The sequence below is a fragment of the Lynx canadensis genome, chromosome B2 (genome assembly GCF_007474595.2).
Source record: "Lynx canadensis isolate LIC74 chromosome B2, mLynCan4.pri.v2, whole genome shotgun sequence".
NCBI classification, from domain to species: domain Eukaryota; kingdom Metazoa; phylum Chordata; class Mammalia; order Carnivora; family Felidae; genus Lynx; species Lynx canadensis.
This window is the reverse complement of record NC_044307.1, coordinates 135,870,591-136,014,769: the sequence shown is the minus strand read 5'-3', so window position 1 is coordinate 136,014,769 and position 144,179 is coordinate 135,870,591. Positions and strand designations below refer to the sequence as shown.

Below are 144,179 nucleotides of genomic sequence, written 5' to 3'. Positions count from 1 at the left end.
GTCTACCAAAGGCTATGCCTTCAGTGTAGGGGGAAATGAAAATAAATCTACAATACAAAAAGGAACAGCAGAAGACTCACAAGTCTCAACTTGCACTGGGTGAAGGTGGGGATAAAATAGTCCCTCGAGAATTTGAACCCAAGCAGGTAGGACCTCCCCCAACTGAGACAATTGTAAATAGAACTATCTGCACATCCACTCTTAAGGAACTTGATTTCAATCCAGGATGAATGCAACTGGCAGAGGCTTTCTAATTTTAAAGGATGTTAAAATGTAGGAAAATGCGCATATTAAAATTAAGAAAGCACAGTAAGTCATATCAGTAAAGACTCAGGTAAAATGTACAGAAATAGTTTAGAGTCAGCATTCTTTAGGGCCAGCTGACAAAAATGGAGACTTATTTTTGAAAACAGAACAGAACCTTGGTCCATCTGCTGTGTTCTGTTGGCCAATACTGTGTCCTTTCTCACATCAGTTTCTTAGACTCAGCTAATTACAGAAGCAGAAAATGAAGCAAAAAGTTAAGATGGGAATCCGTGGAAATTGGATGAACTTTGAATTAGATCCACTGAGGTCCAGGCTTTCAGAGCTTTGTGACTTTGAGTGAGTGGCTTTACCTCTCTGGGTCTCTAGTCTTACGACCTTTGGATAAGGTCCAGGCAATGATCTACCTTGCAGAATTGTTAAGAATTAAATAGAAGTATGAAGCATCTAGCATGGTGCCTATCATATTTGCTCAACAATGATAGCGAGTTTTATGATTATGACTGACCAATTCCTACGACTACACTCCTTTTTTGAGACTTCTTTTCTTTTTTTTTTTTTTTAAATTTTTTTTTTCAACGTTTATTTATTTTTTTTGGGGCAGAGAGAGACAGAGCATGAACGGGGGAGGGGCAGAGAGAGAGGGAGACACAGAATCGGAAACAGGCTCCAGGCTCTGAGCCATCAGCCCAGAGCCTGACGCGGGGCTCGAACTCACGGACCGCGAGATCGTGACCTGGCTGAAGTCGGACGCTTAACCGACTGCGCCACCCAGGCGCCCCGAGACTTCTTTTCAAAGGCTGAACAAATAGGAGCCCTAGTGGCCAGGGAGGACTACCTTCCTCCTGCTGCTCATTCAGTAACAGCTGTAAATATTGATGGGGTTCTCAGTCTTAATTCCACATGGGTCCTGGACTTGAGTATTATTTCAGCCGCACCACCTACGCAGCCCTGCCTCCTTCCCACGGAACTGTAAAGAGAATGGAGCTGGTCATCAGGGCTGCTTTACTCCAGCCAAAAGGAGTCCCACTGAGTCTCCATCCTGGAGAAGTCACCTTCATTGATTTGGAGTGAATGGTTCTTCATTCTGCAAACATTTACTAAGTATCTTCTACATTCCAGACTCTAAACCAGGTTGCAAGGACATAGAGATTAATACACGTGGCCAGTGACCTTGAGAGGCTAATAATCCTGTGGAGGAAAGAGGAGGGAGAATGAATCATGACAAGTGAGAAGTCCCATGAGAGATGTAGGTGGAGGTTGTGGGAACAACTAGGACACGTAGACTCCACCTGGCGAGATCAGGGAAGGCTTCAAAGAGGAGGTGATGCCTGGTAAACCTTAAAAGATGAACAGTATTTTGCCACATCGATACTATTGAGGTCTTAGGGATTTAACACTTGACATTCATTTATTTTTCTCCCTTCTCGGGTATGGAATCAATCGAGAAATAACACATAACAGATAGATCAGTGGAGGTCAAAATCTCAGCTTTATTGCTGAGAAAGCCAACTGGAGAACATGGCTCTAGACCTATGGTCAAAAAAGGCCCCAAATGAGTAGCATTTACAGTGGAGAAACCTGAAACACACACCACAGCCAGGTGATCAAGGTCAACATCAGCATAAATCATGTGATAGCAACTACCCGTGATATGATCGGATGAGAATCACACGTCACCTTGGGGGTCTTCCTCCCCCAAACTCATAACCCCGGTCTAATTGTGAGAAAAACCTCAGACAAATTCCAGTTGAGGGACTTTCTGCAAAATACTTAACCCGTCCTCCTCAAAACTGTCAAGGTCATCAAAACAAGGGAAATCTGAGAAACCGCCACAGCCAAGAGGAGCCTGAGAAGACATGACGAGAAACCTCAGCGTGGTATCCTGGGTGGGACTGGGGAACAGAAAAGGGACATGAGGTAAAAGCTAAGGAAATCTAAGGGGACTTTCGTTAAGAAAAACGTATCGATTTTGGTTCGTTATTTGTAAAAATCTACCATGCTAACGTAAGATGTTAATAATAGGGGAAAGGATATAGACTACAGGGGCATTTCTGTACTGTGTTCTCAAATTTTCTAAAAGTTAATACTGTTCTAAAAAATAAAGTAATCGGAAAATCGAGGCGGGTGGGTTTCCAGTACCCCCCAGCCCTCCATCCAAGTGTGGACAGCGGGTGTATATTTGGGAACTGCCGAGCAGACCCCCTGACCCAGCACGGCTGCCCAGGACAACCAGGAGCAGAAACTGAATCCCAGAGACCTGAAGGCATTTCATTGGTTGGCCCCACCCAACTGTGGCCCACTGTCTGTGACCCCCCATTCGGGTCATGAAGGTGGCCTCCATGCAGGACCCAGGCATGTTCCCGAAGAGGCCCTGTGGCAAAGCAGTCAGCGCATGGGTGTGGAACGAAGCCATCTGAGCTCAAAGCCCGGGTTTGCCACTTTCTACCTGTGCAACCTTGACAGGTTGCTTACCTTCTCTGAACCTCGGTTTTGTGACCCGTAAGAGGGAATTCCTCTATAGCTTATAGATGCTATAAGCAAGGTAGCTGGAACAGTCCCTGGTATACAGTAAGTGCTCAATAGGTGTAAGCTGCTATTGTTACTCTCATGGAAACATAAAGCCAGATGACTGCAAGGTCAGGGTCAGGTGCCCTCCCTGACATTACAGTCATCTTGGTTGAGGACACCGGGCACCCAGGAAGCAGCCCCTACAATGGCAGGAAGTGAAAGGGGAGGGGGTCAGCATGCAGGGGCTGCAGCCCCGGTGCACATGGGAAATCGGGTAAGATCAGACTGGAGCACAGCTGGGCTTAGCCACACGCCGGTGAATGCTAGGACTCTGGACTTTTCTAGGGATCGACAGGAACTTTTAAAGCTATGGGAGGCAGATTTTTTTCTGTATAGGGCCAAGGAGTATATACTTCAGGCTTTGTGGGCCAAGGGGCAAAATCCTTGTTATATATATCCTTGTTATATGTATCCTTGTTATATAACTGCAAATAAAAAATATATGTACATACATATATATAAAGCTATGCATATTATATAGACATATAGTAAGTTGCATAACAAGAGATAGCATTTTCCATTAACAAAAATGGATTCCAAGAAAAATCGCTGGAACAGCTCTTTTTGAACACGAAATAGGTATTTGAAAACAACCATTAGGTGAGCCTAGTGCAGTTAAATAGCCAAATTCCACCCCATCTCAATCTCCAACCCCCTGTAAGCATGAATTTAAAAATGAAAACAAGCAAGGTAAACTGTGGAGTTCTTTGGTCTACAAGGTCAGCAAAATCACCCTCATCCCCAAATGAGTTGGAACCCATTGCCTCAGATTCACTCTCCTACTCTCCCGCGCCCTGTAATTTGAAGCCTTTGGAATAGCCGGTAATAAAAAATAAAATGAAGTGTCCTGGTATGGCAGCAGGGGAGGAACCCCAAATGCTGCTGAGTTACAACTGCATCACTACAATTTATAATGCACCAAACGGTGGGCATTTATTTTTGAGAGAGAGAGAGAGAGAGAGAGAGAGAGGAACTGCTGGGCTGTTACAGCAGAAAGCAGCCGTAGACCATACGTGGGCAAATGGGCATGGCCGTGATCCAATAAAACTTTATTTGTGGATACTGAAATTTGAATTTCATATACTTTTCACATGTTGTGAAATGTCATTCTTCTCTTCGTCCCCGCCACCTCCCCCCCAGCCCCCCGGCAGTCATTTGAAAATGGAAACACTATGCTTAGCTTCAGGACCCTACGAAAACAGACATCAGGCTAGATTCTGCTCACGGACCAGCTTACCCTCTTCTGGGTTGTTTTTTTAAAATTATTTTTATTTATCTTATTTTATTGAAATACAGTTGACACGCAATGCCTTTTATCCCCGTGATGCCCACGCCTGTTTTAAAGGATGGTCCTAAATAAACGCTGAATCTTATCAACTCATCAGCAAACGAACACATCTAAAACCTCTTCCCTCCATGTTCTAGGGCTGATGGGCTCTCTGTCTCCAGAGCTCGGGAAACCCCTGCAGGCTTTCCTCTGACTCACCCTCTTTCTGGTAACATCTGCGGCATTTTACCCTCCCTTTCATAGCAGGTGCTGTCTCAGATGGCAGCAGAATGAAACTCAGAAAAATTCTCATCACTCTAAACTGGGGGCATCCCCGGCTCCCAGTACCATTAAGAAAGAACTACTTTTAGCCTCATGACTATTGCCGGAACTTAATGAGCTCAATTCAGTTGCTAGAACTCACTTCTACAGCATCCCCCAGCCATGCAAGGTGTTAACACTAGATGGATGCTCTGGGCTCCCAGCCTCCAGGAAAGGGACGTACAATGTGCTTGAAAGTGACATGAAGACAAGAGGATATGAAACACTAAAGAAACAATATGTCCACAGTTAAATAGTCTTTGATTTGTTATCGAGTTTGTCTGTACATTGAAAGTTTTGAGGGGTGCTTGGGTGGCTCAGTCGGTTAAGCATCCAACTTCAGCTCAGGTCATGATCTCACGGGTCATGAGTTCGAGCCCCGCATTGGGCTTTCTGCTAACAGTGCAAAGCCTGCTTGGGATCCTCTGTCTCCCTCTCTCTCTGCCCCTACCCCACTGGCACATGCTCATGCATGCGCTCTCTCTCTCTCTCTCTCTCTCAAAAATAAATAAACATTAAAAAGAAAGGAGTTTTAAAATGAGTAACAATAATCATGGGTGCCACCATTCACAAGTTGGTGTAGAATGAGGCATGGGTGCTGAATGAAATGGGGAGAGAACAGAAAACAAGAAGAGAGACTACAGCACAGTCTCTTAGTGTCTCCTTAGTCAGTGCTGAGCCTCAGAACCGTCCTGGGGTGAGGACTCAGCTCCTTTGACGGAAAAGAAGACAAGTCCGCAAAGGCCAGTGGGTCTGCCAAGTTTCTATAGCTGGCAGGTGGACCTCATTGTCGCAGGCTGGCAAGGACAGATCAGACAGACTTCTATGAATGAACTGGCTGAAATCACAGGGTTTACCTCGGTTTGCACTGACAGTCTCGAGTTCCTCCTCGAAGTGGGCATTCGGTCGGGTGCCCCATATCGTCTCGTGTACATTTTTGTCCAGTGTGACCGACAGCATCCTCTATGCTCTCAACGGCGTCCGGCTGAACATAGATTAAATGGTCACCCTACTATCTGGCTTGTTAATGGAAGTAAAGAACTTAAGGTTCTGGACATGCCTGAGAGTATCTGCCAGGCGTCAGGGACAAAGAAGAGGGAAGGTGTCCCCAGGCCCACTGGGATGGCCCGAAGCATGTGTTCATCACACATTTGTTTACTTCACCCAGCTCTCGCCCAAAGTATTGGTCAAGTTCAAAGAGTCTTGTTTTACACTCTGCAGCCATTTTCTTCATGCAGGCAAAGCTCATAGCTTGTGTCCAAACCAGTTCCAGAGCAAAAGCAGACCAAGTGCAGACAACACCTTTCAGCACACCGGAACCTGCCCCTTGGAACAGCCCAGACCCTTCAAGCAGTCCTGGAGAGCAGTGACACCAAAGCCTGAAAACCCTTCCACCCTTGAAGTTCTGGCTTGACGTTGGGTGCTCTTGGGGAAACGAAGATTAGAAATGTTTGGTGTTGAACATACTTGGTGTTGAACAACAAGTACCTAAGTCCGGAAAGGAGAGAGTTAAAGGTAAACATTAAATAGTCCCCAGAAATACTCAGGTGATTACAAAGCATCCTGACATTCAGTCGATAAAGGGAGGAGAGATGGTGGATGACGCTGTTTTGAGCAGGTTTCCCGAAGTGTGAACCGAGGACTTCCTAGGGTGAGTGGAAAGACAGATTCCCGGTCTCCATCCTGGAATCCGAGAGCGAGGTCAGAGGCTACACCCATAAAGACCCCAGGCTATTCCAATACGCAACACATGCTTGAAAGAAACTGATTTAGAAACATATTTCAGTACATATACTCCGACCATTCTCTTTGTACACTTTACACTACCTTGTGCTTGCTTAATGGGCCTTTTTCCTGAGATTCCCTAAAGACAGATTTCAATTAATGATGGAAAGAATCAATCGATCAATCAAAAAGGGGCAAAGGGGAGGAAGGGAGGAAGGACTCAATCATGTGAACATCAGTCTCTTGAAGAACTTAAAGCTGCTCTATAATGAACAGCCCCCTGCCCCTCAGATAACACAGCTGACTGGGCTCACGGGATTCAGAAGGTTCCCGTTGTAGGGTCCTGGTGGGTTACAGGCCTGATCTCTCAGGGGCCTGGCCTTCTGCTTGTCCTGTTTGCTACAATATGCCGTCGGACATCTTTTTCTACTCATGCCATGATACAGAAAAGATTGGGAAGCACGGAAGTTATTTCGCCACAGACGTGTATGTTAGCCTTCATGATTTTGCGCCAATTCTAATGTGTGGGGGGTGGGCACAGGGACTCCCCACTGACAAGCAACTCTCCCACAACAGCTGTGTGTTATAGAATTCAACTCAGTTCTGATGCTATCTACCCAGAGATAGCATCAGATCCCACAGGTTAAGGACTCAGTCCACAACACTGCCCCCCGTACCCCACCCCCCCACACACACACACGCACTTCAAATGCCAATTGCAAGCCTGGGTGGCCACCTGTGCTTCTAAGTGACTGGCCATGGATTGGAACTTCCAACGACCCCCTCCTTAGATCCTACTCATTCGCTAGAGTGGCTCACAAAACTCAGAGAAACATTTCACTTGGTAGATTAACAGTGTACCATAAAAGGATGCGACTTAGGAACGGCCAGATGGAAGAGGGGCATAGGGCAAGGGAAGGGAAAAAGGGCACAGCTTTCAGGCCCTCTCTGGGCACCATTCTCCCTGCATCCTCCTGTGTCCACCAATCCAGAAGATTTCCAAACCCTGTCCTTCAGGTTTGTAGAGAGGCTTCATTTCATAGATGCAACTGATTAAATCCTTGGCCATTAATGATCGACTCAACCGTGAGCCCCTCTCCCGTCCCTGAGGTTAGGGGGTGGGACTGAAAATTCTAACCCTGGAATCACAGGGTTGGCCTCTCTGGCCAGCAGCCCCCATCCTTCTGGTTCTCTGGTGGGGGAGGGGAGTGCTTTCCAAAGCCACCTCATCAGTAGAACAAGAGATGCCTGTATTGCCCTCATCACTTAGGAAATTGCAAGGGTTTTAGGAGCTCTGTGCCCCAAACAGGGATGAAAACCAAACGTATAATTTTTATTATAAATCACAATATCACACCTCCTTCACCGGTCGCTTTTGGGTGGAAAGTGCCCTCAGCGTGCTTGCGATCGAGCGGGGCAGGGAAACAACGTCGTCCTGGCCGCACGTGTTTTTTGTCAAAGTCCAGCCATCAACACAAGCCTGGTTTATCACCAGAACAGATGGGAGGCTGCACGCCTGCTCTGCACGCGCACTTCAGAAAAGGCTGAAGCCCACAGCGCTAATCTGACCTGAATACCTCGGCTCTCGGGCCTCTCTCCTCTCCCCCTGCTTTCCTGCCGAGGTAACTTCTCCGGGGCCATGTTTCCTGGAGGCTTCCGCCGGGTCAGCAATAAAAAGGAAAGGGCGGGGGCGGGATCCCAGTGGAGAGAACGAGAAGAATGGACAGTGCCAGGGCCGAGTGGCTGGTTTTGCCCCCGGCCCGTGCTTTTCTGCAGTTGCGTCTCCTCGGAAGATCCGAGAAGCCAGTTCACGGCAAAACCTTTTATGTCTCTGCAAACCGTGCAGCCCCGGGAGAGAAAATGGATGGGCTTGTTTGTTTTGTTTTGTTTGCCCCCTCAAGAGAATCACTTTGAGACCAATTTGCCCTTTTGAGAGGCCAAAGGGTGACTCTAGAAGAAGTGCGAGGCTATATTTAACCTCAAACCCAAGGCCAAACCCTAGCTGCCTCGGGGTTGGCTGTTCAGCCTAGGAATCAGCTGGGATTGGCCTTCCCGCTCACCCGCCACGGGGTCAAGCTAGGCCAGGCCTGGTGGGAGCCCGCTGAAGGATCTTTATTGATAGCGATGCTACAGACGCTCCTTTTTCCAGAGTGAGGGCCACGGCAGGCTAGCACATATGCCCCGGCCTGTTGTGTTTCCCCTGGGGACTGAGAAAGAAAGCCATATGCTAACTTTCTGTGGGCTTACATCGCAGAGGCAGAACATATGTCAGGGGAGTTGTGGAGATGCTTCCCGTTAGCACAGCCTTTGTCCACACACTTTTTGGAGCACAAAAGCCCTCATTAATTCAGCGCACCTCCTCACACCCGCCAGACACCAGCCAGCCCCTTGGTGATTCTAGCAGTTTCTTTGTTGACTGGAGAAGACTGTGGGCCTTTCTTCATACCTTCCAGACAGCGAGGGCCAAATGTTACCTATCACCATGGGCAACAGCCTAAAAATATGGGCTATACCTATACCAGTTTATATATATATATATATATATATATATATATATATATGTTATTTGTAAAAAAAAAAAAAAAAAAAAATTTTCTCCAAGTGATGAAAGTTGCCAACGGTCAAGCGGTGATGTCTGCCCGCTAACGTCTCTACAAGAGGAGGCATCCGCATCCACATGATAAAACCCTCGCTCAGATAAATGCAGATCTGTATTGTTGGATTGGTCTAAGAATGCCATGACTGTGAGAAAAAAAGACGAGAAGGAGAAGTGCCCAAAATGTTACTGTGTGGTACAACGATAAGTTGTTTTTCTCCCTCTTCCTCTTGGACATATTTTCCAATATTCTAAGAAAAAGCATTTGGTACCTTTATCATCAGAAAAAGGGAGCTGTGTTGTCCTGGCCCTGGGATAGCTGCAGACTCTACAATGCGAATCCGTTAACTGAGTGGTAGGTTCCTTTTTAGGGGTGGGGGAGGGCGGGCACGGAGGCGTCGCTTCACCGATCCTGCGGCTGGAGTCCAACATCAAGAAGTCTCCCACCACGTGGGTGGAGCTGCCCTCCCTCGGGAACCCTAAACCTACCTGGCCCCGGAGCTAGTATGGACGCAGAGGCTGGCAAGGTGTCCCCCAGCCCCGCTTCTAAATCCTGTTAAAGGCAGGCTTCCGGAAACCTTCTTCAAAGTTTGAGAACCTCAACTTTAACGAGAGCTACCATCAACCATCCCGTCTTGGCGAAGCAGTCTACGAACAAGATTTGAAGAGAAAGAAAGGGAGACGGATGGGCTGCCTTTGGCCCATCTGACTCTGTGTCTCCGGCCCACAAACGTGGCCATCGTCAGAAATTATCGTGGGGCTTACCCCAGACCGGTTTAGCAAGTCATTTCTCCCAACCGTGGTTGCCTTGAGCACACACACTGGAGACAGCGGGCAGAGTGAGTGTTTGGACCTTCCTGGGTCGATGTGTTAAACCACGTATGTTTCAAATAGGAAGCTAATGAGAATTTGCCCTCTTGCCAACTCCCGGCATTGGGCTTTAACAGCACAGACTGGATGGAGGAATATTCTAGATACTTGGTGCAGCAGAAATGGTCACTCGCTCTTTATTCCAACATTTTTCTAAGGACTTTCATATATTACAGTCATCCTGAACAGATTATAAGCAGATTTTCCCAGACCCCCTGCAACTAGTGTTTCCTAAGGGATTGGGATTTGCCATTCAAATGCACTCATGCAGCCTTGAATAAGGGACTGAGTTAAGTGGGGAGGGAAGCAGGGCTCACAGGCACGGTTTAGTTTTGCGGCCGACAGGCTTGATGGTAGGTTTTGATCCCAGGACCAAGGCTGGGGCAGTGTGTCCCTGGAACCAGCATTTGCAATGGCTACTTCCTGATCCTTGGAGTATGACTAAGGGATAGGCCCTGGAGCCTTGCATTTGTTACGGTGGTTTACGAATTGCCCGGATTCCTGAAGTTCACTTAGTGTCGCTGTCCTGTGCACACATTCTCCTGAGACCCATTCCTGGGGGCCCAGCCTAGAATCCCACTCCTTTAGCTCCAACAATTCTGGAAGCAGCTAATGCCCTGCATTAAATCCCTTTCTACATAAAATAACTATAGTGGACTCTGAGTGCAACTGAACCCCAACTTTCAGTAGAGATATGCTGAAGGCCCACAATATGCCAGGCTCTGTGCTACCCGTGAGAGTACAGACATGAATTCATCTGTATTGAGCACCTCCTATGTGCCACAGATCACTCTGAGGGCCCTTTCCTTTAAGACCTTATTGGTGATAATTACATTTGGACACCCGTGAAAATAATGACAGATGGTACATTATGATGCAACCAGTTAGGGCTATAACAGGAGATCTAAATAAAGTTATGGAGGAGCAGAAAAGACAGAGCAAGAGTTGGATAAGCCTTCAGAAGTGGGGTTCTACACCCCCTCAAGGGAACACTTCTATCAACTGCTCCTAGGCCTGCTTCGTTCTCTGCTTGTCCACCTGCTGGGGCTTACCACCCTTCACTCCAGCCCGGTTGGTCTTCTCCTGATTTCTCACCTCTCTGTCTTTGCTCATGTGACTCCCCAACACTGTGAGTGTTCCTCTTTGCCCACCAGAATTTCATTCCTCGTTCTCTGAATTCCTACAGCACGTGGGGGCCACACTCAGAGTTTTGCGCTCGGTCCCTGCCATGCGGGGCCTAGGTAGTTAGTAACTGTCACCAATCTGCTTATTCAGCCTCACCGGCCCTTGGAAACAAGGGACAATTCACTAAGTGTGTGACGGTCGCTGGATAGGCAGCTAGATGAATTTCATTTGTGAGTGGCCTCCACTGAGTCACCTGCTCGTTCTCAGGGCCCTCAACCTTGCTGTCCTGAAATGACACCCACAGAAATAGGAGTTCAGGAAAGATGCAGGGGCCAGTTTAAGGGTGCAGAGAGGACAAGAGAGGCAGGGAAAGGGGAGGGTCATACACAAGAAGTCAAACGCAAAAGCGAAAGGAAAAAAATACTTTGCGACTGGCTGGCTCTAATCGGGAGAGCATGCGACTCTTGATCTCAGGGTGGTGAGCTTGAGTCCCACGTTGCGTGTAGAGCTTACTCTGAAAAATAAATAAATAAACTGAAAAAGAAACCTTGCCTTAGGCTACAATACTTTTCTGTCTTCATTTGGCAGTATTTCCATTCTAGATGGTACCAGATTGACTTTCTAAGTACCCATTCTATGAGTCACGTTCGATTCTTTTGATGCTCACATAAGGGTAACAACAGAGTCCAAGTTCCCAAGAATGCTCCCACATGAAAAACCCCAGCCTGTCATTTGCAACCCCCATCGGCTACGGCTGCACAAGCCACTGGAAGTTTCCAGGCATTTGCTAGAGTTCTATCATCCTGGTACCAAAAACAAAACACTGTCCGTGCTTTTCTGTCTGCCATAACGCAGGAAAACCAACGCGCCTCTCTTCTTGTGAGCTCAGAAAAATAAAATGTTTCTCCTGAGGACAAACTGGGATTTGGAAGGCTTTGCAGTATTTTTTTAATTTACGCACCTTCACATATCCCCGTACAGAGCAGTACACTTGAACAATGAAAAGGTCTCGTGGGCAGCAGACCCGCATAGAGTATGAGCATGGGTAAATACCAACCAGCACATGGAGATACCTGGGTCTTAAATGGGTCCAAGATTTTTGAACTTGGGACTCAGAGGCTCTTGCTTTCAACACACAGACTCTTGCTCATGCTGTTGTGATTCTTCCCCGGGGAATCTTCCTAGACATGATTTATTCTAGACGCTCCCAAGACAGAAACAACTCCCTCGATGTTGGGTACGCCAGGAAGGCATCCCCTAACTCTTTGAGGCCACTGGAGACTTATTTATCACATGTTGCCGACGATTGCTCCTGAGAGTTGTATTCATGCACCAAAGGTGAGGTGGGACCCGTCCCCGCACGCACACTGGGCCCTGCCCACCAGCCCCCTTCAGATCACCAGCACGCCTCCCCTGACCCAGCACTGGGGGTTCTCAGAGTCGGTCCAGGCAGCTATTTCCCTCATTTGTCAAATGACAAAAAGAAACAAAACAAACCAACCACCACCACCAAAACCTAGGCCCAGCTGGCGTTAATACCCCAGCCAAGGCCACACTGCTGGATAAATTCCAGACCCTCAAGATCGTCAGGGGTTCCCCATTTGGATAAAGTCCAAATAGCTTAACAGTGCACAGGAAGCTCGTTGTGACCTGACTATCTAGCTCCAGCCCTTCTGACTCTTGCTGACTCCTCCAACCCTGCTGAAGTCGCTGATGTCTGAGACTCACGGTGCCCGTTCTCAGTCAGGCGCTCGCTAGAACATCCTTCTCCAGCGTCCAGCCCTACCGCCTCCTATGCCTTCTCCTGGCTCATTCCCACTCATCTTTTGGGTCTCAGCACCTCAGTCATTCCATCAGTTAACCCACAGGCGTTCTGCTAGTTCTTACCCCACACACACCACGGCAGGTGCCGAGGATACGGCAGTGAACAAGCGAACCTGGTCCCCACCCACCCGGAGTTTGTGGCCCAGTGAAGAGACACAAACAGGCAGTAATAAGATTCTGAGATGCGGTGTGACAGGCTGTGTATTCAGGGTTCTCCAGAGAAACAGAACCAATAGGCAATAGAAGGTGTGTGTGTGTGTATGTGTGTGTGTGTGTGTGTGTGTGTGTGTGTAAAGAGATCTATTATAAGTAATCGGCTCATGGAGCCAATTGATTACGGAAGTGGGCAAGTCTGAAAATCTGCAGGGTGTGTTGTCAAGCTAGAGACCCATGAGAGCCAATAGCGTTGTTGTTGTCCAAGTCTGAAAGCCGGAGAACAGGAGAGCCAATGGTATGGTTGCAGGCCAACGGCCAGCAGGCTAGAGATCCACAAAGAGCCAGAATTTAAGTTCACATCCAAAGGCAGAAAAAAACCCAAGTCCCAGTCCAAAGGCAGTCAGGCAGAAGGAATTTTCCTTTACCTGGGGGAGGATTGGCCTTTTTTTTTTTTTTTTTTTTTTTTCTGTTTGGGCCTTCAATTGATTGGGTGGGGCCCACCCACACAAGGGAGGGCAATCTGTTTTACTTAATGTACCAATTTAAATGCTAACCCCGTCTAAAAACACCTTTGCAGAAATACCCAGAGTGATGCTTGACCTAATATCCGAGCACCCCTTGGTCCAGTCGTGTTGATACAAAAAAGTAACCATCACGGTCCTTATCATATCATAATGCCTGTTGGCTTGCCTGCCTCTCCCGCTAGCCCGTAAACCGCTCAATGTTCCTACAGTGCTGTTAAGACCTTGCTCTGAAGTCACACCAACTGGGTTAATGTCCCAGCTTTCCTACTCTTAGCTGGATTCCTAGTCAAGTTCTCTAACAACCCTGAGGCTCAGTTTTATTTGTGAAAAGGGATAGCGATAGTTCCTACCAGTCTCACAAGAAAGTCATAAGGATTGAACGAAGTGATACATGGGAGGGGCACCTGGGGGGCTCAGTCGGCTGGGCGTCCAACTCGGTTTTGGCTCAGGTCATGATCTCACGGTTCGTGGATTCGAGCCCCACGTCGGGCTCTGGGCTGGCAGCACGGAGCCTGCGTAAGATTCTCTCTCTCTCTCTGCCCCTTTCCTGTTCGTGCTCTCTCTTTCAAAATAAATAGATAAATAAACATTTAAAAAAGTAATACATGGGAAGTGCTCACTGCTGTGCTGGCCCATAGTAGGTCCTCAGAAAATAGGGGCCATTTCTATCATTTCATGGCTGAACTCCAGCAGCCAGCAGAACTTCCTGCATGTGACAGGCTCCCGATTGGACTTGCTCGGCACCCCCCTGCTTCCCGTTTCTTGACTGGCCAGCAAGTCTGTCTGTGCCCAAGAGCATCTAAGGCCCTAATGTTGCATAGTTCCCTCCAGACAGGTGCAGCAAGAGGGGAAAGTGTCTGATCTCGTCTGAAGGAAGATGATGACAAGACAGACAGATATTTGTGTGAGACTGTGGAGTGCCCGGAACAGCTAGACCAGGAACTATTCCCACCAGGTGATGAACGTGTTGTCTGGAGTGATTGGCCCCGTCCAGCTAAGATCTTCAGTTACCAGCAAGACTGACTTCAATCAGGCAGTTGATGTTCAGCCAATCACTTTTTTTTTTTTTTTTAAGACAGAGAGAGACAGAGCATGAGTGGGGCTGGGGCAGAAAGAGAGGGAGACACAGAATCCGAAGCGGGCTCCAGGCTCCGAGCCGTCAGCACAGAGCCCGACGCACGGCTCGAACCCACGGACTGTGAGATCGTGACCGGAGCTGAAGTCGGACGCTCAACCGACTGAGCCACCCAGGCGCCCCTGGCCAATCACTTTTGAAAGGAGGAGACCTCAGGATGGTCCACCAGTCAAACATTTGATTTCCACTTCGAGGAGAAATAGTAGTCAGCGGAATGACTCAACACTGGGCAATTTCACCTTTTTCCATCAGTGAGAATGTTTCCGTCTTCCTCAAGGGCTTTAGAACCAGTTCCTTGTTAGGGTTATGGTTAGGGTTAAGGTTAGGGAACTCAGTGGTGTGATAGTGTCTCCTACCATGATCTTCCACCCGTGGCCATGGAATGAGCCCAGGATGGGATCGCCGGGCTCTGCCTCCCATTACTCTGTATCACAGTCCCTGCACCTGTAAAAAAAAAATGGGGACAATCACCTTCCCTATACTTCAGGGTGATATCTTGTGATATGACATCTGTACCAATTAGGCGCTACTCGTGGAAAGGGTACGAAGAGTACACCGTGTTACACATATACACGGCGGTAGCATTCCCTGGGAGGAATTCAGCCCGAAGGCCTTGAACAACCAAAACTAATTCTTACATGGGAATAAATGTAAAGTGGGAGATATAACTTGTCACAGCATGCAAACCAACAACCATGTAGTAAGGCTTTAAGAAATGATCTGGCATTATCTCTAATATTTCAGCGAGCTCTCTTCCTTCCGAAGCAAATAGCATCGTGCATCCTGTGTGCTCGGCCCTCGTCATAGCTTTTTGTTCCTATTTTTCATTCCAACCCATCCTTCAGCACTAACACCACCAACTACATGAGCTAAAGATAAACAGATAAGCTATAAAAAAGATGCTGAATTAAAAAAAAAAGATGCTAAATGATAACCACAGTAAATGTTAAAATAACTGTACTGTGGCCCCCAACATCAGTCTGGCTGGGGGCCGTGGGCATATACCACAGTGAAGTTTGGAATTGGCAATTTATTTTTCAGCTACAGGGCACTGCCTCAGGAGCAGAGCGTAAACACAGCTTACAGTTCGACAAGCCCAGTACGAAAGATGGGCGCTGTGGGTTGAACTGTGTCTCCCTTAAAAGATTTTGAAGTCCTAGCCCCGACCCCATACCTGTGTATATGACCGTATTTGGAAATAGCATATTTGCAGATGATCAAGGTATGGTAAAGTCATTAGGGTGGGTCCTAATCCAATATGACTGGTATTCTTATAAGAAGGGGAAATTTGGACACAGAGACAGACAGACATAGAATGAAGACAATGACAATGTAGACACACGGGGAGAAGACGGCCATCTGCAAGCTACGGGACACCTTGGGCTCCCAGAAGCTAGGAAATCTTCTCCTTCCCACGCCTCAGGAGAAACCAACATTGCCAACACCTTGATCTTGGCCTTCTGGCCTAATGAACTAAGTAAGAGAGAATACGTTTCTGTTTAAGGCATCCAGTTTGCAGCAGCCCTAGCGAACTAATGTATTAAACTTACTTTTGATTCTTTTGGGGGGATTCTCCTCCATAAGGTAGTATTTCATCAATTATTTAAATGTCATGCTGGAGCCCCCGGGGTGGCTCAGTCGGTTAAGCGTCCGACTTCGGCTCAGGTCATGATCTCACCGCTTGTGGGTTCGAGTCCCGCGTCGGGCTCTGTGCTGGCAGCTCGGAGCCTGGAGCCCGCTTCAGAGTCTGTGTTTCCCTCTCCCTCTGCCCTTCCTCTGCTCACGCTCTGTCTCCCTCCCTCTCTCAAAAATAAATAAACATTAAAAAAAAGGTTTTAAACCAAACAAAAAATGCTGACGTTTCCCAGAGGAGAGAGGTTCTGCCTCAAAGCTACAGCATTAACTCTTGCTTGGGTTCCCAGCCTGACATTCTGTCCTACAGGTTTTGAACTTTCCAGCCTCTACAACACATAAATAAATTCCTTAAAATGATAAATTATACACACACACACACACACACACATACACGTCGAAATACACATACACATAGACATACACATAGACACCTATGCATATACAGATACACGCACACGTGTATTTATGTGTCCTTGGTTCTGTTTCCCCAAAGGCCCCTGACTGAAACGTTATTTGAAAATCACAGGATTAAGCGTTGAAGATCTGGATCTGAGCCCCAGACCCATCCTGTCCCGGCTCTGGGAAGTTCAGAAATTTCTGGGAAGGCCTAACACCTCTTCAGAAATTCTCCTCGAGCTTCAAATCCCTCATCTACAAAGCAACAATACAAAACATTTTTTTTTCCGAATAATCCTGCTTGCCTCACCTACTCGATAGAGTTGATGCGGATACCAAGTGAAAACACGTTTTAAACACTAGAATGCCACGCTGATACCTGTTATTAAATTCCAAGGGCATATTTCTTACCGATGTCAGGCATCTATTTCTTTTCTTTCAGACCTTGCAACGTCGGCCTCAAAATGGGACACTAAAGGAAGGCGCTCAGCTTCAGCTGGAAAGAATAAAGACAGGGTGGCCTGAGGTCACTGAGGGTCAGTTCGAGGGGGTAATCAATACGCCGCCACCGGGGCTGTCCTGGCGGGTGGCTTGGGGAGGACAGAGGAAGACAGACAGCACCTGTACGCCCGCTGTTGGCATGGAGACAGAGGAAGAAACTCTTTCCCATCAGTCGGCCCATCTCTTCGGAGACACACGAGCAGGAAACCGAACAGGCGTTGTGGCTGCTGTCGGTCCCCGGTGTCCCAGGCTGCTGTCCCCGGCGACACAGAGCCTGTGTGGGGTGTCCCCAAGCACCGCCGAGCAGGCCACCGTGTGATGTCAGAGGCGGGGAGGGAACCGCCTGACCTACCCCGGAGCAAGACACGGGCCTTTGGACAGGTGTGTGGCATCTTCACAGGAGGCCTGGTGTCACCTCGGAGGAGCGCCGCCGAGCTGGTGCCTCCCTGGGGGTTAGCGGACTGAGAAGTGGCCAGAGAGGGGAGGGGAGTGCGGGATGCGGGCCCAGCTACGCATCCGACTTCAGCCGGGTCACGATCTCGCGGTCCGTGAGTTCAAGCCCCGCGTCGGGCTCTGGGCTGATGGCTCGGAGCCTGGAGCCCGTTTCCGATTCTGTGTCTCCCTCTCTCTCTGCCCCTCCCCCGTTCATGCTCTGTCTCTCTCTGTCCCAAAAATAAAGAAACGTTGAAAAAAAGTTAAAAAAAAAAAAAATACTGTGGACAGGTGGAGACCAGTTCAGGGAAGAGCCAGGAGAGATAGCCAGCAGAGGGGGAGGGGGGCAGGGGGAGGGGGTTAGGGTTAGCTGGCTCACAGCCACAGGTCGCTGGGAGAAGGAGGAATGCAAGCTGAGGCAGCAGGAAAGAAATCCTACAGATGACGCTTCCAGAAACTGCAGCTGCCAGAGACAGGAGAGACCTACAAATGAAACCTTGAGGCCAGAGGGAGGTCTCTGCTAATTGGAGTATATAATGCAAGAGGTGAACACAGCACAGAGCCCTAGAGGGGCTGACTGCAGGTGTAATTAAAGATGCTAGTCCATAACCTTGTCCTTGATTTAAGAACACTGGCCCCCCTTGGGGCGCCTGGGTGGCGCAGTCGGTTAAGCGTCCGACTTCAGCCGGGTCACGATCTCGCGGTCCGTGAGTTCGAGCCCCGCGTCGGGCTCTGGGCTGATGGCTCGGAGCCTGGAGCCTGCTTCCGGTTCTGTGTCTCCCTCTCTCTCTGCCCCTCCCCCGTTCATGCTCTGTCTCTCGCTGTCCCAAAAATAAATAAACGTTGAAAAAAAAAAAAAAAAAAAACACTGGCCCCCGAGAAATGCTGGGGGAACACAGGTGTGCCTTGTTAGATGAATCTCTCCTTCTTTGAACTCGGGTATACGGAGGGCCATTTCCCACCTGTAATTTGGCCCACCGGGATGGCTTTTGGATTGAGGATTCTTGCTCAGCTTGCCGCCTTCATACACTGGCCAAATGTGACCCCAAGAGGGAGAAATGATACAAATACATTTGAATAACAAAAGTAGAAAGTCTGGGGGCGTCCGGGTGGCTCAGCTGGTTTAAGCGTCCAACTTCGACTCGAGTCATGATGTCATGGATCGTGGGTTCGAGCCCTGTGTCAGGCTCTGTGTTGACAGCTCAGAGCCTGGAGCCTGCTTTGGATTCTGTGTCTCCATCTCTCTCCGCACCTCCCCTGCTCGCTCTCTCTCTCTCTCAAAAGTAGATAATAAACATTAAAAACATTTTTCAAAAAGTAGAAAGTCTAATATGCAGACAACAAGGATCAAAACTCTAGTATCTTCCGCTCCTCTGAGCATCTACCTACAGAATTCGAGAGCCTGAGATTTCTGGGGTACAGATGCTTGTCCCTCACGGGTAGGTGCTCCAGGGTTACTCCTAGAGATGGCCTTGAAGACTTACCACGCACTCTCAACTCCATTGAGCTCCCCCCGGCTGCACCCGACTGTGGTTTGGCAGAATCAGACGGACCACGGGAACCGACCAAGAAGCAAAAGGGAAGAGAAAACACAAAGGTCTTAAGGGCAGTGATCATTATTTTTTTTAAATCAGAAATGAGCAAGAAAAGTATTCTAAGCAGCTACGTGCAGTATCTTCCTAATCACAGAATAGTAACAAGGCACTTTGTGTCTACACACAGGGCTTAACACACATGCAAAATCTAATGCTGTTATTTCCCCACTTTATAAAGGAAGCAAGGGACGGGCCTTAAGGCAGTGCTGAAAACCACAGAGAGTGAGCAGCGTTCAGGCCTGATTCCCAGCCCAGTGCTGTTGGGGGAGGGGGTGAGAGGCACCGCATCTGCGCAGCGTCTCGAGCTTCCAATCTGATGAACATACTATGTTGCTGCTACAGGTGTTTATCCGGGCTGGACTTTTTGGCATCAATTGCTCGTTTGCTCCTTTCTATGCCTGGGCAGAATCACTTGCCCAGGGACACCGGCCTGGGTTGTGACAGATCCGATCGTTCTTCTCACTCTGTCGACCTCCCAGAGCCCACCTGATACCCACAGGAGAATCACAATAAAGACCAGACCCTTCCGCACCCGCTCCCTTGCAGCTTTCTGTCTCACGGCCACTAGGGTGTTTTTCTGAGCCAGGCCCTTCCCTGCCGTATTTGCCTCGTGTGAAGTGTCTCGTGAAGGAAATGTTCAGATGAACAAACGAGAATCACAGACTGCTTAATCTAGCGCCCAGGGCCTCCCTCAATATCGCTAGCTTTTATTGTCAATGCTGAGAGATGCCCATACTTTGGAGAGGCCTGTATCACAAGACAGGAGCCAAAGGACGTGACGGCCCCCACTTCCTAGCTCAGGGGACCGTCCAGCTTGGAAACTTGGTTCGATTTATGACTACAAACTACACACAGTTGGGCAGAATTGGCTTTGTACTCAGATGGCCAACCTCAAAATGGAATCTTTCCCATCCACTGGCTGTGTGGCCTCAGGCTATTTAACCTCTCCAAGCCTCAGTTTCCTTATCTAGGTAACGCGGCCCACAACAGCTTCGTGAGGCAAGTACAGCTTGTATCCAAATGCATCCGCATGGAGGGGACTCAGTGAAAGGTAGCTGATGTCGCCATCACTTGCTCGGGCGGGGTTGGCAACAATGACCGTGCCCCTGGGTAAAAGCATGTAGCCGTGGGCGCTGGACGGGCAGAACACGCAGACGCCGGAGGCACGCTGCCCGGAGTTATCCGGGATGAACAATGGAAGAGCCATCTTGGGCCCGCTCCAGCCACCACTGCTCTGGGACCATTCTGGGGGAAAACACAAACCCCTCCCCCTCCCCCCAATTCTTCACCACGTCTTTAGGGATAAGTTTTACCCCCTGCACTCTCGGGGTCTGCCCTAAACTTTCCTGCTGGAGCTGGATGCTATTTTCGTCCTGTTTTGTCACATTCCCCACAGACGCCCTTTGGGGATCGGGAAACTGGGTTCCAACTGACCATCGGCCTCTTCTCTCAGAAGAAAAATGCCTCTGGCTAAACCTTCTCGGCCAGCGCCTGTTGGAAACTTCCAGACCCTCTGTGCAGTCCCCTGGGCCCAAGCACACAGTCTAGGCAGTGCAGACCATGCTTGGCCAGCCCTGAACATAGGTACGAGGTTCCCAGGGGCACTGGGTGAGGCACCTTGCACAACGATGTCTTAATACTCGAACGCTACAGAAATGTAATCAACCATAAGTGGTCTCCCCAACACCTGACCCTATATGCTTACCCCAAGATAACGATTGATGACAAAGTATTCTTCCACTTTTTAAAATGTATATAATCTTATGTATATGGGATTCGCATAAAAAATGGGATTACACTGGGGCGCCTGGGTGGCTCAGTCAGTTGAGCATCCGACTGCAGCTCAGGTCATGATCTCACAGCTCATGAGTTCGAGCCCCGCATGGGGCTCTGTACTGACAGTTCAGAGCCTGGAGCCTGCTTGGGATTCTGTGTCTCCCTCGCTCTCTGCCCCTCCCCTATTCATGCTCTCTCTCTCTCTCTCTCTCAAAAATAAATAAGCATTAAAAAATTAATAAAAAATAAGATTATATTAAATCCTTTGCTATAATTTCCTCTGCTCTCTTGGTAACCAACACCCTGTTGGTGTATCATTCTTCTTAAAACAATATGTTTATTGACAGGCATGGGTTGGTTTCCATTTTTCTCTATTACAAAAACACTGTCACAAAGAAACTATGGGTATATTTGTACAAGTATTAGTTACATTTTAAAAAATATAACTATTGAAGCAAAAAATATTAACGTTTTATATTTTAATCAATATTTCTATTCTCTTTTTGAGAGAGAGAGAGAGAAAGCATGAGAGAGGGAGGGGGAGGGGTGGAGGGAGAGGGACAGGGAGAATCCTAAGCAGGCTCCAAGCTCAGCACGGGGTCCAGTTGCAAGGTTCGATCTCACCACCCTGGGATCATGAACGGCGCCAAAATCGAGGGTCGGACACTCAACTGACTGAGCCACCCAGGGGCCCCTTAATAAATATTTCTAAGTTGCCCTCCTAAAGTATGGTGTCAGTTTATATTGCCTATCCTGGTCAGTCTTTTGGCAAAGAGTTTGACGTTCTCTCAGCTTGGCTCCTAATTGTAAGTGGGACATCATAACTGCTCACATCACAGGGCTGGTGCAGACAACTGACATTCAATGGCCATTGGTGGTCCCCATTCCCCACTTTTAACTAGCCCTCCCAGCCTCACGTACCCAGGCCCTCCCCCTCAATAAGGAATTGGACGAAAGCAAAGATGATTACAGTTTAAGGCTCCTACCAGGGGTACGTGTGGGCAACGTTGAGGGAGAATGGATGTCCAATCACGGGGTCCCCAGCACTGATGTGGTGGGGGGACTGCAGTATTCCAGAGGAAGGAGGGCAGGGCACCAGACCTCCCTTGGCAGCTGAATCCTCACTGGCTGGTGCCTGCTAACACCACCAACTCTACCAACGCTAAGCCTGTTCCCTAGAGGATTCTTTCTTTCGAAACACGGGACCCATAGCTTAGCCTCCGGGCCACCATTCAGGAGGAGGACAGAGGGAGCCTTAGCATTATTTTAAAAGCCTGATACGTGGTGTGGTGGGCAAGCTTCGCCCACCTTCTTGAGGAGACGGTTCACTCTGACACCGACAGGTAATTTAAAAGCTTTTATGGAGCCTTGAGTGGAACCCAATGAAACCTGCAATCTCGGCCAATTCAATAGAAGCGTCTGAAAAGTTGGTCACAAAACATCCTTCCCTAATCCACAGCAGACATTAACATAGACTTTGCTGGTTGTCAATGAATAACCTCCAAGGACTTTTGCAAAAACTGACAACACAAAAATTATGACTCCCTTGTAAGGAAGTTAGTACCTGAGGGAGATATTGGGTTGATTACTGGTTATGATTTGAAAGCCCCTTTATTTCCGCTTGTTTTTCCCTGGACAGTCATCACTGAATGAACATGAAGTTTGATACTTACTGTTGGTCACAGGGGGAGTTCCAGCTCTTTCAGGGCCTCTGCCTTCAGGCTCTGGGGCTCATTAGAGACACGGCTTTTTCTGGTTCATAATATGGGTGGATGAGGCATTCTGAATCGCAGGCGGTAGAAGGGTGAGCAACCACTTAGAAGGGGCAATTTCTGCTGCTAACGTTACATATGCAACTGATCTGTGTAGTGGCATTAAGAAGTACCTTGGGGCACCTGGGTGGCTCAGTCAGTTAAGTGTCTGACTTCGGCCCAGGTCATGATCTCACAGTTCATGAGTTCGAGCCCCGCATCGGGCCCTGTGCTGATGGCTCAGAGCCTGGACCCTGCTTCGGATTCTGTGTCTCCCTCTCTCTGCGCCTCTCCCCAGCTTGGGCGCTCTCTCTCTTTCTCAATAATAAATAAACTTTAAAAAACAAGTTTAAAAAGAAGTACCTTTAGTATTTCTGCCATATTAAGATCATAAATGATGGAGCAGTGCTTTGGATTAAATGAGACTCATGATAATACATGAGCAAAAACAGTTAAGAGCTTACTTCCTCTTAGAAGGTATCAAATATTTTATAGAATTTAAATTCCCGGCCCAAATATAACACAAGAGCTTTCTTCCTTTGCACACCTATGAAACAACAAAACGATGCACAATAGAAGTGGTTTGTCAAGGGACAAGTCACTGTTCTTACCTTCTTTTCCTCCCCCCTCCCCCCCCCCCGGGACTGTTTACCAGTATTCACAGGCTTGTCTCAATTTGCTTGATCACCTAAACAAGATTGCAGACGTGAGTGGGAGTATGGGTTAAGGTGTGGAAAGATTTTCCTGCAGGTGCCCTTTCACAACACAGGGTGTGCTGCTTAGGCAATGGCATCGTCAGTTGAAATAGACTGAACCTGAAAGAGGGGAAAAAAATTCCGACAACGTGGATGAATCTTTTTTTATACGCATGAATTTTTTTGCTTATTTATTTTGAGAGAGAGAGAGAAAGAGAGAGCACGAGGGGGGCAGAGGCTGAGAGAGAGGGAGAGAGAATTCCAAGCAGGCTCCATGCTGACATAGCGCAGAGCCCGACATGGGGCTCGAACTCACAAACCGTGAGATCGTGACCTGAGCCGAAATCAAGAGCAGGGTGCTTAACCTACTGAGCCACCCGTGTGCCCCACAGCATGGGTGAATCTTGAAGCTATTATGCCCAGTGAAATAAGCCAGACGGAGAAGGACAAATATGAGATTCCACTTACAGGTTGGACCGGAAGTGGTCAGTCTCAGAGCGACAGAAACTACTTTGGTGGTGACCTTGGGTTGAGGGGAGGGTGCATGGAGAGTTACCATTTAATGGGCAGAGAGTTTCAGTTGGAGAAGTTGAAAAAGCTATGGAGACGGATGGTAACTGATGGTTGCATAATAATGTGAATGTACTTAATGCTACAGAACTGCATGCTTGAAAATGGCTAAAATGTTACATTTTGTGTTACGTATATTTTACCATAGAAAATAAAATTGCCAAAAAAGAAAAAAAAGAGAGAGAAGAGAAGAGAAATAGACTGTGAAGCTGGGCACGTTGGAGGTGAATCTACTCGAAAGCCTTGTGAATCAAGGGAACCCGTGCATGGAACCAATCCCGGAAAGCAGAGGAGGAAAGACACCTGGAATCTACCTCCTGAACAAGCCGGTGCATGCGCACGAGGGGGTACGGGACCAGCCCCCTTCCAGGAGTCTCTGCCAGGCGGGCTGGGAGATTCTATCATCCATGAAGGAATTCAGCAAAGTGGAACATCGGAGCATGAGGGGGAGGAAAGGGATTGGGAAATCCAGGCAGGGGAATCCAGGAAGGAGATTGGATTGGATCCCCATCCAGGAGATCGGGAAACGAGGCCAAGGAGGGGAGGCTGGGCTTGCTACCGGCTATTCTGGGACACCGGCTTCCTGCGTGGCTGTAGCCTCCAGACTTCCAGGTTCTTCACCAGTTCTAGGTATGGACATTTTGAGAACCTAGTGATAGCACAGACCTTCTTGTCTCCAAACTGTTCATGCCTCTCTGCCACTTTCCGTGTCCTTCCAGTTTCTGGCACTCTCTCTGGCACATGACCTCTCTTTGTTGCTCTGTGTGTGGCTCCCTCTCTCCTGCTCTCTCTCTCTCTCTCTCTCCTGCAAAGTTTCGGAGGACCTCCTAAGCCTACATGAGCTGTAGCAATAGGAACTCTTAGCTTAAAGACATTGGCAGGGAGTTCTCTGCACACATGTTTGGAACAGAAAATAAGATTCAAGAGTGAAAAAAAAAAAAACTATGCTTTTCCCCCCCCAAGTTTGGGAGGTTTTATTTAACTTCTCACCCGTCACCAATTTCAGAAAGAGGTAATTCTCTAGGGCTTTGGGGCATGCTTTTGAAATGATGCATACCTACACTATAGATTGTACATTTTGGGTCCCCCTGTTGGGATTGCCGCTAAAAAGAGTGAGGTTCCGTGTTAAGTGCCATAAAAATATTTTTTAAAGATTAATGATCTGGGACGCCTGGGTGGCTCAGTCGGTTAAGCGTCCGACTTCGGCTCAGGTCGTGATCTCACAGTTCGTGGGTTCGAGCCCCGCGTCGGGCTCTGTGCTGACAGCTCGGAGCCTGGAACCTGCTTCGGATTCTGTGTCTCCCTCTCTCTGCCCCTCCCTCACTCGCACTCTGTCTCTCTCTCTCTCTCAAAAAATAAAGAAAACATTAAAAAATTTTTTTTTAAAAAGATGAATGTTCCTATCTCTCTCTGTATCCACAAGCGATCAGAAAGGGGGCTTTGTCAGTAATGTCCCCTTTTACGAATCTAATCAACAGCAAGGGAACATTTTCCTGCTACTAACAATAGAAACACCCAATAGTAAATCACTTCCTCTCAAGCAACTCGTGACCCAGAAGGGTGTGTTGGATCGCACTTTCTATGAACCACCCTGCGAACTGACAAGAGCCAATCTGGTAGCACCAGATACTCCATGAGCTCATTTTCTATTTTTAGTTTCATAGACGACTGGGTGGACTGTGATACGCAAATAAATTATGGTCACAAAACTGCTTTGGGAGTTTAATTTGGGAATTTCAAAACAGCCAGCGATAATGTGCTGCTCAGATTATTTAGGCTCATATTTAAGAGAGAGATTTGAGGCAAGAACTGTCATTTGCTGGCCTTCTCCATTTCACTCCACAGTGCCCTTTTGCGGGGAAGCAGGTGTGCCCCTCTCTTCCGTCGGCCCGTTTTCCCTGCCCTCCACCAGACAGCGTTCCCTTTTTGTTGCTAACAAGGAGGAAGAGAGAGAGTGGCTCTTGTGAAAGTAAACTCTACCCACAGAACAGCCATTTGCAGGCATGAAATCTCTTTAAAAGAAACTTCTGACCCTACCTAGTTGAAAATGATTCCTCAAATTAGGGTCTAAACCTAGGAAGGTATCTACTAGTTATAAAAATGATACAAGTCATACTGAAAGAGACCGAGAAGAATGGCCATCGTCTACACTCGCGTAGGGTCTCAGGTTTGACCCTCCTGTGGCTGGCAGGTTGGCCTGCCACAGTTTCACGAATGCACCAGACATAACACTGCGGGGTCAGAGAGAAGAGATGGTTTGTTACTCACAGCAAGAGCAGTAGCGAGAGGAGCAACACTTTTTGGTGTCAATTTCTCCAGAGCCAATTCCCCCAGGGGTTTGTAAAGAAGACTAGATGACATTGTACATGCAGTGGGTGGCATCGTAGGAGAAAACTCTGCACTGAAACATCCTTTATAACAGGCAGAAGCCTGCCTGCTCTTTGCTCTACAGGGAGGAACTTTATCTCTATCTTCCAATCCTGACGTTAATTAAGACCTGCAGGAACGTAAGAGACCTGCGTAGAACTGTCTTCCAACAACGATAACACTGAATTAAAAATATGCATATAAATGAGATCAAGTCTATACAGCCGTGGTGTGAAAAGTGCACTTTACCCTCGTATCCTTGTTAGGACTACCTACCCCTAGAATCTATCAGAACAAGGTCGGCCCAAAGAAGGCCATCCAGCAGAGTCACTTAACACTCTAACTAAAGAGCCGCAAGCCGAAGGAAAACTGTACCAGAGATAAATCTGGTCATATTTATCCAATGGATCCAATGAAAGCACCAAAACACCAGATTTCCAGAACCTACTCTGTAGTTGGTTTGATACCAGTATTCTATTGAAATGCCTGTCCGCCATGTTGTGTGGGAACACCCGCAGAGCCAAGAAAAGTGGTGAGCGATCCAGTCTTATGCAAACAATTCATCCCCAGTCAAGAGACACCACGGTGGCGTGAGAACACTGAGAAAGTGAAACATTTCCGACAGTTGTGTCTGAATAAGGGTAGAAGGAACTTCGTGAAGTCTGGACAGGTCTCACTCAGAGAGAACTGTGAGAAGCAACCCATTTTTTCACAGGCAAATTACAAACACACAGTGATATCCCAAATCCCAAAGGAAACGGCCCTCGTTCTTGGTAGTAACTCTGCAAGATCATTGGGGATAGTAAATTCAAGAAGAGGAAAACAGTGGAGGGAAACTACTAGTATTCCTAGCTGTGTCCAGTTTGAAAATGGCTTTTGCAAAGTTCTAATCGCCAAATACATTGAATTCTTTTTTTCTATTTTTTAGATCGACCACAGACCAGGGGTTCCCGCCTCCCTGACACCTGTTCCTGGGGCAGCGTCTACTTAGTACTACATCTACAGGCCCCCTTAGGCCATTTATGCCATTAGAGGGCCCTGAGTCTAGTGACCAAAGACAGGGGAAATGGAGGAGACAATGAGGGTAGGGGTGGGGAGACAGCACCTTCAAAGCGGTGTCACTCACGGAAATTTCCCTGAGAAGAGGAGGGAATCCCCAGGCCTTTGACTCAGAAGCAAAAACGATGTGAGAATAGAGATGTGTCCCTCAGCTGTGGGGCCTGCCTTTCCCCAAGCTGTCGGTCACATTGGAGGCTGGCTCAGGGCCCAGGCATCTCGCTGAACGACACTGGAGGGACAGCAGGAGGAGTGGCAAACACCATCTCAGCGGGCTGGGTGGGAGCCGAACTAAGCACTGAGCCATGGGGCGAATTTCTGGCCCCCACCGGCAGTCTCGCCTGTGGCATGAAAGGGGAAGGGGCCATCTCTGAGGCTCTCCTACCTGCTTCCCCGAGCGGTGGCCCAAGTGCCTGGGCCAGCCTGGCTGCTCTCGGCGGTCGCCCCTTTGGTCAGTGTCCTTGCGGACATGGTAGTCATGGCTCAAAATCAGCTCATGTTTCCAACCACTGTGCCCCTTCCTAGAAAGAGCCGATGTCATCACGTGCCCGTCGATTGTTGGTAGTGATTCTGCACAGCACATCGTCTTTTATGGGGACTTTAGATGGAACTCAGGTATCTGTGTGTTACAGGAATGGAAAAGCACTGTCCTCGAACTGTTCTTTCTCCCGATTTGGCCTCCTCTGGGAACTGATGGGAAGTACTCCGTGCTGAGCTGCCAAGGCCAAGTCCAGGAGATTTTTGTCAGCGGAGAAGGCCGGGGAGCCTGGAAATGGGAGGCGCAGCACGGAGTCTGGCTGCACTGACCGACCCTCAGGAGCCGGAAGCCCTTGTCCTCAGGAGGGAGGGAGAACCCGAACGTGGCCGAGGACCTGCTCCCACCACAGTTTCCCACTCCCCGCCCCTCAGCTCAGGGGCTCAGCTCGCTTTACATGCAGCTCCCGGCTTTCGCTCCCGCGGGGCACCGGAGAGCAACCCCCCGCAAGGGGCAGGAAAGCCTAATGGTTGAGGGGCGTAGAGTCAGACAGCAGCCCTCCGGTAAACATGTGACCTCCGGTAAACTGTTCAACACGCCTTTTATTTTCTCTTCTGTAAAATGAGGATAATGCAACCTATCTCATAAGATGAATATCAGGGCCGGGCACCCAGGGGGTTCAGTCAGTTAAGCATATGACTTCGGCTCCGGTCACGATCTCACGGCTCATGGGTTCGAGCCCCGTGCTGGGCTCTGTGCTGACAGCTCGGAACCTGGAGCCTGCTTCCGATTCTGTGTCTCTCTCTCTGCCCCTCCCCTACTTGTGCTCTCTCTCTCTCTCTCTCTCTCTCTCTCTCTCAAAAATAAATAAATATTAAAAGTTTTTTAATAAAAAAAGCTAAATATCAGGACTGAGATAAGGCATGTAAGTGCTTAGCACAGTGATAAATAAACAGATTTCTCAATGCTCGGGTGAGTACTGAACAAGAAGCTGGATACTTTGGAGTCATTCCCCTTAGTGCTGGGCTGTAATTCCTCTCCAGCAGAAGACAGAATGAGAAATAGTTTCTGCTGTGACAGCATAAACATGGCTGGCTGAGCTCAGTAAGGTCAAGCTCGTCTACACAAGAATGATCCAATGGGCCAGCTGGTGCTCAAGCTAGGAGTTTGGGGGGGAAAAAAAAAAACGCGTAAGGTCTGCTCCTTCAAATTCTGATGAAATTGGTCAGAACTTTTTAAAGCTTCCCAGGTGATCCAAATGCACATTCAGGCCTAAGAACCACTCTCCCAGCCAGGAGAGAAACAGTTGAGTTTTCTTGAAAAATCTTGTATCATATGTATTCAGTGAGCAAACACGTATTGATCTCTTTGATGGGCCAAGTTCAGGAGCGGGTGCTTGATTTCTAAGACTCAGTCCCAATCTCAAGGATCCTAGAGTCTAACAGAAGAGACAAAGAGGTGACTAGACAGTCATAATACCGTGGGTACACTCTGTGATGGGGTAAATACTAGAAGCTCTGGACATACTTAGGAGGAGATCTAAGCCAGCCAGCCCATCACTCAGGCTGGCCTAAAGGAAACCCTGCAAATTCGGTATTTTTCCATTTATAGGGTCCACGGCATTCTAACAATAATTGGAATATCTGATTGATTTCTAATTTTCTTGAGACTTTCTATCAGATGGAGAAAAGGGAATTTTAGTTAAATGCAAAGCACATAGCCTGAGAGAGGGTTGGCATGGAGTCCAGGCAGGACCAAATACACAGAGTCCATCGGTTTCCTTCCCGGCCCAGGAGTGTTTTCCAGCAACTCTGCTTCCATCAGGGGAGAGCCAGGATCAGATGCCCGAAAACACCTTGCAAACGAAAAGCCCGATGGAAGTGCTTGGTAACCCCGGTCCGCAGAACACCTCACAGAGTCAAGCGATCACTTTAACAGGTTTTGCAATGAGATGTGCACGCAGAGTTGTAAGCAGCTCCATTTATTTGAGTAAATAGCTTGTAAATAAATCGTTGGTAAACATTACAAAATTAAATACATTTTCGAAAGCTTGCCAGTATACATAAAATTCACAGACATAGTTCTTTTAAAAAATAAAATATGTTCAGAGCACCCTTGATAGAAAATGTTTAACCCTTGTCCTCGGACAGGGCCACCTAGAGACATCTTACGGTAAGTGGGGTTTCTGTGGGGAGGCGGTGGAGGCCTCCTGGGGGGAAGGAAGAGTTTCTACTCTGACCTTTTACCCAGCCCACATCCATCTGAATGTTGACCCTTCTCCAGGGAGCTGATATATAACAGAGAGGGGCAGGGCTGGTGCCCCACGCCTAGCTCCAAGCAAGGAGACCGGGGTGCATGATTAGGGCCCGGAGCCGGAATCCTCACCACATGCCAACAAGACAACCAAAACACAATCTCCACCCCCCTTCCACACGAGCAAATGCCCCTGGATCAACTCTCTTGAGAGAAGGTGAAGTTTTCTCACCTCTGCGGTGTTCAACACTCGGTTCGCCTGCTCTGGTCTAATGCTGTCCAGGGACGGAAGGGACCAGATCTACTTCTAGGGAGGACGATACCTAATTTGCTAACTTTCCTTACGACCTGCTTTCGTGGGGAGAGAATAATACACAGTATTTGGTTGAAAGCAGAGAATTAATTGCTACACGGTGCTTCTTTTTCCCACTGCAAAACACCACTCAGCATGGGCATTTCTCTAGACATCTGAATAGTTCTTGAAATTAAGGGTTCATAAAACTTTAAAAGACCACAAACGAGGCAATAAGGACGTGACCTGGCGAAGCATCCCAAATAATGAAATAATATAAAGTCCATGAATTAAGCCCTTGACCAACTCGACTTTTTGTGGCGTAGCTCATGAAAATAACGGATACACTGACTTCGTTCACTTTGGTGCATAAAGTGAATGTTGAAGGTCAGCAGCAGGTCACGCGAAGAGTGTCTCGTGACCTCTTGAACACACAGGTACTGTGACCTCCAGTGAAAGGAAAACCACAAGTTTATTCCATCGGTGTGAAATAAAACTCACATCTACATTTTAACTTAGTCGTGTGGAGATATATACAAGAAATTCGACATCTGAGACAGTTGTACAACTTAGGAAAAAGTATTACCAAACTAGCTGTAAGAAAACCATCATCCCTGTATAGTTAGGTCCTAAACCTCTGATTTCTCAAAGAAAACGGTGCCTGGCCCAGCCCATTCTTCCATGTCTGCCTGGTTTGATACCCCTGGTTGGGCTGAAACCAGAGTCGTGATATCCTTGCTATTAAAATATTACACTAGCAAAACCTTTTAAAACAAAAAAGGAACACTCTTGAATAAATGTCTAATAGACACCCCCTCCCCCAAAAAAAGGTTCTCATCAGGGCAACTAGTCTTTAATAAATGTCTTCATGAAGCCCAAATCCCAGGACCCCTTCTTCGTCTCTGGGACGGTCCACCCTGTGCTAGAATTATACAGTCTTCTTCTGCGGAGGACTCAGTTTTCTCATGCCTCTTATCCGACAGAGCAGCTCCTGGATAAATTCCTAAAAGAGAGCAGAAGAAGTTAATCTGGCAGGCTTGCTCTACCAAAATGTGGGGTTCAAATCTGCTTGAAGTCAGTGAGGTCAACTGCAGTTAACTTGTAGGTGATGAGTCTGGTTGGATGGGTTAACCCTCGCTGGTTCGCTACAGGACATTTTTTTTTTCAACGTTTATTTATTTTTGGGACAGAGAGAGACAGAGCATGAACGGGGGAGGGGCAGAGAGAGAGGGAGACACAGAATCGGAAACAGGCTCCAGGCTCTGAGCCGTCAGCCCAGAGCCCGACGCGGGGCTCGAACTCACGGACCGTGAGATCATGACCTGGCTGAAGTCGGACGCTTAACCGACTGTGCCACCCAGGCGCCCCTGCTACCGGACATTTTTAAACCAATGAAGCATAATTAAACCTCACATCGTGATGCCTTCTCGCCACTGCTCTCTTTGGGGGAGAAAAACACAGGCTGCTCTCAGTCACCGACATTATTGATTTGGCCTCCAAAGGCACATGTGGTTTAGATCAGCTTTCTCAACCTTGAATAAACCTTTACTATGAGCATACGAATCACCCAGAGAGCTTGTGGGTTCTGACTCAGTAGGCCCAGGTTGGGGTCTGAAAGTCTGTATCTCTCACCGGCTGCCAGCTGATGCCAGTGTCCGTCTCTGGACCACCCCCGGAACAGCAAGGCTTGAACAGCGGTTCTCGAATGTAAGTCCTCATCAGAATCACCAGGGGACTTATTAAACCACAGAGTGCTGGGCCCAAGAATTTCTGACTCAGTAGTTCTGGGTGGGGGGGGGGGGTGAGGATGTGCATCTCTGACAGGCTCCCAGGTAACCTGCTGCTGGTTCCACACTGAGAACCACTGATCTACATCTCAGAAAGAAGAGTCTTTTGACTTTTTTGACTACAGATCAGTTTTCTTTGAAAGCCACACACATTTTATATTTACAATCCAGTACATACAGACACATACCTGAAATAAAAATCTAAAGAACAAATACTTAATGCACATAATACACTCTATATTTTCTATTCTTTTTTTTAAACATTTTTTTAATGTTTACTTGTTATTTTGAGAGAGAGAGAGAGAGAGAGAGAGAGAGAGAGAAAGTGTGAGCAGGGGAGGGGCAGAGACAGAGGGAGACACAGAACCCCAAGCAGGCCCCAGGCTGCAAACTGTTGGCACAGGGCTCGACACGGGGCTCGAACTCACATACTGTGAGATCACGCAGGGCTCGAACTCACATACCGTGAGATCACACGGGGCTCGAACTCACATACCGTGAGATCGTGACCTGAGCCAAAGTCGGACGCTTAACTGACCGAGCCACCCAGGCGCCCCTTTTCTATTCTATTCTAATTTCATTTAAAAGGTAATGCAGAGGGAGACCAACTAAAATGATTTCACATCCTATTCATAGACGGACACCCAAAGATCGAAGAACAATGTAGAACAGTTCCCACTTGAGGCCTTCAGGAATCTTTCATTGTTGACTTAAAATTTTTGGCTACTCCAAAAATCCCATTTATTAGGTAATAATTACCTTGTCTTTCCATTTTATATTTGTCACAGAAGAAGCGGACAGCCAAACTTTCTGACCAGCAAGTAGCAGTCAGTGAATGACAGAACCGAGTACGTTGGGAATTTACCAAGAGAAAAACCACTGAGAAATCTTCCTCTCCACTTGGCCTTGTGAGGAACCACTCTTAAATTCTCCTACCAACCACAACGCTTAGTCACGGCCTCCCAGGCCAAATGATCTCCGCAACCACTCTCCAGCTCTAAAACACAATAAGCTTAAACATTTAGGATTTTGTTAGCCACCAAATTTCTTTTTTTTTTTTTTTTGGTAATGTTTTTGCTATTATAAAGTTATATGATTTTCCTAAACAACTTAGAAAATATAAGCCGGCAACAATTACTCCTCAGAATGAACCACTAATATATTTTCTCCTATGAAAACTGTGTTTTACCTAATTGAGATCACACCGTATAAATATGTCCTTTTATTCAATTTAGCATTACGTCATTATGTCAGCTTTCTCCCACAACATTAGTCTTCCTAACAATTAACTTCAGTGGTTATATGATCCTTTATTATATGGATATTCTACACTCCGCTTAATTTCTCCATCACTGGATGTTTGGTTGGTCCCTGACTTTCCAGAATTATAAACAAAGCCACAACTAACATCTCGGTGCATGAATCTGCAATTAAGATCATTCTCTTTGGAGAGCTACCCAGAAAGGGGTCAAAGGATAAAAACATTTTCATCCCTGCCACTTCTGACCTTGGGCAGAATGGAACACATAAGAAGTAAAATGAGGCCCTATTTTAACTTTGCGAGCACTATTGTATCTAATCTAAAGAGTTTTCTAAAATAATGCCGAGTTTTGGGGGCGCCTGGGTGGCTCAGTCGGTTAAGCGTCCGACTTCAACTCAGATCATGATCTCACAGTCCGTGAGTTCAAGCCCTGCGTCAGGCTCTGTGCTGACAGCTCAGAGCCTGGAGCCTGCTTCGGATTCTGTGTCTCCCTCTCTCTCTGCCCCTCCCCTGCTCATGCTCTGTCTCTCTCTGTCTCAAAAATAAATAAAAACATTTTAAAAAATTTAAAAAAATAATGCCAAGTTTTCACACTTATTTTCAATTTTCATTTTGTTAATTAAGTGCACATCTATTTCGCCCCCTGCTATGTGGTTTAGACAGTGTAATGTGAAACACACAGTTTCAGTTTCATTGTTTTTGGAAAGTGTTACTCAAATGACTGCTGTATGAACTTTAACATTTCAGTGTAGATTTCCTTTTTCTTTTTCTTTTATTGCCAAGGTCAGAATTACAAATCCTATCATTTATCCTACACTATTTCTATAACATATTTTTCATAAAGTTCATTATAAAAATAAAGATTAAATATCATAAGGAATAATATACCCTAAGCTACCGACCTTTCTTCTTCAAGACAAAAGCAATTTGGTAATTTAAATCAAATTCAAATTTTCTCAAAAAATCTATCCTGATGTGCAGTAATCTTACTGATTAAAAATTTCAACAAATAACTTGTATTTATAATATATTAACATCAACAAATCTCTGAAATTTTATACTAGTGTAATTTACGCCTGTAACTTAATAGACCGTATTATACATATTTTTTAAATGTTCGTTAAATTTGCATAATGAGGTGCTCAGCTAAGTTAAAAAAAACAGCAAGACCAATATTTATTCTCCATACAGAAACCTGAACTGAAGGATTTTACTGATTACAGATAATTCTCAAAGAAGATTCAAGAATCTGTAATCAAAAATACTTCGATGTCTCTTGTTCATATTACTGAAAAATTCTCTGCGTAAGTAACAATATATCTCATTTACTTCCGAAACAGATCACTCAGACTTGGGTTGGGGACACTAATTTAGTCAGAGAAAGGCTGCCCATTGAGGAAATGATATCTGATGTGAGATCTAAATTAATAGAGAGGCCAGCTCAGGGGAAGTCTGGGGGCCTGGGTCATCACACATGTGCAAAGGCCCTGCAGAGAAACAAGCAAGGGAGTGGGTGTTCCTGGTATGGAAAGGCCAAGATGAGTGGGGTGCTAGGGTCAGCTTGCCAGGGCCTTACTGGCCGTGTAAGGTGTTGAGAGAATATTCTTGATGCAATGGAAAGCCACTGGAGACTTTCAAGTAGGGAAGCAACATCATCTGATTTCGGTTTTTAAAAGATCCCTTTGACTGCCACGTGGAGAGTGGATTTTATAAAGATAAGAATGCAAGACGGGGCGCCTGGGTGGCTCAGTCAGTTGGGCATCCGACTGCGGCTCAGGTCATGATCTCATGGTTTGTGAGTTCAAGCCCTGCATCGGGCTCTGTGCTGACAGCTCGGAGCCTGGAGCCTGCTTCAGATTCTGAGTCTCCCTCTCTCTCTGCCCCTCCCCATTCATGCTCTGTCTCTCTCTCCTTCAGATATAAATAAACATTTAAAACATTAAAAAAAAAAAAGAATGAAAGAGAGGCCAGTTTGGACCTGTTACAGAGATCCAGGCTAGGGATGCCAGGGCCTTAAAGTTTATGGAAATCGAAACGGAAATTAAGTGGATCCATTCCAGAAGCAGAGCCAAAAGACCTTGCTAGACTGAATGTGGGGCCCCAGTAAAACAGGAAGGAGACAGGGAAAAGGGGGATGAAGGTCTCCGACCCTCATCAACTGGAAGATAGGTGGTGCCATCATGCACCAGGGATAACTGGAGGGGGGAAAAAAGCAGGTTTACAGGCCTGCGGTGCCCCTTACATACGTGAGGGGGATCTTAGGAAGACAGATAAACATGACTTGGTGTCTCAGCTCCCGGCTGACGACATAAGCAACAAGCATCACTAGCATTTAAATCGGTGGCTTGCAACTAAAAAAACACCCCCCCCTACAAAACCACATGTGATCCACACACATATTTAGAGGAACCTCGTCCCCAGAGACACAGGACCAAAATAAAAGTGTCTTGAAAAAAATAGAACTCTTACTATATGTGATGCCCCTTGATACTTTATTTTGAAAAAAAATAAAGGTCAAGACCAGCTCATGGGTTACCTCCCACAGTTTATAAACACAATGATCTAGACTAAAGTTGATTGCTGCAGTAGCCCCCAACCACATATACAAGTGGTATAAATATAAATAATATAAATATAGATATTTATAGTATATTTATATGCAACCTATATTTCTATATTCTATAATAGAAATGATATAGTGTAGCTATTTAAATGTAAATGAATGGAAATAAACACAACTTAAAATTCTGTTCCTTATTCACACTATGGTCCCATTTCAAATAGTCAGTAGCCAGATGTGGCCAGCGGCCACCATACTGGTCATTGGGCCTATAGAATATTTGTCATCTCAGAAAATTCTGTTGGACATCACAGGTGACAACACTTTGAATCACAAAGCTTGATGAGATAAACGTAGAGGAAAGCGTAAACAATAAAAGGCGGCTGAAGACCAAGGCCAGAGGCCCCCTAACAAGTGAGTTCTCGGGGAAGTTTTGGGGCCAGCAAAGGAGACTGAGAAGGAGAAACCAATGAGAGGGCGGGAAAACCCAAGAATATGCTGCTCAGCAGTCAAGAAAAGAACACTTTTCTAGAAAGAAGAGACATTCAATCAAGCCAAGTGCCAATGAGAGGTTAAGAAAGTCAAGACAGATTCAAAGCCAGGGTTGGCAAGAAAGGGACCATTGTGTTCTGGCTGGGAGAAGTTTCAGGAGAATGGCTGCGGACGGAAACTCCTGCCACTAAAAGGTTCACAATGACTTTCTTTGGATAAACAGCTTTATTAAGGTATAACTGGCAGGCCATAAACTGCAGACAACCAGCACAAGTCCACCATCTGTGCAGTCAACATAATGGACACATTCAATTCCTCCACAAGTTTCCTTATGCTCCTTTGCAATCCCTCTCTCCTCCCCCTGTTCCTCTCATTCCCAGGGAATACGCTGTCACTATTAGATTAATTTGCATTTTCTAGAGTTTTATACAAAAGGAACCATGACACTATGTACTTTTTAGTCTTCTACTTTTTTGGTTTCTTTCATTCAACATAATTATTTTGAGATTCAGCCACACTGTTGGATTTATTAATAACTCATTTCCTTCTTTATTTTTTTAAGCACTGGGTAGCATTTTGTTGTATAGGAATACCACGGTTTATCTATCCATTCAGCGGTTGATGGGAATTTGGGTTGTTTTTAGTATGGGGCTATTATAAACAAAGTTGCTTAAAACATTCATATAAAAGTCTTTGTATGGAATATACTTCCATTTCTTTTGGGTAAATACCTAAGACTGGAATGGCTGAATTGCTGATCTATTTGTTTGTTTTATTATGTCTCTGTCTGGTTTTAGTAGCAGAGTATTGCTTACCTCATAGAATGAGGTGGGGAAGTATTCCTTCCTTTTCAAGTTTCGAAAAGAGTTAGTACAGATTTGGCATAATTTCTTCCGTAAATGTCTGATCAAAATTCCCCTGTGAAGTCAGTTGGGAGTTTTTTGTTTTGTTTGTTTATGCCAATACCGCACTGTCTTCTAAGGATAGGTTTATAAGTTCTAAAATCAGGTAATGTTAGTCTGCCACCTTTGATGATCTTTTAAAATAAAATTGTTTTGACTATTCTAGGTCTTTTAAATTTCCTTAGGAATTTTAGAATCAACTTGTAAATTTCTACCAAAAAAAACCAAAACCAAAACCAAAACAAAACTCGTGCTGGGGTTTTGGTTGAGACTGCATTCAATCTATAAATCAATTTGTGAACATCAACAGTGAATGTTCTCAGCAACATTTTATAGTTCTCTGTGTACAGATACTGCACATCTTTTGTCAGATATATTTCTAAGTGTTTAATATTGTTGGTATTTTTATAAGGGGTATAGTTTTGTTTCAATTTCCAATTGTTACCAGCCGTAGATTTTCATATATTTACCTCATATCCCACAAGCTTGTTGAACTCACTTGTTAGTTACAGCAGCTTTTTGTAGACTTTTACCTTTTGCAGATGTTCTTTATAGAGTTTATGAATTTCCCTTGTATTCCTAGTTTGCTGAGAGTTGTTTTTTTTTTTTTTAACCAGGAATAGAGATTGGATTTTGCCAAATGCTTTTTCTGCATCAGTTGACATAATTACAGAAAGGGCTTTTTCCTCCTAGTTTCTTAACATGGTGACTTACCCTGATTGATTTTTGATGTGTGTGTGTGTGTGTCTAGATATAGATATAGATATAGATATAGATATATAGATATAGATATAGATATAGACATATAATGTTGAATTCAATTTGACAAAATTTTCTTTAGAAATTTTGCAGCTATGCTCGTGTGGAATACTTGCCTACATTTCCTATTATGTCTTTGGTTTTAGTAGCAGATTACTGCTTGCCCTGTATAATGAGTTGAGAAGTATTCTTCCTTTTCAAGTTTTGGAAAGAGTTTTTACAGAGTTGGTATAATTTCTTCCATAAATGTCTGATGAAAATTCCCCTGTGAAGCCACCTGGGTCTGGAGTTTTTTGGTTTTTTTGCTTTGCTTTGTATGTATTGGTGGGTTATGTCTTTACAGACATTTGTCTATTTCATGTAAGTTGCTGAATTTATTGGCATGAGGTGCATAACATCTGTGGACTCTAGAGTGATGTCACCTCTCTCATTCTTGATATTGGTAATTTGTCTCCTATCTTTATTTCCACTTAGACTAGAAGATTATCAATTGTATTGCTCTTTTCCGAGAATAAGCTTTTGCTTCACTGATTTTCTTTATTGATTTTCTGGCTTATATTTCACTGATTTCTGCTTTCATCTTCATTATTTCCTTTCTTCACCTTATTTTGAGTTGAATTTGCTCTTCGCTTCCTAGTTCCTAAGGTAAACTCTAAAGTCATTTATTGGAAAGCTTCCCTAATACAGACATTTCGTATCCTATGCTCACCACTAAGCACTGCTTTGGCTGCATCTCACAGGTTTTTGATATAATTGGTTTTCACTTCCTTCATTTCAAAATAGTTTCTAATTTCATATGTGATTCCTCCTTTGGCCCAGGAGTTATTTAGAAATGTATCATTTAGTTTCCAAATATCTGGGGATTTTTCAGACAACTTTCTGCTACCAATTTCTAATTTCATTATATTATTTAAAGAATGTACTTCGTATAACTTGAATCTCTTAAAATTTGAGACCTGCTTTATGGCCCAGGATGAGTCTGTGGTGGTGAATGTTCTGTGTGCATTTATAAAGAAGAAGGCTAACTTCGAGCAGGCCTCTTACCATACGACTTGTACACATGCAGATAAAAAGGATGCCGATCGGATGCCGGCAGAACATGCCGATAAAAAGGATGAACAAAGTGGTTCCCCAGATGCAATATTTCCACAAGAAAACGATTCTCTAACCACAAAGGACGTGCTCTTTTGTGACACTCAAAAAAGGGCATTCCTGACTCCTTTTTGACCTTTTCATCCCCCGCTAAAAGGATGGACAGAAAGTCCCTGGTGGATGTGGGTTCTGCACTAGGTCTGCTATGGGCTGGGCTCAATCTAAAGAAAAGGAAGGGAATGAACAGTTATTGGAGGCCTTCTCTGTGTAGCCTATTGCCATTTTACTATGTTGAATCTAACGTAGTAAGTTTTATCATTTCCATTTTATAGATGGGGAAATTGGATGTTCTAGTTCATTCTCAGGACTTGTCCAAGCTCACAAAGAAAATATTTGAACCCAGGTCTCTTGAAGCCAACTGAGCTCAATACAGAGGCACCAAGTCCCCACCACGTGCCAGACTCTACCCTCCGTGCTGGGGCGCAGAGAAACGGAGAGGCTCTGCCTGACAGGGGCCCCCAGGCCAGCGAGGCAAGCAGACATGGAAATAGGTTCTGTCAATGTGAGACATCGCTAAGTGTGCACGCAGGGTCTCCTGGAGGGCAGATGGTCAGTGCACGCTGCCCTTGCCCAGTCCAGGCCTGGGACCGCTCTTGCCTCTCCCAGTGGACGACAGGCTGAAAGAAGGTCATAATTCCAAGACACTTTGAAAGATGAGAAGCCCTGTGTCAATACAAGGAATCTAGAATCCAGAATCAGTGCTCTGGAGCCATGGCCCGGCTTCCTCTCCGTCCTTCTCCTCTCCCTCCCCCTCACTCCTTAAAGGAACACCGTTCATTAGCCAAACACCTCTCTACCAGTTTTTAAGACCTGGTCATTCTGGTTTTCTCACGTGGGAAACAGGATTTCAGCTAACCGCCAGAAGTTTTAAAAGGCAAACAGACATTGCCCTGACCCATCATTCGAGACAAGTGGCATCTGTTTTTTAGGCTACCTCAGCAGCTTTGGTCCAAACGCTCTTCAAAATGCTCCCTGACATCCTGAGTCTTCGACCTGAGAGCGTCCCCCAGCGGCAGGGCTCCTGTGGGCTGCTGAGGGCCAGGCCCTGAACTGCAGCTGGACGAACTGCGTCACATACTGGCCTTTAACAAGAGGCTGGGGCCCTGTGTCCCCAGGGCCGTGAATGCCGTGGTGACGCAAGGAGCAAGGAAAGAGAAGAGAAACAAAGATCTTGGATTACAGACACAGGAGGGTCCTTTGAAACAAATACTAAAAAGATCTCAGATGGGTCCCTTCCTACAGAGAGAGAGTTGCCCTCTGCACACACAGCAGGAAGCAGGGTGGCCACGTGGTTAAGAGGGGGACTCTGTAACGGGGGGGGGGGGGGGGCGGGGGCTGGGTTCAAATCCTTGTGCACCACTGCAGGGTTAACTATTTTCTCTGTGGCTCAGTTTTCCTCACGGCAAACTGAGAGCGACGATAATAAAATGCCCCCTCAAGGTTGGTGGAAGTATTTAAGGATTTGATGAATGAACAGAGGTGAAACGGGAAGGCGCTTGGACCGCAGGCAGCAAGGCCGCAAGTGCTGTGACAAAATCCACGCTGGCCTCCCTCATCCCGCCTGGTCCGGGGTCCCGGTTCCCACAGCACCTGCCTCGGGGACTCCTGCCCTTGACTGTGCACACGCACGCACTCAGGCACACACTCAGAGAGGCACATGAACACTCGGGCACACACACACTCAGAGAGGCACGTACTCACACGCGCGCGCGCACACACACACACACACACACAGCAGCAGCAAACACGCCGCCTCCCACCCTCCTTGAGCTCCTCCCTCTCCTAACTCCTCTGGATCTTTGAACAGGGCCTCTGTCCCGCTGCAGGCACAATCCTTACCCTCCCTCCACCTAACTCTCCTCCCTTAAAACAATGGAAAGTTTTGTCTCTTAATAAACACCTTTCTAAGTGACCCTGGGCCCCTCCCCCCACCTCAGTCCTGGGCACCATTTTTGTATCTGAGAATGCTCTGCATTCACCTCCTTAGTCACGAACTCACCTGGGGACGACTCTTTCCCACAGTGTGCACCTCTTACTTCGTTTAGCATAGTGCCAGGCTCTCCCGGGCACTGAAGGCCTGGCTGGGGTTCAGACACAACTCATCCTTACTGGGCACCTTTTATGTGACAAGCACTCTGGGCAGTTTCATGTACCGTCTCACTTTATCATTATAAGCGTCTGATGACATAGGCTCAGAGAGGTGGAGAGGCTTTCCCCAGGTCACACAGCTACTGAGTGGTCAGACCAGGATTCAAACCCTACATTTAAATAAAGCCATAAGAAACCTGGACTCAGCTCCTGGGAACAGGTGGTACAATTCCCTCACTCTGTACCACGGTGCCCAGGGTGGGGCGGCGGTGGGGGTTGGGGGGGGATCTTTTTTTATTAAGCAACCAGCATAGGTAATTTTAGTCTAATTCCAAACTAAACTAAAATGACTTGAAGTGTGTGTGTGATAGACACAGCAATCTTTTAATTTTTACATATGGGGGAAGGGCTGACCAGGTATGTAAAGGACTGTGTTTCCCAGGTAAGCTCTGGTTCCCCCAGACCATGAACCTTCCCTCCCTTCTGATCATAGCCTCTTCCCAGCACATAAATAGCTCAAAAGCCCTAAATAGCTGCCTTCTCTCATAGCTAACTTATAAATTAGAAAGGAACAAAAAGAGGAGGAGGAGGGAGCTAAAGGGGGAGAAAGAGAGAAGGAGAAAAGGGAGAAGAGAGGGAAGCTAGAGTGTTGACCTTTCTGCCCACTGAAATCCAGACTCTGTCCGGCCAGCGCTCCTCACGGCCATATGCCCTGACCAAGGTCTCTTCGTTTGACAATGCTAAGGACAACTTCTTTCCTTCCTTCCTTCTTTACTCTCTTCCTTCCTTCCTTATTTTCTTTCTTTCTTTTTCTCTTTCTTTCTTTCTCTTTCCTCTCTCACTCTTTCTTTCCTTTTCTTTTTCTTTCTCTCTCCTTCCTTCCTTCCTTCCTTCCTTCCCTCCTTTCTGCTTGCTTTTGGTTATCAACTTTATTGAGAAATAACTTATGAACAATAAATGTGAAAGAGTTCTTGGACCCACTTCCAATGTGTGTGTGTGTGTGTGTGTGTGTGTGTGTGTGTGTGTGCACATGCATGTGAAGACTTCCCCACATCAACAAGCAATTCTGACACCAGCAGGGTGTCCAAGAACTCAACTCAACTGTGACACTATCTACCTGGTGATAAAAGTTTCAGTCCCACAGATGCCACTTCAGATGCCAATCCCAAGTCCAGGTTGTTACCTGTGCTTCTGACAAACTGGCTATAAATCGGGTTCCCATGACCCCTTCCTTGGATTTGATTAATGTGCTAGAACTGTTCACAGAACTCAGGAAAACCCATTTACTCACTAGATTACCAATATATTATAGGATACGCATCAACAGCCAGGTAAAGAAACCCATAGGGTAAGGTCATGAGCAACGGCACTTCTGTCCTCGTGGAGCCTGGAGCCCAGCACAGTAGCACAGGGAAGCATCTCCAAACCCTGTCCTTGCAAAGTTTTTACGCAGGCTTCATCACTAGGCATGAATGATAAATGCACTGGCCATTGGTTCAACCTCCAGCCTCTCTTCCATCCCGGAAACCAGGGAGTAGAACTGAAAGTTCCAGCCTCACGGGCATGGTTGGTTCCTCCGGCAACCAGCCCCCATCCTTAGGTGCTTTACAAAAATCTCCTCATCCACATAAACCCAGTTATGGTAGAAAGGGGCTTGTTATAAATAACAAGACACCCATTTCACCTTTGTGGCTCTGATGCTTTTCAGGAACTGAGGACAAGAGCCCAACCAAGTATTATAGCAGAAGATGTCCCCATTGCTTTATGGCTCGGGAAATTCTGAGGGTTTGGGGAGCTGAGTCAGGAACTGTAAATAAGCAATATATTTTGGTCATCTGAATGACCAAATATATATCTGTCTTACAAGTCACAATACTATAAAATTATACCTATTTAAAGGTCAGATCAGGGCGCCTAGGTGGCTCAGTCATTTAAGCATCTGACTCTTGAGTTGGGCTCAGGTCATGATTTCACAGCTCATGGGTTCGAGCCCTGTGTTGGGCTCTGTGCTGACAGCATGGAGCCTGCTTGAGATTCTCTCTCCAACTCTCTTTGCCCCTCCCCCACTCACTCTAGTGCTCTCCCTCTCAAAATAAACATTAAATAAATAGATATAGATAGATAGATAGATAGATAGATAACAGATCACTGCCATTACTCTAAAATTTCTCATCTCCCTCTATAGCTCATCCCCCCTCCGCCCAAGCCCTATTTTCTATCTACAGTTTGCATTTTATGTAACTGGAATATTAATTATGTACCCTTTTTGCCTGGCTTGTTTCACTCAACATAATGTTTCTGATTCACTCATAGTGTTGTGTGTATCAGTCGTTCAGTCTTTTATATTGTTGACTAGTACTCCATTGTATGGATGTAACACAATGTGTTCGTCCATTCACCTGCTGATGGGTATTCTGGTTTGTTTCAAGTCTTTGACCATGGTGAGTAAAGCTACTACGAATATACACGTACAAGTATTTGTGGGGTCATATTTTTTTGTTTCCTTTGGGTAAATGTTAGCAGTACCATGGCAGAGGTGTATAATGCACATTTAACTTTTTAGGAACACCCAAACAGTTTTTGAAAGTGGTTGTACCATTTCACACTCCTGCCGGCAGGAGTACGAGAGTTCTATTTGTTTCACAGCCTCGCTAACACCTCGTGTTCTCAGTCTTTTCAGTTTTTAGCCATTCTAGTGAGTGTGGAGTGATAAGATCCTCCTTTTTCTCTTCTCTTTTCTTTTCCTTTCCTTTTCTCTTCTTTTCTCTTTTCTCTTCTTTTCCTTTTCTTTCCTTTCCTTTCCCTTTTCTCTTCTTTTCTCTTCTCTTCTCTTTTCCTTTCCTTTCCTTTGCTCTTTTCTCTTCTTTCCTTTCCCTTTTCTCTTCTTTTCTCTTTTCTTTTCCTTTCCTTTCCTTTCCTTTGCTCTTCTTTTCTCTTCTTTCCTTTCCTTTTCTTCAGGGGCTTGCCCACTCTCCTCCACATTGTCTTAGCAAGTCTTTGACTTTCTCCCCTCACTCCCCTTTGCTGGCCACCTACTTCTACCCCGTGACCTGCAGATGGGACGCTGGTATTCTCCAAAGCTTGGGTCCCAGCCTCCTCAAGGCATGATCTCTTGGCCAACCATTTCCCTCATATTCTCAGATCTCCTCTCTGCCTTTATCCCTGAGATCCAGGCCTGCATTTCCTGTGGCCCCCAGATGTCACCACAGGGACATCACATGGGCACATCCATCTCAAAATGACCAAAAGTAAACATACTGTTACCTATCCCTTCCTCAAACCTGTCCCTCACCCTGAGGAATTCACAGTTTCCATTATTGTGTCCTGAACAAACCACCATATAGATCTTACATTTGCCTCCAAATTAATCTATAAGCTTAATGAAATTCTGAGAAAAATATCAATATTCAAGAATAGTTAAGACAGTTTGAATAAGAAAATTATGGGGTCGCCAGGCCCTTGCTATGAACTGATTGTAACACAAATGTCACAGTGTGCAGTGATAGACAAAGAGCCAGAAGTCAGTCCCATGTATTAGAAAAATTTGATATACAAGCTGATTACATATCCATCGGGGTAAGGACAGACTGACTGCTCACTAAATGGTACTGGGACAACATGGCAAATGTAAAATTAGATCCCTATTTCACACCGTGCACCAAAACAAATTCAAGATGGTTTGAATACCTAGGGGTAAAAAGTAAAAGAGAAAAGTTTTAGAACAAAATATAGGAAGACTATCTTTCAGACACTAGAGTAGCACAAGATTTCTTAGGCACAAATCTTTAAAAAGCACAAGCCACGAAGGATGTCATTGATAAATCTGATTTCAACTAAAAGGTAAAGCTTCTGTACACAAAAGACAACACAAGCAGAATAAGGGCCACAGTTTGTGAAATATATTTGCAACCTACATAAAGGTCAGAGGATGGCCATCCACAATATATAAATAACTCTTCAAAATCAACAAGAAAAACACAAGTCAAAGGAAGGTGGACAAAGGATTTGAAACAGAAATTCCCAAAGATGGAAACACGAGCACATGCCAAGAAAAATGTGTTCAACCTCACTAGCTAGCAGTCAGGACAAGGTGTGTTAAAACAAAGAGATATCATCAGATTGGCAAAAATTGTACAGTTTGGCAACGCCGGGCATGGGGGTGATGAGGTTAAAAGAGAATTCTCAAATCCTGCTGGTGGGCATGCAAGCTGGCGCACATATTTCCATGCAATTCCATTTCTTGGCATATTCTTTGGACACACTGTGTACATGAGTCAACAGATCCAGAGTTATTTTATGCGTCATTATTCATAACAATAAAAAACTGGACACAGCCTACGTGAGTATCACCAGAAGAATGCATACGTTACAGTAATACACAGGGACGCTCCACAGCAGCAAAAATGAATGAACCAGAGCCTTCTGTGTCAACACGGGCAAATCTCAGAAATCTACCGTTGGGCAAATAAGCAAGCTGCAGAAAATCTGCAAAACATGACTTACGCAGTTACAAAGCATGCAAGACCATCTACGTGCAGATTTGTGACTCCTACTTAGTCGCAGGAGCCCTATCCCTCTGTTTTCCTGGCACGGTGTTCAATACACGGGAGGTGTCTGGCGAAGGTTTACAAAGTAAAGGAATACATGCACGAAATAACTTAATCACACAACCGTGGCCGTCAAGTGAAGGAGCAGAGAGAGGAGACACTGGAATCTTTGTGCACTAATTACGTGTGTGTGTGTGTGTGTGTGTGAGGTGGGGACTGTAGAAAGTATCGACTGGCCCCAGCTGCTATGGAGGAAGATTCTAAAGGTTCTCCTTTAGGCGCTGGAAATCTACACAACCTGGGGGAGCTGGGGAAGGTGAGAAGCATTTGGAGAAGGGTGGAGCCTAGCATGCTTGTGTGCACACACGAAAGATCAAAGAAGCAATAGAAAGAAAAGCAACACTTCCAGTGACCCGGTAAACCCGACTTTATATAACACGCAGCCACCTGATTCATGAGAGACTTGTAAGAAAGCAAACAGCCAAAGCATGTTTCTGTGGGTCTGGCCTGGCAGCAGCTGTGAAAGCAGAAGGTCCCTCCTCCCCCTGGAGTGTCTGCCGTGCGGCGCTGTCATGGGGCACGGCATCCCAGTGCCACGCTCTGCTCGGAGCTCTCGCGTCCCCCCCGTCCCTCCTGGGCCCTGTGGCTTTTAGCTTCCACCCCCTCCTGCCAGCTCCGGTCTGTGCCAGAGGCGGCAGGTGGACACCCATTCTGTAATTATCACCATGGCCAGGCGTCTGGGACCTTTCCCTCGTCACCCAGCGATTCATCTGTGACGCTCATTGATGATCCTGTGCCGCTCGGTCCAAGACGGGCCCATCAGAAAGTCGGAAAAGGAGAAACCACAGCATCGCTGCAAATCACCGCTTCGTGCATAACTGAACTACACTTCTGTCATTCTTTCAAGCGTTTCGAGTCATTTACAAAGACAAATGGATACCATGCGGTAGCCCTCTAATTAGAAGGGCTTCCCCACAAAAGGATTTTTGGAAGATACGCCTAACACTGCTGCTCAGTGAGTGCTGTCACCAATCCCCGTAATTGTGTGGATCATTCAAGCTCCCAGAGAGGACGCCCAGCCGAACTCCGGGTGCTCAACCTGCTTTCCCAAAAAACATCACCCGCCCCCGACACGAGTCCAGGGCGGAGTGAAGAGAGAAACAGCAGGTGAAGACTCTGAAAGTTGGGATCTGCGTGGGTCAGTGACTCCCCCGGGTACCGCCCGCTCTCTGTCACCCCAGTCGATGCACCGGTCCCTCCCTTGAACACGCACGTTCACGGGGGGGGGGGGGGGGCATCCGCTCCAGATCCTGAGTCTCACTGCCCAGTGACGGCAGAGCCCAGTCAACCTACACAAGTTTTACGGAGCTACCTGACACTCCTTCCCAAAAGTCCGACATCCAGCAGAGGACATGGGGATCAGGCAAAGTGTGATCAGGGAGAGGGAAGAAGAATTTCCAAATCCACCGAGCTTGCCATAGGTGAGGGCAACGGAAGGGTAGTACTTGCCTCTTTTAAAAGCGACGGCAATGGGGCGCCTGGGTGGCGCAGTCGGTTAAGCGTCCAACTTCAGCCAGGTCACGATCTCACGGTCTGTGAGTTCGAGCCCCGCGTCAGGCTCTGGGCTGATGGCTCGGAGCCTGGAGCCTGTTTCGGATTCTGTGTCTCCCTCTCTCTCTGCCCCTCCCCCGTTCATGCTCTCTCTCTGTCCCAAAAATAAATAAACGTTGAAAAAAAAAAATTTAAAAAAAAAAAAAAAGCGACGGCAACACCTGAGAATCGTCCCAAATGGCAAAATGTCCTCACCCAGACAACCAGCTAAGCATTTAAAAATCACCCTGTGAATTTTTATCGGCTTGCATATCCAGGTCCCACAGGAGGCCAGACAGGCAGGCAGTGAGTGAGCACTGACAAACAGCTTTGGGTGGGGAGAACGTTGCTTATCTTTTTTTTAATTTTTTTTTTTAATGTTTACTTATTTTGGAGAAAGAGACAGAATGCGAGTGGGTTAGGGGCAGAGAGGGAGGGAGACGCAGAATTGGAAGCAGCTCCAGGCCCTGAGATGTCAGCACAGAGCGCGACGCGGGGCTCGAACTCACAAGCCGCAAGATCATGACCTGAGCCGAAGTCGAACGCTCAACCGACTGAGCCCCCGAGGCGCCCCGAGAACATTGCTTATCTTTAGAGAGGTTCATTTGCTCACAGTGCACACCAGAACTGATCCTGTTTTTCGTGATATGAAAAGAGGTTTGTGAATCTGTTACGGGTAAGGGTTAGGGCCTGCTGTTGTTATAATCACTCCTGCCAACATAAATTCCTGAAGGTCTTAACTGCATCCTGGTTGTTTGTCTTTTTTTCCCTTCCTTTAACTTAAAACCACCTGACACTATCTTGTCCATTTATTTTCTTGACTATCTGCCTTTAGAGATTAATTTGATGTGCTGGTGAAAGCAGCCCCGTTAATCTATTTTAGAGACTCGGACCACTGCTCTTGGACTAATTATTTTGTACCCAAATCCTCACCTTTATTTGTACACGGCAGAACAGTTCGTTGGCCCTCACCGTATTCAACCGTACTGGCCTTTAATTCTTCCTTCATTTACTAACAGGCCTCTTAGAACCTGTACACTTGCTACTCAGAAATGTCAACTAAAGGCCACATAAATAATCCCACCACAGTCAATAATCAGTGGAGGAAATCCAGCACAATTATAATCTCTTACTTTATAATCACTAGGAAAGCTAACTTGATCGAGGGTCCCATTAGCAATGAGGGAGAATATTATTTGCTACAAACACCTAAATCTTGTTAAGATGAAATCTTACTGAATTTACAAACTGTGAGGTTTGTTTTTTAATTGTGACTCCCTTTGCTAAAGATACAGAAGTCCAAAAGCCAAGTGTCAAATTGCCTTTAATTCGTGTTCTTTCTTCCGTCCAGATAAGTCTAAACACAGGAAGAGAATGTGGCACTATTTATAACCGGGGTTGATCAGCTTTTCAAACATGATCATTCATTCTGAATGTAATGAAAAAAGAAAAGGTCATAAAATCACAATCAGACATTCGAAAATGCCAACCATTTAATTTTTTTTAACATTTATTCATTTTTGAGAGAGAGAGACAGAGCGTGAGCGGGGGAGGGGCAGAGAGAGAGGGAGACACAGAATCTGAAGCAGGCTCCAGGCTCTGAGCTCTCAGCACAGAGCCCGGCGCAGGGCTCGGACCCACGAACTGCGAGACCGTGACCTGAGCCGAAGTCGGACACCCAACCGATTGAACCACCCAGGCGCCCTGAGAATGCCAACCACTTAAAGGTCCGCTGTCCTTTAAAGCCTGTATGTCCTCCATCATGTGTTTTTAAAAAACAACAACCATTAATTACTGGGGGAAAACCCATCCAAAGCAAGACCCATGGGGCTCTTCCTATAATGGCAGCTCCTTCTTTCCTTGTGTCACAATTATTGCTGTCATCATCATTTTCACCATTTTCACGGTTATTCTGCTTCTAAGAGTGTGCAGTAAAGAATTTCACTTGCCCAGAAAGAGGGCTAGTCTCTGCCCTCAGCTCCTGGAGGGTTCTAAGCTCTTAGAATGTCCACTTGATAAAAGTGTCTTTGTTTACCTGGGGGCCTTGGGCCATGCCGGAGAGTCTAACAAGGTGACTTAGGGTGGGGGCTTTGGGTCATCTGATGTCAGCTCATTATACCAAGGGACTGGAGACTGAAGTTGGCCACGTGGGCAGTCTACTGTGTCTCTGTGGCCAAGTCCCAATAAAACCTCTGGGCGTCAAGGCTCAGGTGAGTTTCCCTGGTTGCCAATACTCTGAACACATTGTCACACATCAGAGCTGAGAGAATCAATACTCTCCAGGACTCCGCCAAAAAAGGGCAGCTGGAGACTCTGTGTTTGGAACTTTGCTGGACTGTGCCCCACATACCCTTCCCTTGGCTGATTTTCATCTGTAACCACCGACTGTACAAAAATGAAATTATGGGCATATAAACTCTCAGGGAGTGCCATGGGTCCTTCCGGAAAATTATGAAACATTAGTATGGTCTTAGTGACCCCTAAACTTACCATTGGTGTCAGAAGTGAGGATGGGCTTATAGACTGCTCCCTAACTTTGCAGAGTGCTGAATAAAGACCAAAAAAGAAATGCAGAGGTTTGCTCTATGACTGCATGCCTTTGGAAAGTTTACCTAACCCTTCTGGGTTGATTTTCCTCCATGAAGACAATCTCTTTTTTTTTTTTTTTAATGTTTATTTTTGAGTTGGGGGGGAGGGTTCAAGAGAGAGGGAGACACAGAATCTGAAGCAGGCTCCAGGCTCTGAGCTGTCAGCACAGAACCCAATGTGGGGCTCAAACTCACAAACCATGAGATCATGACCTGAGTTGAAGTCAGACGCTTAACTGGCTGGGCCACCCAGGTGCCCCTCCACGAAGACCATCTTAATCAGATTTAAAAATATTCCAGAGAGGAGCTTGGGCTGGCCTAGTGAGAATTCACAGAAAGGCAGTGAGAAATAGAGCACAGGGTATAGACTCAAATATGGGTCCAAATGCTAGGTCCAGCACAACCTGGCTTCTTGTCCCTGGGCAGAGGGGTCCTGGTGCATAAAAAGCCCTCGTGAAAGTGTGCGATCAACTGGCATACTGGGATCAAAATCCTTTTGGCTACTTGGAAAAGTTATTCTTCTTTCTGATTAGTAAACCCCAATCCTCTATTACTCACCTGCCTAATTACACTAAAACATAGTAAGGCTCTCCTAGCCAATGGCTACAACCACTAGAATGTCATTTGCATTGATTTCAGGCTTACTTCGAAAGCTCCCAGTTCTCTCACTGTTCAGAAACATTGTTCTCAAGGTGACAGCTTCCAAAGGGCGTATTTCAACTCATTCATCCAGCATTCAAGCTCTCTTCCTCATCCCAGCTCCAAATTGCAGTCTTTTTGGAGGAAACCCCATGAGAGCCCGGAAGAAAAGGTTCCTCTGCAGGTGGGCACTATGACCCATTTAAACAGAGTGAAATGGCCACTTCCTTGGATTTATCACGTATGGATCCCCTGAAATCACATTCCATTTGGCAATTTGGTAACTCACTTAGAGAACCATGGGATAAGCAGACACCGTGGCAATTCTGTCCTTTTATTCTGATTTTAATACCCTTTAAGCACTTAATTCTCACCATAGTTAACTGTGAACTTAAGAGAGGCTGTTTTTTTCGTTTTTTTTTTTTAAATGTTTGTTTATTTATTTTGAGAGAGAGAGAGAGAGAGAGAGCATGAGTGAGGGAGGGGCAGAGAGACAGAGAGGGAGAAAAAGAATCCCAAGCAGGCTCCGCGATATCAACACAGAGCCCAACACGGGGCTCCATCTCATGACCTTGAGATCATGACCTGAGCTGAAATCAAGAGTCAGACGCTTCACCGACTGAGCCACTCAGCTGCCCCGAGAGACTGTTTTTTAAATGGGCACACAGGTTCACCGCTTTATTGAAGTCCCTAGATTAGTTACAGGCACATAGATGTTCAACAAACATTTGCTGAGCAAACGAAAATGCCAAGGTGTGTGTCCTCTAGTCGCACACAGCCTGTGTTGTAAATACCCAGTTTATATTTTGTCTCCACTGCAATCAGCTCAGAACAGGAGCTCCGAGGGCTTCCGTGCACCTCCACGTAGACGTAACTGAGCCATATCCTGCAGGACAGGTTGAAATGCTAAATGGAGACAGAGCTGATGTGAGCAGGATAAGTTAACAATGGCGCCCACAGAAGTTGGTCAGAAAAGCAAGATGGAGTCACCATGATACCTCAGAGAAAGGAGATCCCACCTTCTTCCCATTGACACGGGGAGAACAACCAAGCAGGCCCGACTTTTGAGAAACGCCGGTCAATTTCTATTTGCCAACCATGATTACACATCCATTTCCTGCACTATCCTGGTTCCATGACATTTCCATGACCCAGACGATTACCGGAACCCAATGAGAGGCCTCTCACCACCTACTCACAGACTTAGTCATCCTGCATGAAACCCTGACGCATATCGACCTACGGACTCTGATTGCTGAAATCATATGTAACATCGTAACCTCTCTTTCAAATAATGAAATAAATGCACAGGAAAAAAAATATGATGTTTATCAGAGAGCAATGGCACAGCCACTGTCAACTATAAAAAGAGATGTTTACAAGTACACTGACTGGACTGACAAGTCCCCTAACAGATGGTAAGACAGAGCCCTCGAGCCCGTATTAAATACATTTTCTGTCCACCATATCAGTACAAGGGAAGTGCTCCTATGTGACCCTAAGATTTGAAAACCATGCAGTGTAAGAGTGAGAAATAAGAAAAGAAGCTCTTTTCTAGCCCGGCTAACTGGCCCCAACACCTTACCTCAGAGTTCTATGATGCCCACCCGGCTGTCACTACTGATCACTCAAACCCATGTAAGAACCAAGATTAAATTACTCCTTCTCTTCTTGCATTCTATAGAAACCTTATTTTTCTACATTTGAATCGGCTCTATTTTAATGGCAGCCACATCAGAAATGGCACTTAGTCAAGGGGAAAAAATTAAAACACCATTCTTACCAATCAATCACAAACACCACAAACGGTGTGGTGACGACAATTATGTTGCTATGTTTTGAAGGGTCCGAGTCAGGGGCGCCTGGGTGGCGCAGTCGGTTAAGCGTCCGACTTCAGCCAGGTCACGATCTCACGGTCCGTGAGTTCGAGCCCCGCGTCAGGCTCTGGGCTGATGGCTCAGAGCCTGGAGCCTGTTTCCGATTCTGTGTCTCCCTCTCTCTCTGCCCCTCCCCCGTTCATGCTCTGTCTCTCTCTGTCCCAAAAAATAAATAAACGTTGAAAAAAAAAAAAAAAAAAAGAAGGGTCCGAGTCAGAAAAGATGTGCGCATCAAGGGTCCACAGCTGGGAATGTGAACCGAAACTGGGAAAATACAAGTTCTTTTCTGATTAGCCAGGCTCCCACATAAAATGAAACCGTGGGCCCAAAGCATGTGACATGAAATTAGCACATTCTGTAAGGTGTACTCTTCAAATTGAATAATTCAAGAATATCATCCTTGATGAACTGGGGCATTTTGCATGTTTAATATGTAATGGAGAAGTATTACCTTATAAAGAACCAGACTCACCTAGCATGCTTACCCTGACTTCTCCAATTATTAACTACATTACCTCGAGCAAGTGACAAAGCCCTTCTATGTCTCAAATTCCTTACCCGGTAACAATTCCTCAACCTCACAGCTTTGTTGGGAAGAAGAAATAAGTTAATACATGTAATCTATTTAGATCAGTCCCTCGCATATGCTTAATTATTCACCTATTATTATTGTTACCGCTAAAAATATTATCAGTGCAAAACCATCAGAGAGGAGGAAACGGAGGCTCAGACAAGTTGAGAGAATTGCTTAAAGTCACACACACATAGTGCTGGTGTTGACATAACACTCTGGTCTTGAAGTCCAGTCTTCCCACCACCCACCCCACCTCTGCAAAGAGGCTATAAATAAATATCCCCGAATCAGCAACGACATCTTCCTTACATTTCTAACTTCAAAGTGACATAGAATTGTATGTAAAATCCTTTGATCAAAAAATAGCACCTCCAGAGAGGACTATTTTAAAAAGAACATCATTAATTGGTAGGCACTTAGTTGAGATAGGACAAAGTCCTTTAATGTCCTAAATGTGTTGTCACGTAGTTTAGGAAGCCAGACAGGGGGGAAAGAAAGAGCACAAGATCAGGTGTCAGAAACTTGGGGTTGAATCCTCCCTTTACTCACTGCTGTGAACTCACAGACAAGATAACCCAACTTCCTTCTTCAAGTGCTTGTGAGGGTTAGATAAGATAACGCTTGTTACTGCAATGCGAACTCCAGAGCTTTGGAAAAATAATAAGCTGTGGTTTTATCGTCACAAGCAGGTGCCAACCTTTTCTGAAATGACCCTTTAATGGATGAGTGAACTTATCTGCAGTTCCTTAGCATTTCACACCATTTCCATCTCCAGAAACCATGAGCTAGAGAACACACAGATGTTCGCTTGTCAACTCCACTGCCTTTCCTACTTTCTTCCTTTAGAACTCCAAAGAACATCCAAATATTACCTGCTTTCATCTCTTAAACCTCCTTATAAAAACCAGATGAGGAATACTTTTGTTCTGGGGGAAGCAAGACTCACCGTCTTCACTTAACTGCCTGGCTGTTCGCAAGTGTGAACATTTTGCTTCCCAGATATTCCAACAACTGGAGGCGAATAGGGCCCATGAAAGTGCAACCTTTCTTACCTAACTACCAGAACCTGAACTGTCCCCCTGGGACAAGAAGTAAAGAAGGTTAATGATTCAGTGAGTAACTGACATGTCTACACCTACTAGTCTAGATCCACTCTTGGCAGCTACCCTACCCCTCCCAAATAACACGTTAATTCAGTGACACAATCCGTCACCTTTCTGATGACTAAATCCTAATGACCTAATGACTAAAGCCTACTATTCTTGTCTAACCTTTCACAACAATTTAATGTAAGTTTCCAAATAGCTTCTTATTTTAACCCTTATGTTAATTCCCAAAGTAATTATAAATCAAGAAGCTCTTTTCCCAAAAGAGTTCACGGTGAGGTTGCTTGCCTCCATCCTGTCCTTGCTTCCAGAAGGCCTCTAATCAAAGTATCAACTCTTCAAGGAATTTAGAAAGTCAAAATCTTAAAAAAAAAAAAAAAAAAAAAAAAATCTCTCCAGTAGAAAGCTGTCCAAATAGTGACATTTTGAGTAGCCCCCTTGTTCCGTACACACACATATCGCCGAAAAAAAATCTGGTTTGCAACCTGGTCACTCCACAGTGAGACCCGCCAATGGACAAGCTGTGCTCACACTACAACAGATTCAATCAGCTTACTGGCTCCTAACACTCAAACGTGGACACACTGCCAAAAGTCAGCAAAGACAAATAAAAACAGAAAGAAAAAAGGTGAGATTCAGAGAAGACAGAGACAATGCAGAGAACCGAAAAATCTTAAAAGCAAAAACAAAGAAATCAAACATTTGATTAATATTCCCAAAGAGAAAAGAAATGCATCCACAAAACAAGAAATATGCAAACAGAAAATGCACCCACAAAACAAGAAATACGGAAACAAAATAGTGAACAGAGATCAAGAACGTGCTCTTGAATATTAAAAATAACACAGCTGAAATTTTAAAATATCAGTAAAAAGACTGGAAGATAAAGTCAGAGATATCTTCCAGAAAGTAGAACAAAAAATCAAGGAGATGGGACAACAAAAGGAAAAGGATAAGAAATTAGAGGCTCCATCCAGGAGATGTAATATCTATATAACAGGAGAGACAGTATTATAGGATACTAAGGAAGAAATTAATAAAAATCATAATAAATAAATAATAAATAATAATTTTTTAAGAGCTGAAAGACATAGGTCTTCAGACTAAAAGAGCTTGCAAAGTACCCAGCCATGAATTAAAAATGGACCTACACTGGGGCACCTGGGTGGCTCAGTCAGTTAAGTACCCAACTTGAGCTCAGGTCACGATCTCACAGTTTCTGAGCTCAAGCCCCACGTTGGGCTCTGTGCTGATGGCTCAGAGCCTAGAGCCTGCTTAGGATTCTGTGTTTCACTCTTTCTCTGCCCCTTCCCCTCTCGTGTTCTATCTCTCTTTCTCTCTCAAAAATAAATAAGCATTAAAAAAAAAAAAAAAGAGGACCCACACTAAAGCATATCACTGTAAAATTTCAAGGTAAGGAGATAATCCTAAAAGTTAATTGAGGGGGGAAATACAGGTCACATACAAAGGTCTGAGAATGGAAGTGACATCAGACTTTTTAATACTAGAAATGACAAAATTTCTAGTATTAAGGTGATGCCTTAAATTTGAGGGTTTTTGTTTGTTTTCTTAAGTTTATTTATTTTGAGAGAGAGAGAGAGAGAGAGAGAGAGAGAGCGAGTAGGGGAGGGGCAGACAGAGAAGGAAAGAAAGAATCCCTAGCAGGTTCTACACTGTCAGCACAGAGCCCTACATGGGACTCAATCCCATGAACCATGCAATCATGACCTGAGCCAAGATCAGGAGTTGGACACTTAACCGAAAAGCCACCCAGGTGCCCCTTAAAATTGAGTTTTAATAATGACTTTTATCCCAGAATTCTATGCCATCCAAACTATTCATCAAGATGCATTTTCATACATGTAAAGATTCAAAAAATTTACCTTCTATTCATCCTTTCCCAAAAAGCTACTAGATGATGTACTCCCACAAAAATGAGTAACACTGAGATTTAAGAAACAAAGCATCTAACAAACAGAACAGCAGTGAACAGAAATCTCAGTACAGTTAGCTACTCAGTAGATCCAGAGAATAACTCCTCCAGATTGTTTCTCATAGGAGTGTCAAGAGGAAAGTCTGGGGTGGGGGCATAGTAATGATGGGTTTGAGCATACAGAAAATATACTACATGTTTGACAAAGATCTTGGAGAGTTCAACAAAAAATAGCAATAGGTACTAGACAAGATAAAAGACAAGATAGTTATCAATTCCAGGAAAAACAAAGGGTTATACCACAAAGGAGCCATGGTCATATTTCACTGTTTGGCTTAGCCCTGAAAAATATTTCTTTAAATCATAATAGTATAAACCTTGACCACTGATTCAACAAAATACTGGTCAATAACTTTATTAAGGGGATGGGAGAAAATAAATTTTGCAGATAGTGAAAGAACTACCATATTTCCCCTTAAGCCACTAAATGAAAAAAAAAATAGTAAATGAATATTTGGGGATATAAGAATAAATAATAGGAAAACAGCCTATACAAATATATATATATATTTGTATATACATATATATATGTATATACACATACATCCTGTAATACATATATATACAAATATATAAATCCTGTAATACATATATATACGAATATATAAATATAAAATATATACCTTTAGGAAGAGGAACTCAGGGATGGGAAAGGCAATGTTATTTTTTCTTTATAAGCCTAATTGTATCTTTGGCTTTCAAAACTATAAATATATATTACATTAATTAAAAAATATATTTAATAACTTTAATTTTTAAAATTAAAATTAAAAATCTCTGAGTGTGAGATGCAATCAACGTAAAGGAAACAGAAATTGTAAGATCGAAGCTCAAATAAGCACTTGGCCTCAAGCCAAATGATCATAAAACACTCTAGTCATTTAAATCTTACACACTTTTGTGAAAAAAACATCTAATGAATCTCCTAATTTTTCTGATTGATCACAGGAACAAATGAAAAGGACTTCAATTACCAATCTTTTTCATAACTGATCAAATCCTCAATTTCTCTACTGTTTGTACCTTTGCTCTTTGGAGTATATATGAAATGCTTTGGTCTAATCAAACTAATATCCATTGTTCTTTACGCTAATATTTATACACTTGATGATAAATATACAAACAAGGCATAAAATTTCTTCTTCCAATAAAAGTAATTCTTTTGAATGACAGAATTTGCTTTTAGTGTCTCAAAACTGCATATCTATACACTAAAAGAATGTATTCTCCAGTTATAAATCTGAGGCTTTTGCTAAAATGATTCCAAACCCTCTCACGAGTACCTTTGAATTTGGTTTTTACATAAAAACAAGCAACACACCCAGTTCCATTTGTTTTGAGCCTTCCTGAACCAGACATGCTTCGACACACACTTAAGGAAGTTTAATACTGCACTTCACTTGCGGATAGTAACTTCTGCTTAGTATACACATAACCAAACCCATGAAGTGCTGTTTAGCTTTAAAAATACACAGACTGATTTCATAACAACGATTTCAAACACAGCATTTAGGAAAAGTGACTCGTTTACCTCTGTTGGTTTGTAGCAGTCTACAAGAGCTTCCTAGAAGAAAACACACAGAAGGTAAGTTTGATTACCTTAAAATTCAGTATCATTTAAAAAGTGAAATTAGGGGAGCCTGGGTGGCTCAGTCGGTTAAGCGGCCGACTTCGGCTCAGGTCACGATCTCACAGTCCGTGAGTTCGAGCTCCACGTCGGGCTCTGTGCTGACAGCTCAGAGCCCGGAGCCTGCTTCGGATTCTGTGTCTCCCTCTCTCTCTGACCCTCCCCTGTTCATGCTCTGTCTCTCTCTGTCTCAAAACAAACAAATAAACAAAAACATTTAAAAAAAGTGAAATTAAAAGTCCTTTTATCTCTACGGTATTCTTCTAAACATGGGCAACCCAGATTTCATAGCGACAATCTAGAATCGCACCTCATTTCAGCAGCTGTTGTTCATCTTGAAGATATCAAAAGTTGTACCTTCCTGCGCAGGACTGCCTGGCACCCGTCAGAACACAAACGCATACCTCTCCTCTGGGCTACCAACTTGGTTAATAATAAACTGTGTATACTGAAGTTGAGACAGCCTGTGGGAAATGGTAATAATCACCCTGGACATGGAAAGCCGGGCACCCGGCTGCGATTCAACCACAACTCACCTTGTCACACCTCTGCAGGTCTCAGTGTCCTTGCCTGGAAACCAAAGCGGGTGGCCTGATGGTAGCTAAAGCCCCTTTCAAGTCCTCTATTTTATTGTTTTTAGTTTATTTATTTTGAGAGAGAGAGAGAATGAGCTTGAGTGGGGGAGCAGAGGGGGAAGAGAATCCCAGGCTCTGTGCAGTTAGAGCAGAGCCCGATCGATGTAGGTCTCAAACTCACGAACCATGAGATCATGACCTGAGCTGAATTCAAGAGTTGGATACTCAACCGACTGAGCCACGCAGGCACCCCAAGTTCTCAATTTAAAAAAAAAAACCTTTTTTATGTCACTATATTTTCTATAGAACTGGTGCCTGTTCTGTATTCTTTTAATTTTCATAACTAGATGCTATCATTTCCCAGCTAAATTTACCAACAACAAATAATCATTAAACTGAGACTTTTCACCACTCAAGGGACTGGTAATTATTAACACATTGAACACATTAATACATTAAAATATGCCCTTTAATTGCCTTTAGAGATCATCTGCCATTGGTGATAACCAACAGCCATTAACAGTAATTATCAGTGAACATTAAGAGCAATGACAAGCCAAAAGTTAATTGGCTTTCGAAACTCCCAAATGCAGATTTTAAAATGATAGATTTGACCTCCTGGGGAAGGGAAATAATGTTGTATTGCTCCGGACTAAGGAAACATGGGACATCTCAGTATCCATGGTTGTACTAGAATGCTAACAGGTGAATATCCTCTAATAAAAGAGAATGATGTTGTAAACGATCTTTTCTAGAACTCTCATTTCATGGGTGATATAATCCAGAACCGTGAGACCAGAGTCCTGGGCTTGGATCCTCCAGGTCTGGCTCGGCACCTGCCCCTTCTCACACAATTGTGGGGCGTCGCCCCCTTCCCCGGCAAATGGACCTCTGGAGATAGAACCGGCTTTTGTTCCAAGAAGATGTTGGCTACGGAAGCTCACACCCATTAGGTGGTTTGAGAACTGACTGTAGTCAAGAGCTGCTTTACCATCAGAGATGCAGTTCGTGACAGTGAACACCTAGCACTCCATCGCTTCCCTCTCTGCAAACTGTCAGTGCTCAAGTCCTGGTGCCAGCCCTGCAGTAGGGTGGGATCAGCACATGCCCTGGAGATCCGAGTACATTCAAGCATCCATGGCCGGCAAGTTCTAGATTTTGAAAGCTGCTTACCCGTAACTTTAAAGCTCTCTCTTCTTCACTGTCTGCATCAAGAAGGTCATCGATGTCAATTTCTACTTCTGGCATTTCTTCTTCCTGGGGGGAGCGGGGGGGGGGGGGACAAATGGGAAGGCATTCTATTTAGTGAGAAACTACATTGTGCCAAACCAATTTAGTTAACTTAAACAAATGAGCAGATCATCAGTTAAGGGAGGGGGAATCAACATTTGGGGGGAAAGAGAGACTGGAAGAGGAGCGAAAGGAGAAGAGGTAGAGTAGGAGGAAGAGAAAGAAGGGAGAAACGGGAAACCAGAAGAAAAAGGAAGAAGAAAAGGGAAGAGGTAAGACAAAACAAGGAGGGGAAAAGGAAGGGAGGGGGGAGAGGGAGCAAAGAAGATTTAAGAGTTCCAAAGCAGTCGAATGTAACATTTCAAAGATAACAACTGCCTACTTTCTGGCAGAAAACTGCGATTGTGACAATCACGGGGGCTCAGCAGATGACAGAGCAGTGAGAGTTGCAGTTTCCTATCCAACATCTACTCTTTGCTTGGTGGCTACCGGGTCTTTTTTTTTTAACGCTTATTTATTTTTGAGAGACAGAGACAGAGCACAAGTGGGGGAGGGGCAGAGAGAGGGAGACACAGAATCCGAAGCAGGCTCCAGGCTCTGAGCCGTCAGCATGGAGCCGGGTGCAGGGCTCGAACTCATGAGACGCGAGATCATGCCCTGAGCTGAAGTCTGACGCTTAACCGACTGAGCCACCCAGGTGTCCCTGCCTGATCCTTATTCAGGGTCCACATCTCCCTTCACAGCTCTGGGTCTGGGGAACCTGATTCTGAAGATTTCTGACACATGGTACTTGGGTCAGGACCACCCCAGCTCCAATTATCGGCTCAGGAGGGGATGGGAGATCCAACTGAGACTGATGGGGGCACTGGGAAAAGAGCCTCTTTCCACAAGAAGAAACCCTGTTCACTCCTTCTAAACTGCGAGTGGAAAGAGGAAACTTAGCCAGAAATTATTGGCAGCCATCACTGAACCAAGAAGGGAGTGAGCCTGACTCACGGTGGGCAGAGTAAGGGGAAATAAGAAAAACCAGGGTTCTGGACAAGTCACTGAGTCACTGAGTCAAACCACCTCTGAAGCCCCCCCCCCCACCTTTGAGTAAATGCCTATTCCTGTTTCAGCCAATGTGAGTCAAGTTCAATATCCCTGCAACCAAAGACATCCAATCCAGAAGAGAGGGCAGAAAGTCCAGCTGGAATGTGGTGAAAGATGTCACCAATTTGGATTCCGTACTTCTACAGCAAAGTAGATCTTTGCTATCTCGCCCTTCTGTTATCTCACCTTCCCCATTCTGAGAACATTGACATAAAATTGTATTTAGGAAAGTGCTGCGATTTTGTATTTCACCTTCCCATTATGAGTCACCTCCTCTCCGGTGCCTCTCCGCCATAGTGATGGCCAAGGAGGGTCTGCAGAAGCGAGAAGCAGAGTTGTGTGGGGGACACCCGGGCTTAGCCACTCTGTGGGTTGCATCACCTGGTCTTCAGGGGCAAGGCTGACTTCCTATTTCCTCTCTAGTAAAACGCATTTACTAATAGTGCTTTCAAAAAGAATCCTTTTTTTTTTCTTTCTATTCCAACACAAAAGAGGATCCAAGCTTTTGGAGGAAACTGAGGAATATTATATAGTGCTGTGAAATAATAAGAAATGTATATATTGGTCTCTACCCCTGGCTCCTGGCCCAGAGCTCCTAAAGCACATGTGAATGGGGGTGCCAGGAGAATCTTTTGTTCTAACAGTTAGTCTTTGACCCCCCATTCCTGACACAGAATTTTCTGGCTGGTAGGTTCATCTTTAGTTCTAACGAGGTAACTCTTGTGGGCTCTTGGATGGAGGCTGGTCACAAGGAAGACCAAACCATGAGTAGAAGATTGGAACTTTCCACCATTCCCATTACCCATCCTTCTAGAAGGGGAGAGGAGCTGGAAATGGATGTGGGTATGGATGTGGCCTCCATCCAGGCTGAGGATGCCGGGAGGATCCCGAAGCTGTACTTGTAGTCAGGACTCTGGGAAAGACCACACGGGATGTGCATGCCGCCTCCCTCCCTCCGCGAGTACCAGCCTCCCTGGCCACCACCACTTCCCCTCCACCATGCTGGCACTCTGTCACTCTATGCTGCCTGTGCCCCACTTCCTATTTTTGCGTATATGTGAAATCCGGGCTGAAAGGAGTCATTTAGGAGGCCACAAATAGATGATGGAACAGATCTCAAGGGTCTACCAGACTTTCCACAGTGAAAGGACGGATGGGGACTGAAACGCCAACAACGGAACTCACTATATTATAAAACACTCAGCAGCCCACAAACACAGACCACAGCTGGGGAGCCACAGTGTGGTCAGAGCCCGTGGGGCTCCCCCCCGCCCCGGCCAATGAACACCAAAGTGATGGCCACGGTCCCCTGGAGAAGATCTCAGCACACACTGGGTTGTGTTCCGGAAAATGTGGCTAAAGATTAATTCAATTACATCCTCAGCACTGGGTGGCTTTCAACACCACCATATAAGGGCAAAGTACCCACAGCCAGCTTCGGCTGACTCCCCTCAAGAAAAGCCAAGCAAAAAAAGATAAACCCACAAGTTTCTATCTAACGATCTACCCAGAATTGCCCTAAGTTTCTCCACTCCTCCCCCAAAACGGTCCTTTGGGTTTGGCATTTATATTTGGTGTGGACACACAGCATGTATCTGGTGTGGACGCAAAGTATGTATTTTAAGTCATGGTTCGATGTAGTCAAGCACAGGAAACAGATATAGAACCTGCTCAAGGAGTCACAGCCAAGGGAAACCCAGCGTCTGCTATGCTATTTTTTGTAAGTTTTTTTTTTTTAATGTTTATTTATTTTTGAGAGAGAGAGAGAGAGAGAGAGAGACAGAGAGCGAGTGGAGGAGGGCATAGAGAGAGGCAGACACTGAATTCTAAGCAGGCTCTGAGCTATCAGACGGAGCCTGACGCGGGGCTCGAACTCACGAGCCACGTGATCATGACCTGAGCCAAAGTCAGCCACTTCACCGACTGAGCCGCCAGGGTGCCCCTCAGTGTCTGCTGTTCTTAGTGGAAATGATGCTGTCCTCAGAAGAGTACAGCAGTGGGTTTCCCTGCAAACATTATTCAGCTCTGATGCCCTGCCGGGTTTGGTCGAACGGGCTTTTACTTGTGCAGCAACACAGAGTCCCGCCCCTACAGGACGCATCTGCAATAAGGCATCCTCTCATTAGGATTGCACACCGCTCTCCCCCAGGCACTGCATTTGACCCATTTTCTCCAACCCTGGAGATCTGGCCTGTCCAGTATGGTGGCCGCATGTGGTTATTTTAATTTAAATTCACTAAAATGAAATACAGTTAAAACTTCAGTTCCTCGGTCGCATTGGCCACAACCCAGTGCCCGACGGCCACATGTGGCAAGCGGTGAGTGGCTCCCGAGATGCAGAACTTTGCGGTCCATTGGACAGGACTGTCCTAGAACTTACCCACCAACCCCCCACCCCCCCGGCCCAGACATCCGGAAGCAAATCCTCCTTCCCTCTCAGAGGAACTTGACAGGAGTAAAGAAAACGCCCTCAAGGATAGAAATATGCGGTATTTCAAATTTTCAATGAGGAGTGCAGGAATATTCTTGAATACTGATTGAAGTTCTCTTTAGCTCTATTTGATGTATTGAGCAGCATCACGGAATAGATAACTTTAGGGACAGATTACCTCATTCACAAGGAAGTAACCACAGCCGCAGCTGACTCTCCTACCAGAGTTTAGTTGTGTTTGCAGATCTCCCCGCATTAAAAATCAGTCCCCAAACAGTGGTTATGGTGACAAAGAGTGAACCAATCTCTTCAAGGTCCCTGGGCTGAGTCATCAGCTAACATATCCCTCATTTAGTCAGAGGCCTTCCTGTTACCCACAGACCACGCCCCTGGATCACTTCTGTGCATCTTTCTGGTCACAACGTCAGCTGAGAATCCACGACATGCGAGGCATCGCGCCTCGGGCGCTGTCACACGCACCCAGGAGGGACTGTCAGCCTAAGCTCAAAGCAAAACAACAGGCAATGGCACCAAAAGAGAAAGGCAACCCCCGTGTGCTTTAGTAATTAAGGGGAGGGAACATTCCCACCCTGGGCTGCCTGGGAGGGTTTCGCCAAATAGCAGGATTTGGACAGGTTTGGAGGGGGACGAACAACAGCCACAACTGGAGAAAACATGCAAAGAACATTCCATTCCCGCCCAGCGTGACCTGCCTTTTAGGAACACGTGCCTAGCGCTGCCACATTTTCTAACTTTTCAGGAAAAGCTGAAAATCCAGATTTTTAATATAAAGATATCACGGCATTTTCAAGGTTGGTTAACAATTCCTTAAAACGCTGAAACGGACAAACAAAATCCCTCACCCCGGAGGCTGCAGTTTTTCCTCACCCTGCAGAGACGAGCCCCGGAGGGCTCCCGGGCAAGGGTGGGAAATGCCAGAAGGGGAGCCAGCCCGGCTGTAGGGCCCTGGGGAGGGTGGAAGGGAGGAGACGAGGAGGCCGGTGAGAAGCACGAGTTCATCCCAGTGTGAGTAACAGGGCTTGAGTGCCAGTGTGGCGAGAATGGAAAGATCATAAACCGTGACTAACAGGGAGGGAAAACGGATGGAATTTGGAAATGAACCGGGTGGATGGGGGAGAAGGAAAAGGTAAGAGGCCATCCAGGTTTTGAGCCAGCCAGGTTCTGGAGAAAGATGCAATCGGAAGGAGCACATCCGGGGCCTCGAACGCACTGCACCAACAAGCAGCTCGGAGGTAAGCCGTCCCCAGGACCCTGTCCCCCGCCAGCTTGTGAGCAGACGCGGGACCCCCACGCCGCCACCACAAAGGGACGCACTGCTGTGCTGAGCGGAGGAGGCACAGCCCGGTGCGGGCAGAATCTGCAGCGGGTGGCAGCAGCAGTGGCCGCGCGCTCCCGACGGGCCCAGGCACGAGGACGCGCTCATGCAACCCACGCAGGTTCCCGACGCGCCGCCGGCCTGAGGTGAACACGCACGCTCTCCTGCATACACGCACACACTCCTACATGTGCGCACACTCTCGCGCACACTCTCACGCACACACCTCTCATGTGCGCACACACTCAGGTATGCTCACTCCTTCACATGTGCACACATTCTCATGCACACACACACTCTCACATGCTCACAGGCTCTCTCACACACACCCACACACATACACTCATGCGCTCACTCTTACATATGCATACACTGTCATATGCACACATGCACACACTTGCACACGCTCTCACATGTGCATTCTCACATGCATACATTCCCACACATATACACTCACACACACTTATGCACAACTCTCACCTGCACACATTCCCACATGCATACACACACATGCACACACTTTCATGTGCACACCCACGTGCACACTCACACACACACCCATATATGCACTCATGTGCACGTGCACACTCACGCATACACTCATGCACACACACACTCATATGCACACACTCACATGCTCACATGCTCTCATACACACCCATATGCACACACGCACACCCACGCACATACACTTATGCACTCACTCTTACATATGCATATGCACACACTTACATATGCACTGTCAAATGCACACTTGCACACACTCTCACATGTGCATACGTTGTCACATGCATATAGTCACACATATACGCTCACACACATTTATGCACAACTGTCACATTCCCACATGTATACACACGCATGCACATACACTTCCACGTGCACACACTAGCACACACTCTCACATGTGCAGGTACACACCCATACATGCATACACACTCTCACATGTGCACAGTCACAGGTGCATACACACTGACAAGCACACACAGTCACAGGCACTCACACACTCACATGCATACACTGTCACAGGCACACACTCTCACGTGCACACACACTCACGCACACACTCTCCCATGTGCACACACATACTCTGGTATGCGCACACACACTCACACACTCTCGCGTGTGTGCACACACACACTCGCATGCCACATGCACACACTTCTAACGGGCCAGGAAATTGACACCCTGAACCCTGTCAAGAGCCGTGTCACGAACATTTGTATTCTTAAAAAATACAAATGCTCACTTCCCTCCACAGCAGTGAAGGGGGCAGGGAAGCTCAGGCTAAAACAGCTTGAACGTGGATTCTGGTTGTCAAGCTCTGTGACACACGGCCAGACGGCTCCCTGAGAGTGCCAGAGGCTCACGGTCCTCAGCGGTCTCCACCTCCAGTAGGGATGTGCAGTCCCATGGGATTAGAGCCTGGGACACGCGGGGCGGCAGGGGTGAGGCTGGGAATGGCCGGCACTTCTGAGCACACACCCCTGCTGCAAGCGCACAGGGAGACTGGCTTAGGAAAAAGCTGAAAAGAACAGAGGCCCGCTGAATCTGAGGGATTCTGTGAGTTCCCCATGAAGATAGTTACATTTCATGTTGTCATTTTAATGACAGTCCCCAAAACTTCTGTAAAAGCAAGCGTATTTCTTCTAAGAATTGTCCGGATGACCATGCTTTAACCAACCCAACTCTGTGTTTACACACTGGCATCGAGCAGAATTGCGTTCATTGTCGTGGGCTAGTGAGAAAAAGGCCAAAGATTTAATAACTGTTCGATTTATACCTCCGTGACTTCTGAACGCCAGGTGAAGCCAGAAGGCATCTGCCACAGGGGTAGGGGCAGGGCTGTGCCTCCTTCCCAACAGCAAAAGGAATGACATTAGCTTTCACGCTAAATTCACGTTCTATGCCTTATGGATGATTTGCAATTTTGATTTGATAGTATAATTGGGAGAACCATAAGTATAAAGAGCTATACTTGGTTTTAAGTCGTACATTTTTAAATATTATAATATTAAAATGTTTGAATCGGCCCTGGAAAATGCAAGAAGTTTTTTTCTACTTAAAAAGAAGCCTAGCCCACCCTACAGCGCATCGTTGTGGAATTTCAAGACATCGGGGATGGAGAGGAGATCCTGGAAGCTTTCAGAAGGAGACACAGGTCACACACAGGCAGTCAGAGAGTCAGCATCATCAGGCAAGGGGGCAGTAACTTTAAAATCCTCAGGGGAAACAATTTCCAAACTGGATGCCAGCTAAGGGGGCTCCTGGGTGGCTCAGTCCGTTAAGCGTCTGACTCTTGATCTCAGCTCAGGTGTTGCTCTCAGGGTCGTGAGTTCAAGCCCCACGCTGGGCTCTGTACTGGGCTCAGAGCCTTCTTTAAAAAAAACGGGGGAAAAAAAAAACAACCTGCCAACTAAGAGTCAGAGAAACACCACGGACATTTCAAGACTCATCAGGTCTTATGTCTTCACGATTTGCCTCCCATTTGGGGAAGCAGTGCTCCAGCAAAACAAAGAAACTAGGAAAGTCATCTGCAGTTGTCGATTGTGCAGACCAGAGCGCACACACGAGAATCAAGACCGAGGAGGGTACCCGGGAGGCCAAGAGGTGAAGAACAAAGCAAATGGAGACTCAAAGGCTGGGAAGCTGAGCAGAAGGAATGGAGAAGAGCCTAATGTTTAAAACAGGCATGGGCCCTGGCATACCCCTGCCTTGGCGGCTGGACATCCAGAGGGGCTGGAATAGTATGGAACCAAAATGGCAGAAGTAAGCGTAGGTCAACCGGGCTCCAACACCCTTGGTGAAGGGTGTGATCCCATATCACTAGTATTTCCCTAATACCCACTTATTTTGAAATTTAAATAAGCTTCAACGGTGGAAGCTTGCTCAGAGCCAAAAGGCACTATCTCCCCAAAATCTTCCTTTAAAAAAAATGCAATAGCCTAAACCAAACTTTGTCCTGTAGCTAAGGGAAGAGATATTTTAGATAATACCCACAGAGGATGCTATTTTTGGCCACCCAGAAGAGCAAGTCCGTACCTCCCTTTATCCCACACATCTCACAGCTAAAGTTCATTTCTGAAGCGCTCAGAGCGCAGACGCCAGCTGCGGGAGAGAAGGGGGAAAACCACAGGACATCCACTGTTACCACCCACATCCACCTAGCACCCCACCCAGAGCGCCACCCCTTTCCTCTGGGTCAAGAAAACACGATGTAATATGAGTGAGCAGTAAGGACATGATTTAACACACACCACGAAATATGTTTCGGGTTTTTGATAGTTCCCTTGCTTTATTTGGTACTTTTGACTATCGTCATTGAGCAAATTTCTTGTGACACAGCCTCATGTCACAGCAGCCCAGGGGAGAGCTACTGCCCTAACAATCAACGATATACTACATTGAATAGCAAGGCATAGAAAGAGTCACTTTACTGGTCTCGTGAGATTATTCTAGAACTCCGTGCAGCATCTATTCGCTGAATACCTGCTCCCTGCCAAGCACTTTCTGGATGTCAGAGAGAAAGAACTGACAAAAATACCTGTTCCTGTGGACATCAAACCCTGATTTTGGAAGACAGACCATAAACACAGATGTACAATATACAGCATAGCAAACGGTGATAAATACTTAGGAGGCAAAAAGAAAATAAGCAGAGGGGAGGGACAGGGAATAGGAAGGCTAGCATGTTATGTGGGGTGAGAGAAAAACCCGAATGAAGACTTGAAGAAAGTGAGGAGAGCCATGTCGATGTCTGGAGGAAGTCATCAGGGGAAGAAGCAAGGGCCCAGGCGCATCTGAGAACCTGCTAGGAGCCTGGACTCCTGTAAGGGGCCCCTGTCAAGACTCCGACTTGTCCCCTGAGCGAGAGAAGAGCCACAGAGAGTTTGAGCCGAGTGATGGCGTGATCTGATCTACCTTTTAAAAAGGATCAGGGGCGCCTGGGTGGCTCAGTCGGTTGAGCGTCCGACTTCGGCTCAGGTCATGATCTTGTGGTCAGCGGGTTCGAGCCCTGCATCGGGCTCTGTGCTGAAGGCTCGGAGCCTGGAGCCTGCTTCGGATTCTGCGTCTCCCTCTCTCTCTGCCCCTCCCCTACTCATGCTCGCTTTCTCTCTCTCTCTCTCTCTCAAAAATAAACATTAAAAAAATTAAAAAAAAAAAAAAAAAAGGATCACCCTGGGCTGTGGGAGGTGAGGGCGTGAAGAGTCCACGTAGGCGGCGACAGAGATCACCTGGTCCGAGACAACGCTGCCTTAGACCAGGCAGCTGTAGCACCATAGACATTCTCTTCTTATTTGGGTCACCGCGAACCTAGATCTCAAAGAGCAAACGGACACGTTCATGCAGCTACAGCGGCTGCTGAGGCTGGCTGAGCTGGGGCCTCCCGCAAGGTGCAGGCGTCCAGTGCGACACCTATTATACAGGAAGAGCAGGTGGGTAGGGTGTTGGGCGGGGGCCGCTGGGGCGCAGACTCGGCTGCTGAGGACCAGCATCCGGGTGAGGGGCTGCCTGGGCTGAGAAGTGGGGGGAGGCCACTGAGATGCTAGGGGCAGGAGCTGTGTGGGAAAGCATCAGGACAGCACAGAGCCAAGCCAGGGAGGTGCTGTCCCAAATCTGAACCCCGCCTCCCAGCCCACCCCCCCCATGTAAATTGTTCCTCGTCCGCCACCCCCAAATCTCTGCCCTTCCTAAAACCTGACATGTGGCAATTCGTTTTCAAATGAACATCTCCGGAGAGACAGTCATAGGTCTCCAGACATGTTTATTTATTTATTTAAAAAAAAGGGGGGGGGGGGCTCAACGTCAGGGAAGAAAAATGTTACATATCCCACCCTTGGTCTCAATGGCTCATGAAGCCACGTCTTTCTGTGATGAAAGGACCCCGGGGAGTTTAGGAGAACAGAGCAGAGAATGGGAATCCAGTGATGCAAATCTCCATCCTCCCTGCTTCTCAGCCCAAATGAGACCCGTTGGTGCATGGAGGTTGGCAAGAGACAGACTCCGGTTCGGTAGAATTCCTTCCACTTAAAACCTCTGTGAGCTGTCACCCTCCGAACCCTTATTTCCTATGCCTGTAAAATGGGTCCAAATAGAAAAAGCCAGCACGCTGGTGCCTGGGCTGGGCATGTCACACAAATCTCAGGGATCAGTAACATGACCTCAGACATGGCTAAGGTTTTTGAGCACGGTTGATCAGGTGATCCCTCTTGTAAAAAAATTGAATGTAAATGTCTCTTCCAGGGAATCGTTCACTCCTTATGCCTAAAAATTGCATGCGAAGACCTAACGCATCACCAGCTTGTTCAAAACCACAAGGATTAAAGGGGGAGAGAAAAAAAAATAAAAGAAACGTAAGCAAAAATCTCCAGAGGCAGAGCTTTCTGGAAACAATAACACTTTGCTCTGCATTTCTGCGTATGAACACTAAACGTGCACAGCTGGTCATGAACAATGCCAAAGTGACAAGAAAATCAGAAGTGGTTATCCTAACAAGGTATTTGAAAATAAGTGAGAGCTGGGGCAGATCGTAAGATGGCAAGGACCAGCTTCTCGGCTTCGTCATAACTGACGCCTTAAAGGTTCTAGCTTCAGTGGACAGACGGCCGCCGTCCTCCTGCTCCCTGTGCTGAGTCACAGCAGTGTGATCCCTCTAGACCTCCAGCTCCCCCAAAGCAGCACCCACATCACAGGGAACACCACTTGTAAGCTCCCCGGGCAGTACTGGGGGAGCTGGTGGACACACACGTTCAGAGGTACGTTAAAACAAAAGGTAGGAGGGATCAGGCAGGTCAAGGACGTGTGCGAGGCGGCCCAGCGATGAGCTCAAATTGCTACTGGGCTGCAGGCAGCCAGTAAGGACACTGAGAGAGAATAAAAGGGTGTTACGGGGCGCCTGGGTGGCGCAGTCGGTTGAGCGTCCGACTTCAGCCAGGTCACGATCTCGCGGTCCGTGAGTTCGAGCCCCGCGTCGGGCTCTGGGCTGATGGCTCAGAGCCTGGAGCCTGTTTCCGGTTCTGTGTCTCCCTCTCTCTCTGCCCCTCCCCCCGTTCATGCTCTGTCTCTCTCTGTCCCAAAAATAAATAAACGTTGAAAAAAAAAAAAAAAAAAAAAAAAAAAAGGGTGTTCCAAGAGAGGGCTGGTGTCCCCCAAAGAGAGCAAGAGGCAATGGCCGTGCAGCCTCTGAGAGGTCACCCTCGGCTATCTCCTGCTTCCCATCTATTCAGTAATATGGCGTAGATGGTCTTTGATAGAAGATGATCCACAGTCACCTTTTTAGGAAAACTGCTCAGGGGCCAAGCAGAACTCTTTAGGCTGGAAACACTCAGACCCGGGGTGCCACAAAGGCAAGTGCCTATGACAGCTCAGCTCTCACAAGGCAGCTCTCTCATACCACACGACTCATGACCGAATCGTGCCAATGGGAATCTGGGCGACCATGGTGTAGGGTTTCCGGAGCGCGGAATACCGCATCTGGACGTGTTCCCATCTCCTATCTTGGGCAGGCTCCTAAATCTGCTATGGCCACATGTGGTCAGGGCCGACAGGTGCACCGAAGAGTAAGACTGAGAAGACGAGGAGCGGCCGTTTGGAAGAGATGCCAGGCACCGAAAAGACGTTGGAATTGCCATACGGAGGCCTCCAGGTGCAGACAGACCGAGACTGTTGTTGAAATGAGCTCTCAAGACTCAAAACGCCATGGGGGAACCTTGTACACATTTTGCTAAGTGAAAGAATCCCAATCTGAAGAGGCCTATATACGGCATGGTTGCAACCACAGGACATTTTGGAAAAGGCAAAACCATGGAGTCAGTGGAAAGATCAGTGGTTTCCAGGGGCGGGGGGAGGGGAGGGATGGAAAGGCGGAGCTCAGGGCATTTATGGGCCGTGAAACCGTATGACATTGTAATGGCAGACACGTGCCCCGGAACGTACAACACGAAGAGTGAACCCTAGTGGAAACTATGGAGCTCACCTATCAAAAACGTGTCAGTGCTGACTCATCAGTCATAATAAACACACCGGACTAAGACTAGATTTAACAACAGGGGAGGCGGGGGGGGGGGGGGGGGGGGAGGGGAAGCCGAGGGGGTGTATGGGGGTACTTGCCATTCAGGTACCTTCTGGGGAACAGGTGAGAGCTCAGGGCCACCCACCGAGACACTCTGCCTGAGGAGGAGAAGGTGCCAGAAGTTCCTTTCATTGCTTCCATCACACAGTAGAGAGGGGATGGGAGAGGGGAACTCTTGGTCCAAGGGCCACGCTGGGGTCAGAGGGCAGGGCCCAGGGCACATGGGCCCGAGTGACTTGGGTCAGATTCCAGTCTTAGTTAACAACAGTTGCCACAAGCATTTACGTGTAAGGGGTGCTGCTCTGCATAGGTGGTGTGACCATTCTAGAACGCCTGGCCCCGGACCCTTCTTCTCCCTCTGCCCCCCTCATCCAATCCATCACCAAGTCTATCAGTTCTCTGGCTTAAATGCCTCCTGAATCTGCACTTTTCCCTCCTCCACCACCCTCCAGTCTTCACTAGGTCATCTTTTGCCTAAATTATTACAGGTTTCTTCCAAGCATTGCCACACACTCATTCTTATCCCTCTGTCCAGTCTCTCCTCTGTAGCAGCTTTAAGAACACAAAGGTGTCACTGCCCTGCTGAGGACCTTTCCGTGGCTTCCCATCCCTCTTAAAACCAACGTTCCCTGACCACCCCCAGCCCCGATCCATCAACATGCTCCCCACTTGGGCCTCCACGGGGCCTTTGCACGTGCACATACGCAGGGTGGTCTTCCCATGATCTGAAGTCAGCAATCACTTCCTGAGGGAAAACTTCGTGCCCCCACCCATGCCAAGGTCAACCTCCCAACCCCTGAAACTGCACTCCTCATACCATGCACTTCTTGGGTGCGTGTACCACACGGGCACCGTCTTACATTTGTCGGTCTCCCTCCCTAAACCGGAAGTCCATTGCGTCGTGCCTTTCACAGTGCCCAGCACCGTGATTAAGCCCTTAATCATCGTTTTTTGGAATTAAAAAAGGAGCAATTCACAGAGGTAGGTATTATCATCACCGCCACTTCACAGAAGTGTTTGATTGAGCACCCGGACTGGGGGGCTGAGGGCTCAGTTTCGAACTCAGACCACCTGACCCCAATACCTACGGCTTGATGCCAACGTGTGTTCCATGCCTTCCTTCCAGGAGGCAGCGGTGCTGAGCGAGACGTCTGTCCCTGCTGATTGCAGTGACTCTGAGAGCAACCAGAGCACTCGGACCCTTTGAGTAGTGCTGGACCTCAGCCAGAGAGCCTTCCGCCACGGCTCCACGGCCGTGGTTCAGGCACCACAACATATCAGAAGGGGCCAAGGGGCGCCCGGGTGGCTCAGTCGGTTGAGCGTCGGCCTCTTGGTTTCGGCGCAGGTCATGATTCAAGATCCTCTCTCACTTACCCTCAGCCCCCCTCCCCACTTGCATGCGCTTGCTCGCTCGCTCTCTCTCTCAAATAAGAAATGAAAAATCAAAGAGTAGCCAAGGCACCCACCAATCTCGAAGCCAGGAGGTGAGTCCAACTTTCCATCGAACACACCCTCTGTGGAATACCCATGAATGGACTCAGGGTTTTAGGGCAAGTTTGGGAAATGACTAACCGTTTCCAGAGAACATGCTAAACCCCTAGCTGGAGGCCTGAGCTGCAGAGATGGTTGGTTCAGATACCGCGAGTCTCTGGGCGTCTCACAGACGAACCCGTGTCCACACCTGAGGATGTGATTCAAAGGGACAGGCAGCCAGGGTCTGGGCAGGAGACCACTGTCTGTACTCGTCTACACACTACCTGCCAGTCGGCAGGGGAAAAGGAGCGCTCCCCGGACCGGGAACGGGAATGGGGCAGATCTACCCTCGGGTGCCAAGGATAAACCTGGGTCTTGGATAGGGAAGGATTCAAAATTACAGGGGAGGGGAAAAAGGCCAATTTTTTGATACAGCTGATACAGTGCCAGCCTCCTGGGGCTCAAGCAGGGTTTACTTAAGAGCCGATACCTTGGAGACTTAACTGATCTTTAAATGTATGTCTAGTAATTTTTTGGTTGCTGTCCTCCTATGGAAGTGCTCCGTTTTTCAAATGTCAACCGGTTTCAACCATGCCACTGAATATTTAGAGTGTACTCAAGGAGAATGGTAAGTGTACCCACGGGACTCGACGGGGAGGTACAAAAGAAATCAAAGATGTGGAAAATTCCGGGTGTGTGATCAAAGCAGCAGGAATGAGCCAGAGTTCCTTCTTCGACTGTTGACTCCCCACTTGGAGAGCCTGTTTCCAGAGCTCTCCGCAGCAGGCAGCACGAAGTGCTGTTTCTCAAGTCGTGACTCACAGAATGCCTGCCCAGCGGCCCCCTGTGAAAGTGCAGATCCCTGGGCACTGCCCCCCCCCAACCATTGGACCCCGACACGTGAGGAGGGGCTCAGAGTCTCCATAGGTAACAGGCACCACAGAGGATTCACATACCAATTAGAGTTTGCAAACCACGGCTCCCGTTTCGAATGTCTTTGCAGAAAGGGGAGACCTTCCATGACAGACGGTGACAGCATAGAGGAAGAACCACTCCTCACGCATGGTCACCGATTCCCACACCCCTCGTAGAACCTTCATTCTACGGTCACGGGCTAGGTGCTGAGGACTCCACCGTCAACCAGACCCGAGACCCCCACCCGCAGTGGGGGAACATGACAAAGGTAAATGGTGGCCTCCCAAAGGAACACTGTGGGACACGGCTCGCCGTGGAAGCAAAGCTCAGCCACACGAGCGAGAGCCGGTTGGTTGCTCCACCCTGACTCAATCGAGGGCCACGCGAGGACCAGTCCCGGCCCAAGGCCATCGTCTCTGGGCCCCTGCTCATCTCTGCTCCTCCTAGACCCTCTGTGAACAGACAGCACTGCTGGGCTCACCTGAGGGCTCCTCAGCTCCTGCTGGGGCCTCCATTTTCAAGACGAATGAAAAAAAAAAATTTCCACAGCGTTTGTAATCGTACAGGTCTTAAAACACAGGATGAGGCAAGACCAGCAGCAATGCCAAGGAAATACAAAGTTCTGGCAGGGGAACTGAGCCGTTCACCGCCTCTCACCAAGGAGCAGCCCTTCTCTCCCTGCGGAGGGAGGTTTTCTGCCATGGTGTCGCCAGAGCAGGGCACACAGAACCCTAAAGCCAGTCCTCCTCCTCACAGACAGTGGCACAGGGGACAGTTGTCATAACCAGATTGTCTCCACGATGGAGAGCTGTGCTTTGGCCGCTTGGGTACCCACGGCCACACATCCCTTAACAGTCTGGTAGCAGTGGGCAGCCTGCCAACCAAGAAAACAACCCTTGAACTTTGGGGCTGCCCGCAACCATCTCCCCAGTCTCACAGATCCCAGGCAAGCAGTAAACGTTCAACGCAACTCAAACACGCAGTGCCTTCCACACGCAAGCCAAAGGCCCTCTGGAGCGACCGATCCGCGGGCACGTCTTCTGGGAGTGAGGCCCACGGCATCACTTCCTAGACGAACACCAGGAACCAGAAGGTCAGTCTCACTTGAACTGGATCCGAGGCAGGTCCCGCTTGAACTCAACAGGGCACATCCGAGCCTCTTACACTGGGCTCTTCTGACCTCTTCCTCCCCAAGAACATGCTCCCCCGTCCCCCACCTCTCTGAGGCCCGGGGAAAGCAAGTGCAGGAGGTAATCCTTGCCAACGTGGCTACGGTCCTTCCTGGACTGAGATTTGAGTCCCCCGCCCCTACCACTAAGTTTATGTGTCTGGGAAGTAAAAGGGTAAAGCGAGTCACAGAAGCTCAGGCCTCCATCCGTGGTGGGTGGGCAGTTCTGTTTATGGGGAGGGGGTGGGGAGGGAAAGAGACGGCAACCAGACCTTCCTCAAACCGAGAAAACTCTCACCTCATCCAGAATGCTGTGGACCCTCATCATGAAGAGTTTCACCTTCGACTCCAGGCAAGTAGCCCACAATCCGATTCCAGGCATTCTGAAAACCCCAGTTCTGTTATTCTGACTCCGTCACAGAATCGCTTCAACTAGGAAGACAGCAAGGACCCACCTACATCTGTCCCTTTTGCTGCTGGAATCGACACCCGTCTTAGATCAGATGCACAGAAAGAAAGGGATGCCAGGCCCCATCTGTAATTTCCACAAATGAATGGATTGAACTACGGATACATTTTTCGAAGGAAAAAAAAAAAATGGTCGTAAATAACAAGGGTGCAAATCCCTGATGTCTTTTTATTCCCGGAAAGAGGTGTTGCACGGTCAAATCTTTCCCAAAATCTTTATTTAGTTTCTTCTGGGCAGGGAATAATCTGGGTCCAGCATGACTTACTCAAAACAGCCTTGCAAGTTAAAAAAACAAAAACCAAAATAAGTCCTTGGAACAGAAACTAGATTCAAGAATCTGATGCCCTGCTACTCTGTTAACTACGGACATAAATGAGAGAGGACGCAGAATGCCTCACACCTAGTGGGCACTCCATAATTGTCTGCTGAGTGACCGACTAAATGATTTATTTTGAGTCCCCACGGCTCTTTGCGCTAGCTAGAGCTAATTCAGTTGTTATAAAGGCAAGCAGGGTTGAAGATTTATGATTGCCCAATTACCCCGATTCACCATAAATCCTTGCCAGCCTCTAGGCTGTTCCAAGCTGCTCAGCACGCGTAATGACGGCATATTGCGACGATTCCCTCTCGAAGGCCTTGGCGGTACTCTTATTTAGAAAGCGGAGGTCTACCAGAACTATAGTTCTCGGTCTCTATAGCCCAGAATAGGAGAATCCCATTTCTCCACTCACGGAGCCAGGTTCTGCAGCCCAGACAGGGACCAAGCTGAAGCACCTCACGTCTCCTGTATTCAGTAATCAGCGCGTGTCAGGAGATGAGGAGATGAGGTGAAGGTCATTCGGGCTGACCACTGCCCATGACCAGATGCTGCATTAGTACCTGGATGTCCTGTCCTCTGGCCTCGCACCACCCTGCAGTCACTGGCACATTAAATGTCATCATGATCACTAGCACATTAAAGCCCATCAAGATGTGTATCTGTTGGCCTTGGCTAGCGCACAAAGAGCTCCTTGAGGGCGGGGACGGTGTTTTGCTTATTTTTGTAACCTCCATACACAGCAGGCTATCCAGACCACAGACATGCACAGTGAATTTTTATTAAGTGAATAAACCGAAGCTCTCACCAAAACAAAATGCGTAGGCCTACCGCCACCATTAGGCACCTTTTTCTAGAATACTGAGGTTAAGAACAAGAGGGACTCCTACAATTGCATGAATACTTGATTTCCTCTTGAAATTGACCCAGAATTGGAGACAAGATGGTTGTGCAGGGCTATCTGTAAGAAGGGCTATAAACAGCAACTGCCCGAGGTGTGGAAGCAAAGGAAACGCACACGGAAAGTAGACGTAAATTCCTCTTATAACTCTTGCCGTCATCGATCGAGAGACAGTGAGACAGAGTCTCTTGGATCAATTATTATATTTATGAACTGGCTCAATCTCACCTTTAAATTGCTTGTCAATAATCGTATTCAACGTGCGTGAGTACTTAAACAAGCACACTTCCTTCCCCCTTTACGCAGTGAGATGCCGGGGAACAGCAAATTTCTACCACCGAGCATTTGTTTATTTATTTATTTTTTTACTAAAGTGTGGTTGACATACATTATATTGTTTCTGGTGTACAACACAGTGACTCCACGTTTATATACGTTACAAAGTGATCACCATGGTAAGTGCAGCTATCATTTGTCACCATACAAAGTTGTTACTTATTACTAACTATATTCCTATACATTGTATCCCTGCACCTTATGTATTTATTTTATAACGGGAAGTCTGTACCTTCTATTCCCCTTCTTTTTGCCCATCTCCCCCTCACCTCACCCTCCACCGAGCTCTGGCAACCACTGGATTGATCTCTGTATCTATGAGTCTGTTTTGTTTTTCATTATTGTTCATTTGTTTTGTTTTTGGTATCGGTCTTTCTCTGGCTTAATTCACTTAGCACGATACCCTCTGGGTCGATGGCAAATGGCAAGATTTCATTCCGGTTCGTGGCTGGGTAATATTCCGTTATAGATATAGATACAGGTATTGATACAGATATATAGATACAGATTGATAAATACACACACACACATCCATACGTACCACATCATCTTTATCCATTCGTCTGTCAATGGGCACTTAGGTTGCTTCCATATATTGGCTACTGTAAATAATGCTACAATAAACACAGGAGTCTGAGGGCTAATCCCTGAGCCCTCCAGTGGGTAGAAATAAGATGTGTGAGAACCAGCAAAGGGAATGGGAAGAGTTTGGTGCCTGGGAAGCCAGGAGAACATGACTTAAGGAGGAGGGAACGATCAGCTGCGTTGAACCCTAGAAGTAGGACAACGAATGAGACTGGGCCACTGGATTGAGCAACACGGGAGTCACGGGTACCTAACAAAGCATCTTTGGAGCAGTGCTGGGGCGGAAACCCAGAGTCCGTTCAAGACACAAAGGGAGACTGGGGCTGGATTTGGCGTTCAGGAATGCGGCCGTCCCACCCACCACCTGCAGTTTCAAATACCTGTGTTCCACCGCAGTCTGGAAGCAGATGAGCCTCTGAGCCAGCAGCAGCAGGTCAACAGCAACCTAACACCATTTCACAACGCTTACGTCGTTGCCTTTGTTTCACCTCGTCACACGGGCGTGTTATCATCTCACCCCATCGCCAGAAGAAGGGAGAGCGCAGTACAATAAGATACCGTGAGAGAAAGCGACCACCTTCACAGACTTTTTACTCCAGCGTGTTGTTACAACTGTCCTATTTCATTGTGAGTTGTTGTGGTTGACCCGTTACTATGTCTAATTTGTAAATTAAACGGTATCACAGGCATGTGTGTATAGGAAAAAAAGTAGTACCTACAGGGTTTGGAACGACACACAACTCCAGGCATCCACTAGACGTGTCGGGATGTATCCCCTGCAGAAGGGGGGTAGGCACCATAGAGGAAACGTTTTCAAGGAGTTTTGAAGAAAGGGAAAGGGCTGTAACTAGAGGGGGAAGAGGGGTCAAGAAAGGATTTCAGATTGTTTTTAAGGATGAAGAAATAAGCACATTTATACTCTGATGGGGATGTATAATGCAGGAAAGTGAGGAGGAATCACCAGAATGATATCCCTGAGTAGGCAAGAGGGTAGAGTCCACTGCATCAGGGACGGTCCCTTTCTTGGGCCGCAGCCAGCTTGTCTGTCGCACTAGATGAGCGATGTGTGTGGGCACAGGTGCTGCGGGGGCAGGGGGGTGGGGGTGCGGGGCACTGGGAGCCCATGGAAGTTCCCTCCAATTGTCTCCATTTTCTCGGTGGGAAACCAGAAAGGAAGGTCATCAGCTGAGGTGAGGCCAGTGGAGAAGGTGTGGAGGAATGTATTTGCCACCTAGGAGAATGTCAGAGCGGACAGACGGGACAGTCGTCGTGCACGTGCTGGGCCTGCCTGTCATTGGTCGTCATGAGTTTACAGCGCATCCAGGCAGAGTGGTAAGAACGGACGAGCGAATGAATAAATCTCTCAGAAGAGATCAACAGACCAGAAGCCACACAAAAGAAAGTTCGGCTAGCCCTCTCTTTTCCTCCACAACAAACGACAGCAATGCTGGAGACAACGTGTAACTGGACACTGAAAGCAGGTTCCTTTCCGCTGGGCCCCAGGCACCACCTTGCCCATGGTTATCGCCCCACTAAATAGTTGCTCTCAAGGGAATATTCAAATCCAACATCGTTCTTACCTTTGAGCAGTAAGAGTATGTCAAGAACACAGACATTAAGCCAAGCAGCCCAGAGTTTTGGTCCCAGCTCTGCCAATCACTAGCTGTGTGAGCTCAACCTCTCTGTACCTCGATTTCCTCATCCGTAAAATGGGAATAAATAATAATAGAACTTTCCTCACTGGGCTGTCCTAAGGATTCAATAGCATGTCCTTTGCCTCACACAGTGTCTGCCTTATGGTCAGCGCTTCACCAGCAAGAGCTACTGTAAGTCTGAGGAGGTCAACAACAGACCCAGGCCAGCGAAAAGATTAGTCATGATCCAAATTCCTTATCATACCTGAGCGATGTCTTTGTTTTCAGAGCTTAAAATGTAAGCGTTATTGTGCAGTTGCTAACGGTTACTGGCCTCTGTCCAGAAGATTGCTTCTGTAACCACCTGATCTACACCCTCTAAGAATCAGTAAATCAGTTCCAGAGCAGGGACTATTATGTCCATTGATTAATAATAAAAAGACAGAGTCCTGAACCATGAATCTCCTATGAAAGAGTGACTTCAAGCCAATGTGTTTATTTTCTTTAAGACACCTGTCTAAAACACAAATTATCACAGAGTACAGTCCTAGGTCTGGGCAAGAAGTACAAATTCGAGTAAGACATTCTTCTTTTCTTCAAGATAATAGTAGTTAATATTTATTAGTACCACGGTACCAGGCACGATGCCAATAACTTTTATAACCAAGAATTTAATAGGGACGCCTGGGTGGTTCAGTTGATTAACCAACTCTTGACTTCAGCTCAGGTCATGATCTAACAGTTTGTGAGATCAGGCCCTGCATCGGGTGCAAAGCCTGTTTGGGATTCTCTCTCTCTCTCTCTCTCTCTCTCTGCCCCTCCCCTGCTTGTGCACTCTTTCTCTCTCTCAAAAATAAATAAATACACTTAAAAAGAGTTTAATTACTTCTCATCTCAACCCTTGTAGCAGGTGCCATTATTACAACTGAGGAAATGAAGACTTCAAGAGGTTATAGGCCTTGTCCTGGGTCAGGCAGCTTGACCTGACAGTGGTTTGAACCCAAACCGTCTTTCTTCCCTCTTGAACCTGCAAGTGAAATGGGCAACCAAGGTCTGGCTAAGAGCCTGGAAGGCCTTGCTGAACAGTGACCCTCTTGGCCTTCTGCTTCCTGCAACTTTTTCCTGCAGGTGCTCCGTGTGGAGGAGAGTCAGGGATTACAACGCAGAACAGATCTATCTGTGTGATTCAATTCAGTGAACTAGGATGAGGTGAGGTGGCAGCCGTTAGATTCAGTATAGCACCAGCCACAATTAAGATTTCAAGCTGTGGTTGTTGATGTTAAGGTGTCCGTGGCTTTCAAACTCTATCCAGAGGCGTGCTGGAAAATAAAACCTTCCATATTGGTCTGAAGGAAGGTTTTATAGGTTCCAAATGAGAGTAGCCTAGAATGTGGAGTCAGAAAACGTCCGCATGGAAAGGGAAGCTAAAACAATCAATATCGACACGATGAGCTCAGCCATCACCAGAAATCCCTCCAACATAAAAGATGTTTTGATAATATATTGCAGATGAGACTTGGGCAAGGATCCTCCACAAGGAGACTAGAACTGTTGCCAAATTCAATCAGGGACACCCAGGTGTCTTCCTTATCCAATCAAGAGACCAGAGTCCCCCTCAAATTCAATAACAGTGACCGTGAAAAATGGCACGAGGATGTCAATTAAGTCATCAAAGAACACTGCAAATCTTCTCTATTGCATTATGACCACTATCCGAGTGGGCACTGTGTCAACGGAAAGAAATCCAGGGGGGTGGGGAGTGAACACAAAACATTTTAAATGCGCCACTCTTCACCAGGCCCTTTTGAGGAAAAGGGACTGCACGGACCCTCGAGGACTGATTTCGGTTACATCCAGAAAAACTAACTCCAAGGAATAGGAATTTAGCAAGGAAATAAAGGGTAACTGAAACGTCGCGGAAGAAGGTAGCTCCTTTTGTTCTGTTCACCGCCCATCAGGCTTCTGATCTCCGTTCTTGGTTCCCAGGTGCACCGCCTACCAGGACAGCAGGCCCTGAGCAAATGTGCCTTCCTGTGAGACGTCGCACCCATCCACGGGCAATCCCGTCAATCCTACCTCCAAAGGGCACTATATCTGCCCACCCCACCCCCATCCCCACCCCCAACACCTTGGCCCAGGCCATGTGGCTCCCTCCCGCCATGTCACTCTCTCTTGACCTTTAACACTGCCGGCGTGGCCCACACAGCAGCCACGCGGGTCTTCTCAAAATCCCAATCTGCCTTCAATCGTTTAGGAACAAAACTCATAGTTTCAGAAATGGTATAAACATTTGTCTGACCATCTGATTAAGCTCTCGCCAAAAGAGCTTCAAAAAAGCTTCAAAAAAACCAGATCATCTCACCATAAAACTGACAAAACCAGAAGTAGATTCATCTGTTCGACATCAGAAACCCTTAGCGCTTTAAATCCACACACACAAAGTTAAATGTTGACAGGACAACAAATTGTAGCAATCACCTCAGGAAATAAATAAATCCTGACAATAAATAGATCTCTCTCTCCGCTGTGACTGGATCTACGATAGAGTATAATATTCTACTTCAGGTTTTCCACCTTGCTGAATTTTCTGTGTAGGTAAAAAAATACTGGAAATGATCAGATTTAAACGTGGTTATTCAGTATGAAATAGGACTTGCGGTTTAAAACAGAAACACTACAGAGAGTAATTAGTTGTGGCAATGTAAATCATACCAAAAAGTAAGGCATGTAGAAAAGAACGAACAAATTGAGCATAAGTTAAATTTAAAAATCCAAGGCATTTTGTTTTGAGGCATGTTTGAGCTCGCTGAGCAGACACTAGAAGCAAAACTCCCCTCCTGGGATGGAAAAATTTATGGGCAAGAAGTTACGGTCACAATTAAATGGTGGCGGACAAGGCCAAGGGGGATTTGGTCCCTTTATGAGTCTTTTGATGGATGAACGCGTGGGGACGGCAACCAGTAGGCAACAGAACAATGTGGGAAGGGTGATAAAGAGAGGAAAGAGCATCGCCATGACAGAAGCGTTGGCTAGAGCAGAGACAATGGCTGGGTTCACCAGAGAGAGGGCTCCCTTCCACAGCACCTGTTTATGATCATATAAAAATCAGGTTGTGCGCATTTTCCTATTGAACTTCTTTGTGAAATAAACTTTTATAACAGTAAAAAAAAATAAAATAAAATTCAAACCTGACCACCGCAATTCCTCTGCTTCAATGGCTTCCAACTAATCTCAAAATTCTGACTCCCCGACTTGGCCCACTAAGTGCTCACAGTAGGACCCCTCCGTGGCTCCAGCCCCTGCGGCCACAGGGCCTGTAACCATCTCCTGGACCACATCCTCCTCTTTACCTCAGGCTAGCTGATTTCTCAGCCTTCCAGAATCTTCTGGGGGAGCCCCCCACCCAAACCTGCTATCTCTTCCCCTCATTCTCAGGCACAACACTCCCCTTTACTTCTCCTTCTCTCAAGCTGACATCCTTTTGTTTATGAGTGACTCTGCCATATAACCAGGGAACCCCAGCTCCTAGCTCAGTGCTGAGCCCAGAGGGGCTAGTCCCCAGAGGCTTATTTAGGCTTCCCACAAAGATTATCAAAACAGGAGCTTATCCGCACAATGACAGTCCACATATGAGCCAAGATTAAAGGCCCCATAAACCCTGAACACATGAAGGGTCTCAATAGAACAACTGATTAACTGAGGGGCTTTTCGTGTAAATCACTCCCCCTTGGAAACCCAGCTCTAGATTATCTGGGACATTTTCTCTTCAGACAGATGGTTATTTCCTTCAAAGTGGATGAGGAAATTGTTCCTGAGAGCTTTGGAAGACCGTCATGAAGGAAAACTCCAGTTGTTAAGCTCCCTGGGATTAATGCCTTTTGTCCCTAACTAAATAAAATAATTATATTAACCGAGGATGGAGGGCGGCATGGAACAACCCTTTCAGAGAGTGACAGTAACAATCAGGCAGCACTCCCTTTATCTGCAAAATCTCACAAGTGTTCTCGTGGTTCCTTCCAGGTCCCAGGTAGGTCTGTGCTGTGCTGCTCCCTCAAAAGCAAGACGTGGAGTGAGACTTGCTGCGCCAGTGGGCTAGGAGGCGGATGTGAGGTGTGCCCTTTCCGGCGGAAGCTTTAGGAGCCCACGGGTGCCTCCCAGGGCCCTCGCCCTGCCCTGCTGGTTATAGAAGCATGTTTCTAGGCAGAGCCTCATGGGTCTGGGTCCCTGAGTGACAGTAAAGAGCAGAACCCCCCATCAGTCAACACTGGATACACAGCATTAGTGGGAAATAAGACATTATTTTTAGCCACTGAAATTTTTGATCGCTCCTGACCGCGACGTAATCCAGCCATTCTGGACTGACACCGTGAGCTGACCTGTCACTGGCAGCTGCAATTGTAAATGGTCGTTAGGCTCCTATCACAGACAGGAGGCTACAGGCCCTCAGACGGTGGAGGCTGGAGCCCCACACCCATGAGGAGGTGAGGCCAGACTCTCAGCATCTTCCAACCAACAGTTACTCATGGATATGCATTATTTGTCAGACACTGAGCTAAGTGCTAGGGATACGGCGGACCGTTGCTAGAAAATTCCTATGGACGCCGTGAGGAGGGGCCCCCTGGCAAGCTGAACAAAGTCAGGAAAGCAGCGAGGTAGCCGGCAAGGCGGAGAGGAAAGGAGAGATGGCCTGGGCCTCAGGAGGAGCAACTCTGCATGTGGACAGGACAGTACGGGTGACTCAGGGATCAGACTGACTCCTACAGGCACTCTCCCAAGTGCTTCCCGTGCGGTCACACCCTGTGTCCTCACAGCGCCCTAAAAGACAGGCCACACCATTGCTGTCATTTCATAAGCAAGGAAAGTGGCAGGAAATTGGAAGGAAGGAAGGAAGGAAGGAAGGAAGGAAGGAAGGAAGGAAGGAAGGAAAGAAAGAAAGAAAGAAAGAAAGAAAGAAAGAAAGAAAGAAAGAAAGAGAAAGAAAAGGAAAGAAAAGGAAGGAAGGAAGGAAAAAAAGAGAGAGAGAGAGAAAGGGGAAAGAAGTTAACTAGCACCCCAGCTAAACTGAAAGGCAGGAAAGTTAAGAACACATACATTAGAGGGGTGCCTGGGTGACTCAGTCAGTTAAGCATCCGACTTTGGCTCAGGTCATGATTTCATGGTTCCTGGGTTCGAGCCCTTCGTCGGGCTCTGTGCTGACAGCTCAGAACCTAGAGTCTGCTTCGGATTCTGTGTCTCCCTCTCTCTCTGCCCCTCCCCACTCATGCTCTTTCTTTCTCTCTCTCTCTCCAAAATAAACATGAAAACAACTTTTTAAAAAAAGAACACATACGTTAGAAATTAGGAATGGTAGAGTGTTGCCTTGGCAGAGTGGAGACCAGCCCTCTGGTTGGAGGTATATGTAACACACCGACTTACTGTGACCGAGGGAAGGCTGCCAAAGATGACTTCAACAAAGGCTATGGATTTGGCTCGGTCAAAGTACGTCTGAGAACTAAGTCTTGTAGGGGAGTGGAATTTTCTACTTCTGGTCATGCTTACACTGACACAGAGAAAGCGTCAGGCAACCTAGAGACCAAGTACAAGGTCTGTAGCTACGGACTTGCCTTCACCCAGAAATGGAACATAGACGATACTCTTGGAACAGAAATCGCTTCACAGAATAAGTTGGCTGAAGGGTCGAAACGTACTCTTGATACCGTATTTGCACCGAACCCAGGAAAGAAGAGTGGGAAATTGAAGGCCTCCTACAAGTGGGATTGTTTCAGTCTCGGCAGTAATGTTGATGCAGATTTTTCTGGACCGACCATCTTTGGCTTTGGAGGTTGGCTTGCTGGCTCTCAGACGAGTTTTGACACAGCCAGATCCAAACTGCCACAGAATGGTGTCGCCCTGGGTTACACAGCTGCCGACTTCCAGCTGCACATGCATGTGAGTGATGGCCCTGAATTTGGAGGGTCTGTCTACCAGGAGGTTAATGGGAAGATTAGAACATCAATAAACGTTGCTTGGATGGCTGGCCGTAACAATACCCGGACTGTAGAACTTCTCTATCTGCTACAGGAAATAAGACGAGCCCGACCGGACTGGCTTATACTCAGACCCTTGGACCAGGAGTCAAACTGACCCTACCAGCTTTCACGGACAGAAAGAACGTCAATGCAGGAGGCCACGAGGTTGGGCTGGGATTTGAATGAGAAGCCTAATGTGGTTTTGAGGAAAGCATCTGATTTGTCCTTGGAGGTGAACAGAACCCACTATGTTCTGGCCTTAAAATTCTTCCGTGAAATTTCAAAAGTGTGAACTTCTCATTCTTCCAAAGAATTGCAATCCTCCCCACACTGAAGTGTAAAGATCGCAAGTGCGTTGTAAGGAAGGAACTTGAAGGCGTGCCCGAAGGTTGTCCTACTTGTGCCGCATTGCAGGTGATTTCCACTGTTATTTTATTTTATTTATTTTATTTTAATTTCTATTTGAATTTTTTTTAATGTTTATTTATTTTTGAGAGACAGAGAGAGACAGAGCACGAGCTGGGGAGGGGCAGAGAGCGAGGGAGACACAGAATCCGAAGCAGGCTCCAGGCTCCGAGCTGTCAGCCCAGAGCGTGACCTGGGGCTCGAACTCACGAACTGCGAGATCATGACCTGAGCCAAAACCGGACGTTTAATGAACTGAGCCACCCAGGTGCCTCTCCTCAGTGTTATTTTAAATGTGCTCATCAGGGAAACTGTGGTGACTGTTACAAAGGAAATGACCTGAGCCTCCAGCTTGTACATCACAGCCTACCTGCCCCACACCACTTTTTCATGACCTTTGGATATACTGGTCTCTGTGCTGTGGGAGAATCTTTGGTTTTCCGTCAGAGTAAAATAAAATAAACCCATCACATTTGGAACATAATCCATCATCTGACTTCCTAGGGATGGTTTTCTTTCTTTTTTTTAGCATTTTTTTTTTTTTTTTTTTGTATTTTAGAAAGAGAGAGTGCAAGAAGGGGAGAGGGGCAGAAGGAGAAAGAGAGAGAGGGAGAAAGAGAAGAGAATCTTAAGCAGGCTCCATGCTCAACATGAAGCCCGACACGGGGCTCGATCCCACGACCCTAGGATCATGACCTGAGCTGAAATCAAGAGTCGGACACTCAACTGACTGAGCCACCCAGGCGTCCCTGGGAATCTGGAATTAAAAAGGGGGAAGGAAGGCCTGCAGCAAAATGTGACGGCCGACACCCAGCCATGGGTGGTACCATTAGCTGACGGAAGTTGCCGGGTGCCCAGCCAAGGGATCAAAGGTATGAAAGGGAGATCAGCCGTTCCCACCTCTGGTACATGAGCCAAGACCGTAACTCCTTGACCACGGGTCTCTCTGCTGGCCCATGTGTGCCCAGCTTTGGTTTGCTCAAAGACATAAGTTCATTCCTCCGTTAACTCCTTCACAAAGCCTCTGGGGGCACCTGCCACGTGCACCTGTGCGCTCTGAGATACAATAATGAATAAACTGGTGTCGTGACTGCCCCAAAGGAGCCTTTCTTTCCAGTGGAGAAAACAGACCCAACCTGGGGGTGAGAGCCCCCGGGCAAAACCGGGGTCCCTCATACACATCTTTGGCAGAAAGAAGCCCAACGCTTGTCCCCCAAACGCAAGCTATGGCGACTCACACCCTGTGGTCATAAAGGGAACGGGGTGGGGGAGGAGACAAAGGGGCAGGCATCCGTGGTCACCAGAGGGTGACCGGACCTGCCTGTGAGGTAGAGAAGGAGGCAGAGAGTGAGACGGCTCCTCCCTACTCCACAGAAGAGCCACCTCAAGCCAAGATCGTAACAGGCCAAATGCTGGGCATCACGTGCTGTCTGGGATACCTGTTTCCCAAGTTCGGCGCATACAGCTGCACCACTGCACCTGCGCGTTAGTTACTGAGAGCTCAGCCGTGAACTTCTGAGTCCACCTATACCAAAGAAGAAAATTGTATCTAACCTGCCCGAGTTAGCTCATCAAATTTTGACAACCAGTCTTCCTCAAAAGCCTGAAGAATCTCTTTGACCTGATCAGAAGGGACCACTTAAAGTTGGCAAGCAAAACCACCCAAAACTTGAGAAATGGGTGAAGAGTCAAAAAGTGAGTATTACACCGTAGCACATCTCTTTAGCTTTTTGAGATGCTTAAAGTCAATGGGCTTATACATGTTCGCGTCAACATGAGATTTTACATAAATCACTGAAACTTTTCTGCTTTACTTACTCATCTAAAGAAATTCCCCAGGTTGATGACTCCAGTAGAAACAAACACAGAGGTTTGTAATGACTCTACCGCGACATTTGGAAGCACTTTTCTGAACATTGAACTTGCCTGAAGTCCTGAGACAAAATACAAAATTTTATTTTCCATTCTATTTCTTTTCTGCCAAGGTAGAGCGATAAAGTTGAATTTATATACCCATTTTCACCAACTCATTTTCCTTTTTATAATTTTAGGGCTAACTGTACTATAGAAAATCCAACCGAAATTTATAACTAACATCGGCCACGGTTGCTTGCTAAGAGTCCAAGAAAACTCATAAAAAAAAAAAAAAATCACTCCCTTTCAAATGCGAAATGTCTAAGTTACCACGGCAATCATGAAAGCTATAATCCACAAACCAGCAGAATATTTATGCTTTAAGTGGGTATTTATAGATTTCTATAATATCGTGCTTACTTGGTGACAGGTTCCACACTGTACACTTGAAGGTATACGTATAACCGTCTCATTTGCTCATCGCAAGGACCCTATAACATAGGTACACAGCTGCATTATTCCTGCTTCACAGTTGGGCAAATAGAGAGGTTGAATAGCTTGTTCCAAGGTACACAGTGTGGAATTAATAGAGGCAGATTCAAACCCAGCAGGTCTGGACAGAGAGTATGCACCCTTGACTACCATACTAAAATTGTCCCCTTGCTGACCATAACCTAAAGATCTATACACAGAAACCAATTTGGTGAAAGTGGCTGGATTCAGTCAAATAACAAAGTTAGGTTTTCTTTTTCTTTTCTTTTTTTTTTCTAACGTATATTTATTTTTGAGAGAGAGGGTGTGAGTCAGAGAGGGGCAGAGAGAGAGAGAGGAGGACCAGGGCTCCAAAGAAGGTTCTGGACTGACAGCACTGAGCTCGATGCAGGGCTCGAACTCACAAACCATGAGATCGTGACCTGAGCCAAAGTCTGATACTTAACTGACTGAGCCACCCAGGTGCCCCTTCTTTTCTTTAATATCACTTATTCCCAGGCTGTTTGGCTATAAAACCCATTTCAGACTTAGCATTTCCAAAAAACTAATTCACATTCTACCCCCACGTCCTATTTCCCACTTTATCTAGTAACTGCTATGGAAGAAGAAGGAAGAGGAGGAGGGGGGGAGGAGGAGGAGGGGGAGGACGGAGAGGAGAAGAAAGGGTAAACATATTGCAAACCATTTACTGCACAAAGTAATTTTACTTCAAGTCTCAAATTAGAGAAGCAATGAAAAAGAAAACCTGTCATAGCTCCAAATCAAAAATAAATTCAAGTCACATTAATGAAAGACGGTAACAAAAATACACTCAAAGCATGTTCTGTTTGTCGGGAAGATGGTTCACACAGACTCCAAGCAGCCCCCAGTGGCTCAGCACTCCAGCGTACTACAATTAAGGCGAAGGACAAAGCATCTTATTATATCTAGAAACCAGACAGCTAGGCTCATATGTGACATTTTTCCTAATTAAGGTATAGGCAAGAAAACCATTATGTGCAAGAAACCACTTTGATACTTGGGAAGGGGATACCTGGGAAAACAGGAAGTGGAGAAAAAGGAAAGAGCAAAGGTGACAGAAAAGAACAATGCTAATTCACAGCTAAATATTCAAGATTTTTTTTTTAATTTTTAAAAATGTTTATCCACTTTTGAAGGAGAGAGAGAGAAAGAGTGCAAGTGGGGAAGGGGCAGAGCGAGAGAGGGAGACACAGAATCCCAAGCAGGCTCCAGGCTCTGAGCTGTCAGCACAGAGCCCGACACAGGGCTCGAACTCACAAACCATGAGATCATGACCCGAGCCGAAGTCGGAGGCTTAAGTGACTGAGCCACCCAGGTGCCCCTAAATATTCAAGATTTTTTTCAAGTTCTGCCATACTATTAAAATGTGTCCTCTCAGGACAACCTGAATCCTGAAGCAGAAAGGAAGAAAAAGGTCCACCTGTGCCCCCCCCCCCCCGAAAAAGCACCCAACAACCATTGCCAAGGTAGAGATGGGTTCCACGGCAGGCTAGGCAGCACTCGTGAAGAAGCTTTCCTAAAATGCCAGCCTCGCCGGAAGCAGCCAGCCACTTCCTGGCAAACGGATGAAAATAGAGGGAATAAAAATTGCAATTCTGAAGACAGAGCTACTTGAGTTCCCTTAAAAAACTATACAAATAGATACAGAGAGAACATAGATCACCTCGGTTAATTCTCACAACATCTCATTACCACCAGTTCTACAGATAAGAAGCCAAAGAACAGAGAGGCTCAGTAACTTCCCCAGGATCACACAGTCAGTAGGTGACTCCAACCCTCGTCTTCCTGACACACCATGCGTGGTGTTATTCTTGGGTTTCATCCCACCCACTAAAAAATAACAACAAGGTTGCTTCATTTCACAAATGTAAGAGTCATCATGAATATTTGTATCAGTCTGAAAAGCCACAAGATTTAACAGGAGACAAATACTTGAGGACTCAGACTCTAACAAAGGGTAAATCTGCAGTTAGTTTCCATTTAAAAAGATAGGTCCCAGGGGCGCCTGGGTGGCTCAGTCGGTTGACCGGTTGACCCTCCAACTTCGGCTCAGGTCATGATCTCTCGGTCTGTGAGTTCGAGCCCCGTGTCGGGCTCTGTGCTGACAGCTCAGAGCCTGGAGTCTGCTTCGGATTCTGTGTCTCCCTCTCTCTCTGCCCCTCCCCTGCTCACACTCTGTCTGTCTCTCTCAAAATTAAATAAACATTAAAAAATTAAAAAAAAAAAAAATAGGTCCCTGTGGCCACGCCCCCAAGTCTGGGGACTCTCTGCCCCTGGGCAGCCCATGCCCCTCACAGTGGGGATGAAGGCCTGTGTGCGGGCCGTCCCTCCTCCCTGGGTCTCTCTCCAGGCCTCCCCACGCTGGCCCTACTCTCGGGACAGGCAGACACCACAGGAGGAAGTGGATTGGGAGGGTATTTTAGGAAGTAGAACAGAGCTTTCAAAAGGACTACACTCATAATAACAGACAGGCTCTAGAAAGCTAACAAGCACAGCTGGCTGACTTTCCCCAGAGAACTTCCTCTGCCTGCAGCGCACACGTCTGGAGCCAGTCATCCAAGAAGCACACGGATCTCATTTTTTCTCCTTCTCTGTGAATGAAGAAATTAGTCACCTGTGAGATTTGAAAATCCACATATCAGAGAGCGTACCTAGATGCCTCCCTATCTCCTCTGGCTGGGTCAAGGGCATTGAGACAAACAAACCGCGGCTAGCGAGGTCTTCCTCTCGGACGATCACTTCCAGTCAGTGACACGACCACCGACAGCACGAAGATCCTCTTTAGAATTTCTGACACGGCATTTTGTACCACCACGATAATTTTGAAAGCCAGGTATCAGTTTCTCTCTGACGATCCCGCAAATCAGAAGAGGAAACAAAGCAATCAAGGTGATGCGTCCATTTCTATGCTTAGGTTAGACATATCTCTTTGGTTGAGCTATCTCCGGTAGGTCTATAAATCAATCATACTGACTTTACTTAAACTGAAGAAGTGAACTAAAAGGGCTGGTCATGCATATGAGCAGAGTCACAAATCTCTGCCGGCTGTAACTCCCCTTCCTTCCAGGTGTAGCCCAGAGTCTCCAGAGATTCCTGAGCGGGTCCCGCCCCTCTCTGTCATCCCACATAGGGCTTCCATGGACGCTGTGGCCCCAACACACTCCCCTGCCCACACTTGGCGTTTCCTCCAGCCTCCTACATGCGCTGACTTACCAGGCAGACCATCTGGACCCTTCATCCAGGCCCCCCAACGTGGCTTCCGGGTGGGCCCAAGACAGGTCACCATAAGCCTTTCCAGTGAGAGGCCAGCCCCCGATCACAGACGGCAGACAGACAAGGAGGGCACAAAGCCTGTGCCCAAAGGCCGCATAGTACCTGCTGGTGTGGTGAGGGGCCATCTTGGGTGCCAGGAGACGCACACACAAAGCCCTCTAGGAGATTATGGTCACAGCGCTCAGCCATGGGGGAGAGCCTGTTTCCAAGCGAGGTAAAACTTGACTGTACAGAAAACAGGGAAAACACAGACAGCAAAGAGAAGCCCGTCTTCCTGGCTGGAGATGCAGCCTTGGTGGTAACGTCTGTCCCCATCTACTCACTGGGAGAGTCACTGGACAGGCGGGCCGCTGGGGTTCTGATGCAGGTCCCATTGGCCCAATAAAGTAGCTCTCCCCACCCACTCTCTACCCCCCTCTCCCAGGAAGAGAGGGACGGGAGCACACAGAAAGGAGAAGAGAAGGCATGGTTAGGCATGAAATCGCTACATCTCCAGAAACGCTCCATTGCCCCTGGGACGCTCCACATATGACCCAGTGTTTACACTCCTTGCTGTCAATAGACAGAGTCCAGTCCTCAGTCACATTGGCAGGAATTCGCACTCCTTATCTACCAAGATAGTTCCCTTCCCGATATAAAACTGGCCTCAAGGCGCCATTAAGCGAGACCCATATACAGGCCCAAACAACCATTTCGATCCCCATCTCTTCTCCCCAGATCGCGTCACAGAAACAACAAAAGCGAGTACATCTCAGTTCTTCTGGAACTTGCCAGATGCATCTCTTGAAGCAGAAGCTCATTCCCCTTCTGACCGACACACGGTGTGTGTGGGGGGGGGGGGGGATGGCCTGCATCCTTTCTGCTGAGGGTTAAGACCGGCTTATCGGTGTCCGGAGGGCAAAGTGATGTCAGCAACTTCTACAGCAAAACCACCCCGCAAACAATGTGTCGGGAGCTAGGCCCGACTTTGCAGGCTGGGAGGCCCTTCTATGAAACAAAAGGTGTGTGTCTGCACGTGAACTAGTTGAAGATGATCGTTAAAAAAACTCCACTGGCTCCGAGAGGCCAATCCACGAATCCACCAAAACACCACAAAAAAAGAAACAGCTTGCGAATGAGACCAAGAACTCGTCCTTCGAACAAACTAAGAAAGTTGTTACAATTACTGAGCCCAATGACTTTTTTCGGTATTTGAAATAAGGCTGCGTAGAAAGAAACGGGATGCTGTTCTCCCGTCATCCCTTTGGACGGACAATCAAGGGGAAAGGTCAGTTTAAACTGAGTGATAAGCCTTGACGCAGGAAACAAGACTTGAGGTAGTTGCAAGTGAACCAGACACAGAGTGTGCCAAGGGTACCCCGCCTCGAGCTTAGTTTTTAGGAGCAGTTCCTGGCTTGGTAACGCACGGAGGCCAGGGGCACCCCCGTACAGATGACAATTGATCCAGGCTGTCCTGTCCAGCCTGACCAACAGGACTGGCTGCAAGCATTCATTGCATGGGCTCCACCCCCAACCCCCATAGCCCCTCACCTAGTGGAGCCCGACAGGGTCCCTCCCGTTCACTGCTATCACGAGAACCCCTTCTCCAGAAAACTAGGTAATCAATCAAAGGATACACCTACAAGAAAAGTTAAAATAAATAAATAAAAGAAAGCACAGGCCATGTCGGGCCAGCGTTCTAAATACCCACAGCAGGGTTTTTAATTCTGCTTCAGTAGAATAACTTATGACTTAGGTGTGGCAGGTCTGAGGATCCTGTTATCAGGGAATCTTGGCATGTTCAGGACCCAACGTGGCCATCGAGGCCAGCAAACCCAAACATCAGTGAAAAATACCACAGGTATGCTTGCGGTTGAACTGCATTTCCCCAAACAGGCCAGGGGTATGATGTCCAGGTTTTATTTTAACCGATTCTGAGAAAAACAGCAGCCTCAAACCTAGCAGAGGGAAAAAAGCCATGTGTTATGGTTACCCAAGAACACACGGTTAGATGCTATAAAATGATTAAGCGCTAGAACGGGGAAAGCACACAAGGTAAGAGTTCTGGGAATTACCTACCCCCTGTCCTGGGGGGAGCAAATCACCACCCAGAAAATGTCAGCGCGACTTTCTTGCATTTAGAAATGCTCTACACTTGGAAGCTTGCCTTCCTTTGTGCTTTTCATGGGTAAAGTAATATTTTACAAAGGAAATTAGCGAGCAGTCATAAAGAGCAAGGAGTGAAAGATTTATAAAGGTTCACAATGGTAATGAACTCACGGTTTCAAAAAAGACACTCAGCGTATCAAAGTTCTATAGCCTTAAGTAAATGACCACTCTGACTTCACGAAAAGAGGAAGGGACTCCCCTGAAGCAGATGCCCGATACCCAGCCCACAGGGGACAAACCTACCTGCTCCACCAGCTCGTCTGTGCCGCTCAGTGAGGTATTGGATCTTTCTAAAAGTATTTTTAGTGTTTATTTATTTTTGAGAGGGAGACAAAGTATGAGCCGAGAGGGGCAGAGAGAGAGACACACACACACACACAGAGAGAATCTTAAGCGGACTCCAGGCTCTGAGTTGTCAGCACAGAGCCTGACGCGGGGCTCGAACTCACAAACCGTGAGCCGAAGTCAGACACTTAGTCAACTGAACCACCCAGGAGCCCCTAATGGATCTTTCTATGCCTGGTTTCCACCCTTTTGAAACAACACTGGTGAAAATACCCAGCTCAGAGATTTGTTAAGGGGATGAAGAGTTAATGTGGGAAAGGACTTTGAATAAAGCCCAGAACCTAGTAACTGCTATGTGAGTTACCATTATCATTGCTGATTTGGACTGTATCACTTGGCCAAGAGTAATCAAGTTCCATAGCAGCTCCAGAGGCAAAGTTTAAGCCATGAATAATATGTTTCAAATAAAATGAGACTCTCTTCACTATTAAGTATCAAATGATATTCCAGGAAATCACACTTATTTAAAACACATTTATTCAACAAAGACTATCTGCTGGACTTGGAAAGTCCATATCCTCTAGGCGCTTACAGTCAAATTGGGAAGATTAGCTGCACGCCCATAAGAAAGCACATCGCAGGCAGCATATGGTAAGTGCCAGCTGAGAGATACTGAATTTATTCTAATTGATTTATAAATACTAAGAAGCACTGGGTAAGCAGATTGGTTAAAGCTTAAAATGAAAAAAAAAAAATCATGGAAATGAGGTTTCAGTTGGGCTTTGGAGGATGAGTAGGCTCCTCACCAAGAAAAAGGAAGGGTTTGGGGAAGGAATATTGGGAATGGCATGAGCAAAACTCATAGGGCCATCTTGAATTTGAGATAAGAGACTAGAGTGCTTAAAAACCTAAGGTCTACAGACTGTCTCAGTCCAAATCCTTATTCACCAAGATACTGGCTGTGTGACCATGGCCAGTTACTTACCCTCTTTGTGCCTCAGTTTCCTAAGCATCCACCCTCATAGGTACTGTCCAAAAGACTGAATAAGATAAAGCATGAAAGGAAGACACAGATTCTACACATGGAAGGACTCAAGACCGGCCATTGTGTGGTAGTAGGCAATGTTAAGGAGGCTGCCAAGAGACCCGCCTGTCCGAAGGACTCTAGAAGGCTGGAGCTGAACCTGGAAAGCAGTGCAAAGTCATGTTGGAAGGCTAGAAAGGAAGGCGTGGAGAGTGCAGCTGTCATTCAGGGAGAGTTTTGAGCCACCTGATAAGAGTCAGTCTTCTGGTAGCTCACCTGGCAGTTCTGGGCAGCTTACAAGGTCAGAGAATCTGGGGACAGGAATCCAATAATATGACAGGGTCCACATGTGGGTAGTAAGGAGCTGGGGCTAAGTTCACGCACTTTCACAAGAATGGAGAAGGGCAGGTATAAGGGACTGGATTAGATGGCTCAGCATCGGTGGGACGTGAGAGAAGTCAAAGACAAACTCCACTAGATGCGATGTGATATCCTGGATTAGGTCCCGCCAGAGAAAAAGACATTAGTGGGAAAAGACAAAAAAAAAAAAAAAAAAAAAAAGACCAGGGGAATCTGAATAAAGACTGTAGTTTAGCTAATTGTAGTGTACCAACGTTGATGTCTGGGTTTTGATAAATGTACATCATAAGACATTAACATTAGAAGTAGACAGGTGACGGGGAAATGGGAAAACCCATCAGTACTATCTTTGCAACCCTTCTGTAAATCTAAAATTATTTCCAAGACGAAATAAAATTATTTCACTCTTTTGGAGCGATTCATCACACCATCAATAAAAAGAGGAAAGCCACAGCAAGTGCCACATTGGCCTTGAGAGGATCTGACTGAATGATGTAGACAACAATATGGCTGCCGTGAGACCAAGGGGCCACCCAAGCATGGGATGTGATAACATGGCCTTGTGCCCACATCCAGCCACGTGAGGAATCTAGATGAATCTGGACCCTTAGGGATGTGGAATGGCCCGACTGTCCTCTCAGCTTCCCAAGCTCACATTCCTTGCCAGGAGCCCATCCCCCCACCCATTACACACAGCACCCACACAGCCACTGCTTCCTGTTACGCAACTGTGCCCACCAGGAAAGGTGTCAGCATTTCCAAAGACCTTTACCCTCAGACTCAGGAGCTTCTATTTTGAGGCCCATGACACACCAAGTCTTCTTAAGGAAAGACGAAATATCCATAACACCAACTTCCAATAGTGCAAGGGAAGAACGATCACCAGCTGGTGAGCAGCAGAGCCGGGCTTGAGATTCAGGCCTGCCTCGCTCTGTCCTTCCCACCACACCACGGGGCCTCCTACGGGAGCCCTGATATGGTCTGCCACATTAACACACACACACCAAGATACAGCTTTACAAAAGAGCTCAAAAACCATGTCATAAAGGCACCAATGCCCCAGGGTTAGAAAGATCTTACAAAAACCTGTCTCATCTCCCTGGCCCAACAGAATCACATATTTCCGATCTATCATAACTTGAACTATTAGTTCTGAATGTCAGAGATACCATATAATGAGTATATAGGTGTATGTACATACATCCATATAGGTTTTACATATACACATACCTATGAATAAATATACAATAAGCACATACGGGTTAAATAAAACCTGTACGATAAATATCCTTTATAGATGGGTGATGAATCGGTAAAATAAATTCTTCATCAAAAAATAGGAGATACTGGGACGCCTGGGTGGCTCAGTCGGTTGAGCGTCCGACTTCGGCTCAGGTCACGATCTCGCAGCTCGTGAGTTCGAGCCCCGTGTCAGGCTCTGTGCTGACGGCTCAGAGCCTGGAGCCTGCTTCAGATTCTGTGTCTCCCTCTCTCTCTGCCCCTTCCCCACTAATGCTCTCTCTCTCTCTCTGTCTCTCAAAAATGAATAAACGTTAAAAAAGAGTTTTTTTTTTTAAATAGGAGACACTGAACACCTACCACATAATAAGGGCTAAAAACCATTTGCTGATTTTACTTAACGATGTGGCATTCTTTAAATTAATCCCTACAAACACAGCATGTCTGTGCCACATTATGAAATCAGGAATCAGGTTATTTTCATGAGAACGAAGTTGGAGAAGCAGCAGGAGGAAGAGATTAAATTCCAGTCCTGGTTTGGAGCCTGACCAGCCCGTGTCCCTTCACTTTCAAACGTGTCCGTCAGTCGTGGGTTCTGCACCCACGAGACAATCCGAGCAGCGAAAGCCTGGGACTATACTTTTACTGGGCTATAGACGGAATGAAAATGGCAGGGAGAGAGGTCAGAATGGATGATCGCTGGGCTCTCTTTGAACTGTGAGCGTCTGGGATTGTCTTCGAGAGCTTTTTGGATTGCAGTTATGCTCAGATACGGTGGCACAGTATCCCCCGCCCGTGAGGGGCTGGGTATGTGCTGGAAAGGGCTCACAGCTCATGAGAGGCAGCTGTTAAATATCCAGGAATTTCATGACCCAGCTAGTAAGTGGGGTCATTAAAAATTTAATTGTATAAGCATACAAGTAGCGTGTCAAGTAAAACGATGTTAATAAATACTGCAAACTTACTACTTTTAATGACTTTATCACATTTCACTCTTATCCACCCTCTTGAGGGTCCTTACATCTATTGTCTCTGGATGGAAGAAACCCTCGTCCCTGCTCCACACTCAGTGACTTCCCCACGGTAGCCTGAAATCAACCATGGACGGAGATTCCACAGCAAGGAAAACTTCAAATGCTATCAATCAGGGTTTGTTTGTTTGTTTGTTTGTTGTTTGTTTTCCTGAGAACCAGTTGTTGAACATTTACCAGCAACCCACCAGATATCTGTGCCCTTCAAAGACAAAGATAAGCGGGAAACTGCACTGTGTTGGGGGTGGGGAGGGGAAGCAGGGGAGACAGGGAGGTGGGGGAGAAAGGGATAAAGAAGGGTAGGGAAGGAAGGGGAGAGAGAAAAAGCAGGAAAGAAAGCAAGAAGAGGGAGACAGGAAGTGGGAGAGAGAGTAAGAGAGAAGGAAGACAGAGAGGGAAAGAGAAAAATATTTACTATCCCGGGGGAAACAATGGTTCTACGTAAGCAAATTATTTCAGATAACCAACATCTGGACTCTTTTTCTGAAAATCTCTCTAAATGTATTACTCATGTGCCTGCCTTCTGAAGCAGAGGCTACCAACAGAATTAATATTTTCTTAATGACTCAGGTCAGTCCTGTGAGCAGACGTTCTATTGTGCTACATGACCTTCCAGGCCACTGACACGCATAGAGCTCTTTTTGTCTTCCATGAGTTGGCTCCAATCTTCTGAGCTTTTTATAGATTCTCTGTCAACCCCCTTACTGTCAGGCTGTCAGCTGTCACTTGTAGACTTTCTCCCAGTACTTCTATCGAGCAGCCTCGTTAGTATGTTGCTTCTAAATCGCAGTGAACTGAGAAGTCAGGAGACCAAGCTTTTTAGAATTGTGGCAAAAGTTAACAGTAAACGGACTCTCGCAAGCCTAAGGCTCTCTCCGATAAATAAAAAACATAAACCCTAGGGTGGCTCCTCTGGTTCTCGAAGTTACCCATCTGCTCACAGGCTCGTCACTATGTTCCAAATGGCTAAGGTTGCAGAATTAGCGACCTCTGGATAGCTGAGATTTCCACTAAGTATATAAAACATTGAGTGAGACAAACTAAAAGCTAAACAGAGACAACATTAATAAATATGAAGGCGAGTAAAAGTTCTGTCATGTAAGTGATACTCTACAGCACAGACACCCTGTTCTGCGGCCGGTCTGTTTCCTTTGTCTGAGGCGGAGGGCAGAGCCGGCCATGGCCCAGCTCCATGGCTGCCTCTCCCAGTGTCCCATCTTCCAGCTAATGCCCAGGGCTGGCCCCACCTTAGACCATCTGCCCACCCCACCGTTCCTCATTCACATCCCTGGAGGGAGGCAAGGAGCAGAGAGATCCAGTGCCATGAACCAGGACACGACGATAACTGAGCAAGATGGTGGCTGGGGAGAAGCCATCGATAGGTCCCCCAAAGGACAGGTACCAAGGCAACAGCAGCCTCCTGCACACCACCCACTTGTAGTACGACCTGACAGAAGGACACTGACTGGCCCCTTCTGGGCACAGTGCCAACCTCTTGAAAATGCATGTCTCTATTTCCCTGAATGTGGTCTTTGGGCTGCCACTAAATTCTGAAACTAAGAAAAGTATTTAACTGCTCATTGAATTCACTAGATGAAATAGCGTGCTTAAAAAAAATCAACCTCTTTCCTTTTGTAGGGTTTTATTTGTTTTAAAATATTCTGATAGCAACATAAAAGTTCTAATCCTTAGGCCTATTGCCTGTTTACCCATACTGTCACACACACACACAAATTTTAAATAACTATAATAAAACAGCAAAGCCATCCCCAAAATAGAAGAAAATTCCAAAAACTCCCCTTCTTGTACGGAGTATTTAACTTGTAAAGAAAGAAGCATTTAACTTGTAAAGAAAGAAACAACAAACATTCTAAAATTAAAAATAGAAACTCCGAAAAGAATCTCATTATTGAACAGTCCTACTTTATGCCTGGCACATAGTAGGCCCATAACAAAGTGGGTATCCTCTTTGTGAAGTGGATGGATGGTTGAATAGATACACCACTACTGACCAGATAGTCTGAGGTCAGGACTTTGAAGTTCAGGACTTTGATCAGCAGGATGGGTCCAAAACCATATTTGGGCATGGTGAAGAAATAGAATTAACTAGTCAAGTAAAGTCTGTTCTAAAATGAAATCTGAGTATCTTTTCTTTGAGCCTGAGCCCAGGGAGTTTAAATACTCCTGCCTTAAGGCAAGTTGAGACCTTCCCCTTCAATAGCTGATATTTACTAACCACTTACCATTTTAGCACATGCGCCATTGTGCCAGGTAATGGAAATGGAGTATCGTGAGCAAGAAGGGAAGGCCCAACCCAACATTAAAACACACTCACCAGAATCTATAGTAGAGCCACACAGAGGAGGTCCCCTGATTTGTGACTACAGTGCACTGGGGAGAAGATCATCTCCAATGAATGGTACAGGGTCAACTGGAGGGAAAGAAATGAATCCGATCCCTACCTTATACCATACACAAAAATCAATTTCAGCTAGATTACCAATCTAAATATAAAAGGTAAAACAATGACGCCTCCAAAAGATAACAGAGGAGAACATCTTCATGACCTTGAAGCAAACAAAGATTTCTTAAACAGGATGTGAAATGTCCTAACCATGGAGCAAAAAACTGGTCAATTGACAATATTAAGAACTTCTCATCAAAAGACACTTAACATTAAAAGAGTAAAAAAGGCAACTCACAAAATAGGAGGAAATACTCAACACATATTTCTGACAAAGGACTGATAGCTAGGGTGTATAAAGATTAGTAGCCAGGATACATAAAAATCAGTACGTCAGACAACCCAACTCAAAAGATTTGAACAGGCACTTCACAAAGAGGATACCCAAAGTATCAAGAGGCATATAAAAGGGGCTGAACTTTCGAAGTCTTCAGGTAAACGTAAATGAAAACCACAATGTGGTAGTGTACCACATAGTTCAAATGAAAAAGGGAAAATACTAAGTGTTGGCAAGGATGGGACTTTCATATACTGCAGTGGGAATGTGAGTCCGTATAACTGCTTTCGGCTGCCACATAAAATCTTCTGGAATTACCCAGGAAAGCTGAACATACACACATCCCATAAGCCAGCAGTTTCACCACTACGTACATTAACCCAGCAGAAACGCAAACATATGTTCACCAAAAGACATGTGCAGTAATGTTCCCAGCAGCTCAATTCAGCACAGTCCCAAACTGGAAACCTCTCAGATGCCCATCAAAAGCAGAACAGATTAAAAAGAAGTGTGACAGATTCACACATGGAATATTCCATGGCAACCAAAATGAATAAGCCTCAATGGCACGCAACAACCTGGGTGTATCTCACGTCCTTAATGCTGAACAAGAGAAGTTCTTTAAAAAGGCAAGTGAACCAGATTACCTCGCAGTGGGGTAGAGGGCTAATGATGGAAAGGGGGCACAATAGGGACTCCTGTGGTGTTAGCAACGTTCCTCCACTTCTTGATCTGGATAGTGGTTACATGGTGGGTTCAACGTGAGAATATTCATCAGCCTATCCACTCCGGATTTGTGTGCCTTGTATGTTACGCTAAAAGAGAGGTTCTTCAAAAAATACTTCCATGCAGGGGCGCCTGGGTGGCTTAGTCAGTTAAGCATCTGACTTTGACTCAGGTCATGATCTCACGGTTCTTGAGATCAAGCCCCGGGCTCTGTGCTGACAGCACAGAGCCTGCTTGGATCCTCTGTCTCCCCCTCCCCACTCGTGTGTGCTCACTCTCTCTCTCTCTCTCTCTCTCTCTCTATTTTTTTTTAAAAAAATACTTTCATTCAGGTGGCACAGTCGGTTAAGTGTCTGACTCTTGGTTTTGGCTCAGGTCATGACCTCCTGGTTCATGAGATCAAATTCCACGTAGGGCTCTACATTGACAGCATGGAGCCTGCTTAGGATTCTCACTCTCCCTCTCCCTCTCCCTCTCCCTCTCCCTCTCCCTCTCTCTCTGCCCCTCCCCCCACTCATACACACACACACACACACACACACACACACACGTGTACTCTCTCTAAAGAAAAAAAAAAAAAACAACTTTCATTCCTGACGTCATCTCTCATTTCTTTCTGTCCCCAGTCCCTCAACCACGTCCAGGTCCATCCTGCCTCAGGGTCTTAGCAGTAACTGAGCCCCCCAGGGAGAAAGCTCATGCTCCCTGATCTCTGCACAGCTGGTGTCATCTCTCATCACGTAGGTCCAAGTTCACATGTGACAAACTTCCCCAGAGATGCCCTTCTCATGACCTGAACCCACTTTGGTTTACCTACCGTGTTCGTTTATAGAACACAGGGACTTTGCTTCTTGGGTTCACCGCAGTATCCCTAGCACCCATACCCTTAGCATCTCAAAATTCATCTGGCATATTTACCCAACTGATTTGAAACTTATACCCACATAAGAGCCTGCCTGCCAATGTCTACATCAGGTTTATTTATAACTGCCAAAAACCTAAAGCGACCAAGATGTCTCCAGTAACAGAATGGACAAATAAACTGTGGTACGTTTATACAATGGAACATTACTCAGTTATAAAAACAGATGAGCTGTCAGGCCACAAAAAGACACACATGAATACTAAATGCATATTGCTAAGTGAAAGAAGCCAGTATATGGCCCCAATTAGATAACATTCCAGAAAAGGCAAAACGATGGCAATGCTGAAAAGATCAGTGGTTGTAACGGGCCTGGGGAGAAGTGGAAATAGATGAACGGATGGAGCACAGGAGATTTTTTAGAGTGATGAAACCATTTGATGTGATATTGGAAGACAGTCTACATGACACTATGCGTTTGTCAAAGCCCACAGAACTTTATGGCACAAAGAATAAGTCTTATGGGTGGTTCAGTTGGTTAAGGGTCCAACTTCGGCTCAGGTCATGATCTCACAGTTCGTGGGTTTGAGCCCCTGTTAGGGTTCTGTGCTGACAGCTCAGAGCCTGGAGCCTGCTTCAGATTCTGTGTGTGTGTGTGTGTGTGTGTGTGTGTGTGTGTGTGTCTGTCCCTCACCCACTCACGCCCTGTCTCTCTCTGTCTCTCAAAAATGAATGTTAAAAAAATAATAAATCTTATGATGTACAGTTAAAAAAAATCACTTAGGAGCCCGGGGGATGCTAGGCAGGAATGCAGAAATTGACAAGGCGGTCTAACTGTAGTACAAATGCATGAAACAACCTCACTGAAGGAAGGAGGTGCTGACCTGAGCAACTGGAAACGAGCGCAGTCTGTAAGAGCGAATGCAAAAGAAACCGCACACGGGCGCCACGTTCTAGTTCATAACGTTGTTTCCCACGGCAGTCTAGCCACCCAAAAAGATAAGGACACCCTGATTTCCAAAAGCATTCTGTATGCTTATCCTGCAATGTAAAGAATGGAGTATGATAAAAATTGTTAGCTTACTTTCTCCTTAATTAATTGCAATTAAAAATAAAAAACCGCCTGGCGGCCTCAAAAAGTGAAGGCTGCTCTTAATATCGTAAAGCCCTGTGACAGAAGAATGCACGTCACTGAGGAGCGGGGAGCCCTTGTCTTTCCGGTGACAACGGCCGGGATATCCACACCCACGTTTTTTTTTTTTTTCAAAATAACTTTCGATTTCTCATATAAAAGGAATACGTGTTCACTGTACAAAACATAAATGAATAAAAATTACCCATAATGACACGAAAACAGCACTATTAGCATTTATCGCAGATTTTTGCAGCCCTTTTTCTAGGCACAGATGAAAGAAACCTATGACACGATTTTTATCCAGAGTGAATGTTATATGATGACAGATATATTATTACTTAACTCCAATGTGATAATTCTCTTGAACTAAAAAGGTAATTCTCTTAAAGCAGCCCAACAAGATTTTTCTTTCTGAGACATTGGACTGGGTTATTCTATATTCATAAAACCTGGTGTGTGACCAAATTTTGCAACAAAGGCCTAAACCCCATCAAAAAAAAAATAAAAATAAAAACAAAAAATTCCAAAAGCCTCTGTTCTCTTTTTGGCCAAAGAGCGTACCTTTGTTTTTGTTTTCTGTTTTTGTTTTTTTAACGTTTATTTACCTTTGAGAGAGCGTGTGTGAGCAGATGAGGGGCAGAGAGAGGGAGACGCAGAATCCGAAGCAGGCTCCAGGCCCTGCGCTGTCAGCACAGAGCCCCGCGTGGGGCTTGAACCAACGAACCGCGAGATCGTGACCTGAGCCGAAGTCGGATGCTTTACTGACTGCACCGCCCAGGCGCCCCGATTTGAATATTTTTATTAAGAAGGCAGAATCGATCATGGCAAAAAGAGCATAAATGTTGCTAATGGCGCTTTCATAAATATCCTGGGCTTTTCTTGGGATGATTTTTTTACATTAACAATCCTCAAAACGCCCCTGGAAGGGCTGTTATCATTTAAAAGGGGAAATTAAAGGAAGCCGAGGATGCCAACTCACAACCACATTGTGAGCAAAGTGCGCTGCGGGGAGCCCGCCTCGTCCTTCTGAGCAGACCAAGCCCATTCCTGCCCCAGGGAGAGGGGTGCATCTATCCTATAAGGCAGCGCCCTGCACTCGGGCATTAAGCGTGTAAAAAGAACCCTATGAGTGCAACCAGTAAGGATCTCTTAAATGAGACCACCTATTTTCCACGACCAGCAAGAAGCCATATGTAGGAACTTCTCCTCTTGTTTTGATTTTGTACAGTGGGGCCAGAGGGGAGAAGATGGTCTGAATTCCTTGAGAAGAAGGGCTAGGTCCACGCCACGCCCACCAGGCCCGCTTAGCGCTCACAGCCTTGCCCCCCTGGAGGCGGAGTGGGCCAGTGTCTTCGTCATGATGGCTGCGTGGAGAATTTGCACCTCACTAAGTGTTTTGTATGTTCTCAGCATCTCATTCTCTGCCCTCCTTCACTGTCTTAAGTGGCTTCGTGCAGGGCAATTTACAGTAAGGTGTCAATTGATAAATACAGCAGTTTCTCATCTTCTTTAGAGTAATGAGTTAACTCGAACTTGGAATATTTCACTTATAAAATACAGCCCACTATTCCTCCCTGAAGTTTACCATGAGAATATCCCAGAGGTTTGAGACATGACTGGCAGCCAAATGCTTTTAAAGTCTCAGGCTAGTTTAGATGATGGTCTGTTTACCAAAATACACACGTTTTTATTTAAACATCCATCCATAGAAACTGCTTCTGGCATAAGAGTACTGAATGCTGAACCATCTGGGGTTTGATGAAGAAATGGAATATTCTAGCTTAACAAAAGGCACTTGTCTACCAGAGATAGTACGTGTTATTTTTTTTTTTAGTTGTAATATTTGTAGGCCATTTTCATGATAGCAAGCATAATCATGTTTCAGCACCAAATCAATGACTCATTTTCTCTTGACTTGTTAGAGCGCCACACCCCATCACAAACACAAGAAAAACCAGTTGACTAATTAGAATTGTTATGTGGCGTATTAGCTCATAAAAACTGAGCAGAAAAGTCATCTTTTCACCAATCTGAAATCTCAACACCTTACCTGTTTGGCCTGAAACAGATTTGAATCTATTAACATTTGCAGAAATGAACGAACAATCTGTGTCAGTTGTACTTGTGACATATAAAATATAAAAGTTGTTAACAGATGATTGACCAAGCAGCTCAGGAAAAAAAAAAATATATATATACATATATCCTTTATCAGAAGCAAAAGAAGTTGTTAAGGGCTTTGCACATTTTATTTAAAAAAAAAATTTTAACATTTATTCATTTTTGAGAGGGAGGGAGAGAGAGAGAGAGAGAGCGCGCGCGCACACACATTAGAGGGGGAGGGGCAGAGACAGAGGGAGACACAGAATTCGAAGCAGGCTCCAGGCTCTGAGCTGTCAGCACAGAGCCCCACCCGGGGCTCGAACCCATGAACCATGAGATCGTGACCTGAGCCGAAGTCAGATGCCCAACCGACTGAGCCACCCAGACACCCCTGCACATTTTATTTTGAAGCATTATTTCTTTACTTCCATCATGGGAAGGGTAATATCTGATGCTTTCAAACACGTAGGATAAAATATCCACTCTGTAACCAATGTTTTATTTAAAGTGTGTTTCTAATTTTTAGCCTCAAAATTCCATCTACGTGGACAGCTGGAGAGCGTGAGGGCTCCAATACTAACCATTCATGCAGAGCTGATAATCCAAGAAATACATAGCACATTTCCTACAATATACACTCGGGAACTGATGAAGAAACTAAACTATTATCTAAAGAAATAGCTGAATCCCATTAATGGTTCATGTAATAAATTATAAACAAACACAAGAGTGGCATCCTATAAACTGTTCAACTAAAATAAAGCCTACTTGAAAATGTATCAAATAAATTAAGCAGAAGAGCCTTGCCCAGCGTGTGTGGCAAACATACAAGGATAGGTGCAGATGACCGGGGTGGGGAGGGTGACATTGATGGTCACTGTTTCCGGGTCCAAGTCCTGCTGGTAATTTAAACTCAGGCCTGGAACTAAGTCCTTCTGAGCCTCAGTTCTGTTGTTTTAAAAATGAGGTAGCTCCTTACATCACAGTGCCTTTGTGTGGATTGAATGGGATTATTGATGATTCTTTATGGATTCCACTATCATACAAAATAAACAAATATTAAGAGCAATAAATTCTGAACTGAAGATACAAAACAGATGAACATAAGGGAAGGGAAGCAAAAGTAATATAAAAAAACAGGGAAGGGGACAAAATATAAGAGACTCTTAAATACAGAGAACAAACTGAAGGTTGCTGGAGGGGTTTTGGGTAGGGGGATGGGCTAAATGGGCAAGGGGCATTAGAGGACACTTGTCGGGAGGAGCACTGGGTGTTATATGTAGGGGATGAATCACTGTATTCTGCTCCTGAAATCCTTATTACACTATATGCTAACTAGCCTGGATATAAATTGAAATAAATAAATAAGTAAGTAAATAAATAAATAAATAAATAGCAATAAATTCTGCTTTCCACTTCCCACCAGGACTGTCCATGAAAAATATTAATTTCTTTTCTTCTATTCTGTCCTGCTCATTCTGACACTAACTATAAAGTGACATCCCAGGAATAATTCCCCAGTGAAAATTAATTTGTTTATACGGATTTATTCAGCCTTTTATTTAGGCTACTTTGTATCCTTCACTTTTTAAAAATTTCATTTCCTGGGGCGCCTGGGTGGCTCAGGCAGTTAAACATCTCACTCCTGGTTTCGGCTCAGGTCACGAGCCCAGGGTCATGGGTTCGAGCCCTGGGTCAGGAGCCTGCTTGAGGCTCTTTCCCTCTGACCTTCTCCCTGGTTCATGCGCTCTCTCTCTCGCTCGCTCTCTCTCAAACACAAAAATAAATAAAACAAAAATTTTATTTCCTAAGGCTACTACTATTTTCCCTCTCAGGTGCTCGCTTTATATCTCAACACAAGTTAAGATAAATACCACTATCAGTTAATTATGAGCTGCCAAGATAAAGGACAAATAATAAGAACAGGAAAGCACTACCCTCCCCCCAGCAGTCAGTATTATAAGTTATACACCGAAAATTTTTAAGCCAAATATTCCAGTTCTTCCTAAAGGTTAACCCAATTAAATTAAAAAAAAAAAAAAAAAAGACCAAACAGGGGCTCCTGGGTGGCTCAGTCGGCTGGGCGTCCGACTTCGGCTCAGGTCATGATCTCTCGGTCTGTGAGTTCGAGACCCGCATCGGGCTCTGTGCTTACGGCTCAGAGCCTGGAGCCTGCTTCCGATTCTGTGTCTCCCTCTCTCTCTGCTCCTCCCCTGCTCATGCTCTGTCTCTCTCTCTCCTTCAAAAATAAATAAAAACATTAAAAAAATTTTTTTTAATACATAAATAAAAACAAACAGGGTACCTAGGAGATCTGCACTGTCCGATTTCAAATTTAACAGAAATCAGTAGTAATTAGGGAGTGCTGGAGGGGAGGAGGGTGTTCTAAAAACACCTCCTCAATCCGATTCTTCCTATCCGAGCCACATCACACGAGAGATTATACCAAGAGAAGGATGGACACACTCTCACTTTAACTACTAGAATTAGCTATGCAACTAAATGATCCTTTGTTGAACCATCCTGATGCTTGTGTCACGTTTGCTTTGAGAAAGACTCTTCCATTACTGCTTTAAATATCACCCTCTCTTTAATAAATCTCATTTTCTGCAGTGTAGGGCCACCTTTCGTATAGAAGCTCTAAAGGGCAGAGCGTAAAAACCTAGACCGCCCTCATTTTTGCAGGTAAGGACAGAAAACCCGAAAACAGAAGTCTATCATGAGTAGGACTTGCCAAGGTCATCGAGCTAATTAAGCAGCAGTTCAAAGTAGATCAAGTTCCACAGGCCGGGGTCCTTCCCGGGACATCCCAGAAACCAGCGGCCTGTTTTGATTTTATCCATTTCATAGATGCCAACAAGGTCCCACAGCCCACAAATAATAGATCCTGCCCCGGTTTATCAATTCCTGAAGTTCAGCTGATAAGAGGTTACTTTCTCTTACTTAAGACCTTACTTCCTATTAAAATGAAAATTAAAGTGGTTCTCGTCATTTACGGTATAATGTGAATGACTTTATTGCACCCTTTCCTGAAAACAGACTCTGAGTAAAGGAAGACGCACGGAGCCAGGATGCGGTAAATAAATGTACTGAACACCTAACATAGCTGTGAACAGGACATAGTCTGTGCCCTCAAAGGGCTTTCAATCATACAGATGCCTCCCTCCTTCTCTTGTTACAGAAAGGGTTTCTTTCTTTTTCTTTTTCTCTTATATAATTTAAAAGGATGAAGGCTTCTTATTCCTCTTTCCTCCTCTTTGCAAATATCTGTTGGAATGAATGAATGAATACTCCTGCCCTCTAAGGTTCCTTCCACGCTTTGTCCTGAGGATTCTTTAAGAAAAGCAAAAGCCCTCCTTTGATCATTTCTTCCTCGACCGTAAAGTAACGTTGTGGAGACTAATCCACAACTCTGGTTTCTTCTTCTTTTTTTTTTTTTTCTCTCAGCTTTTACACAGTGGAGCAGATTTCCAAAGTGCCAGTGCTGACTAAGAAAAACCTGGTGAGAGTTTATTGGCCAGAACCTTGAAGCAGAGGCAGGAATCCTGGCTCTCGTGCCTTGTTCTATTAAAACCTGTGTGAGCCTGTCGCTCTGAATCTTATCTGCTGGTGGAAAAGCACTCACCCCTTCCTCGCCCAGCAAGCATTTCCACTCTCAGAGAAATGAGCAACTATGGTGCAAATAAACTAGGATTCTTGTACATACCGAAAAATTAAAATTACAGACAGAAGTGGCAGCAACCTGTGATTACTCCCTTTGAAGACTTTCATCGCCCTGTACCTGTGCTTTACGCCATCACAACTTCCGTTCAGTCCACGGGTTCAAAGGACGGCACGGATGTAATTCACAACCAAGGGAAAGAAACAAAACTTTGAGTCAACAATGAAAGAGGAGACTTCGAACACAGGCGGAGCCAAATGGCATTAGTGCAGTCAAGTGGGGGCGTGTATTTCTGAAATGCACCGTTCCGGAACATGGTCTCGAGGGCCAGTTTCTATCACACTCACCTGCCAGCCAGGTACTGGACACCTCAGTGCAGCCAGGGGCCTGAGAGACACCGGGGCTGCAGAGACCACGAGATCCTGCCCTCGCGAAGCTGTGCAACTGGATGACAGACGGTGCGCCAAGAGCGGGGCAAGCCTGCAGCCAGCCTGCTGGTGAGGGGATGTATCAGAGATGCTCCGTAGAGGAAATACCACAAGGGCAAGCCCCGGAGCCCTTGCTGCCGCCTATGGGCTCTTGCTTTGTCATGAGGGCCCTGGAATAATAGATTCCAGTGTGGATTTCAGAAGACACTTTGAGTCACCGCAGCAAGGGGTGGATGGAGGGGAGGCTCGCAGGGGAGAGGCCCCAGCCCAGGAACCAGAGACAGGTGTCCGTTCCAGACTCCGCCCCTTGCGAGTGACATGGCCTCTAACCAGGGGTTGCTCAAGCTCTCGGTCCCTCAGTTTCTTTACCTACCTTGCAGAGTCACGGCGAGGATGGGCCTATGCAGTAAGAACTCAATAAACGGAGCTGCTGGGTGCAATGGCTGCATCGTGGCGAAGGGACTCTGCAGTCAGGACGAGCTGAGACAGGGACATGTCACAAGTCGTCTGGTCTCAGTCTCCTCCGCCACAAAATGAAGAAATGCAGATGATACCACAAACCTCCCCCCCTAAAGTTATTGTGAGGTTTGACCGTGGGAGACAAAACGTACAGATCACCTGGCCCTCTGCCGGGAGCTGCATCAGTGGCCGAAGCAAGCGGTCGTAACAGCAGCAGCAAAGCAGGGGGCTGCTGGTGGCAGTAATTTGAGAGACCTGAGACAGAAGTGTCAATTGGTGAGAAATTTTAAGGAGCTGCACAAATGGGGGGGGGGGGGCAGCGAGAAGTCCAGGCACCAGGTTGCAGAGCCGTAAGGACCGAGGGTCAACATGCAAACCGGTGCAGCCACTCTGGAAAACAGTGTGGAGGCTCCTCAAAAAATTAAAAATAGATCTCTACCCTCTGATCCAGCAATAGCACTGCTAGGAATTTACCCAAGGGATACAGGAGTGCTGATGCATAGGGGCCCTTGTACCCCAATGTTTATAGCAGCACTCTCAACAATAGCCAAATTATGGAAAGAGCCCAAATGTCCATCAACTGACGAATGGATACAGAAGATGTGGTTTATACATACGATGGAATACTACGTGGCAATGAGAAAGAATGAAATCTGGCCATTTGTAGCAACGTGGATGGAACTGGAGGGTATTATGCTAAGTGAAATGTCAGAGAAAGACAGATACCATGTTTTCACTCATAGGCGGATCTTGAGAAACTTAACAGAAGACCATGGCGGGGGGGGGGGGGGGAGTTACAGAGAGGGAGGGAACCAAACCATAAGAGACTCTTAAATACTGAGAACAAACTGAGGGTTGATGGGGGGTGGAGGGGAGGGGAAAGTGGGTGGGGGGCATTGAGGAGGGCACCTGTTGGGATGAGCACTGGGTGTCGGATGGGAACCAATTTGACAATAAATTATATTTAATATATATAAAAAAAAAGACTTTGTGACTGCGGGGTGTGACCTGCAGGGCAGAGGCAACAGAGAGGATGCCTGCAGAACCTCTGGCCGGGACATTTGTGGACAGCGGCGCCTGCCATTCCCTGAGGGAACAGGGGAAGAGGAGCAGGTTTGCAGAGGAAGGTAAACTCGGTTGCAAACCGGTTCACCATGAGGCTCCCGTGGAGCCTCTAAGTGGCGTTGTCCATTTCAAAACTCTCCGAATATATCTGGTCCTCGGAAAACAACTCTGGGCTAAAAATACAGATTGAAGAGTTGTCAGCATATGGACAGCAACTTGAAGCCACCAGGAATATTCGTATCATGCAGAAAGAGCACGCGGCGGGGAGGGGACCCAGAAGGCAGAGCAGGAGCCCAAAGACAAATCCTGAGCAACACCAGACTTCAGAGAGATGGGCAGAGAAAGAAAGCCCGGAAGGGGACTGGAAGAGTAGCTAGGGAACAGCGTGAGGTCCTGGAGAGGCTGTCTCAGAAGCCCAAGGCTTCCACGGGGAAGGCCAAGTCAGTAAAGACCCACACAACACCCCAACACCACCCCGGAATGAGAAACAGCAAGGTCCTCAGGACAGCGGTGGTGGATAAACAGCGTCTGTCATGGGTAAAGAAAGATCCAGAAAAATGGATGGTAAGAGAAGAACAAGCAGCAACCAGAGGGGATACAGGACTGAGGAAGGGAAGCGTTACTCATGGCAGGCGATTGCTGTTGCTGTTTCTAGCAGGGGAGAAAGACTTGGGCTCATGCACCTGCTGGGGTCCAGGGGCCCGCAGGGAGCAAGGGAGGGTAGAAGCCCCACAGCAGAGCGGCTGCACTGGCTGGCCTAGGAGGAGGCTGCAGGCCGGGCTGAAGGGGAGGGAAGAGAGCAGAAACGGTGCCATGAAAACACCGGTGACGGTTTGAAATAGCCAAGTCCTGCATGAGGAGACAAGGGACTAAACTACAAAATGCAATCGTGCACACAGCGCACGCACCGCGTGGGAAAAAAAAAAAACAATGCAGGCTTTGCTCTTCCGTCATCTAGAAAGAGAGACTCCTTTGAGGAGAGCCGTCAATTAGGCCAGGTTTGCCGTGTGCAGCCAGGTAGTTCCAGAGCTGGGAGAAAAGCAGAAGACCCTAGAAGCGAAGGCGAGTCAGAGGCGAGCAGAGGCAGAGCTAGCGTGTCAGGGGGCGCAGCAGAAGCAGAGGAAAAGAGGGTGGGCGGGAGATGCAAGGAAGAGCAGGTTCACAAAAGAATTCTCACAATCGAAGCTGAAAAATCAATTCGCTGTCACCACGATCTGTAAATTCCTATTTGGAGCAAGTAAGTCAATGAAGGGGGGGGGGGGGGGGGGGTGCTTTTCAACAATGCTGAAATAAAACAGTAATAATGCAAGAGTAGGATATAGATTATTGCTGCAAACCATAAATCTATTTTTTTCTAGCTGTGATTCTAATAAAGAAACGCCACCAACGAATTCAACTACAACGCCAATGACTTGTAAAAGGTTGTCTGAAGATTGACTCTTTTCATTCAATCAAACAAACGCTTCACGGTTGAAGAACTGTCCTCTACCATATTAGGATGTCTACAAAGAAAATGAAGACAGAGCCTGCCTTTCAACTGACGTCTAATTTCTCCATACACATGAAAACCCACAGGAACTTCCAGAGTAAGGAAGATACTAGAAGAAAGGGGAATGATACAGAGAGTATTTGCCCACGTTCAAGTTCCAACACATGCCAACATCCCGACCCCAAGTACCTATGCATCCTTCTCCACATTCTACCGCCAGATAGATGTGAATGCCTTGTTTTCTCTTCCTTCCTGTCCCCCGTCCACATCGTAGAGAATAAGCAATAGACAGTGGCTACGGTTCAAAGTACACGAGTGACTGAACAGCAACAGCATCCCAGCTCCTACGTTCCAGGTCTTTCCCATCCAGTCCTCCTAACGACCCTGCAAAGAGGGCCGGGTGACTCCCTTAAACATGAGGGGAAGGTGAGGCTCAGAGATGTCAAGGAAATTGCCTACTCAGTACTACTACTGAAAGCTGGGGCTGGGGCCACAATGTGACTTCCAGCTCTTCTGGCGTCAGAGCATTTACTCTCTTAACCGCTGCCTCCACACCGAATTTCCCCAGCCACTGTTCCGAAATGAAACGGTTGAAGTACTTTCTTCCAGAAGGTGCCTGGCCCCGTCCCGCCTTGAGAAGCAGTGCGGCACCGTGGTGACATTGCACTGATTTCCTGGACACAGCCCTGCCCCACTACGTTACAGCTATGGGCTCTGGGGCGACTTTTCAACATCTCCATGGCTCAGTTTCTATACCCATAAAGTGAGAATATCAGAAATTGTTACTCGGATTACACGAATCATCCCTGATGCATAAAGAGCACTCAATAAACGCCAGCTAATTCTGGCTTTTCAAACTGCATGCCACTGTCCCGAAATGTGTTATGAAATCAATTGGGAGGGTCACAAACCAGCAAATTCTGGAAAACGAAATAGAACGGAATATGGTATTTAAACATGAATAGTCATATTTTACATTACCTTTGTAATTTTTTTCTCTAGCGCACGCAGTAATGTTAAACGATGCTTTGTAAGTCCATGTGTCTTTCACACATCCATGTGGCCGTGTGACAGGCAGCGATCTAAAGGGTATTTCTTTCCAGGGTCGCCATCAAAAAATTTGGAAAAACACTTGATTTGCAGAATGAGCATGACAGGGAGTCAGGGAAGATGAGAAGGTATAATATGCCAGAAAACACTTTCTAAAATGCAGCTAAGGGAAAGCCCTCCCGGATGGACATTCAGGATAACCCAGGAAAATGCCCTCAGCGCACAAGTCTGTTTATGGCTAGGCTGCTACAGGCATTTCAGTAATCTGAGGTTAACAACAGGCTTTTATTTCCAGAGCAAATCAAATTGCAAACCTGGAAGTACAGATGTTATCTTGATGCTGGGCAAGATGAGAAAAATTGATATGACTTATCCAGTAAGCCATCTTGCAATACTTGTCAAAGTAGACGCTATACCAGATTTCAAACGCTCTTAAAAACTGTCTGGGTTTGGAAGAGATAGGAAAATCTCTCAAAACAGAAATTCTTTTTTTTTTTTTAATTTTTTTTTAACGTTTATTCATTTTTGAGAGACAGAGAGAGACAGAGCATGAGCGGGGAAGGGGCCGAGAGAGGGAGACACAGAATCGGAAGCAGGCTCCAGGCTCCGAGGTGTCAGCACAGAGCCCGACGCGGGGCTCGAACTCACGAACTGCGAGATCATGACCTGAGCCGAAGTCGGACGCTCAACCGACTGAGCCACCCAGGCGCCCCAAAACAGAAATTCTTAAATGTGGATGTAGATTCATCCTAACAGGTCCATTGTGACCAAATCCCCAGCTGAGATTTAACTATCCATACGAGATGATGAAATGGGAGATAACTATCGACATGACTAAGCTTAGAATTTATAAAACCATGTATCTTTATATCCAAAAGGCTGTTTGATATGGTGTTTGCTGATACTGCCCATGGCCTGGATAAGAAGGGCCACAGCCCTGGGCCTTAGTCCTTCTACACCCAACTTCCTGTGGCGTCCCTGGGACCAACTGGACCCACACACCCATGCGGTGACCTCCGTCTCGTTTTAGGCTCCGCTGCAGCCCCGCACAATCTCGTGATCAAATACGAAGCCACTTTCAGGGCGCAAACAGGCTCCTCCCAGATCTGTCCTCCCAAGAGGGTCTCTGCCACTGGTCTGAGCTAAAGGTATGATTAAGGGGTGGCAGAGGGTGTAGACCGAGATGGGGTGTGCAAGTGGACACAATGCTCTTCACCAGGTGGGACCATACCACAGGTGGGAAGAAAAAGGAAGGAGGCCCTGGGCGGGTGGATTCTCCAACTACATTCCAGCTTGGAGTCTTGGGAAGTCTGAGAATTCAAAATTCAAACCTAGCCTTCCAAGCCACTGTGGAGATATCAAGGTAGGTGGATAAAACACATTTTACAAGATGCTTATTACGAATTCATTATTTTTATTTTTTTCTTAATTTTTTTAATGTTTATTTATTTTTGAGACAGAGAGAGACAGAGCATGAACGGGGGGAGGGGCAGAGAGAGAGGCAGATACAGAATCGGAAGCAGGCTCCAGGCTCTGAGCCATCAGCCCAGAGCCCGACGCGGGGCTCGAACTCACGGACCGCAAGATCGTGACCTGAGCTGAAGTCGGACGCTTAACCGACTGAGCCACCCAGGCGCCCCTCATTATTTTTAAATATCTACACATACACTACGAGGGCCTCTATCGGTTCTCTTACACCGGACCCCGCAGAGTTACTGGCACACCGCAGGAGCCACACCACCGTGGTTCGTGTTCCCACCCCCACCCCCTGCCATTCACCAGTTCTGTGAGCTGTGAAGCCTCTTCCTCTGTGTCTCAGTTTCCTTACCTGTAAAACAGGGACAAGAGCACCCTCTTCATAGGGTTGTTGTAAAGACTAAATGAATCAGTCCATACAAAGTGCAGAGAACAGCACCTAGCACGTAATAAGGACTCCAGAGATGCTGCCCTTATATTATTCTCCATACAAAATTGATGGCCACTGCAAACTTCTAGAGAAGGCCACGGCCAGGAAGTTATTCTGTGTCTTCCTTCTCTCCCACTCCTAATTTAGAAAGCGCACGTTATCTCCAAAAGATCACTATTTTCTACTCCGCAAGGGACGAGTCACCTCGCTGCCCACCTGCCTGATAGAAGTTCTTCTGAAATTAAATATACGCTCGTCCTGTCCCCCAACCTGGCAGAAAGCTCAGGCCTCTGGCCAGTTTGAAGCCTGGCAAATTTGCTTCCTGTGTCAATTGCATGCAATCCAAATTTAAAACCTTACCAATTTTAAGTGTAAAAGGGACATTCTCATCCCCTTATGTTCATGAGATTCAGAGCTATTGGCCAGGGTAAGGTCCTCCTAGATTAAAAAGCCAGAGGCTGAAATACCTGAGGCTATCAGCGAGGAAAGGCTACCAGACTAGAGAACCTTAGCTAAAAATAGAGTCCTACCAGTGGAGAAATAGATGGGAGAAAACAATTCGTTATATGGCTACTTATTAGTCCACACGCTTTTTATTATTATATAAAAGGTGTATCATTGGCTTAGTAATTACAAACTGCCAACAACCTCTCAATGACCAATATTTCTTCAACCTAAAATGACAGAGCAAACAACTTGAAGAGAAATACTTGTCACATTATGACACACAGGCAGCAAATAGCGCTCGCTCTCTGTCTCTCTCTCTCAAAACTCCAGTTGTTTGCTGCACATCAGAAGGTCTAAAATAGGAGAAGAGATGTACAAGGGAAAGATTCAAGGTCACGTTTACCCTTTAAAATACGTACCTAACTTACATGTTCAATACAGTGAACATTCGATCCACCATTTTCCCCCATTTATTCTGAAGAATTTTCAAAATATTTGATTCGCCAACCTGCCCAAGGAGCTGGAACTCTCTCGTTTCTCCAACTGCACCTAATTAGTCTTCCATAAAAGCAGCACTGCTAAAGCACTGTTAATTTCAACAGTAGTTTCTCTATTAACTCAACTCTTCTCCAAATCCAAAATGGAGTATAAAGATGAGTGTGAAATAAATGAAAATTAATTGGATTCTACAGAGGCAAGACTGAGCACATCCATCCACCCAACAGTAATCCCATCGAAATCAAACATAGTGTTTCTTGGAAGAGTTTTGCCAACTTCCTATTAAAAAAAAAAAAAAATCCCAGGAACACTTCCTATTTTGGCCAGTTTTTATTTACGCAATTAGCATGGCTTTTCATAAGAGCCAGGCTGGAAACAATATATTTTTATAAGCCCATTAGTCATATAGTCAAGCTTCATTATATCACAATCCTTCATCAGTAGTCCGTAATAAGAATGCTGTTGCCTTGTGCAATGACAACGTTTAAGGAAAGGATGCGTTCACAATAGGCCATAAAATGTGTGAAAAACAGAATACCCCAAACCAGTAGACAAGCCAATGAGTTCATCTGGCTTTCATTTTTGCTGAACAGGGTTAAGCGCAGTATGGACACAAACCCGGTTTTGACTTAGAAGCGATATCCTTAATTACTAACCCCCTTCATTCTCCCACCCTTCCCAAACTCCACGCCCTTAAGAGAAGTACAACACTTCGACCACAATTGCTGTTATTAAAGAATCTCCCCGGGAATCATTTTGGCTTCAGTCGTTTTTCTAGCAGACGTTTGTTACAGTTTATTCTCACCATTTCTCCTAACATCAAGCATATACACGTCCGGCAGACTTGTGTCTAAGCCTTAGCCCCTGAACTGTGGGAAGTCCCAGCGTCGTGGCGGAGGGGAACCCGGTGGGTTCCGGCATCTCGCACACCGCCCGCAAAGCTGCCTGCCTTTCACCCAGGCACCCTTCCAGGTTGCCAAAGGCTCTCCATTCTGCGCCCAACAACGGGAGTAACCGAGCTTGGCCAGGAAGGAAGCAAGCTGCTTCAACAAAGCCCAGCGTGTGCAGCTTCGGTAAATGCAAGGATGAATTATGGGGACACGCGTCGGGGCTGGCTGTAAAAGAGAAAGCGTTCATCTCATGATTTTGATGTGGAATTTCAGGAACCGAGGGGGTCTCTGAGACCCCCAGAACCTCTCCTCTCCGTAAAGCAGCTTTCAGGTCCCTTCCCTGCTCCCTCTCCGCAAAAAAAAAATGCGGGATTGCCAGGATCTCAGCAGTGAGTACTGTTCTTGTTGGGTTAGGCGCATCTGGGGTGAGCCCTTCTGAGCCCCCGCTTCGTGTGGCTGTAGCTAGAGCCTGGAAAGGCTCTGAGAAAAGCAATGCGCTTAGCCAGACCTAACCCTCCCCACTGCCATGAAGAGGGCCCGCAGCTCTCCGGGCACCCGGCACCAGACAGGGGCTCCCAATCGTCGCGCCCCGGAGCCAGAGGGCACCCTGGAGAGAGAACGCCCTGCGCCTCGCTCCCAGCATCGGGTCCCCAGGAGTCGGGGCGGTGCGCAACCGAGAGCCGGAGCTGGAGAATCCCCGTGTGGGCACAGTGGGGCGAGCGAGGCCCCCAGCCCTCCCGGCCCCGCGCCCAAGTACCTCGCAGCCGTACAGCTGACCCAGCTGCTCCACGATCCACTCCTCCAACACCAGCCGCTTCCGAAGCTCCTTGCGATCGTATTTCACTGTCACTTTTCCCTGCTGGTGGCGACGTTGCTGCTGCTGCTGCTGCTGCTGCTGCTGCTGAACCTGCCCCGCAGCGGCCGCCGTGGCCACGGGCGCCGAGTCCTCCCGGGAGGAGCCCGAGCCACCGCTCGAGCCGGGGCTGCCGCCGGCGCCGCCCCGGGGACTCTGGAAGAAAACCCGCGCGCCGCCGCCGCCGCCGGCCCCACCGGCCGCCTCGCTGCTGCCCGTCGCCACCGACATTTCCCCGCGCGCGCCGGAGCCCGAGTGCGGCCCGGAGGAGGGGCGGGCGGAGCGCGCCCGGCGCCGCTACCACCTCCGGCCGGGCAGCGGCATGCGAGGCGCTCGCCGGCACCTGCTCCGCGCGCCGCGCACGCCCGGCAGCCCGGCTCGCGGGGAGGTCGGGAGGAGCCGCGGCCTCCGGGAGGAGGACGGGCGGGGGAGGGCGGGGAAGAGGGAGGGGCGGGGACCGCAGCCTTAAAGACGCCGCGGAGGACCCTCTCGCTCCAACCCCGGGAGGCGGATCCCGCGCCCGGCGGGCCGAGGGGCTGGGGCGTGGGAGTTGCGCGCGGAGGCGGGAATGTGTGCGCGGCGGCACGCGCGGGCGCCCGTGTGCAGACGCCCGAAGGACCGGCTCGGGGCCGGTGCCAGAGACGGTCCTGCTGCGCGGGTACCGTGTTCTCTCCTCCGGGGGACGGGGAATTGCTCTTTCCGCCTCCAGCAGTCTCAGGGCGCAAGAACCCCGCCGTCTCCAGCGGCCTCGGCCGGGCGCTGCCGGGGGCAAGGGACCGCCGGGAGAGGGACGCGGGGAGGGACCGCGCCGCAGGTTCCTGGTGAAGGGTTTCTTGGCCCTCCCGCCTCTTCGGATGGCGGGGAAGCGTCTCTCTCCCTCCTGTCCCCACCCTCCAGCTCCAAACACATTCCTATTCATGCCACTTCCTCTCTGGGATTGTGAGAAAAATTGACGAGGCGATGTTTGTGCAATCAGACAATCAGAGCGCCTGAGAAATTCTCTTCAGACCAGTTTTTCTCTCCTTACAAAGCGTCTGTTCGTTCATAGGCAGAGCATTGCGATGTCTTTATATCTAAAGGGCAGAAGGCTTGATCATCGCTTAGCTAAGGGGCTGGGGACATACAGCAAACATTTCTCTAAAGGACTCGGTGCTGTTTACTGGTCTTACATTTCTAGTGTTGCATTCCCTGACTAGCCAGCTTTCCTCTCTCTCACTACCATTTCCAAGCTACCTCTTTTTACCGGGGAAAGCAATTGAACTAATTTTACTACTCTAAAAACATCGTGCAGCCAAGTAGAGTTACAAATGAATGAGCTTATTATAAGGTTTCGGGCAAAGAGATGGGGAGGGAAGTTATAAACAGAAAGCTGCGTGTGTATGTGTGTAAAATTATAGGGAGACGCTAATATATGTCTGTTGTACACAACATTCCATTTCTGTTGAGGCAACTGAAAGAAATCGCAAAGATGCTCAAACACAGTAAGTAGCCTTTATGAACTTTTTTAAAAAGCTGGTGAAGTTTACCCGTAGCTATTATAAAAAAAAAAAAAGTTTCTCAGAGGTAAAATAGGTCATCAGGTTAATTTCTTCTGAATATTTTCTATGATGGAGAAGACTCAGTGTGGGATTCTAGACCCACAGCTATAAAGGCACAGGAAGTAAAAGAAGTAACCAGCAACTTTCTCCTGGACTTCTGGCTCTGCAGTCAACCCACATTCGGGTCTGCCCTACCCAGATTTATCATCTGCTTTGTTCCTTCCATTTAAGGTTTTCGCCAAGAGCCTGAGGTGGGATTTTCCCAAAGAGTTCCATTCCTGAAACTCATCATCAGGAGAGGGCAGGTCCTGAGGAGTGAAAGGAAAGGATCTAGTGAGAGATTATGTGAAATGGGATGGGGCTGGAGTCCTTTCACAGTTAGAGGGGGCAAGGCTGAAACACGTCTGCCCCATGGAAGAGGCCAGCTGTCCTCAAGGTGAGTTCCCCACCCAACTTTTCACAGACAGAGGAGCTAGAACTACTATGATTGGCTCCTAGAGATTGATGACTACTCTCCATGTCACCCCCACCCCCGCCTGCTTGGGGCGTGGAGGTTGTTCTACACCCTGAACACGTAGCCAAGAGGGTGGGCACCTAGTTGGCCAAAAGGTAGATGATGGAAGGCAGTGGCGAGGTGGTTAAGGACAGTCTCCCCGCACAGAGTAAGCTTGTCTTGTTCCAGACATCTGGCGCTTGTCCAGGTTAGCTAGCAATAGCTTTAACCGACCGAACCAACCAGGAAAATTTCAATCAAAACAAAAACAGCTAAAATTATAGTAATCATAGAAGGAGAAACTATACAAAATCTCTCCCTCGCTCTGGCACTAGGACCTGGCTCTACCAGTATTTTGAAAATTGTGCCTGTGATCCAGAAGTATGGCGAAGACTGGGAAATTCCAAGTCATTCCAACTCCTTTGAGTCTTTGGACAATGAATTCAGTCATTCAAGAGCAACTTCAAAGAAGTTATTAAAATGCGCTAAGTTCTTTCTGAGAAGTTCTTGTGCCATTTTTTTTTCACTGTGTAAGATACTTTTTCCTTTGTGCTTAAAACTCAGTATTCACTTACAACTTCAAAAATGACAGGTACTAAGAGACATTTAAGAAGAAATTCAGGGTTTTAGGCATCTTAACTTCTAGAAAAATAGCCACGGAGGAGTCAGTCTTTTTCCATGCATACATTGACCTTCGGATGCCCAAATGAGTCACCTTGACTTGCAATTAGTTGAACTAACACGACAGTTCCTCTTCCTATAAATCCACTTACTCCACCCAGGACATGATTTACACTTGAAGTGAGCTCACCACCACCGCGCACGCGCGCGCGCGTGCACACACACGCACACGCACACACACACACACTTCATTCCATGTTTCAAAATATTTGGGAATAAGGGGATTTTTCTCAGTCCTGAGACCCTTCGCATAGATGACTGTTTAAATCCAGCAAAACTAACAATACTTCTCATCCTCAACACTATACATTTTTGTTCAAGGCAAACACTTTCACTTCTAACCCATTTAGACAAGTTTTTCCAAATGCTGGTTAATCAAAAACAATGACTGGTTTTTCGTGAATTGAATGAGAATTTTCTAGAACACAAGAGAATTTTCTAGAACACAATTTTCTAGAACACCAGCTTCTACCTTAAGGCAATTACTCACTGCTATGAAAGCAGCCTAAGGAAGATTCGTCAATATCCTTTCTTCATGGCTTTGCATTTTCTTAAGTTGGACCTTTTTTACTTGCTTTCTGATTTGGGGAAAGTTTCAGGAATTATAGATTGTTCCTTCATCTCTGAAAATGATCTTTATGCCCAAATCTGTTACATAAGGTGACTTAATCAGGGGTCCCAGCTTTCTTCCCTCCCCCAGGGAAACAAGGATCAAATACAAATATTTATACTCAGATGCAAATTTCCTTACTCCTTAAAGACTAGATATCACAATAATTATACAACACCTGGTAATCTACTTCGAGGTTGTGATAATTACAGCCCCAAGGCCCACAAATCTGAGCATAGAATTCTTATCTTGACTAAGAAATGTCAGTGATAAGGTGCCTACATCCTAATTCTCTCAAACATTTGGTAAAGCAAAATGACAAGTCAAAAGTAATTTCAAGTCTGGTTTTCATCATAAAAGTAGAGGAAATTTAATCTGTCCTTTTGGATTCTATCAGTTACCCACGGTATCTTCTGTTTTCCAAATACAGTCCATTATTTCATTATTCTTTGTGCAGCGACAGCAGTAATGTTGTTAATGGTCTATCAATGTAATTTTTCTTTTGGCTACTGTTTCATACTTTTTTTTTCCCTCCTCCTAACTAGGGGTTTTTAATTGTATCGTGCACATACAATTATTTTGGAATCATAATTCCAAAATAACCTTAACCATTACTTGTATAAATAACCAGAGCAACAATAGATTTCATCATAATTCTAAAATTTGGTCTCAGCAATTACCAGAAATTCTTACCCGACTGTTCAGAGGATGAAAACTGTTGAGAATAGGGGGTGGGAATCCATAGTTTCACCTCGTCTCTAACAGAGGTGAAATGTCCCTACACCTCCCCGTAAGCCTAGCTTGTGAATATTTTGTCTTTCTGTAACACTAGGGTCAAATTTGTTTCTGGTGCAAACCCGTTATCCCCTGTCTAGCCAACTCCCCATTTCATTGGCCAAACATTTCAAAAGAGCTGCCCATTCCCCAGTGTGTCTGCCTTCCATGCTCACCATTCAGTCCCCCATAGTCCGACTGCTACCACTGGACTAAAGGCACCAACTAACGTCACCAACGTCACCACATTGCTCAATTCAGTGCGTGCTTTCCAGCTCTTACCTAGCTTGACCTCCTGCCTTGTTGGACAATCTTGAGCCTCTCCTTGCTCTTCAAACTCTCTCCTCTCTTGGCTCCCATGCCAACACACTCCAGGTTTCCCTCCCACCTCTTTGTCCCATTGCAGTGGCTCTTGGGAGCTCCTTTTCCAATATCCCCGCCTTAAAGGTAAACGGCTTCCCAGATTCTACCCTCTTCTCTTTCTTTGCTCATCCACACATCCTTTCCAGGTGATTCTGTCTCCTGCTCATGCTTCCACTTTGACAACCTACCATCTACCTGCCACAACCCCCCAAATCATGAGCTAGAGCAGATTTCTGGTCCAAGCTTCAGATCTACAGGTGTACCGTATTTAGCACCGATATACTATGCAAATATGTTTAAAGTACACAAATGTACACCTATATCAGTTCATGAGAGAAGAAAATACAATAGCCCCCCCCCCCTTATCCACAGGGGATATATTCTAAGACCCCCACGGATACCTGAAACTGTATATAGTACCAAACCTTATACGTACCGTGGGGGTTTTTGATACGCACATTCTTATGATAAAGTTTAATTTATAAATTAGACATAATAAGAGATTAACAACAATAATGAATAATGAAATAGAACAATTATAACAATATGCTAGAATAAAAGTTATATGAATGTGGCATGTGTGTCTCTCTCTGTCTCTCTCTCTCTCTCAAAATATCTTATCGTACGGCATTCACCCTCCTTGCGATGATGTGAGATGATAAAATGCCCACGTGATGAGGTGAAGTGAGGGGAGGGACTGAGGCATTGTGACCTAGCGCTAGGCTGCTCTTGACCTTCTGACGATGTGTCAGAAAGAAGATCATCCATTTCTGGATGACAGTTGACCGCAGGTAACTGAAACCACAGATAAGGGGGGCTAAAGTAGTACAGCGAATATTTAGGGGGGGGGCAGGGAACCGCACAGTAAAGGGTGCTCGAGCTCAGCATTTTCAAATGTTTTTTTAAACACAAACCACAATAAGAAATATATTTATGTCATGACCCAAGTATATATCCACACATATAACATACCCATAGTACACATAATATACCCGCTACACATACTATTCTATCCTGCTCTGTTTCATTATTTTGAAGGAATGCTGTTTCCAATCTACTCAATTGATTTCCCAACCCACTGAAGGGTTGCAATCCAGAATTTGAAAAGTGCTGCTGTCAGCCAGAGCTGTGCCTGTGAGAAGAAATGCTGGCTCTCTTTAGTCTTAATGGCACATTCCAGGCTGGTTATTTATTTCTCTGGCACTCTCTTTCTGTCATTATTAGGTTATCAAGTGTTCTGGTAAACAACTTTGACCCAGAATGGCTGACATAAGGCATGTGGGTGAGCCTTCAGAAAGCGCCACAAAAGAACTAACGAGGAAAAATATTCTGGACATAACGATAGACCTTTTCCTGGACCTCCATGCTCCTCCTCAGGAGACAGTGGAAGGACTAGAAGGTAAAGACCAGCAGGACACCAGACATTGGTAGAGCCTCCAGTTTGAGGGCAAGTATGTTGTGGTGATTACCAGCATAAGCCCGGTGTCCCAACTGCCTGGACTGAATCTGGACTCTGCCGCTTAGGCACTGTGGGATCTTGACAAGTCACTTAACCTCTCTGTGCCATCCTTTCTCCTTCTAGAAAATGATCAGTAGTACTTATCTGACAGGCTGTTCTGAGGGAAAATGGGTTACTGGAAATAAAGCACTTTAAACGTTGCCTGCTGTTGTGTGTGAATATAATATGCCATAAACAGAGCAGAGAGGACTGACTTACCATTGTTCCAACAATATCCCAAAGAAATTATGGCCACAGGCACATCCTGACTTCAGAGATGTGAAGCGAGCGGTGGGATATCACCTCCATAGGCATCCCGCTGCAACTCACCATATAGCACAATCCAGTGATCGTCCCCATTGGCAAATCCCAATAAATGGAGGTAAACGCACACACCCAACCGCTTACTCAGTTGGAACCTCCACCTGGATGTCTTGCAATCACTCCAAATCCGCAAATTCACCCAAAATATCACCTGCCCAAGCCAAACATGCTTCACTTCCAATCTACCTTTTGCTGGGACTGTTGAACACCATTCACGTCCCTGTTAAGCCCAGAAACTCTTTCTTTTATCCACCGTGTCCAGCCAATCCATAAGCAAACCCTAATGATTGCACGCCTGTCTGGGTCTCAGATCTGCTCCCTCTTCTCTACCCACACACCCTCATCTGGGTTTCTCCTGTGGCCCCCTCGCTTGTCTCCACACCCTGCCTTCCACCCATTCTTTCTATAGATCCCACAGAGACATTTCTAGAAGCAAATGTGATCATATCACGGGCTTAAAATTCCCTCCATATTCCCCGGGTCAAGGGAAGGGTCGGGCTACTGCCCGAATGACTTCACACTGCACATGGGGCTTTTCTTACTTCCTTTTCCGGCGTCTGTGCAAACCCTCCCCACCCCCCTAGACACACACCTCAGTCTTCCCAATACCTTGCAGAGCCTGAGGTCCCCAAATACGGAGCACTCCCTTTCTACTCTTTCCTGTGCCTACAGCCTCGTCTGTTAGCTGCCCATGGAGCCAGCCTAACTCTTCACACCCCCATCTGGGGTTGGCCACATCCCTGACTAAGCTCTTCCCAGTTTCTGGCAAGGTGTCATTCTCCTGTTTACCCCTTGGCCACCGACTATCTCTCCATCACATCGCCCATCAAGCCTTTCTGTGATCAAGTCTTTGCTCAAGTTTCACCTCCTCAGATAGGCTTTCTCTCTGTACCTCTATCCCCTTGCTCTCTTTATTTCTCTCCCTCACTCTTATGACTACTTGGAAACTATATATAATGGTATATTGTATTTTATATATTACATATACGTTACATATGTATTACATATATATGGCAGAAGGAGTCTGCTGGGTCATCTGCCCACCTCCCCCACTAGATTATAAACCCCTGAACACAAGTATGTGACCAAGTGGAATTTGTATTCTCAGGACCAAGAGCAACGCTTACAGCAAGCAGGTGCCCCAAGACAGTACGTGAGTGAAGCTCTCTCCGCTTCTGGCTCTACACATTTTTTTCTTGATTCTCCAAACGCAGATCTCTCTCATTGCTCCTCAATAGAGGCTCAATCTGGCGCTGGCTGTTCTTTTAACTCAGAGGAAGTCACACTTCTCCCCTCGACAGAGACACGCCTGGGTTTTTACGGGTTTTTACTATGTTTCCGTAGTAAACAAAGGAAACGGGTGCCACTCGGCTCTCCCAAGGTCCTACATGTGAGCTGGATCTCTGTTTGCCTTTTCCTCCAGCATTTGGTTTCGGCTTTCAAGCGCCTTGCTGGTTTGAGGCTAAAATGAGCCGGTGGCCGAGGAATCAAATGTAAGATCCATTGTCATTCCGACTGTACTCTTATCAGACTCTGCCATCAGCTGGTCACAATCTCCCCCGGTTGTTGTTTTCGCAGCGGCAAAAGTAGAAATGGGTGTGAAGGCCACCGCCTCAGGCCACCTGTGGGGAAGCACCAATTTTGTTTTCCCCCAGGTCATTGGGGACAGAGGCGAGGTCCTGACCGACACAGCTAATCTGCACCTTGCACCGCCTTCAACACACCACGTGAGTGTGAAAACACAAGGATCGGTCTAAACCCTGCTGACACCAGTCTATGCCACTCATTGGCCCTATGACAATGTCAAATGTCTCAAAAACTTTCCAAACACCTATTCTTGAGTTCTGTACTTGCCACAGCGTGGACCAGAAACAAACAGTCCACCGGCTGGCACCGGTTCAGGAGCCACACTCTGAAAAGCGCTGTGCCATTTTGTCATTATGAACGGCTTATAAACTTTAATAGCTATAATAATAGCAATCATAATTAGCCATTGTTCTCTAAGCTTGAGAGAATGAGACACTGGTTTTATTTCCTCTTCTGGAAACCTTTTGATAAAAATAGAGCTGAGTCCAAAGCTATAACTAATTAAAACAGTATGGTACCGACATCAAAACAGACACATAGATCAATGGAACAGAATAGAGAGCCCAGAAATAAACCCACATATATATGGCCAATTAATTTATGACAAAACAGCCAAGAATACACGATAAGGAAAGCACACTCTGTTCAATAAATGGTATTGGGAAAACTGGACAGCCACATGCAAAAGAATGAAACTAGAGCACTCTCTCACATACATGAAAATTAACTCAAAATGGATTAAAGACTTGAATGTAAGACCTGGCACCATAAAACTCGTAGAAGAAAACATAGGCAGTAAACTTCTTGATATTGGTCTTGGTGATGTTTTTCTTATTTTTTTTATCAGACAGCAAAAGCAAAAATAAATAAGTGGGACCACCTCAAACTCAAACTAAAGCACTTCTGCACAGCAAAGGAAATCATCAACAAAATAAAAAGGCAACCTACTGAACAGGAAAAAATATTTGCGACTCATGTAACCGATAAGGGACTAATATCCAAAATGTATAAAGAGCTCATACAGCTCAAAAGCAAGTAAACAATCCAATTGTTTTAAATGGGCAGAAGATGTGAAATGACATTTTTTTCAAAGAAGACGTACAGATAGTCAACAGGTATATAAAAAGATGCTCAGAGGTGCCTGGGGGGCTCAGTCGGTTGAGCATCCGACTTCAGCTCAGGTCATGATCTCACAGTTTGTGAGTTCCAGCCCCATGTCAGGCTCTGTGCTGACAGCTCAGAGCCTGGAGCCTGTTTTGGATTCTGTATCTCCCTCTCTCTCTGCCCCTCCCCCACTCACACTCTGTCTCTCTGTCTCTTAAAAATAAATAAACAGGGGCGCCTGGGTGGTGCAGTCAGCTAAGCATCCGACTTCGGCCAGGTCACGATCTTGCGGTCTGGGAGTTCGAGCCCCGCGTCAAGCTCTGGGCTGATGGCTCAGAGCCTGGAGCCTGTTTCCAATTCTGTGTCTCCCTCTCTCTCTGCCCCTCCCCCGTTCATGCTCTGTCTCTCTCTGTCCCAAAAATAAATAAACGTTGAAAAAATAAATAAATAAACATTAAATTTTTTTTTAAAAAGATGCTCAACATCGTTAATCCAGGGAAATATAAACCGCAAGATATCACCTCCCACCTGTCAAAATTAGTGTATCAGAAAGACAAAATAAAAAATAAAAATTAAGAAAAATGAGGGGTGCCTGGGTGGCTTATTCGGTTAAGTGTCCAACGTTCAGTCTTGGCTCAGGCAGGTCTTGGTCTCGGGGTCGTGAGTTCGAGCCCCATGTTGGGCTCTGTGCTGGGTGTGAAGCCTATTTTAAAAAAAAGACAAGAAATAATAAGTGTTATTGGCAAGGATGTGGAGAAAAAGGAACCCTCAAGCACTGTTGATGGGAATGTAAATTGGTGTAGCCACTATGGAAAACGGTATGGAGCTTCCTCAAAAAATAAAAATAAAACTACCATATGATCCATAAATTTCACTTCTGAGTATTTAACGAAAACAAAAAAACTGACTCAAAAATATCTGCACCCTCATGTTATTGCAGCATTATTTACAATAGCCAAGATACTAAAACAACCTAAGTGTCTGATGATGGATAAATGGTAAAGAAAATGTGATGTGAGATAGGTGATAGATAGATAGATAGATATACTAGAATATTATTTAGCTATAAATAAGAATGAAATCTTGCTGTTTCCAACAACATGGGTGGCACTTCAGGGCATTATGCTAAATAAAGTAAGTCATACAGACAGAAACAAACTGTATATCTCCCTCATACATGGAATCTAAAAAACAAAACAATTTCATAGACACAGAGAACTGATCTGTGATTGCCAGAGAGAGGTAGGCATGGGGTGGGGGTGGGGGTGAAAGAAATGGATGAAAGCGGTCAAAAAGTAAAAAGGATGAATGAATGAATGAAGTGCATTAGTGAGTATTACCAGAAAACAGTTTACTATTGGCCAGTAATCTGTGACCGTGTCCTATGTTGTTAGGGAATTTAGGCAACACCTAACTTCCTTAATGGGCAATGGAACTTTTAGAAGAAATCTGGGAGATAAAAATGCACTGGAAGAATCTGTTTAACAGTTGATATAAAATAGAGCATTAAAATAATAGAGTGATCCCAGTGACTCAGAAAGATGTTCATCTCCTGATGAGGCCATGTGGCCTTCACACTGTTTGCACATCATTGCTGTAGCGGATGGTGTGGGAGTTCTTGCTTTAGCAATTAACATCCCTGTTCCCGTGTGTGTCTCATGACTGTGGGGGTTGTTGTGTTGTGTTGTATTATGTGTCGCATCAGGCTACAGTGAGCTCCACCCCAGAGGGCAGGGGGCTGGTCATTTATGAAGGGCTTGACATTCCCAGTGTCAATTGTGTCAAGATCTGGAAGGTCCTTGGGGTGCCTGGGAGACTCAGTCGTTTGAGCATCTGACTCTTGATTTCAGCTCGGGTCATGATCCCAATGTTGTGGGATCGAGCCCCGTGTCAAGCCCCTCATTGAGCCCCGCATAGGGCTTGGCTCTCGGCATGGAGCCTGCTTGAGATTCTCTCTCTCTCTCTCTCTCTCTCTCTTTCTCTTTCTCTCCTTTCTGCCCATCTGCCTCTCTCCCCAGCTTGCACACGCATGCTCTCTTTCTCTCTCAAAAAAAAAAAAAAAAGGAAAGAAAGAAAGAAAGATCTGGAAGGTCTTTCTTCTAGAAACTGAATTCTTTACGTGCTGCAGAGGAAGATGGGAGAAAAGGTTTTTCCTTGACCTCGTGATCACAATGGAGATGTCTAGACCTAATTCTGCTTTTGGGAGCCTCCACGGGGGAAGAATGAACCCACAACACGGTCAGCAGGTCCTGAGCTAGTCTTATCTGGAGTACATGACCCAGGTTGATAATAGTTTGGATCTAATAATACCAAAAGCTACCCCTCACTAGCATCTATTATGGGTCAGGCTTTTTATTATAAAGCCTATCTCATTAAATTTCCCACAACCATGCATGATAACCTACCTGCAAGGTTAATGACTATGCTTATTTGAAAGATAAGGAAACGAAACTACAAGAAGCTAAGTAACCCCTACCTCCAGCCTAAGGCTTTATGGGTAGTGGCGCTGAGATCTTACGTTGTACCTGTTGGCCTGGTTGTTAATAAAATCTGGCTTGAATATTCCAGTCTCCCCTCAGTTCTATGCAGGGGTGTTAGGGCAGGGCTGTGTTTAGGGCAGGGCTTGGTGTAGCCTGGAGGCTCAGAAGAACATGAACCCACCCTTCACAAGATTGCTGGCCTACTTCTAAATCTAGAGTAGCCAAGTTTTGTTTTTATTGATGAAAGCAGCTTTCCTTTTCCCTAGTCTGCTCTGAGAACCGATAGCTTCTGAAATAGATCAGCAATTATACATGGCATCTGCTAGATGTTCAGTTTCATGTTCCCTGCCACATGGGAGGCAAATCTGATGCTGGGCCCACTCCACGCCAATTAAGCCAAGCCTCCAGAGGCCAGGACTGGGTGCTGGTGCTGTTTAACATTCCCAGGGGATTCCTCCGTGCTGCTAGGGTTGAGGACCACCGCCACAGACCATCTGGGGACAATCCTATGTGTGACAACTTTCCCAGCCTTCTTCCATGCTTTCCCGTTCCTAACTACTCTCTCTCTTCTGTAGCTTTCTTCCACAAAAAGCTCCAACTTAATCATCATCAACCCTCCAAAACTGCTTAACTAAATATGTCAATTTGTAAAGAAATGCACTATTCAGGCACAGTGTGAATTTCATTGTACAAGCAGAACTCGTAAAAACAATTTGGCAACTGTTTTGAAATATAAAGAGTGGATATTTATTGATGGACAAAACACCTTGATTATAGAATAAAGGGATCAGATACAGTTATGTCATTATATAAATAAGTAAATCTATCATACCACCAAAAGTGTAATTACCTAACTAGAAAAAAAAAAAGACTTACAGAGTATGGTCTGCCAGAACCTTGTGCAGAGAATTATGTTGATCCTAGGAACCAAAATATGTTGAGAAAGTAGAGAGTGGCATTTCTTTCTAGCGTTTATATTTAAGATAACAGAGAAATCAATTGCACGGTGTTGCATATATAACATTTGAAAAACAGACCAAATTGTAATGTTAGATGTCATGGTACAACAATAATGCTACAGCCTAAGAAATGAACCGAGCAGTAAGTGTGCATAATGCCCTCAGTGTAGACAGGAAAGCAATACGCTGCAGAATAAGTAATAAATGGCATTAACCTCCTCTTCCCCAACCACCCAACCCACAGAGAGAGAAAATTATTAAAAATTCCACAAATGCCCTTTGGCTGTCTGAACCCTTCTAAAGGTTTTATATAGAAGAGCCCAGAACTCCTGTAGAGCATAATGAATGAAGATAAGCCTTAAGGTACTTCCAAAACTGTCACTGTATGTTTCGCAGAACTGCGATTATAATCACAGCCACGGTTTCAGAAAATAAAAATGCTAGTAAATTCGTGATTCTAGTGAACCAAGACATGTGGAGTCTTTCTGGGAAAGAGGGTCAGAATCTAATTTACCTGTTGTGCTGTATCCGTTATTTTGTACTGTGTCCCCTATTCCATCCTGTAAAGGCAGTCGGGCTGGGCAAGGAACCGGGCAGACCCCACACATGGGGAGGTCAGCTGGGCCATCAGCGGTTGCGAATCCTGGAATGTAGTCGTGGGTGGGTTCCAGGCTGTGAGCCAAGCTGTGAGTGGGTGATATGCATCCTTCCTCCTGATTTCTGGGTCCCCTACCTCCCCCAGGTACATATTCCCCATGCTCTGCCCCTCGCTCTCAACCCTTCACTGTCAGAGCTACTCACACGGCTTTCCCCCCGCCACATGCCTTCTACTCATCACCTACCCCCCACCCCACACCACTTCCCATCCCCAACCCCCATCCTCGCAGCCCCATCCCCGTCCTCCACCAGCCCTCTCTCTCATCCTTCAGCACCCAGGTGGCAACCACAGGCTGGATGAACCAGCTGCGTGATAATGACGCAAGGCAACAAGCCTGTACTCCCCAAAATTCATGTCCTCCCTAGAACCTCAGAATGTGACTTTGCTGGACATCGGATCATCACAGATGTCATTAGTGAGGATGAGGCCACACTGAAGTAGGGTGGGCCTTTAACCCAACATGCCTGGTGTCCTTACAAGAGGAAAAGAAACACAGGGACACAGACACCCGCAGAGGGAGACTGAAGAGATGCACAGAACGCCATGGATGATAGAGGCAAAGATTGGACTAACGCTGTCTCCAAGCCAAGGAACACCAAGGATTGCCTGGAACCACTAGGATTGAAGCTAGGAGAGGCAAGGAAGGATCCTTGCCCAGGGCCCTCAGAGAGATCATAGCCCTGCCAATGTCTCTGTTTTTTATCTTTGAGCCTCCAGAACTGGAAGAGAGTAAATTTCTGTTGTTTTCAGCCAGCCAGTCTGCAGTGCTTTGTTAGCCCAGCCCTAGGAACTAATACAGAGCCTTTAAAAGTAAGTGTGGCTAACTATAGCCTCCTGCAGACTTGAGGTGGAAAATAAGCGTCATGTCAAATGGCAGCTGATGTAGCTTCATGGGGGCACTTAGCGCTAGGGCTTGGAGTTGGGCTGTGAGGCCGTGTCCAGACTCTGCAAGGAGGAATGACATTGGGCACTGGCCTTGTCCATCATGGACCCCCAAAGAGAGAATGATAGCTCATGCCAGCCCGGCTGGAGGTACTTCCCAGGGCTCACAGCCCACATTTTCTGGTCAGTGACTCCCATAGTCATCCACTATCCTACCATGTGGAAAAGTTTTCTGCTTTTCACTTTATAGGGGAAATAAAAAACAAATAAACACGAAATAACACACTTAGAATTAGAAGTAAACTTTTTCAAATAAATCTAATCTTTAAAAAAAGGTGGAATTATTAATTCTGATACAAATGCACTGAAAGTCAGCTGATTTCTTAATTAATGGAAATCAGACCCAATAGTAGACTAAACAATGTTGCAGAAAAGGCCCTGTAAGGAAGGACCAGCTTATGTAAGTTTAAATATTTAAGATACAAAGTCAACACTTCCATAAAATTTGTGCGGCAGGGAAAAACGGCCTCTAATCAATAGGGTTTAGATGATAAAATCTCAGGAGAAAAACAAAGAATAATTTGGCTTTCTGTATTAACTTGATATCCCTACTACCTAGCGTTGTATTTGGCAAGTAGTAGATTTAATGAATAAACACATGACTACATACGTTAATTTTTTTACAAAAACATATATTTAAATATCAAATGCTATTTGGACATAAAATACCATCTTTAAAAAAATTTTTTTTAATGTTTATTTATTTTTGAAGGAAAGAGAGACAGAGCGTGAGCTGGGGAGGGGCAGAGAGAGGGAGACACAGAATCCGAAGCAGGCTCCAGGCTCTGAGCTGTCAGCACAGAGCCCGATGTGGGGCTCAAACTCACAAACCACAAGATCATGACCTGAGCTGAAATCAGTCACTTAACCGACTGAGCCACCCAGGCGCCCCAAAAATGCCATCTTGATAAGCTGTAACTCTCTACACTCTTCCACTCAAGCTTATTAAGAGAGGAACGTGGAAACCCACATCAACATTCTGAAAGTCAACGTTCAAGGAGAATATTAATACTATCACTGTAATAATAGCAACACTGATATAACACTACTAAATGCCAGCTACTGGCACGATTGCTACTTTTACATCTGCTATTCAATCCTCACAACTCATCATTTTGCAGTAGAGGCAATGGAAACACAGAGAGGTCATGTAACTTGCCCAAATCACACAGCTAGTAAGGGACTCCACCAGCCAGCATAGCCCCTATGCTATGCCACCTCTCATCAGTCCTTCCAGCAAATGTCTGTGAAGCAGTCATTGCATGCAAGTCTGGCCATTCCGCTGAGACAAAGGGTCTCTACAGGGAAAACTCTTCCTGGTCACACGACACACTCACATTCCTGGAAACCCGAGATTCTGACACCCCACAGCGTCCTTCATAAAGCTGATGTTCAAACTCAGCAAGCCTTCACTTAGTTCTCTCTCCCCGAGTCAGGAAGGTACAGAGAATCCTTTCAAACGTAACATGCCATGAACAGGGTGCGAATCATGGTGTAATTGAAAAGGACCTAGGGATGTGGCGTGTCTTCCTACAGGGGAAAGGGAGTGCTTGCAAATAAATGAATTTAGTTTATTTAAAAAGCTAAACTGTTTGTACGCTTAAATAGCTATCTGTCCAGATGTCACATTTCCCCCGGACACGGTTCGAATGGCCAGATTTAAATTAAATTTTAAGCAGACATGCAAGGGCATGGCCATGATGATTCTATTTGCAGGATCGACTGATGACTTCCTTTTGCCAAGCCTCCTGGAAGCTCTAGTATATTTTTTGAGTGCAAATGAGAAATTCAAACGGGATTGAGAGAGTTCTGTTAATGGGAATGCTTTATCTGATGTGGCCAAGATAATATGCAGATCATATTTATTTATAGACTCTTTGAACCACCTCCCAGGCTATAGCTAGTTAACGGAGCCTTTATTGGCATTAAATGATATCTTAAAGCTATTCACAAAAACTTCATATACATAAATATATTTTTTTAAGTTTATTTATGTTTGAGAGAGAGAGAGAGAGAGAGAGAGAGAGAGGGCCAGCAGGGAAGGGGCAGAGAGAGAGAGGGAGACACAGTATCCAAAGTAGGCTCCAGGCTCTGAGCTGTCAACACGGAGCCTGACGCGGGGCTTGAACCCATGGACCGTGAGATCATGATCTGAGCCGAAGTCAGATGTTTAACTGACTGAGCCTCCCAGGTGCCCCCAAGGAAAACTTTAATCAATATATTTATTTTCCTAAGAAATAAATACCCTGCATGGATGTCTCCATCTGGCCCATGAGCCCCACACTCTGCTTATGCACCTGCTTATGTATCAGTAATGCAGTGTGTGTTCATTAGAATAGCTAACTGCTATAGCAAAGACCCAAAATATGGAATGTTTCCATCACTACAGAAGTCTATTCTGTGCTCCCATATTAATTCTGGATAGATGAACAAGCCCTTCTCCATAGCAGCCCCGCTTCGTGCAGTCAGTTAAAAGAGACTCAGGCTACGAAAACTCTGTCATCTCTAATGGTGACTTTCAAGGTAGTCCCAGGTGTTGAATTCAAGCCTTCAGAAAAGGAAAGCCCAGAAGACAGCATGGGGTAGATTTCGATAAGCGAGGCCAGGAAATGGCACACAGCGCGTTCTATTGGGTAGGATTCAGAAAGATGTACCACTCCTAATTGCAAGGTGTGAGATTTCGATTTATAAGAAATATATATTCGGTCATTCAGATGTCCACATTCCGGTCTCATAGCTCCCAAAACCCTTGCAACGTCCTAAGCGTCCTAAGTCCTAAGCGTTGAGAGTGATCAACGTGCCTTTTGTTATGTTAATACGATGGCTTTGGGATCTCACGTGGGGATGGGAACTAGGTACTAGTGGAGCCAGCCCTGTGATTAGAAGGTTGGAACTTTTGGTCTCACTCCCTTGACCTCTGGAGAAAGGAGAGGGGCTGGAGGTCGAATCAATTGTCAATGGTCGATGATTTAATCAATCGTGCCTAGGTAATGAAGCCTCCATAGAAATTCTAAAGGGCAAGGTTTGGAGAACTTCCAGGTCCGTAAACACTTGGAAATGTGGGGAGAACAGTGCCCCAGCTTTCCCTACACCTTGCCCTATGCCTCTCTTCCGTCTGTCGGTTCCTCAGGTATATATCCTTTTATAATAACCTGGTGATCTAATAAGTAAAATGTTTCCCTGAGTTCCATGGCCAGTCTTGCAAATAAATCAGACTTGAGGAGGTGTGGGATCCACTCATTTATAGCCAGTCAGTCAGAAGCATGGGTGCCTGGGCGCCTGGCTGGCTCTGTCGGTTGAGCGTCCGACTTCAGCTCAGGTCATGATTTCTCGGTTCATGGGTTCGAGCCCCACATCAGGCTTTATGCTGATAGCTCAGAGCCTGGAGCCTGCTTTGGATTCTGTGTCTCCCTCTCTCTCTGTCCCTCCCCTGCTCACCCTCTGTCTCCATCTCTCTCTCTCTCTCTCTCAAATAAATAAACATTTTTTTAAGACTTAAAAAAAAAAAAAAGAAATATGGGTGACAACCTGGGCTTGGGACTGGCATCTGGAGTTGGGGTGGGGTGAGGGGGTATGAGCAGTTTTTTAGGACAGTTTTCTAGGACAGAACCCGTAACCTGGGAGATCTGATACTACATGGGGTAGACAGTGTCAGAATTGAGTTGAATTCTCAGACACCCTGCTGGTGAGACAGAATTGTTTGGTGTACTGTGGGAAAATCTCTCTCTCTCTCTCTCTCTCTCTCTCTCTCTCTCTCTCACACACACACACACACACACACACACACACACTGGAATTGGGTTCAGGGACCCAAAGACAAGGACACCTGGGAAATAGAGTTCAACCATGAAGTCTCCAGGGAAAAAAGGGGAACATAGGTTTTGATGAGTCCCTAATAGTCTTTGCCCCATAGAGTTGTGAGTTATGGGTAAACCCTGAACTCTGTTTCCCACTTTCAATAAAGATATTCCACTGCAAACAATGAAGGCTACAGGAAGAGTTCCGGTTACTCTTTTAAAGTTCTGCTTTCGGGGCTTTTCTGGACAAATAAAAACTAGCAAAAATCTTAACTACTGCAGTAATCCCTATCAGGCCCTGGAGTCAGAGAAACCTGGATTTGAACCTGGGCTTGGTCACTTAGTAGCTGATCTGGGTGAGATATTACATTTTCTTCGCCACCGTAAAATGGGTACAAGAAGGGGCGCCTGGGTGGCTCAGTCGGTTAAGCGCCCGACTTCAGCTCAGGTCACGATCTCGCGGTCCGTGAGTTCGAGCCCCGAGTCGGGCTCTGGGCTGATGGCTCGGAGCCTGGAGCTTGCTTCCGATTCTGTGTCTCCCTCTCTCTCTGCCCCTCCCCCATTCATGCTTTGTCTCTCTCTGTCTCAAAAATAAATAAACGTTAAAAAAATTATAAAAAATGGGTACAAGAATATTACCTATCTCAGAGACGTCTTCCGAGGATGGGAGGCAGTCCCGCAGCTAGACTCTGTATTACAGAGTGATCAGCACAGAGTGGGCCCTTATAACAGGAATCAAATCACGTTTCACTGATTTGATGACACATCAAATGTCATGTGTCGACAGATACCGCATGCCTAAGTAAGGTGTGAGACCACCACAGAACGTGGGGGACTGCAAAAAGGAAGTGGGGGGGAAAGGTCATGCAACTCTCAAACCAACCGCTCTCTCGCATCACGGGTGTTCACAGGGAGGAGCTAAGGGAGAGAGTGATTGCTGAGAGCCCCCTCCTCAACCACGTCCAACGGGGCAAGTTGAAGGGGCTTGGCCCCTGACTGCAAAGCCACGAGGCGGTAGGCCTCAACAGTACCGCTCAGGAACACGGCGGGTTAGCCCCTGACTCAGGCCTGGGGAGCCTACCTGAGCTGGCTGGCCGGCCGCTGGACCAGCCAAGCAAGGAGAGGCAGCAGCTCGAGGACGGGCCACTCTGCCAGCATTTGTCAAGAAAGCAAGAGCGTTTCCGCGAGAACCGAAAGTAGAGTGCTAGTGAGGACCGGGTGTGGCGGAGAGAGAGCGGAGGCAAAAGGTGGTCATGGATCCGAATCAAAGGGGCCGCGCGAAGGGTTTGGGAATCTCAGCATAAAGCCGCTGGAGAATTACTTCCGGGTGACCAGGGGCCGTGGGGCCATGACCAACGAGAGGCAACAGAGATGTTTCACCCACATGAAGAGCTGTAAGTGGTACGAATTTGGGACTGGACTAGGGGAGGGGAACTCCCACCAACTCACAAAAGGACACAAGAGACAAAGTTAGCTTTCCACGCCTGTCAAGCCCAGAAGGTGATGCACATCGCTTTGTTTCACTCAGACATTCCTTCCGCAAACGTTCATGAGGCGTCTGTGATTGCCGAGCATTCTTTTCCAAGCTTGGGGTATATCCGGGAACAAAACAAAGCTCGTGCCTTACAGGTTAGCAGGAGGAGATGGAAAGCAAACAATGAACATAGCAAATAAGTAAAATGTAAAGTATGTGAGAAAGTGATGAGTTCCAAGGGGAAAAGGTAATTATTAACAACAACCTGTGGCGCAGCCATTTTTAAACTTTTTTTTTTTAACATTTATTCATTTTTTGAGCGACACAGAGAGACAGAGTGTGAGCGGGGGAGGGACAGAGAGAGAGGGAGACGCAGAATCCGAAGCAGGCTCCAGGCTCTGAGCCGTCAGCACAGAGCCCGACGTGGGGCTGGAACTCACCAGCATTGAGATCACGACCTGGGCCAAAGCCGGACGCTCAACCATCTGAGCCACCCAGGCGCCCCATGGAGCATCCATTTTTAATCATGAAAAGTCAGCTTTCCTGCTTCTCTGACCTCCTCCTGCCCTGAATTGCAAACCCTGGAGTTCTCACACCTACGTAGCTGACTGGGGTGGAGCCCTAGAAGCCCCAGGTAGAGAGGGAGAGATGTAGGCCCACACCCGCCGTGAGCCTCACCAACACCACCACCAGGCCTCGGCAGGTTCCTAGCCTACTCAAGACCAGAGCTGCAGGAAGGAAAAACACCTTTAGAGAAGGGTCAAGCTTTGATAGCATATCAACCTGAACCTGTTAATTACTGAGTTGTCTGGTCAGCTGAAAGTGACCAGAAAAAACTCGAAAAATGACCGGAAAAGCTTCTAGCTCTTTCCCCTAGAGCAGGAGATAAGACCAAGCCCACAGAGAAGTTTAAGGGACAATAAGAGAGAAAAATGATGCCGCCCAGGATTACATTCCAGGATTCCAACACACTCACTATCGTAGTAACACCCTCATTAATGACAGCCATTTTTTAATGTAATACTCACAGGCTACTTTAGAATCACTCCTTAGTACTATAGTACTAGGTAGTACTGTATACATTAAAAATACTGAAGTTTAGGGGCGCCTGGGTGGCGCAGTCGGTTAAGCGTCCGACTTCAGCCAGGTCACGATCTCGCGGTCCGGGAGTTCGAGCCCCGCGTCGGGCTCTGGGCTGATGGCTCAGAGCCTGGAGCCTGTTTCCGATTCTGTGTCTCCCTCTCTCTCTGCCCCTCCCCCGTTCATGCTCTGTCTCTCGCTGTCCTAAAAATAAATAAACGTTTAAAAAAAAAAAATTAAAAAAAAAAAAAATACTGAAGTTTAGGGGCGCCTGGGTGGCTCAGTCGATTGAGTGTCCGACTTCAGCTCAGGTCATGATCTCACCGTTCGTAAGTTCGAGCCCCTCATCAGGCTCTGTGCTGACAGCTCAGAGCCTAGAGTCTGCTTCTAATTCTGTGTCTCCCTCGCTCTCTGCCCCTCCCCTGCTCATGCTCTGTCTCTTTCTGTCTCTCTCTCTCTCTCTCTCAAAAATACATAAATGTTTAAAAAAATTTTTTAAATACTGAAGTTTAGGGGCACCTGGCTAGCTCAGTCGGTTAAACTTCTAACACTTAATTTCAGCTCAGGTCACGATCTCACAGTTCGTGGGTTCAAGCCCTGCATCGGGCTCTGCACCAACAGTGTGGATCCTGCTTGGGATTCTCTCTCCCTCCCTCTCTCTCTCTCTCTCTCTGCCCATCCCGTGCTTGCACACTTTCTCTCTCTCGCTCACTCTATCAAAATACAAATAAATAAACTTTTTTAAAAAAATACTGAAGCTTACTTACGCCACAAAAAATCGGAAGAGCTTAACATGAGATCTAAAGATCTCAAAGTACAGAGAGCCTCTTTTTAGACTCTAAATGCAGACATCTGGGAAGAACTAAATTTCCCTAAAAGAAACAAATATATATTTGAGGAATACCTATGTACTGGTATCCAGAGCTTCTGTGTCAAAATACCACACACCGAGTGCCTTCAAGCAACAGAGATCTGTTCTCTCCCAGTTCCGAGGGCTAGAAATCCAAAATCAAGGTTCCTCGGAGCCACACTCCTTCTGACATCTAGCAAGGCAAGCGTCCTTCCCTACCTCTCACGAGCTCCTGGTGGTGGCCTTCAGGCCTTGACATTCCTTGGCCTGTGGCCTCAGCAAGGTGGTCTCTGTCTCATCATCATGACAAGGCCCTGTCCCTCTGTGTGTGTGTGTCCTGCCCTGCCCTTAGAAGGACACCAGTCATACTGGTGGTGTCCATCCCTGTGCAGGATGACTTCATCTAAACTAATTACAGCCCCAAGAACCTATTTCTAAATCAGGTCACATTCTGAGGTCCTGGGCGTGAGGACTTCAATACACCTTTTGGGGGACACAATTCAACCCGTCACCACCTACAAGGTCACTTCTTAATTACTATATGAACTAGAAAATTTAGCCAGAGACTCAAATATAATACACTTGCAAGAATACTCCATTTGGGGCGTTTATGTTCTCGAGACATTCAGTGAGCGAATGCTGTGGTAGCCGGATATTTGCGCTGTATTCCTGTGGAAGGAAGGCAGCAACCCCGAGGAGATGACTCTCCAGAGGCATCCAGGACATTTACCTGGGCGCCAAGGCTATGAGGAATGACAGCTTCCTACCGTCGTTCGCTCCACACGTGGTCCTCGCTGGCTGCGGTCCGCACCCCAACAGTCCGCCCAGAAGGCGCGATCTGGACCCTCCTTGAGACACCAGTAGCTTTCTGGTCACTTAGCAATGTGTTCAGTTGTTCCCACATTCCCCTATGAGCCCTACCTTCAATCGACCGGATTCTCTGATGCCACTGATTAGCACGGTATCACACGAAGTCACTCTCTGCTCAGAATAACCGAGTCACATGGCATCCACCTACACTACATCTCTTTAAAGCATCCAGTCTCCAAAACAGCCTCTTGATCTAGGGCACCTGGGTGGTTCAGTCGTTTGCGCTTTCTGACTTCGGCTCAGATCGAAACTCACAGTTTGTGAGTTCAAGCCCCGCATTGGGCTCTGCGCCTGGAGCCACCTTCAGATTCTGTGTGTCTCTCTCTCTCTCTCTCTCTCTCTCTCTCTCTCTGCCACTCCCCCACTTGTGTGCTAGTGCTCTCTCTCTCTCTCTCTCAAAAATAAACATTTAAAAATTTAAAATATATATATATCCTCTTGATGAAGTTGGGGGCCCCACTTTGGTTAGGCTCTACCAGAATTGGCTATATAATCTGGGGAGGGTGCATGGAGCAAAAATGAAACTTTGGGGCCCTTGTTCAAAGATGAGCGATAATTTCAAGACATTAGCAGAGCATCAAACCCAGCATGAGGCCCTTCCGGGCATGGTGTTGTGACTGCTGAGGTCACACACCCCTGAGACCTGCCCTGAGCTCCACCCGCCCCCCTACCTCCCCAGAACTGATCTCTCTTGACCTCCAAGAAACTTCCCGAGCAATACAGCTTCTGAGTTGGGTGGAAGTGTTGACATCAGCTGCATCGTGAAACCATGTTTATTCAGGTACAACTCATCACTTATTTCTGTCTCTGTCTTTTGATTCCAGGCATGCAGGTTCTGAGCAGAGAACCCTGACTCTGACTTCCTCCAGATGGGCACCAGGCACCAGTCCCCCGGGGATCTGGTGGATCCTCACCTCTACCAGCAAGGCCTTCCCCAGCCTCCAGCCCTCAGGGCCCCAGGGAAGGGCACGCACGCCCCCCATTTGCACATTCAATACAGAGAATGTTCTTCACATCCACCAAGATCTATTCAGGCCCCATGTGACCACATCTCCACCAGAAACACAGATTTTATAGTTTTTTTAAATTTTTTTTAATGTTTATTTACTTTTGAGAGAGAAACAGAGACAGAGCGTGAGTGGAGGAGGGGCAGAGAGAGAGAGAGGGAGACGCAGACTCCAGGATCTGAGCTGTCAGCACAGAGCCTGACGCGAGACTCAAACTCACAAGTGGTGAGGAGATCATGACCTGAGCTGAAGCCGGACACCTACCCGACTGAGCCACCCAGGTGCCCCCAGATTTTGTTTTTTAATGTGAAGTCTCCTAATTCTGAAATGTTGACAACTAAACAAAAGTTTGGGAGAAGTGCAAATAGAACGAAAGACGCCTTCCGGCCTGAAAGCCGCAGCTGGCCGACTTTGTCTCGCCTGAGATTAGCTGTGCAGGACCCGCCCCGCCCTGGAGATGCTTCCCAGGTCCCGCCACCCCGAAGGTCCCATCGTGAGGCTGCACCGGCTTCCCCCACTGCCACGCCCGGGCTGCAGGAGGTGTGGATGTTACAGGTGCGTAGCGAGCATCTTAGGACGTCCGGCTGCGCCCTCAGGCTGTGGGGTGCTGGCGGGAGAGCCAGGAGGAGAAGGTGAGGGCGTGAGGCCCGCTCGGTCCTAGCAGACAGGGGCGAAGGCGGTCCCCGCTGAAACCTGCTGGCCTGGGTAGTGGGGGGCAGTGGTGAGAAGGGGTGGTGCATGGAACAAGAGCATGGGAGAGAAGAGAGAAGAGGCGAAAACCTGGAAAGGGTGCCCTAGGGCGGGAGATCTCAAAGGAGAGAGACCAACAGGACAAACCCACCCACTCCGGGCTTTCGCCCAAGGCTGTCCTTCGGTGTCCCGGCCACAGCAGAGAAGGGTCGTAAGAACAGCCTTTGGGCCTCAGGTAGATGGATTGCCCGCCTGGAGAACAGCGTTCCCTTGCAGACGCTCCCTAGAGAGCAGCAGGGACAGGACTCCTGACCGAGTTGGCGTGCTAGCCGGAGGGCCCCCGGGTGTCGCCCAGGGTAAGCAGCACAGAACACTCTTCTATGCTGGCAGCCTCCAGGAGGAGCAAACACTTGTAGAATTTGTTCATACTCTCACTGTGGGTTTCTGTTTGATGAATTCCGCGTTCCCAGGAAGTGCCGGTGGCAGTTTCAATAACACGATAGCTCTTGTTGAGGTGCGGTTGGGGTGGGATGGGGGGTGACCACTTTGCCAGGCACCTGAGTGACACCAGGAATAGGAAAAGGCAGTTGGCACCATTCTGTCCCGGGCTGTGCCTCAAGGAGCCAGCCTGAGCGTGCCAGCCCTGGGGAGTGGGGAACGGAGGGCGGGGGGTGGGCCAGGGGGACAAAGAGCTGACCCTGCCCCATAGGCTGCTGGCTTTCTAACCCAGACCGTGGGGCCTAGGACATTATGACAGAGAGGTTAGAGTGATGTCCAGGTGGGCCGGGACTTGACCATGATCCTCGGAGAAGATCTGAGCTTCCAAGGAGGGTGGAAAGGACCAGAACCTTCTGTGGCCCCTTGGACCCCGGGGCTCAGATAAGTTACCAGGACTGCTTTGGACCACCTAAGGCCACTGTCAATGGACACTTAGCCAAGTTTGACCTAATCATTCTAAGTGAGCATCAGTAGATTAAAACCCTAAGCGATTTTGAGGTAAGCAGTAACCGACGTTTGTACGTATCCTTATAGTAAATTATTGATATCTTTCCCAAAAATCTACCTGTGCCAGGCAGAGTCAAGTGCAAATTTGGCAACTATGGGATTTTGCAGATTCACTCAAGGTAGACGAGGGATATTTTCTTGCCTAAATTACCCGGTATGGTTTGAACACTGAATACATTAACCATACAGATTTTAACTTTCATTTCTCTCTAAATGGTATAGATCCATAGCAAATGTTTAAATTAGGGATGGCTTGTGTTTATAAACATTTTGTAGGAAACACACATACACGTAAAGTATCTGTTTCAGTTTTTATCTTCCTAAAGTAATAGAATTAATCCTTACAGCATTTCACGAAATGTTTTCCACACTCCTTGCCTCTAAAGCAATGCAGAATTTCCACTAATTAACTAAGTGCTTCGAGTGCACTGTTCAGAATTGTAAAGATCCATTTTATAATTGTGCCCATGTGCAGGTAAGAGTGTAGAGAAGGAAGAAAGTAGAGAAAGGGAAAACAGGAGAGGGGGAAGATTCAGTGTCTCAGGCAGGTGACTTCCCCAGTCAGCCAGAGCTACCTTCTGAAACAGATAGGAGTGAGCCAAGCCACCTTTCTCAAGGCCAGAGAGAAGAAGTCCATGACCTGATTCTGGCTGTGTTTGTCTCCAGGTGGACTTTTCAAGGAGATATTCTGCCATCTCGGCATGCAAGGCCAATCTTGGGCAGGTTAGCTTTGATGGGTTCGCCTGCACATTCAGGTAATGGTGTCGAAGAGGTCCCCCACATTGGGTCAGTGGGTGGCCCTGAGTCCTGATGGCAGTAATGATGCACCTGAGAGAAGCGTGAGGGTGGTTAAGTGGAGGGAACAAAGAAGTCTCGGATGAAGCAGGTAGGGGGGAGTATCCAGTTCCAGGGGTCCAGCCACAACTGAAGCAAGAAACTGAAGCAAGAAACTAATCTGTCTATGCTGAGAATTTGTGCAAACCATGGTGATTTTTTTCCTTACACCATCAGTTTTTGCCTCTACTATACAAAGGGTCAGACTCTACATATTGCTAAAAATAGAACTGAAAACTGAAACTTTGTGGATTCACAAAGAACTGGTAAAAATCAAACTGCATATGCCATGTGCGTCATTTATTGCTGCACAGAAAATTACCTAAAAACTTAGCAGCTTAAAACAAATAGAGCATTTATCATCTCCCACAGACTGTGGAGGTCAGGATTTGGGGAGCAACTTGGCTGGGCTGATCTAGCTCCAGTCTTTCCCGAATTAAAGACAAGATGTCAGTTGAGGCTGCAGTCATCTGAAAGCTTGGCCAGGAATGGAGCGTCTACGTCCAAGAGGGTTCACTCACGTCACTGCCGGGTCGGTGCTGGCTGTTGGCAGGAGGCCTCAATTCGTGGCCACATGGGCCTCTCCAAAGGATTTGTCCAGGGCCTCCCTACCGGGAGGCTGGCTTCCCCCAGAGCAAGCGATCGAATACAGCAAGGTGGAAACCAGAATGTCTTTTATAATCTAGCCCGGGAAGTTACACCTCATCACTTTTGCAATATTCTATTGCTTAACATGGGATTGCTGGCCGGGGTACCTCGCTGGCTCAGTCCATGGAGCATGCGATTCTTGATTTCGGGGTGGTGAGTTCAAGCCCCACATTGGATGTACAGTTTACTTTAAAAGCAAGCATATAGACATGG

The 144,179-nt window shown here is 46.5% G+C and overlaps 3 protein-coding genes across 3 annotated transcripts; 2 read left to right on the top strand and 1 right to left on the bottom strand.

Annotated features, from left to right (window-relative positions):
* Window positions 1-29,592: 29,592 nt before the first annotated feature.
* Window positions 29,593-117,931, bottom strand: PPP1R14C (protein phosphatase 1 regulatory inhibitor subunit 14C). The gene is made up of 4 exons (XM_030316584.1): window positions 117,605-117,931; window positions 59,463-59,546; window positions 57,619-57,651; window positions 29,593-31,175 (listed from the first exon to the last, which is right to left on the bottom strand). Exons 1-4 carry the CDS (start codon window positions 117,929-117,931, stop codon window positions 31,101-31,103), a joined length of 519 nt encoding a protein of 172 aa, XP_030172444.1. The 3' UTR covers window positions 29,593-31,100.
* Window positions 82,102-82,607, top strand: LOC115514659 (small nuclear ribonucleoprotein G-like). Its single transcript, XM_032593294.1, has 2 exons — window positions 82,102-82,271; window positions 82,559-82,607. Exons 1-2 carry the CDS (start codon window positions 82,102-82,104, stop codon window positions 82,605-82,607), a joined length of 219 nt encoding a protein of 72 aa, XP_032449185.1.
* On the top strand, window positions 84,591-85,560 carry LOC115514658 (voltage-dependent anion-selective channel protein 3-like). The gene is given in 2 exon segments (XM_032593293.1): window positions 84,591-85,275; window positions 85,278-85,560. Coding segments are annotated over 2 exon segments (849 nt in total). The 3' UTR covers window positions 85,442-85,560.
* Window positions 117,932-144,179: the final 26,248 nt, after the last annotated feature.

Excerpts from the sequence above, each read along its gene's own strand:
- LOC115514659 (XM_032593294.1), top strand. The coding sequence starts at position 82,102 with ATGGGCAAGAAGTTACGGTCACAATTAAATGGTGGCGGACAAGGCCAA. Across the intron at positions 82,272-82,558 it reads AGCATCGCCATGACAGAAGC|GGCCTGTAACCATCTCCTGG; the intron begins GTTGGCTAGAGC and ends CTGCGGCCACAG.
- PPP1R14C (XM_030316584.1), bottom strand. The coding sequence starts at position 117,931 with ATGTCGGTGGCGACGGGCAGCAGCGAGGCGGCCGGTGGGGCCGGCGGC. Across the intron at positions 59,547-117,604 it reads GTCAGCTGTACGGCTGCGAG|GAAGAAGAAATGCCAGAAGT; the intron begins GTACTTGGGCGC and ends CGCTCCCCCCAG. Across the intron at positions 57,652-59,462 it reads AGAGAGCTTTAAAGTTACGG|GAAGCTCTTGTAGACTGCTA; the intron begins GTAAGCAGCTTT and ends GTTTTCTTCTAG.